At 42.0% G+C, this 144,179-nt stretch overlaps 4 protein-coding genes across 6 annotated transcripts in view; 2 read left to right on the top strand and 2 right to left on the bottom strand.

Moving 5' to 3' along the window:
• Window positions 1–1,916, top strand: part of LOC115149040 (reticulon-1-A) — a 9,071-nt gene extending 7,155 nt beyond the window's left edge. Inside the window, exons 3-7 of the mRNA XM_029691510.1 lie at window positions 120–258; window positions 956–1,025; window positions 1,232–1,278; window positions 1,397–1,455; window positions 1,696–1,916. Of these exons, the coding sequence (XP_029547370.1) occupies window positions 120–258; window positions 956–1,025; window positions 1,232–1,278; window positions 1,397–1,455; window positions 1,696–1,798 (418 nt within the window). The 3' untranslated portion in view covers window positions 1,799–1,916. The remainder of the gene's footprint in view (window positions 1–119; window positions 259–955; window positions 1,026–1,231; window positions 1,279–1,396; window positions 1,456–1,695) is intronic.
• A 1,602-nt stretch (window positions 1,917–3,518) lies between these two features.
• LOC115149039 (ras-related protein Rab-4B) lies at window positions 3,519–8,064 on the top strand. Its single transcript, XM_029691509.1, has 8 exons — window positions 3,519–3,715; window positions 4,038–4,118; window positions 4,396–4,510; window positions 4,984–5,046; window positions 5,149–5,303; window positions 6,840–6,935; window positions 7,139–7,305; window positions 7,549–8,064. The coding sequence occupies exons 1-7, from the start codon at window positions 3,700–3,702 to the stop codon at window positions 7,255–7,257; spliced, it is 645 nt and encodes a 214-aa protein (XP_029547369.1). The 5' UTR covers window positions 3,519–3,699; the 3' UTR covers window positions 7,258–7,305; window positions 7,549–8,064.
• A 40,687-nt stretch (window positions 8,065–48,751) lies between these two features.
• LOC115149038 (nectin-3-like protein) lies at window positions 48,752–99,200 on the bottom strand. 3 transcript variants are annotated; one of them, XM_029691506.1, is made up of 6 exons: window positions 98,806–99,200; window positions 57,306–57,653; window positions 56,095–56,394; window positions 55,723–55,840; window positions 55,471–55,622; window positions 48,752–51,395 (listed from the first exon to the last, which is right to left on the bottom strand). In XM_029691506.1, exons 1-6 carry the CDS (start codon window positions 98,885–98,887, stop codon window positions 50,689–50,691), a joined length of 1,707 nt encoding a protein of 568 aa, XP_029547366.1. In that variant the 5' UTR covers window positions 98,888–99,200; the 3' UTR covers window positions 48,752–50,688. The 3 variants fall into 3 exon arrangements, with proteins under 3 accessions (XP_029547366.1, XP_029547368.1, XP_029547367.1); XM_029691508.1 differs by lacking the exon at window positions 98,806–99,200 and adding an exon at window positions 60,459–60,623; XM_029691507.1 differs by lacking the exon at window positions 98,806–99,200 and adding an exon at window positions 59,754–59,833.
• A 43,466-nt stretch (window positions 99,201–142,666) lies between these two features.
• Window positions 142,667–144,179, bottom strand: part of LOC115149036 (protein phosphatase methylesterase 1) — a 17,786-nt gene continuing 16,273 nt past the window's right edge. Inside the window, exon 14 of the mRNA XM_029691505.1 lies at window positions 142,667–143,082. Within this exon, the coding sequence (XP_029547365.1) occupies window positions 143,079–143,082 (4 nt within the window). The 3' untranslated portion in view covers window positions 142,667–143,078. The remainder of the gene's footprint in view (window positions 143,083–144,179) is intronic.

Below are 144,179 nucleotides of genomic sequence, written 5' to 3'. Positions count from 1 at the left end.
CATCTGTGAATGGCTCTGTGCATCTGTTGGTAGAACATTCTTCTTGAAACTAGGTATTTGTTTGATGATGTGTTTGTGCGTGTGTCTGTGTGTGTGTGTGTGCGTGTGTGTGGTACCAGGTCTTATATAGGAGACGACAGCTCTCTGACAGATGAGGAGACGGTGTTGGTGGTGGAGGAGGTGGTGCTAATGATTGCCTTCGCCATCACAGAGATCAAACGCCTGCTCTTCATCGACAGCATCATGGACTCCATCAAGGTCAGGGGCCAGTACTAATGTCCCCCAGAAAACTAAGAGAAAATTCAGTGTATTACTGTACTATACCGTAATGAGGTCTCTTCACAGTCCCTAAGTCCAGAACAGACTATGGAAGGCGCACAGTACTACATAGAGCCATGACTACATGGAACTCTATTCCACATCAAGTAACTCATGCAAGCAGTAAAATTAGATGGAAAAAAACAGATAGAAATACACCTTATGGAACAGTGGAGACTGTGAAGCAACACAAACATAGGCACAGACACATGCATACACAGAAACAATAACATACACACACCTACACATGGATTTTGTGTTGTAGATATGTGGTAGTCGTGTAGTGGCCTGAGGGAACACACTTAATGGGTTGTGAAATCTGTTGTGAATGTATTGTAATGTTTTAAAAATTGTATAACTGCCTTAATTTAGCTGGAACCCAGGAAGAGTAGCTGCTACCTTTTTCCATAAAAAATACAAATACAAATGTGTGTGGGGACTGGGGAGGAAGGTAGAAGTCAAAGTCACATAATCACCAGCACTTGAATCAGACAACATAACTTGGTTCTCCTGAGCTCTTACATCAGTAACATTAAACAATACATCAACAAAACATAATCATTGCTTCATAAGCTCACATGCTATCGCTTCTGTTGCCAAACAATGCCAATCTAAAAAGCTGTTGCTCTGTTTTCAGTTTGTGGTGCTGCTGTACGTGTTGACCTATATGGGCATCACGACCAATGGTCTGACCCTGGTGATAGTTGGTGAGACCCTACTTATCCACTCAACACCTGTCTATCTGACTGTCTTACACCACACTGTCCTACAGAACCATCCTCATACATCTGATAATTATGCCCTAATAAGTCCTGTTTCATTCATACTTGAAACTCCCCAAACTGCTCTGATCTGTAAATAATAACGTGAACATAGTTTGTTGATCTGATTTCCTTCTCTGTCTCTTTCGCAGGGGTCATCTGTGTTTTCTCTCTTCCTCTGTTCTACAAACGAATGCAGGTGAGGCAGTGAGCTCCTGTTGTTCATAGACTATTTGTTGTAGAGATTATTATAATGTAATCCACATAACAGCAGCAACCAAAGGACTGTGTCTAATCTACACGTGTTTGGATGACAGGGGCGAATGAAAAGGATTAGCAAAGCGGTCAGCGTCCTCCTGAGGAAAATCAAAAACTTGTAAGTGCTGCACAAGCCTGTTCAAATGACTGATATGACTGTTCTCATTTTTTATATGGCTAATTTTATCACTAAACCCTACAGGGACATTTAATATCCTGTTCTAGAACACTCATGTCACAATAACCCAACAAACCTTTGCTAGCCACATTACAAGTATCTCTTAATGTATGTCATTTTTGACGCCATTTAAAAAACACTGACTTCCCCGATTTGAAAGGATCCCTTTTGTCTTTGCAGGTTTAAGATGTTGTACAGTAAACTGAGACCCTCTCCTGCGACTACACCTGCCACAACCCTCACGCCCACCCCGGCCCCAAAACACAAACACAAGTCAAAGTGATGAGACAGAGAAAGGGGGATCTATGGGAAAAGAGGGGGGTCACTCATACTTCTTATCTTATCATGCTACCTGGGAACAGGGGCTGGGCAACTCTGACGAGGGTAGTTGGGGTACGGGGGTGGGGGGTGGGGGGGAGTGTTATTTGGGAGGCTACTGGTGCTTTCATATTTCCATTTTCTCATTGTGGTGTCTGTTAATGGAAGCAAGATTTCGAATCCAGTGTTTGATCTTGGTACATATAGGCCTACTGAAGATGTTTACAGACAAATGCATCATTTTTCGTCACATATCTTTTTCTCGAGGCACTAGCTGACAGCCACAAAGTCATACAATCTGATTTTAAACCTAACCTTAACCTTAACCACACTGCTAACCCTAATGCCTAACCCTAAACTTAAATTAAGACCAAAAAGTACATTTTTGTTTTCATGAATTTAAAAAAATAAATTATAGCCAATTACGACTTTACAGCTGGCCTATCTAAGAGGAAATCACTCACTTATGCCTCCAGGTCAAGACAGAAGGGAATTTTTATTTAAATCTAAAAGACAACAAGCTTGCCTTGTCATGAGTCAAATATTTGTTTTTATACCACATAACACGTGCCATCTTAAGACAACACAGGGTGAATACTGGCTATCTAACCACATGCCCAAAACTGTAATTGACTTTGAGAGTACACTCAAAGTGTGAGAATGGGTACTTACTCAAAGTGTGAGAATGGGTACTTACTCAAAGTGTGAGAATGGGTACTTACTCAAAAGTGGCAAACTTTTTGGGGGATTTTTGCTTACATTTTTGAATAAATGTTTCACAATTTCTAAATGGCTCCTATTAATTCATATTTTTTGGCATCCCTAGAATGTCACTGTCAAAGGATGAGGACAGACAGAAAGACGACAGACAGGCAGACACAGGCAGATAGACAGACACACACACACACACCCACATTAGGCAATATAGTTGAATTATTCATTAAAAAAAAAATCTACAACAATTTATGATTAGGTAGCCTTAAATAATTATCAGAAATATTTTTTTGTTATTTTATTTCACCTTTATTTAACCAGGTAGGCCAGTTGAGAATAAGTTCTCATTTACAACGGTGACCTGGCCAAGATAAAGCAAAGCAGTGCGACACAAACAACAACACAGAGTTACACATGGAATAAACAAACGTACAGTCAATAACACAATAGAAAAGTCTATATACAGTGTGTGCAAATGAGGTAAGATTAGGGAGGTAAGGTAATAAATAGGCCGTAGTGACGAAGTAATTACAATTGAGCAATTCATATAACTGAAATATAACTGACTGAGCCACAAAACACATAATAGCTGAATGCATGTTATCATCAAATGTATTGCAACTGACAGGTTGAGTCAGAGTAAAATATAGATCAAACAGCTACAGGCAACAGAGGCTATGTCCAAGATTATTCACCACAGTTATCTTGACACCTCTCTGAAAACGGTTGTCACTATTTAGCACAGCCACAAAGTCATAAACCCCGCCTATTTCTACAATGAATGTTCTGAAAATCAGATTTTAAATCTAACCTTAACCACATTGCTAACCTTATGCCAAACCGTAACCTTAAATTAATACCAAAAAGCTCATTTTTGTTTTTATGAACTTTAACGATATACAATTTTGACTTTGTGACTGTGGTAACTAGTTACAACCTCGGTAAACAAATCATTTTACGTAGCTAGAGCGTTTAAATTTTCGTCATCACGTCCTGTCAACCCTATGCCTCTGTCTTGGACGGTAAAATACATGAATCCTTCTGATTAAATGGGATTTATGCCAATTTGTGAAATATAGTCTTCATATTTGATAAGCAAATAGTTTGTAATTGAGATTGCGGCACTTGAAGAGCTTGAAGACATCAAAGGAAATGACAGAAACGTATGGTAAGCAAAGCAATATCTGGCTTCACTGTCTCCTAACCTTAATGTCCGTTCTTTCGTCTGGGACAAGAAACAAGATGAAGCTGCAAGCTAGATAGCCGCCTATAGCAAGTTGTCAACCATTACTTACAACATCTAGTTTTCTAAATCTTTATCAGTCGTTACCAGGAACCCTAACCACTGCTTCTGTTTAATTTGTGAGAAAATGACATTGCTAGTGGCTTTCAACAACACCCTGCTCTTGGCTTCCGCCTTGTGGTCAGTCTGTAGTCGTGTGATGTAGTGAATGTATTATTGATTTTTTTTCTCCATTATTCTTTTCCAGATTTCCTTTTTAAATTCTTGGTGATTGGAAGTGCAGGATCAGGGAAATCCTGTCTTCTCCATCAATTTATAGAAAACAAGTGTAAGTCAAATTTTTATCATAGTTATTATGTTGAACTTTCAGAAAGAGGTCATGTCATAAAGATCACTGCCCCCACGGACATGGTACTGTAATGTTAAAGTAGGGTACTGTAATGGTATTCACTACCAAGTTTTTGGATACGTTTACTCTACTTTTACATTAGGCTGTATCACACAACAAGAAAGATGACAGCAATGCTCCTCTACCAAATGTAACAGAGAGTGTAATTAACTATGGTGTCTGTACGGTACTGTGTTTTCAATTCTGTACCATGTAGTCAAGCAGGACTCCAGCCACACCATTGGGGTGGAGTTTGGCTCCCGGGTGGTGATGGTCGCCGGTAAGACGGTCAAGCTGCAGATCTGGGACACAGCTGGACAGGAGCGATTCCGGTAGGTATCTCTACTGGGCTCCTGAGTGTGGCAGCAGTCTAAGGCACTGCATCTCAATGCTAGAGGCGTCACTACAGACCCTGGTTCGATTCCAGGCTGTATCACAAGCTGCCGTGATTGGGAGTCCCATAGGGAGGCGCGCACAATTGGCCCAGCGTCATCCGGGTTAGGGTTTGGCCAGGGTAGGCCGTCATTGTAAATAATAATTTGATTTTAACTGACTTGCCTAGTTAAATAAAATACAAAAATGTAAAATACTGCACATTAACAGGAAGCATGTTATCTGTGCATGACTGTCTAATGTTATCTCAGCAGGATGTTCACTTGGTCGGAGAGATGTCATTACTGGGATCATTTGAGAGACATTCAAATGACTGGGATTAGATCATCAGATAGACTGGATTAGATCATGAGATAGTATTTGTGGATGTTCTAAGAGCCTGCTCTGACTCTTTTTCCCCCCCTGCTTTCAGATCAGTGACTCGCAGTTATTACAGAGGGGCAGCAGGGGCTCTCCTGGTTTATGACATCACCAGGTAAGACCCTGATTTAGACCAATTCCAAGTCTTCCATTGCAGCCACGTCAGTGAATTTTAAACATAATTATACCTCTGTGTCTATCTGTCTGTGTAACCAAGTCGGGAAACGTACAATGCCCTGACCAACTGGTTGACAGACGCTCGAACGCTGGCCAGTCCAAACATCGTCATCATCCTGTGTGGCAACAAGAAAGACCTGGAGGCTGACAGAGAGGTCACCTTCCTCGAGGCGGCCCGCTTCGCCCAGGAGAACGGTAATGTAGCCTAATGACCCTGCATAGTGATAATGTAGCCTGATGACTATATAAGTCGGGGACCAAAAGGCATCTACCCCCAAGCTTCTACCCCCAAGCCATAAGACTGCTGAATAGTTCATCAAATGGCCACCGGACTATTACATTGACCCTTTTTTGCACTGACTCTCTTACACTGAGTCTATGTAAACTCACTGGACTCTACACACACACACACACACACACACGCACACACACACACAGACACACTACACACACACTACATAAACTCACACAAAACACACACACATGCATATTGACCCCACACACACTTTCACACTCCACATACGCTGCTGCTAATCTGTTTATTATCTATCTTGATTGCCTAGTCACTTTTATCCCAACCTACATTACCTCAATTACCTCGTACCCCTGCACATTGACCCGGTACCAGGACTCCTTCTATATAGCCTCGTTATTGTTATTTATTGTGTTACTATTTTCAATTTTTATTAGCAAATTTTCTTCGTTTTCAAGTTTGCAATGTTAGGAAAGGGCTCGTAAGTAAGCACTTCACGATAAAGTCTACACCTGTTGTGTTTGGCGCATGTGACAAATATAATTTGATATGACCCTGCGTAGTGATCGAAAGACGGTTGATGTTTGTGACTATAAAGACGGGTGATGTTTGTGACTATAAAGACGGGTGATGTTTGTGTCTATAAAGACGGGTGATGTTTGTGACTATAAAGACGGGTGATGTTTGTGTCTATAAAGACGGGTGATGTTTGTGACTATAAAGACGGGTGATGTCTGCGTCTATAAAGACGGGTGATGTTTGTGTCTATAAAGACGGGTGATGTTTGTGTCTATAAAGACGGGTGATGTTTGTGTCTATAAAGACGGGTGATGTTTGTGACTATAAAGACGGGTGATGTCTGCGTCTATAAAGACGGGTGATGTTTGTGTCTATAAAGACGGGTGATGTTTGTGACTATAAAGACGGGTGATGTTTGCGTCTATAAAGACGGGTGATGTTTGCGTCTATAAAGACGGGTGATGTTTGCGGGTGATGTTTGAGTCTATAAAGACGGGTGATGTTTGCGGGTGATGTCTGCGTCTATAAAGACGGGTGATGTCTGCGTCCATAAAGACGGGTGATGTCTGCGTCTATAAAGACGGGTGATGTCTGCGACTATAAAGTCAGGTGATGTTTGCGACTATAAAGATGGGTGATGTTTGCGTCTATAAAGACGGGTGATGTTTGCGTCTATAAAGACGGGTGATGTTTGTGTCTATAAAGACGGGTGATGTTTGTGACTATAAAGACGGGTGATGTTTGTGACTATAAAGACGGGTGATGTTTACGACCATAAAGATGGGTGATGTTTGCGTCTATAAAGACGGGTGATGTTTGTGACTATAAAGACGGGTGATGTTTACGACCATAAAGATGGGTGATGTTTGCGTCTATAAAGACGGGTGATGTTTGCGTCTATAGATAAAGGAGATTGGTCCGTGTATCCATGTTGTCTCTTTTTGTTGTTATAAAAACAGAACTGATGTTCCTGGAGACAAGTGCCCTCACCGGAGAGAATGTGGAGGAGGCCTTTCTTAAATGTGGTCGCACCATCCTCAACAAGATAGAGTCAGGTAATAACACACACACTTACACTCACTTATTACTAATAGCTGCACGAGGAGCCATGTTGTGCACTAGAGAGTTGCATGCATTCACATTACCTAAAGTGACAACTGTGTGTGAACTGTACTGAACTGTAGAACTGTGAACTGTACTGTATATCTATGAATTTGTTTTCTCATGTGTTTAATATGTGGATGTGTCTCGTCTGTAGGTGAGTTAGACCCGGAGCGGATGGGCTCAGGGATCCAGTATGGTGACACAACGGTGAGGCAGCTTCGCCAGTCGCCACAGGCTGGCTCAGCACAGGGCAGAGATCAGTGCAACTGTTAAAGGCTAATGCTAACCTAGCTCTAAGACACACAGAACCCATGTCTCCAGGTAAGTAGTTCATTTCATTAAACCTGTACTGATAACAGTGTGGCTGTTTGCAATTACATGTGTATTACAAGTGTTGAGTGTTCCTTCAATTGATCATCTGCTGTGATTTCCTTGATTTATGATTTTTAGAGCACTTAAAGATAGGCTTAACTTGTAGCATAATTTTGCTTATAATGTTTTCATAAACTTAGGTAAACAGTTACATCTCTCTCTAGGGCCTGATGTAAATCTTTCTTCTAACAGTCTGCACACTCAGGCCTTTGGAGGACTGCCCTGTGACTCTTGACCCCTGCCCTTGGACTACTTCTGGAGAGACCCTGTGTAAAAATTTGGACTGGGTTAGCATCTTGATCAGGAACTGTGAGGTAGGCTGTATCTGGGTTGTCACGGAGCTACTCTCCTCCAGGACTTTCTCTCTCTGACTACTGCTCCAGTCCGCGTCGCCAGGGAATACAAGTGACATCAGCAGAGAGGACTGATCAGTTACAGAGCCAGGCCAATGGACACACACAGGACATTTGTTTTCAATGTCTTTACTCAGAAGCAGCCACAGCAGCTCACAAACCTCTCACTGTTCAAACTATGATGGGACCGACATGGTGTAAGGAGAACATCAGACTTTCATTTGTGTCCAATCTCTATAAAAGTTAAGCCTATTTATTGGTTGTGTTGAAAACTGTAAGATATTGTAAATATATCAAAAGGAAATATAACATTTATGTGATATTTGTGTACAATGTTTTAAGAGACTGGAAAAAAGCAGGGGACTTGTGGTAATCACCGTGTACACATACTGTAATGTGTGTGTGAAAATTGTTACAACGTTAAAGTTGGAATCCTTATCGGTGAATCGTCTTGTTTGCTCTATTACAACAACAAAGAAGTTACTTCAAACAATGAACATTGTTTTTTTCCCTCAGACATCATTGCATGGCAGAGGAGGCTGGTGGGAGGAGCTGTAAGAGGATGGGCTCATTGTAATGGCTGGAATGGAGTCAATGGAACATAGTCAAGCATATTGTTTCCATATGTTTGATACTGTTCCATTTATTCCATTTCAGCCATTACAATGTCCTCTTATAGCTCCTCCCACCAGCCTCCTCTGTAATGCACGCATGATGGAACGGCAGGTTTTCTTTCTTTTTTACCACAATGCTGGATGCTCATGTCCTCTGTTTCAAAATCAAAACAATAACAAATGCGCCTATAACATCGCACCGTTTCACCTTTCGCAGATCTCAGCTTTAATATCTTTGACTGACTCATAATCTTCAAGTTTGGGGCAAACAAATAATATGTATTTTAAATGTGTAAGGTGTTGTGCAATGATTATCAAAGGGTTAAGGCCATATCTAAATCCATTCTAACCAGAATGTCATTGATAGATTGAGTGATAATTGGTGTAATTTTACTTGATGTAAAGCACAAATGTGAAAATCTACATTTTTGCATATATCTGGACTATGATCTTACGTATGACCTGTCTATCTATAAAATGTATCACTATGTGTGCTAGATGTAACTGTTGAACTGAAGAACTGCCCCTCTTTGCAAAGCCTGTATGATCTTGAATTAATAAATTATTAAACCAAATGTTCATTAAACTTTCTATTGCTATTACTTTCTATTTCTATGAGTGTGGCTAAGAAACGTAACACACATTCCTGTTCCTACACACGTCAACATAGGATGAGTCATATTCAGTGATTAAATTGAGCCGGAGTCCTTCACCTAGGGTCAAAGGGAGGAGCCAAAGAGAAAAGTAGGATATAAGTAGCGTAAACCAAGGTTAGGGTTGTGGTTGTGGCTAGGTGTAGGGTTGGATGTGGTATTCTAAATTTCTTTAAGATGGTCATACTATGGATCATTTAGCTATTTGATTTTGAATTTAGGTATAAAAATAAATAATTTGATAAAATATTGAATTTGGCCTACAGCTATAGCCCAGAGAACACGTTAAATAACACATTCATAAATGAAAAAAAAGACAGTAAAACATTTTATAATTAGAAACAAGGTTTTGAAGTGTTTGTCAGTTATCTAGGACATATAAGAAAGCTCAGGGAATATATAAATAATTTACACATACAGTGCCTTTGGAAAGGATTCAGACCCTTTTAATTTTTTCACATTTTGTTACGTTACAGCCTTATTTCTAAAAGATTAAATAATAAATTCAAAAAATTGTCAGCAATCTACACACAATACCCCACGATGGCAAAGCAAAACATTAGAAATGAATTTTTTATTATATTACTAAATTAAATTAAATATTATATTACTATATTAAATTAAATATTATATTACTATATTAAATACTTATTTCCCTCATCAAAATGCAAATCATTTTATAAAATTTTTGACATGCATTTTTCTGGATTTTTTTGTTGTTATTCTATCTCTCACTGTTCAAATAAACCTACCATTAAAATTATAGACTGATCATTTCTTTGTAAGTGGGCAAACGTACAAAATCAGCAGGGGATCAAATACTTTTTTCCCTCACTGTATTTAGTGGCAAGAAAAAGTATGTGAACCCTTTGGAATTATCTGGATTTCTGCATAAATTGGTCGTAAAATTTGACCTGATCTTCATGTAAGTCACAACAACAGACAAACACAGTCTGCTTAAACGAATAACACACACATTTTGTATTTTCCTTGTTTATATTGAATACATAATTTAAACATTCACAGTGTAGGTTGGAAAAGTATGTGAACCGGTAGGCTAATGACTTCTCCAAAAGCTAATTGGAGTCAGGAGTCAGCTAACCTGGGGTAAAATCATTGAGACGAGATTAGAGATTTTGGTTAGAGCTGCCCTGCCCTATAAAAAACACTCACAAAATTTGAGTTTGCTATTCACAAGAAGCATTGCCTGATGTGAACCAGGCCTCAAACAAAAGAGATCTCAGAAGACCCAAGATTAAGAATTGTTGACTTGCATAAAGCTGGAAAGGGTTACAAAAGTATCCCTCAAACCCTTGATGTTCATCAATCCACGGTAAAACAAATTGTCTATAAATGGAGAAAGTTCAGCACTGTTGCTACTCTCCCTAGGACTGGCCGTCCTGCAAAGAGGACTGCAAGAGCACAGCACAGAATGCTCAATGAGGTTAAGAAGAATCTTTAAGTGTCAGCTAAAGACTGGAACGTGCTAACATCTCTGTTGACGAGTCTACGATATGTAAAACACTAAACAAGAATGGTGTTCATGGGAGGGCACCACGGAAGAAGCCACTGCTGTCCAAAAAAAAGTTTGCAAAAGAGCATCTGGATGTTCAACAGCGCTACTGGCAAAATATTCTGTGGACAGATGAAACTAAAGTTGAGTTGTTTGGAGGAACACAACACTATGTGTGGAGAAAAAAAGCGCAGCACACCAACATCAAAACCTCATCCCAACTGTAAAGTATGGTGGAGAGAGCATCATGGTTTGGAGCTGCTTTGCTGCCTCAGGGCCTGGACAGCTTGCTATCATCGATAGAAAAACTTGGGAATTAATTTATCAAAACATTTTGCAGGAGAATGTAAGGCTATCTGTCTGCCAATTGAAGCTCAACAGAAGTTAGGTGATGCAACAGGACATTGACCCAAAACACAGAAGTAAATCAACAACAGAATGGCTTCAATAGAAGAACATTTGCCTTCTAGAGTCACCCAGTCAGAGTCCTGACCTGGGAGTGGTTTAAGTGAGGAAGGAAAATTAGCTGATATTGGAAGAGAGGTTTGGAACTCGCTTTCTTATTGGTCTATTAACTAATTTACCGCATGGTGATGTCACCATGGAAGACCAAAACTCCATCCCTCCAAAACAGCTCTTACACTAAAAGGTCATTACATAATTTTCACAATTTCACAGTATTATTCCAACCTCATAGTGTGGAAATATATATAAAACAACGTTTTTGACTGCACTAGGCCTTTCAAAATCATATGTCACACCTCTATCACCACAAGAAGGTGCTGTGGAACAACAAATGTTATTCTCCCATCAGAAAGCACGCAACAGGTAAACTAAGCTGTGTTCAGATGACATTTGGGTTTACATTTTTATGTTATTTTTAAGTTATTTGTATCTGATTTAAATGTTTTTTTAGATCACTGCCAGATCTAATTGGATGTAGAAATCATTGCAAAACAATCCAATGCATATTACAATGTATAAGTAGATAATACAGTCAGTAGTTACACCACACTAATGCTTTTGGCCTCATGCAGCGTCAAGCCAAACAATGAGCACCAGGCTGCTGTGTGTGACTGTGTCCCCCTGAGGGGCACAATGTGAGAGCCCAGTGCTGATATTATGACCTCTGACATCTATTGTTATAGCTAAACGGGCTCGGCATGTGACTAGACGACAGCTGGGGCCACAGATGGAAAGGGGACTCTTACTAAGACACGTGTCCCCTGTAAGGCCTTAAGTTGTCATCATCATCATCATCATCATCATCATCATCATCGTCATCATTTTCATATTCAATTACATGGATGCCTTCTGTCTTTATGACTTTCTAACTCCTTGTTGAAATGAAGTCTTTCTCTGGTTGAAAGGAAAATGTATACACCAGCTGAGTGCAAATGCACACATCTTAAGTCCCTGTGTTTGTATACAGTGCATTCAGAAAGTATTCAAACCCCTTGACTTTTTCCACATTTTATTTCGTTACAACCTTATTCTAAATTGGATTCAATAGTTTTTTCCCTCATCAATCTACACACAATATCCCACAATGACAAAGCAAAAAAAACGATTTTAGATATTTTTACTTTTTTAAAATTTTAATAATAACTGAAATATCACATTTACATAAGTATTCAGACCCTTTACTCAGTACTTTGTTGAAGCATCTTGGGCAGCGATTACAGCCTCGAGTCTTCTTGGGTATGAGGCTACAACTGTATTTGGGGAGTTTCTCAAATTCTTCTCTGAAGATACACACACGCACACGCACACGCACACACACACACACACACACACACACACACACACACACACACACACACACACACACACACACACACACACACACACACACACACACACACACACACACACACACACACGCTCCAGTGTCATTGTCAGATGGAGGTCTGGAAGACAGACAGACAGACAGAGGGTGAAGGCAGGAACCCCCACTCCTTCATTGTGATGTATGGAGATGTCTGAACAGAGCCCTACCAATCCTGCTTTATTCGCCACACCACCCCTGCCATGACACAGGGGAGGAAAAATGACAACATGCTGGCCGGCGCAGTAGAGCACAGGCCTTGGAGTGTGGATATCCACCCTGGCCTCAGCTTAACAGTCATAAATACATAATATGCCCTCAAGGAAGACCAAATGGGTTAAGGAGACCAGGAGTCACATATCTCCTCTATATTCTCTGGGATCTGTGAATGAGTTACTGAGTCTGAGTGCACGGAGTAGGAACAGTACAGTACAAGGCAAATACAGGAGCACTGCTCAGCCAACAACAGAAATGGCCATAATACATAGGCCACAAGAACTGACAATGACAGTAGATGCAAAAGAACAGCAAATGGGGCCTTGTTATAAGCAGATATTCAATGTTTGTGAGTATACTTGGAGTATCAACAATGTGGTCTTCTCTGACGAACAGTGTGTGGGTTACAGTAAGATAACTGTGGAATAGGGCAGAACGAGAAAGAGACAGAAGGGGATAAAAGAAGGAACGGGAAGAAAAAGGGGTTAAAGGGAGACCGAGATAGAGATTAGATGAGGGTGATCGATGGGCGGACAAGTGGACAGGATCAATCCTACAGTACATAGAGGCCATCTTGTCACAACAACACACCCTGACACACACACACATACACACACACACACACACACACACACACACACACACACACACACACACACACACACACACACACACACACACACACACACACACACACACACACACACACACACACACACACACACGCACGCAAGCATGCATACGCACACACACACACAATCACAGGGCCTCAAAAGGGTGTAGCTTAGATTGTGCAAATGTCTAGACGCATACTAACAAAGAATAATGGCTGCTATTTTTGTACTCCTGCGAAAAGGCACTTTTTTCTCACTGTACAGACTGAGACTGGGCTGAAACTCAGAAATAATGATTAGGGGGAAAGGCTGGGCAAAAAATGTCATTCCAACACAGGGAGGGTCTGAAACATGTCTCTGTGCATTCATACTCTTACTGGAAGCATTCTAGAGGGAGAGAGGCTGTATGTCCTTAATAAACAACCAGCATGACCTTTCATGTTTACAGGTGGAGCATCACACACAAAAACATACCATTTTATCCCCATCAAAAGCATTAAAGTACACTACATTATGAAAAGTATGTGGACACCTGCTCGTCAAAAATCATGGGCATTAATATGGACTTGGTATCCCCTTTGTTGCTATAACAGCCTGTCCACTAGATGTTAGAACATTGCTCTGGGAACTTGCTTCCATTCAGCCACAAGAGCTTAGTGAGGTTGGGCACTGATCTCGGGCGATTAGGCCTGGCTCGCAATCAGCATTCCAAAGGTGTTCGATGGGGTTGAGGTCAGGGCTCTGTACAGGCCAGTCAAGTTCTTCCACACCAATCTCAACAAACCATTTCTGTATTGACCTCGCCTTGCGCATGGGGCATTGTCATGCTGAAACAGGAAAGGTCCTTCCCCAAACTGTTGCCACAAAGTTGGAAGCACAGAATTGTCTAGAATGTCATGTATGCTGTAGGGTTAAGATTTCCCTTCACTGGAACTAAAGGGCTAGACTGAACCAACAGCCCCAGACCATTATTCATCCTCCACCAAACTTTACAGTTGGCACTATGCATTCGAGCAGGTGGCGTTCTCCTAGCATCCGTCAAACCCAGATTAATCCATCGGACTGCCAGATGGTGAAGTGTGATTTATCACTCTAGAGAACCCATTTCCATTGTTCCAGAGTCCAATGGCGGCGAGCTTTACACCACTCAGTCCAACGCTAAGCAAAGTGCATGGTGATCTTAGGCTTGTGTGCAGCTGCTTGGCCATGGAAACCCATTTCATGAAGCTCCCGACGAACAGTTATTGTGTTGACGTTGCTTCCAGAGGCAGTTTGGAACTCGGTAGTGAGTGTTGCAACCGAGGACAGATGATTTTTAAGCGCTACTCACTTCAGCACTCGGCAGTCCCGTTATGTGAGCTTGTGTGGCCTACCACTTCACAGCTGAGCCGTTGTTGATCCTAGACATTTCCACTTCACAAAAACAGCACTTACAGTTGACCGGGGCAGATCTAGCACGATAGAAATTTGACACACTGACTTGTTGGAAAGGTAGCATCCTATGACGGTGCCAAGTTGAAAGTCACTGTGCTCTTCAGTAAGTCCATTCTACTGCCAATGCTTGTCTATGGAGACTGCATGGCTGTGTGCTCAATTTTATACACCTGTCAGAAACGGGTGTGGCTGAAATAACCGAATCCACTCATTTGAAGGGGTGTCCACATACTTTTGTATATATAGTGTATATTATCCAACAATGAGGTACACATTTATTCTCCTATCACAGTGTCAAATATATACAGTTGAAGTCAGAAGTTTACATACACTTAGGTTGGAGACATTAAAACTCGTTTTTCAACCACTCCACAAATTTCTTGTTAACAAACTATAGTTTTGGCAAGTCGGTTAGGACATCTACTTTGTGCATGACACAAGTAATTTTTCCAACAATTGTTAACAGACAGATTATTTCACTTATAGTTCACTGTATGACAATTCCAGTGGGTCAGAAGTTTACAATACACTAAGTTGACTGTGCCTTTAAACAGCTTGTAAAATTCCAGAAAATGATGTCCTGGCTTTAGAAGCTTCTGATAGGCTAATTGACATAATTTGAGTCAATTGGAGGTGTACCTGTGGATGTATTTCAAGGCCTAACTTCAAACTCACTGCCTCTTTGCTTGACATCATGGAAAAATCTAAAGAAATCAGCCAAGACCTCAGAAGAAAATTGTAGACCTCCACAAGTCTGGTTCATCCTTGGGAGAAATTTCCAAACGCCTGAAGGTACCACATTCATCTGTACAAACAATAGTACACAAGTATCAACACCATGGGACCACGCAGCCGTCATACCGCTCAGGAAGGAGACGCGTTCTGTCTCCTAGAGATGAACGTACTTTGGTGCGAAAAGTACAAATCAATCCCAGAACAACAGCAAAGGACCTTGAAGATGCTGGAGGAAACAGGAACAAAGGTATCTATATCCACAGTAAAACGAGTCCTATATCGACATAACCTGAAAGGTCGCTCAGCAAGGAAGAAGCCACTGCTCCAAAACCGCCATAAAAACAGCCAGACTACGGTTTGCAACTGCACATGGGGACAAAGATTGTACTTTTTGGAGAAATGTCCTCCGGTCTGATGAAACAAAAATAAAACTGTTTGGCCATAATGACCATCGTTATGTTAGGAGGAAATAGGGGGAGGCTTGCAAGCCAAAGAACACCATCCCAACCGTGAAGCAAGGGGGTGGCAGCATCATGTTGTGGGGGGTGCTTTGCTGCAGGGGGGACTGGTGCACTTCACAGAATAGATGGCATCATGAGGCAGGAATATTATGTGGATATATTGAAGCAACATCTCAAGACATCAGTCAGGAGGTTAAATCCTGGTCACAAATGGGTCTTCCAAATGGACAATGACCCCAAGCATACTTCCAAAGTTGTGGCAAAATGGCTTAAGGACAACAAAGTCAAGGTATTGGAGTGGCCATCACAAAGCTCTGACCTCAATCCTATAGAATATTTGTGGGCAGAACTGAAAAAGCGTGTGCGAGCAAAGAGGCCTAGAAACCTGACTCAGTTACACCAGCTCTGTCAGGAGGAATGGGCCAAAATTCACCCAACTTATTGTGGGAAGCTTGTGGAAGGCTACTCGAAACGTTTGACCCAGGTTAAACAATTTAAAGGCAATGCTACCAAATACTAATTGAGTGTATGTAAACTTCTGACCCACTGGGAATGTGATGAAAGAAATAAAAGCTGAAATAAATCATACTCTCTACTATTATTCTGACATTTCACATTCTTAAAATGAAGTGGTGATCCTAACTGACCTAAGACAGGGAATTTTTACTCTGAATAAATGTCAGGAATTGTGAAAAACTGAGTTTAAACGTATTTGGCTAAGATATATGTAAACTTCCGACTTCAACTGTACATGCAAATATGGGTTTGTCGAGAAATACTTTTATCGACTTTATGAGCAAGAGCTGCTCTGGTTTTCTTGTGCCTCTGTGTTAGACTAGGTTTTATAGATAAGCTTTCAGAAACAATATGTTCCTCCCCCATATAGATGTCATGAGCTGGACTTGGCTAATAGTGTTTGTCTCCCTGCTGTGGACTGCTCTGTAAACAACCTGCTGGCTGTTGTTCGGTGATAAACCACTTCTATAAATGGTCACAGATCAATACTGAGAAATATGAATTAATTTATAGCACTTTTGTGTTCTTCTTAGCCTGATTTATAGGTGTTTCACAGTGCTATAGAGAGCATAACTGGCTCTGAGCTCCACTGATTGAGTCATTCAGAGGGCTCAGTCTGTACTGGGAGGTGAGTAGGAACAGAAATACTACAATGCATTGAACGAGGCAAACAAGCACACACGCACGCACATGCAGGCATGGTGAGAGACACACACATGCAGCCGATTTCAACAGATGGCACATCACCAAGTATGGTGCCCGTGATCACCCCTAAATGGTTTTAAAGACTCGGCCCTCTCATCTCCCCGCCCTCATCCTTCATCCTTCATCCTTCATCCCTTCTTTCTTCACTGCTTCGCCACAAAGCCATCAATTATTCCATACCTGTCTCCATGGCACTGGATTTCTTCATCCACCTTTTCCAGCAGTGAAATAAATGATATGACAAACAGCTCAGGGGAAGAAGAAAGGCCAAGCCCCTCCTCTTAAGGGCAGTAAATTGCTCGAGTCTGGCCCCCTATCCACCATCCATGTCTCAGGCGAGAGAGAGAGAGAGAGAGAGAGAGAGAGAGAGAGAGGGAGAGAGAGAGAAAAGAGAAAGAGACAGAGGAGAGAGAAAGAGAGAGAGAGAGAGAAAGAGAGAGAGAGAGAGAGAGAGAGAGAGAGAGAGAGAGCGACAGAGGAGAGAAAGAGAAAGAGAAAGAAACAGAGGAGAGAAAGAGAAATAGAGAGAAATACATTTTCCTATATGGATAACTTTTCCTGGGTTGTGAAAACTGTTGTACGACCGAATCCTCATGACCTGATGCCGTCACTGTGGCTGTCCAGTCCAGCCACTGGCACACAAACATGTTGACAGCGCTAGTTTTACAACACCTCACAAGGTTTTAACCACTGTTATGGGTCACATATAATCACTCTCACCGTCACCGTTTTACTGCTGGGTCTCTGACAGAAGAGTTGGAGTCCCTCTTCCCTCCATGGGCAGAACATTTCCTGGATAGAAATGATGATGATGATGATGATAGGCCCTCACTGACCTGAAGCAGAGCTGATATCTGTCAATTGGACTGCTTTTCACACAGGACTCCCTCAGGTGTCTCTGCAGGCATACGATTATTCTAGATATATTTCCTGGCTGTATCTGCGTGTCGAGACGTTACTCATTCTCTATCTGGCCTGTACACCAGCACATTAACAGGGGAGCACTATTCATTAAACTAACAGGGAGGATGTATGTCTGGAAGAGGCCAGTACGTAGGACAGCTGCTGGCCAAAAGAAGAAATCCCTCTGTGAACATGTGAACAAACTGAAAATCCATTCATAAACTCATATTTCATTTCTAAAATGTCTTGTTACCCTTTAAGACCAGTCTAAATTAAACATTACATTTAACTATGTATGAGCTGACAGCCTTATGCAGGATGAGGTAGCCTCTTTAGGAATGTGCTGAGATCAGTTCCCAAACCACCAATGCTATCCTACACATACCATCATAACGATACTTGTTGTACAGGAGAACTACAAAAGTGAACTCCTCTACTCCCTCAATGTATTTTTGCAGTCCAATCCCAAACTACCCACCATTAGGCTACATGACATCACAGTCCAAAACAGAGTTCCAACCAATGATGTATATAAAAACTGGATTGCTGATGCTATGTATTGGTCAATGGGAGGCTTTGCAGCCACCGGTCGGCCATATCGGCACTCCTCAGTGGCCATACGGAGCAGTCCTCCATAAGAATGAATGAAATTCTACAATATTTCAATTAAATATTTAAAGGACGAAATTACATGTATTTTTTGTTGTAGATAGTAACATTAAAACTTTCTCAAAGTTACACTTTATTTTTTATTTGTTTTATTTTTATGTTTAGCTAACATAATATAATTAAAAAATATGCATTCATATGTCAATACTAGAATAAAGGTGGCAAAAACAAATGTAGACATTAATAAATGCCTTTCCATAGCTTCCAAAATATTTTTTTTACAATGGTGGGGGATTGCCAAGATGGAGGCGCAGTGGCTTCAAAACAGCGCCCCCTATCAGTCATATAGTGTATATATAAATCATTGGTCCAGACAGTCTCTAATCTTTAGCCCCTCGGGATGGTCTGGTAAAACTAGCCCCTCACACACTTATGCCGTTCTACTCGTGCATCAGCAGGGCAGTTTGTTAGCTGATGGAAACTGAGCGAGGTTTGCCCGGGAATTAACACATTTGTATATTTTAATAGTTATTGCATTCCTGAGAGCTTATTCACCAGTGACAGGGAAACAAACAATGGCCTTATTGTGGGTTGGAGCTCAGCTAGAGCCCTGGTCCCTACCAGCCTGGCCAGGAGAGGAGAAGCACAGAGCTCATCAGCACTCTGTTATGTGGGGCTCAGGTCCTTAGCAGAATCCTGTCTAGGGCTTATACTGCCCTTCCTATCATTTGACCATACAAACAGACTACTTATATTGTATAAATATGATGGTAAAAACATTTAATAAATACCACTGTGTAATAAACATAATGTTTAATATAAAAAAAATAAGAAAACAGTGCATATATTTAACTAGTCACAATGGAAGAATTACAATAAAAAAAACAGATCATATCTATAGTGGAAAGGATCCCCCTTCAAATATTAACATGGCACAAGAAAATTTGAAAAACTACAAACTTGCAATGAAAAAAACGAAATCTGATTTTCTCACTGACGAAAGAATGATTCATGTTTAAATTTCATGTGCGGAAGTAAATATTTTATATGATTCAGTTGACTTCTCAAAACACTAGCTAACTAACTACACCACATTTATATTTTCTGAACATTTTAGTTCTGAACATTTGAATACAGCGAATTTACATTATATGTTACTATCTGAATGCTACTCAATGAAATACTTGATCCTGATGTAACACTGGTGACTGGTCCTTCAGACCAGGATTTTCCAAACACGGTACTGGGGCCTGCCCTGGGTGCACTTTTAGTTCTTTTCCCCTAGCACTATACAGCTGATTCAAATCATCAGAGCTTGATGACAAGTTGATTATCTGAATCACCTGTGTAGCGCTAGGGCAGAAAACGAAACGTACACCCAGGGGGCGTCCCAGGACCGAGTTCGGGAAACTCTGCTTCAGACAATGTTGCCATCTTTGTTCTATTACCAGAAAGTTAGAATCCTACTAAATTGGCTGCGTGTTTACCAGAACAATTTTGAGATATGTCTGATATTTAATACCACAATTATATAAATATTTATTACATTTATTTCAGTAGTTTAGCAGACGCTCTTATCAAGAGTGACTTACAGTTAGTGCATTCATCTTAAGATAGCTACCACATATCTCAGTCATAGTCAGTACATTTATCCTCAATAAAGTAGCTATCAGCAAAGTCAGTGCTATTGGGGGGAACAAGTCAAGTACGAGTGTTAGGGGGGTGCTGTGGGATTATATAAGAGGGTTTACGGTGTTTTAATTAGGTTTAAATCTAATTCAAAAAGCATAACTGAACACAGGAATATCACATAATTACAATATCACTATAGCTACCGTGACATAGTAACTTATTTCACTCCTATACAGGTTAAAGATTAGTACGGTGTGTTCATATTATTCCACTCCTATATAGTACACAACAGAGATTAGTGCGTTGTTTTAAATAGCTATTTTGTCATACTGTACCAAGTCGGTTTCCTCCCATTCCCCCTACTGTTATGCTCTGTTTATTAATGTGGTTGGGAACAGAAAAGGTGTGTGGTGGTTTATGGTAGTGGAGCGGAGGGGAGGGGAGGAGGTGTATGGATGTGTTCCTCAGAGAAACTCAGCAGTTTATGCTTCGGCCTCATTAGTCTTGTTTCTTACAGCTCATAACTGCTACTCTCAAATGAGTTTAAATGTGGAGTAGACACATCTGTGAAGGCTTGGTCAAATCATGAGCTGTTTCTTTGCCTGTGTTCTTCACATTGTAAAGGATGGCCTCTGGGAGCATGCATGGCGTTGGGTGGGGATGGGTGAGTGATTGATTGACAGGTCCATAGAAGGGCTCAAGATGTGTCTGTCACACATAGTTTTCCCGGTGGTTGATGTAGACGCGGTCCGTCCCATGCTGGTGACACACCCATTCCTGATAAGACAGTAGCTGGTGGGAGGGGCTTCGCGGTTCCCGGTGCGCGAGCCTGGTGGGTGTTCTCTCTGCCATCTCAAACCGTCGATCAGCCCTGCGAGTCTGCAACACACAACAAAAAGGACGGGATGACACTCTCAATCGCTGTTGATATACAATAAACATATCATATTCCAGAAATTAAAAAAACTTTCAATTTCAATCCTAAATATACTGCTCAAAAAAATAAAGGGAACACTTAAACAACACATCCTAGATCTGAATGAAAGAAATAATCTTATTAAATACTTTTTTCTTTTCATAGTTGAATGTGCTGACAACAAAATCACACAAAAATAATCAATGGAAATCCAATTTATCAACCCATGGAGGTCTGGATTTGGAGTCACACTCAAAATTAAAGTGGAAAACCACACTACAGGCTGATCCAACTTTGATGTAATGTCCTTAAAACAAGTCAAAATGAGGCTCAGTAGTGTGTGTGGCCTCCACGTGCCTGTATGACCTCCCTACAATGCCTGGGCATGCTCCTGATGAGGTGGCGGATGGTCTCCTGAGGGATCTCCTCCCAGACCTGGACTAAAGCATCCGCCAACTCCTGGACAGTCTGTGGTGCAACGTGGCGTTGGTGGATGGAGCGAGACATGATGTCCCAGATGTGCTCAATTGGATTCAGGTCTGGGGAACGGGCGGGCCAGTCCATAGCATCAATGCCTTCCTCTTGCAGTAACTGCTGACACACTCCAGCCACATGAGGTCTAGCATTGTCTTGCATTAGGAGGAACCCAGGGCCAACCGCACCAGCAAATGGTCTCACAAGGGGTCTGAGGATCTCATCTCGGTACCTAATGGCAGTCAGGCTACCTCTGGCGAGCACATGGAGGGCTGTGCGGCCCCCCAAAGAAATGCCACCCCACACCATGACTGACCCACCGCCAAACCGGTCATGCTGGAGGATGTTGCAGGCAGCAGAACGTTCTCCACGGTGTCTCCAGACTCTGTCACATGTGCTCAGTGTGAACCTGCTTTCATCTGTGAAGAGCACAGGGCGCCAGTGGCGAATTTGCCAATCTTGGTGTTCTCTGGCAAATGCCAAACGTCCTGCACGGTGTTGGGCTGTAAGCACAACCCCCACCTGTGGACGTCGGCCCTCATACCACCCTCATGGAGTCTGTTTCTGACCGTTTGAGCAGACACATGCACATTTGTGGCCTGCTGGAGGTCGTTTTGCAGGGCTCTAGCAGTGCTTCTCCTGCTCCTCCTTGCACAAAGGCGGAGGTTTCGGTCCTGCTGCTGGGTTGTTGCCCTCCTGCGGCCTCCTCCACGTCTCCTGATGTACTGGCCTGTCTCCTGGTAGCGCCTCCATGCTCTGGACACTACGCTGACAGACACAGCAAACCTTCTTGCCACAGCTCGCATTGATGTGCCATCCTGGATGAGCTGCACTACCTGAGCCACTTGTGTGGGTTGTAGACTCCGTCTCATGCTACCACTAGAGTGAAAGCACCGCCAGCATTCAAAAGTGACCAAAACATCAGCCAGGAAGCATAGGAACTGAGAAGTGGTCTGTTGTCCCCACCTGCAGAACCACTCCTTTATTGGGGGTGTCTTGCTAATTGCCTATAATTTCCACCTGTTGTCTATTCCATTTGCACAACAGCATGTGAAATGTATTGTCAATCAGTGTTGCTTCCTAAGTGGACAGTTTGATTTCGCAGAAGTGTGATTGACTTGGAGTTATATTGTGTTGTTTAAGTGTTCCCTTTATTTTTTTGAGCAGTGTATATGCAGCTAAAAAAGAATATCAAAGATGTGTGAGTTGAAAAGGATGTTGTTTAGGTAGGCACTGAATCAGTAGAGAGGGGCTCACAAAGGAGAGATGTTAATTGGATGGAAATGACTGTTCTCCCAGTAGTCCAAACAGACAGCAGCCATTGTTGGAAATACTAGACCCAAGCTCTACATACACAGATATTCATTTAAAAACAGGGAGAAAAGAAACCTTACTCGTGGGTGGTTTCAATAGTATTCTTGTCTGTGTGCGCATCTGATAAATTACTAAAATGTAAATATTCTTGTAGTGTTATTTGCAGACATAACTGTAGTATACTTTAGTATTTACTGTGGTATTTTTGCAGACATGATAGTAGTATATTGTAGTAATTACTCATCAAATTCTTTTTGACATAGAAGTGTGGGCTTGAGAAAACTTACTTGACAAATACTAAAAGAGCAAATTTTCATTAACCTGTAGGTACGAAGGACTGGAGTCGGGATAGTTCAGAGCTACTGCTGTTTTCTATAACATGTATGGAATACAATACAGCATATGGTCTATACTTCTCAGTCATGGGTGGCACACATTGGGATATGGGGGATGGGAATGGGTGGGGTATATGAAAATTAAATAATGTAGTATTACTATAGAAAAAAATCTGTAGTGTTTTTGCCAACAATGTAGTGTTTTTGCGGACATTACTGTAGTATTTACAATACTATTCTACAGTATACTACAACATTCTATAGTAAGCACTACACGATACTTAAGCAATAAGGCATAATGGGGTGTGGTATATGGCCAATATACCACGGCTAACTGCTATTCTTAAGCACGAAGCAAAGCGGAGTGCCTGGATACAGCCCTTAGCCGTGGTATATTGACCTTATACCACAATCCCCAAAGGTGCCTTATTGCTATTATAAACTGGTTACCAACGTAATTAGAGCAGTAGAAAGACAAGTTTTGTCATACCCGTGGTATACGGTCTGATATGCCACGGCTGTCAGCCAATCAATCAGGACTCGAACCACCCAGTTTTTAATACAGTTTATACCATGGCATTGTTGAATACTCCTTTCTGATTGGCTTGAAGGGAATTCTAGAGTGTGCATTATTTCCCAATAATGCACAGTATATTTGCACGGTAGAATTCACTGGCTATAGGTTATTTTTACAAGTTTTGTTTGACCTGCTTTTGAAAGCAAACGTCGAATAGAAAACAGTATTGGTATTGTTGAATTCGATTTTCAGAATAGCAAGCTAGGATTGATGGTTTGGTAGGCTAAACTAGCAAGTATGTTTGTTTGGTTACCATGGCAACTACTGTAGCTATCTAGTAAACTTTCTAGCTACTTCAGTGGATGTTGAACACATTTCAACGCTTGCCCGTCTTGGAACACACCTTCCACGTTGTTCATTATTTTCCATAGAATACATAGCCCCTCGTTGATTATTCTTTACGAGTAGTATAGCTAGTATTCTACAGTATACTACAAAATGATATAGTAGTGTAAGTACTACACATGATCAAGGGATACTACAGTGTGGAGTATAGTATTCTCCATTATACTACATTTCACCAGTTTACTACAGAATTCTCTAGTATCCTAGACTAAGTACTATAATATTCTATAGTAAACTGTAGTATTTTTTCATGTGGGCTGTTAGGAGCAGTGTGGTGTAGTGAAACAACCCTAACCTAACCCTAGCTTCATGTCTACATCACTGTTCAACCCTCACCCTTAACCACAACCCTAACCCCAGATGTAGGCCTAACCCTAACACCATCTGCAACCCTACACATAATAAAGTGTATAGTTTTAATGTCACGGGCACAATTACAGTGAAATTCCTTTCTTGCAAGTTCCAAACCCAACAATGCAGTAATCAATATCAATGTAGCACTAAAAATAACATCAGAGCAAAAACATACAAGAAATAAAAATTAAGTAACAAGCTATATACAGGGTCAATTCCAATACCATAATTTACAATGTGCAGGGATATTGGAGTGATAGAGGTAAATACTGCATGTATAGGGTAAGGTGACTACGCATTAGGATATATGATAAATAGAGAAGCAGCAGCATAAATTATGACTGTATGTGAGCATGTGTGCATGTGTGTAGAGTCAGTATAAATGTGTGTGCAAGTTATGTGTGTGTTGGAATGTCAGTGTGCGTGAGTGTGTAGAGTCCTGTGAGTGTGCATAGAGAGACAGTGCAAAAATAACAAATAAAATACAAGGGTCAACTTAGATATTCTGTGTAGCCATTATGTTAGCTATTTAGCAGTCTTATGGTTTGGGGATAGAAACTGTTCAGAAGCCTGTTGGTGTCAGATTTGATGCACCGGTACCTCTTGCCGTGCGGCAGCAGAGTGAACAGTCTATGGCTTGGGTGGCTGGAGTATTTAACAATTGTCCGGGCCTTCCTTTCACACCACCTGGTATAGAGGTCCTGGATGGCAGGGAGCTCGACCCCAGTGATGTACTGGGCTGTCTGCACCACCCTCTGTAGCGCCATGCAATTGAGGGCGGTGCAGTTGTCATTCCAAGCAGTGATGCAGCCAGTCAAGATGCTCTTAATGGTGCAGCTGCATAACTTTTTAAGTATTTGAGGGCCCATACCAAACCTTTACCACTTCCTGAGGGGGAAGAGGCGCTGTCACGCCTTCTACACGACTGTGCGCGTGTGAGTGGACCAATTTAAGTCCTTATTGATTTAGACCCTGAGGAACATGAAGCTCTCGACCCTCTGCATTGCAGCCCTGTCGATGTGGATGGGGGTATGCTTGCCACTCTGTTTCCTGTAGTCCACGATCAGCTTCTTGGTCTTACTGACATTGAGGGAGAGGTTGTTGTCTCGGCACCACACTGCCAGGCCACTGACCTCCTCCCTGTAGGCTGTCTCATCGTTGCCAGTGATCAGGCCTAATACCGTCGTCAGCAATCTTGATGATGGTGTTGGAGTCGTGTTTGGCCACGCAGTTGTGGGTGAACAGGGAGTACAGGAGGGGATTAAGCACACACCCCTGTGAGGCCCCCGTGTTGAGGGTCAGCGTGGCAGAGGTGATGTTGCCTACCCTCACCACCTGGGGTTGGCCCTTCAGGAAATCCAGGATCTAGTTGCAGAGGGCGGTGTTCAATAATAGTACAGTGCAGTGTTTACCTGTGACAGGGAGGCCACCTGTGGTGCATGGACAGCCAGAGGGATGGCTGGGGGTCTCTCTGTGTAGGGAGGAGGCGGTTTGTGTGTTGGAGGTAGATCAATCCTGCAGGGAGACAGGAGAAAATAAAAAACATTTGTTGTCACTCTTAAAATGTAAGCAGACAGTGATTAAAACTCACACCGTAGGACATATTATTGTGAGATGGCAAACCAGGAAATTGCAAAGTGGTTGGACCAGATTAATTAAATTGTTAGGAACGGTTTCCACTGTGAATTAAATCAATTACAGACTAGAATTGACAGGCGCTAAGCCGGGTTAAATAGAATGATTAGGTTAACATCCATCCCTAATAAAGGCTCACCTCACGCTTGGCTTGCCAATCAACCTAATCTCCTCCCACATCCTTCAAACCACACTCAAGTTCCCCTCAACATCAATCCCCCTCCACCAGCAAAACACTGACCAACTCCCCTCCAATGGATCCTGTTCTAAACACTAGTTGTAAAAACCATCCTCCTACTTCACCTCACACAACCATCACAGCATCTTCACTCCACTACACTGTCAGCTCTTTCCTCTACACTTCACTCCTGTTTTGGAGAGCTGTAGTATCATCTCTCTTGCTCTAACTCCAAATTGTTGTCCTTCACCCAGGTCATACACACAGGGACGTGTAATATTAGGCTGTGGATGTACTTCCTATTATTGTAGTGATGACCCTCACATTCCAGAGAATTGGAAAGCAGCTTGAGTTCATAGTTAATTTTTGCAACCTTTCCCCACTGATCAAAAACATATACACTTGGACCTGTGGTCATTTATTACCTCTCATCATAATCATTGATTTCTAAAAAGATTGATCACCCTAAAGTGCATCCCTTATAACTGCCTTGCTCCTAGGTCTCCAGCTCCTTCTCTCCTACTTGGATGAGACCTGGAGAGAAGACATGGTTGATGTATAGTTAATGAACTTGCGTGTGTTTCCCACAGTAGCCTCTGTGACAAAAGACTGCACCGGATCCATTAGAAGAAGACCTGGGCTTTAATGTGTGTGTGATGACAGAGAGGGATGAGGCCTGGAATCATTCAGCCGGGCCCACAGGGTCAATAGGGACGCCCTCAGGGGGACACAGCCAGGGTCACACTCAGGACGACCGCCTTTTTTTTGGCATCAGACACACACCAAGAAGGCCCAGAGTAGAGTAGACACACCCGTCTGAACCTGAGTCTGTGTGTGTGTGTGTGTGTGTGTGTGTGTGTGTGTGTGTGTGTGTGTGTGTGTGTGTGTGTGTGTGTGTGTTTGAGTAGTAGAGCTATGTGGCACACACACACACACATGCATGCAGGGACGGAAAGTATTTTTTTCCATTCGCACACAGCTGTTCAATACTGGGTTTCAGATCAGGGTCATGTTTCTTTTGGCCAGACTGGATGTATTAGAGTCTTCTCCAACAGTCAGACTAAGAATCTGCTCTCACACTCACCAGCTCCAAGGCCGTGGGGACAAATGGCTGTAGAATCCAAATGTGAAACTCCAGTGAAAGAGCCAGAGAGTCGAGATTTAACAAAGCGATCAGACTACTATCATAATGGTTAAATAACACCTTGGATCAATGGCAAAACTAATAAAACAATCTAGGCTTACTTTCAGCATTATTATCAGGATTAAACTAGTGCTCTTAATCAGAAACTGCTAGAATGTAGGGATAGGGTTTGGGTGAGTAAGAGTCAAGCATACATACAGTTGAAGTCGGAAGTTTACATACACTTAGGATGGAGTCATTAAAACTCGTTTTTCAACTGCTCCACAAATTTCTTGTTAACAAACTATAGTTTTGGCAAGTCGGTTAGGACATCTACTTTGTGCATGACACAAGTAATTTTTCCAACAATTGTTTACAGACAGATTATTTCACTTATAATTCATTGCATCACAATTCCAGTGGGTCAGAAGTTTACATACACTAAGTTGACTGTGCCTTTAAAAAGCTTAGATTATTGCAGAAAATTATGTCATGGCTTTAGAAGCTTCTGATAGGCTAGTTGACATCATTTGAGTCAATTGGAGGTGTACCTGTGGATGTATTTCAAGGCCTACCTTCAAACTCAGTGCCTCTTTGCTTGACATCATGGGAAAATCAAAAGAAATCAGCCATGACCTCAGAAAAGAAATTGTAGACCTCCACAAGTCTGGTTCATCCTTGGGAGTAATTTCCAAACGCCTGAAGGTACCACGTTCATCTGTACAAAACAATAGTACGCAAGTATAAACACCATGGGACCACGCAGCCATCATACCGCTCAGGAAGGAGACGCGTTCTGTCTCCTAGAGATGAATGTACTTTGGTGCAAAAAGTGCAAATCAATCCCAGAACAACAGCAAAGGACCTTGTGAAGATGTTGGAGGAAACAGGCACAAAAGTATCTATATCCACAGTAAAATGAGTCCTATATTGACATAACCTGAAAGGCCGCTCAGCAAGGAAGAAGTCACTGTTCCAAAACCGCCATAAAAAAGCCAGACCACGGTTTGCAACTGCACATGGGGACAAAGATCATGCTTTTTGGAGAAATGTTCTCTGGTATGATGAAACAAAAATAGAACTGTTTGGCCATTATGACCATCGTTATGTTAGGAGGAAAAAGGGAAGGCTTGAGGGAGGAAAAGTATGTGGATATATTGAAGCAACATCTCAAGACATCAGTCAGGAAGTTAAAGCTTGGTAGGAAATGGGTCTTCCAAATGGACAATGACCCCAAGCAAGCTTCCAAAGTTGTGGCAAAATGGCTTAAGACAACAAAGTCAAAGTGTTGGAGTGGCATCACAAAGCCCTGATTTCAATCCTATAGAAATTTTGTGGGCAGAACTGAAAAAGCATGTTTGAGCAAGGAGGCCTACAAACCTGACTCAGTTACACCAGCTCGGTCAGGAGGAAAATTCACCCAACTTATTTTGGGAAGCTTGTGGAAGGCTACCCGAAACGTTTGACCCAAGTTAAACAATTTAAAGGCAATGCTACCAAATACTAATTGAGTGTATGTAAACTTCTGATCCACTGGGAATGTGATGAAAGCAATAAAAGCTCAAATAAATCATTCTCTCTACTATTATTCTGACATTTCACGTTCTTAAAATTAAGTGGTGATCCTAACTGACCGAAGACAGGGAATTTTTACTTGGATTAAATGTCAGGAATTGTGAAAAACTGAGTTTAAATGTATTTGGCTAAGGTGCATGTAAACTTCCGACTTCAACTGTATTTTCTTGGTGATTTACATATTGACTGGCTATCATCAAGCTGCCCACTTCAGGAAAAAACTTCAAACTGCAACCAGTGCCTGCAACCTGAATCAGGTTGTCAGTCAACCTACCAGGGTAGTTACAAACAGCACAGGAATTAAATCATCAATATGTATTGATCACATTTTTACTAACGCTGCAGAAATTTGCTTTAAAGCAGTATCCAAGTCCATAGGATGTAGTGATCACAATTTAATAGCCATATCTAGGAAAACAAAATTTCCAAAGGCTGGGCCTAATATAGTGTATAAGAGGTCATACAATAAGTTTTATAGTGATTCATATGTTGATGATGTAAAGAATATTTGCTGGTTTTGTGGTGTGTAATGAGGAGCAACCAGACGCTGCACTTGACGCATTTATGAAACTACTTATTCCAGTTACTAGTAAGCACGCACATATTAAGAAAATGACTGTAAAAACTGTTAAATCCCCTTGGATTGATGAGGAATTTTAAAATTGTATGGTTGAGAGGGATGAGGCAAAAGGTATGGCAATTAAGTCTGGCAGCCCAACTGACTGGCAAACGTACTGCAAATTAAGAAATCATGTGACTAAACTAAATAAAAATACAAATAAACCACACTATGAAACAAAGATAAATTATATAAATAATGATAGTAAAAATCTTTGGGCCACCTTAAATGACATTTTTGGGAAAAAAGCCAACTTGACTCCTTCATTTATTGAATCAGATGGCTCATTCATCACAAAGCCCACTGATATTGCGAACTACTTTGATTACTTTTTCATTGGCAAGATAAGCAAACTTCGGGATGACATGCCAGCAACAAACGCCAACACTACACACCCAAGTATATCGGACCAAATTCTGAAAGACGAGAACTGTACTTTTGAATTCCGTAAAGTTAGTGTGGAAGAGGTGAAAAAAATATTGTTGTCTATCAACAATGACAAGCCACCAGGGTCTGACAATCTAGATGAAAAATTACTGAGGATAATAGCAGACGATATTGCCACTCCAATTTGCCACATCTTCAATTTAAGCCTACTAGAGAGTGTGTGCCCTCAGGCCTGGAGGGAAGCTAAAGTCATTCCGTTACCCAAGAATAGTAAAGCCCCCTTTACTGGCTCAAATAGCCGACCAATCAGCCTGTTACCAACCCTTAGTAAAATTCTGGAAAACTATGGTGTTTGACCAGATACAATGCTATTTTAGAGTAAACAAATTGACAACAACAAATTGACAATTTCAGCATGCTTATAGGGAAGGACACTCAACAAGCACAGCACTTACACAAATTACTGATGATTGGCTGAGAGATATTGATGATAAAATGATTGTGGGGCTGTCTTGTTAGACTTCAGTGCAGCTTTTGAAGTGATTGATCATAGTCTGCTGCTGGAAAAAAGGTATGTGTTATGGCTTTACACCCCCTGCTATAATGTGGATAAAGAGTTACTTGTCTAACAGAACACAGAGGGGGTTATTTAATGGAAGCCTATCAAATATAATCCTGTTAGAATCAGGAATTCCCCAGGGTAGCTGTTCAGGCCCCTTGCTTTTTAAATTTTTTACTAACGACATGCCACTGACTTTGAGTAAAGCCAGAGTTTCTATGTATGCGGATGACTCAACACTATACACGTCAGCTACTACAGCGACTGAAATTACTGCAACACTCAACAAAGAGCTGCATTTAGTTTCAGTGTGGGTGGCAAGGAATAAGTTATTTCTAAAACTAAAAGCATTGTATTTGGAACAAAACACTCACCAAACCTCAACTAAATCTTGTAATAAATAATGTGGAAATTGAGCAAGTTGAGATGACTGAACTGCTTGGAGTAACACTAGATTGTAAACTGTCATGGTCAAAACATGTTGATGCAGTAGTAGCTAAGATGAAGTCTGTCTTAACAACACTATCAACAAGGAAGGTCCTACAGGCCCAAGTTTTGTCGCACCTTGACTACTGTTCAGTCGTGTGGTCATGTGCCACAAAAAGGACTTAGGAAAATTGCAATTGGCTCAGAACAGGGCAGCACAGCTGGTCCTTGGATGTACACAGAGAGCTAATATTGATAATATGCATGTCAATCTCTCCTAACTGAAAGTGGAGGAGAGATTGACTTCATCAGGGCCAAAATTCACCCAACTTATTGTGGGACGCTTGTGGAAGGCTACCCAACACATTTGACCTAAGTTAAGCAATTATAAGGCAATGCTACCAAATACTAATTGAGTGTATGTAAACTTCTGACCCACTGGGAATGTGATGAAAGAAATAAAAGCTGAAATAAATCATTCTTTCTACTATTATTCTGACATTTCACATTCTTAAAATTAAGTGGTGATCCTAACTGACCTAAGACAGGCAATTTTTACTAGGAATAAATGTTAGGAATTGTGAAAAACTGAGTTTAAATGTGTATAAGGTGTATGTGCTAAGGTGTATCTAAACTTCCTACTTCAACTGTATAATCAAACACACACACACACTTAAATGCTTTCAACCTGAAAGATCCAAACAACCCCAGCTCCCGCTAGCTGAGAGAGTCTCCATAGGCTTTGTCCTAAACTGCTACCATGACAGATGAATAAGAGCCTTTTAGCAGAACAGCCTGCAGCCCAACAACTCCCATTCTCTCTAAATGAATGTACATTGATGTACTGTATTGTACATTACATTACTCTGTATTGTAGTGCAACCCTCCCCTGCATGCAGTGTTTAGCAGTGTGCAATGTACGTTAATAAAGGCTGTAGCACCACGGACTGATTGTTCCCACATCAGACACATCCTCCTCAGCTCACTGTGTTTCTCTCTGTCTCCCTCATGAAGAACATCAACGGGGAGTGATGCTCCGCTAGGGGCCGCCCACTTCTATGGAACGGGAGCGGCTGATTGGCCAGCTCGTTCCGGGTGTCAGAAACTGAATCTGTGAATGGACGGTGAGGAAATGCAGACAGACAGGGGAGGTGTGGGATTGAGGAGGCCTTTCATGAACAAAAGGAAAACAGAGATTATGTAATCCCTGTGGGGATAGAGATGCCGGACGGACCTCCATATCTATGGTGTATTAGGAGGATAAACCAATGAGAAAAACCTGCTATTGTTTTGCTTCACATCCTGTATTGGGAAATGCAGGAGGACAGGAGGATACACATATATGAGTTGAAATATTATATCAGCCACTTTCTTTGTGGCTTCCAAATCACTAGAATCAACTTAATCACCAGAATCCACCTACACACACATGGTCAGATGCCAGTCACAGACCTCTTGGTCAGGGAGTGACCCAACTCTCAAGGACTGTAAATAATTGAATCTAAAAGTTCCTTCCTTCTCCTTGCCTTAACGTTAACATGAGCACAAGTCTAGCAATATAAACTAACTCAGAAAAACAAGACAAGGAACTCCTGCCAAGACTGCAATTACCTGTCACCCCTCAACTTTATACCACCACCTCTTTACTTCCATGCACCAGACTCCATTTTATGGTACACTGCAGTGGGATGACTCAAAACGCAGTATGTGTAGGAAAGCCCTTTGGATTTGAGTTAGACTGTAACTTTATGCGGATTTGATACAGTCACAAAACATATCAGTTGATGATAACTCATGGCTTAATTGATTAGCTACTGCCGTAGTATACGGTGACATCACTTTAACTCACACTTTGTCTGTGAACGCTGGGGGCGAGGTCTTCCGTGCGGTGAGGATGATGATGGTGAAGACAGCAATGAGGAAAAGGGCGAGGACCGCCCCCATCACTGCCCCCGCCACGGCAATTGAGTTGTACCTCTGTTCCTGAGACTGGTCTGGAAAAGAACACAGACGGATGATATGAAACAGCACAGACACAACACCACATAAAATAGCAGTGTGGATATCATGCAGAAATAAGTGAGAATATACAAATCCAGGAACATTCTCAGAGTGTACATGTAGGTTTAAGAGGCTATGTGTGACGTGTGTGTGTCTGTGTGTGATGTGTGTGTGTGTTAGAGAGAGAGAGAGCGAGAGAGAGAGAGTTTGTTGTGTGCAGCAGGCAGGTTACTTGCTATGTCTCCCAGCAGTACTCCCTGATCCTGTGCATGTAAGGTGGCTTGGCAACCTCTCTCTGTTAACTCTGTTAGATTACATGCTCGTTATCCATGTCGGGGGTCCAGAGAGGGGATTATCAATAATTATGATTAATTAAGATTAATTAAATTCACAGAACCCTGGCCTGTGGCCAGTGAGGTGGAGAGGGCACTTATACAACCTAGTGGCATACACACAACTTTTATGGGGCCCGGTTGCACATAACAGTGTGGTTGCTTATTAGTTAGTGGCATGAAAGAGGGCTGATAGGGCTGAGAGGAAGGAGAGAGAGGGTAAAGAGAGTGTGACAGCCAAGAGATGAGAATCAAAAATATAATCTCAATTATGATGAAGAACAAACAGCCTGGGACCTTGGGTCGACTCATGTACACCCCTCCTCCCTCCATCTTCCTCTATACACACACCTCACATGGCCGACAATAGGGGGTGTTGTATTTAGCAGGAGCGCAAAGGGAGATCACACACCGGATCTTGAATGAGACGAGAAAGTGAAAAGAAGAGGAGGTATAAGTCAGACAGTCCTCTAAGGGCCATAGTAACCGCTCCCTTTGATAAACATGACAGCAGATGATGAGTCAAGCACAATGACCTTAAGACTCTCTTTATCTCTGCCCACTTTAGCTAAAGTACGTCTGATCAGAGACATGGCCAGAGCGTAGATACTGCTCCTATGAGCTGAGTGGGGTGGGGTGGAGACAGGTGTGAGGTCTATAGGTGAGAGGAGTGTGTTGTAGGGTGTGTGGATGTCCATGTTTAACTTTTCCATGACCAACACCTTTAAGAGGATCAGATAGTGAAAGAGACAAGAACCGCCAAGGTTATAAAACTCCATCCTGGCAATGCATTCCAAAACTACAAACTGACCCAGGCAGAGGGTTAATCCTCTCAGGGTCTCAATGTTTCACTCAATCTCCCAATTCACCGGTTTCAGAACAGTGCTAAATGCTGACAGACAGAGCCAATCCCAAATCCCCCTGAAAGGCCAGAAGGAAGCAGAAGTTTACGACCGAACCCCCGCTCCTAACCCAGTTTAGGTCAGGGCGACCCTAAACCTTAGAGGTCACTGAACACACCTCACTGACCTATAGAGGTCAAACTGAGGGTGGGAGGGGTCAGAGGATGCCCCTGAGACAGTCACCCACCCACCCTAAAATCACCACAAGTAAGGTCAAGGGTCACGTGGTTACTGGGACAACAGCTAGCCATGAGGGAGCAGATGCTCATGTAGAGGGCGGATCAGACGGAACGAGGAGGCGGGACAGGAAGAGTGTGGGTGGTCGTGGTCTGTCACCCTCTCAAGCATCTGTCCCTATCAGACACCAGCTAGCAGCACAGTGGGGCACAGTCCTGGTGGGCCCCACTACTCTGTTTGTTACAGTCGAGCTCAATCTTTATTTAAGAATTAACTGATTCCTAAATTAAATATTTTCACATTCATTTAGAATGTGCACTACCCTGCTGTCTGCACTGTGGGTTGTCGAATCTGGTTCGTAAAGTATCCCTTGAATCTCTTCATATCTGCTGAAGGTGATAGATAAGACAAATCAATGAATATATGTGCTAATTGGGGGTTTCAATGCAATTCAAGCATAACAGACTGAAACTCATTACTGTTGGAGAGCTGGTGTTAAATTAACATTCCACTCAGTACTATAGTATTAGGCCAAGGTGAATGAGACCTTGAACAACTTTCATAGATTAACTACTGAAAGAAGCGCAGATCTATAACATTGCACACTGAGAGTCAGGAAGCAAGTTCAGGGATTGAGTGTATTCAGAAATAAACACAACATAATACAAAATAAGAAACATGAACAACGCACAGACATGAAACAGAAACAATGACGCCTGGGAAAGGAACCAAAGGGAGTGACATATATAGGGGCAGGTAATCAAGGAGGTGATGGAGTCCAGGTGAGTGTCATAATGCGCGTAACGATGGTGACAGGTGTACGCCATAACGAGCAGCCTGGTGACCTAGAGGCCGGAAAGGGAGCACACATGACAAGATAAAAAAGAATAAGAGTTTCTGGAAAAGCTGTGTCGTGATGACATACAGTGCCTTCAGAAAGTATTCACACTCCTTGACTTTTTCTACATTTAGTTGTGTTACAGCTTGAATTTCAAATTGATTAAATTGAGATTTTTTTGTCACTGGCCTACACACAATATCCCATAATGACAAAGTGGAATAATACTTTTAGAATTTTTTACTAATTAATAAAAACGAAAAGCTGAAATGTCGTTAGTCAATAAGTAAGTATTCAACCCCTTTGTTAAGGCAAGCCTACATAAGTTCAGAAGTATACATGTGCTTAACAAGTCACATACTTTAATAAGTTGCATAGACTCTGTGTGCAATAATAGTGGTTAGTATGATTTTTGAATGACTATCTGATTTCTGTACCCCACACACATACAATTATCTGTAAGGTCCCTCAGTTGAGCAGTGAATTTCAAACACAGATTCAACCACAAAGACCAGGGAGTTTTTCCAACGCCTCACAAAGAAGGGAGCCTGTGGAAGACATTGAATATCCCTTTGAGCAAGGTGAAGTTATTAATTACACTTTGGATGGTGTATCAATACACCCAGTCACTACAAAGACAAAGGCTTCCTTCCTAACTCAGCTGCCGGAGAGGAAGGAAACCACTCAGGGATTTCACCATGAGGCCAAAGGTGACTTTAAAACAGTTACAGAGTTGAATGGCTGTGACAGGAGAAAACTGAGGGTGGATCAACAACATTGTAGTTACTCCACAATACTAACCTAATTGACAGAGTGAAAATAAGGAAGCCTGCACAGAATTAAAATATTCCTGTTTGCAATAAGGCACTAAAGTAAAACAAATGTGGCAAAGTAATTAACTTCATGTTCTGAATACAAAGCGTTATGTTTGTGGCAAATCCAGCACAATACATCACTGAGTACCAGTCTTCATATTTTCAAGCATGGTGGTGGCTACATCATGTTATGGGTATGCTTGTTATTGGAAAGGACTAGGGAGTTTTTTTCGGGATAAAAATAAACAGAATAGAGCTAAGCACAGGCAAAATCCTACAGGAAAACCTGGTTCAGTCTCCTTTCCAACAGACACTGGGAGACAAATTCACCTTTCAGCAGGACAATAACCTAAAAGACAAGGTGAAATATACACTGGAGTTAGTTACCAAGGTGGCAGCATAGCCTAGTGGTTAGAACATTGGACTAGTAACTGGAAGGTTGCAAGTTCAAATCCCTGAGCTGACAAGGTACAAATCTGTTGTTCTACCCCTGAACAAGGCAGTGGGTTACACTGTTTCTAGGCTGTCATTGAAAATAAGAATTTGTTCTTAACTGACTTGCCTAGTTTAATAATTGACTTGAAAATGACTGTTTAGCAATGATCAACAACCAACTTGAACAACGGTAAAAAGAATTATGTGCAAAGCTCTTAAGGACAGATCGAAATTGACTGGGGGGAGGGGTTGTCCAAAATAGAAGAGACTTGTCAAACTTTTTTTTTTGCTTTGGGGAGGGTTGTGTGGTTTTTTGGGGGGCACAAGGGAAAGTGCCCCCTGGTTTACATTTGCTCTTCTGCTCTTATTTTCCCTATAGAAAATGGGTTGACTTACTTTTGATACTAGCCTATTAAAGTTAAGAAATGTTTCTGACAGTTTGGTATGGTGTGGTATTATTAAGCTTTAGCTACCGCAGGCCTAAGAAAGGAAGGCAGTGCGCCCCGCTGTTCCAACAGTTGAAGTAGAGGTGAAGACTGTTTCAGGTCTATCAGAGTTTCATTCTTTTTTACTTTTACTCCTTTTTTTCTCCTAAATTTCGTAGTATCCAATTGATAGTTAGAGTCTTGTCTTCGCCTCTCCCGTACGGTCTCGGGAGAGGCGAAGGTCGAGAGCCATGAGTCCAAAATACAAACCAACCAAGCCGCACTGCTTCTTGACACAATGCCCACTTAACCCAGAAGCCAGCTGCACCAATGTGTCAGAGGAAACACTGTACACCTGGCAACCATGTCAGCATGCATGCGCCCGGACTGCCACAGAAGTCACTAGAGCCCAATAGGACAAGGCCATCCTTGCAAGCCAAACCCTCCTCGGGGTCTCCCAGTCACAGCCTGCTGCAACAGAGCCTGGACTTGAACCATGATCTAGTGTCCCTAGCCACAGCTAGCAACTGCAATGCAGTGCCTTAGAATACTGCGCCACTCGGGAGGCTCCCTGGCCTACCAGTTACTACTATAGTCAAACAACATAATGCTCATCTTTATACAAAATATTTGGATCGAAAATGTACGAATTACCCTCCTTCTGTACATCTATATCTCTATAGCAGATGCAGTAGTCACCTGACCAAAAAAAAGCATGTTGGTGTCGTAGCCTGCCACCGGCATATCTCTATCTCTCTGGGGCTAGGCCGAAGCTTCTCTTCCTTTATATAGGCTATATATTTACAGTAGCAGTCAAAAGTTTGGACACACCTACTCGTTCCAGGGTTTTTCTTTATTTTTACTATTTTCTACATTGTACAATAACAGTGAAGACATCAAACTATGAAATAACACATGTGGAATCATGTAGTAACCAAAAAAGTTACTACATGACAAAATATTTTATATTTGAGATTCTTCAAAGTAGCCACCCTTTGCCTTTATGACAGCTTTGCATACTCTTGGCATTCTCTCAACCAGCTTCATGAGGTAGTCAGCTGGATTTCAATTAACAGGTGTGCCTTGGAATTTCTTTCCTTCTTAATGCGTTTGAGCCAATCAGTTGTGTTGTGACAAGGTAGGGGTGGTATATAGAAGACAGCCCTATTTAGTAAAAGACCAAGTCCATATTATGGCCAGAACAGCTCAAAATAAGCAAAGACAAATCACAGTCCATCATTACTTTAAGACATGAAGAACTTTAAAAGTTTCTTCAAGTGCAGTCGCAAAAACCATCAAGCACTATGATGAAACTGGCTGTCATGAGGACCGCCACAGGAAAGGAAGACCCAGAGTTACCTCTAATGAAGAGGATAAGTTCATTAGAGTTATCTGCACCTCAGACTGTACCCCAAATAAATGTTTCACATGAGTTCAAGTAACAGACACATCTCAACATCAACTGTTCAGAGGAGACTGCGTGAATCAGGCCTTCATGGTCGAATTGCTGCAAAGAAACCACTACTAAAGGACACCAATAAGAAGAAGAGACTTGCTTGGGCCAAGAAACACGAGCAATGGACATTAGACCGGTGGAAATCTGTCCTTTGGTCTGATGAGACCAAATTTGAAATTTTTGGTTCCAACCACCTTGTCTTTGTGAGGGGATGAACTCCGCATGTGTGGTTCCCACCGTAAAGCATGGAGGAGGAGGTGTGATGGTGTGGGGGTGCTTTGCTAGGGACACTGTCAGTGATTTATTTAGAATTTAAGGCACACTTAATCAGTATGGCTACCACAGAATTCTGCAGCGATACGCCATCCCATCTGGTTTGCGCTTAGTGGGACTATCATTTGCTTTTCCACGGGACAATGACCCAACACTGAGGTGGTGTGCACTGAGGTGGTGTGCAATAGTAGGAATACCACTTTGTGCAGCTCACCCTGCACTATCAGCTCCAATGTAAATAACATGAGTAAGTCTACCTCTGATACGCTTCCCAGTAAAGCATTAAAAACAATCAAGCAACCCAGAAAGGTGCTAAAAATAGCCCATATTAACATATGTAGCCTAAGAAACAAGGTCCATGAAGTCAATAACTTGCTTGTAACAGATGACATTCATATTAATAACTTTGATGAAACAGTGGTAGCAAAACATCTAGTATGGGCTATGTGGGACTCTAGCGTCCCACCCGCGGTACAGCCAGTGAAATAGCAGGGCGGCAAATTCAAAACAACAAAAATCTCATAATTAAAATTTCTCAAACATACAAGTATTATACACCATTTTAAAGATAATATTCTCCTTAATCTAACCACAGTGTCCGATTTCAAAAAGGCTTTACGGCGAAAGCAAAACATTAGATTATGTTAGGACATCACCTTGACAAGAAAAACCACACAGCCATTTTCCAAGCAAGGAGAGGCGTCACAAAAAAACAGAAATACAGCTAAAATGAATTACTAACCTTTGATGACCTTCATCAGATGACACTCCCAGGACTCAATGTTACAAAATACATGTATGTTTTGTTTGATAAAGTTCATATTTATATCCATAAACCCCATTTTACATTGGCGCGTGACGTTCAGAAAATGTATTCCCACCAAAACTTCCGTTGAATGAGCACATCAATTTACAAAAATACTCATCATAAATGTTGATAAACTTTACAACAGTTATTGAAAGAATTATAGATATACTACTCCTTAATGCAACCGCTGTGTCAGATTTTAAAATAGCTTTTCGGCGAAAGCACATTTTCCAATATTCTGAGTACAGAGCTCAGCCATCAAAGCAAGCTATACAGTTACCCGCCAAGTTCTGGAGTCAACTAAACTCAGAATTAGTATTATAAATCTTCCCTTACCTTTGCTGATCTTCGTCAGAATGCACTCCCAGGACTCCTACTTCCACAAGAAATGTTCTTTTTGTTTGAAATACTCCATATTTATGTCCAAATACCTTTTGTTCGTGCATTCAGATGACTATCCAAAGGCATAACGCGTGAGCATAAAACAAGAGACAAAAAGTCATATAGCTCCATTACCGTTCATAGAAACATGTCAAACGATGTTTACAATCAATCCTTAGGGTCTTTTTAACATAAAACGTCGATAATATTCCAACCGGACAATAGCGTATTCATTACAGAAGAAAAAGAAGAAGCGTGCCCGCGCAGTAAACAACTCACTGGTCCCAGGCAGTCCACTGATTGACTGAGCTCCTATTCTCTGCCCAGTAACAGTAGACGGATTAAGTTTCTAAAGGCTGTTGACAGCCAATGGAAGCCTTAGGAAGTGCAAAATGACCCCACAGACACTGTAGTTTGAACAGGGATTAGATAGAAGAACTACAAGTCACTTCCTGGTTGGATCTTTTCTCAGGTTTTTGCCTGCCATATGAGTTCTGTTATACTCACAGACATCATTTAAACAGTTTTAGAAACTTCAGAGTGGTTTCTATCCAAATCTACTAATAATATGCATATCCTACCTTCTGGGCCCGAGAAGCAGGCAGTTTAATTTGGGCACGTATTCATCTGAATTTATGAATACTGCCCCTGTCACCAAGAAGTTATAACATCTACCGAAAATACAGAATTGCCAACGGAGGCGATGTTGCGGTCTATATTCAGAACCACATTCCTGTAAAGCTTAGAGACGATCTAATGTTAAATACTGTTGAAGTAATATGGCTACAGGTTCATCTGCCTCACCTAAAGCCCATTCTTGTGGGAAGCTGCTATAGACCACCAAGTGCTAACTGTCAGTATCTGGATAATACGTGTGAAATGCTTGATAATGTATATGATATCAACAGAGAAGTATACAGTTTACATACACTTAGGTTGGAGTCAATAAAACTCATTATTCAACCACTTATGATAGGCTAATTGACATCATTTGAGTCAATTGGAGGTGTACCTGTGGATGTATTTCATGGCCTACCTTCAAACTCAGTGAGAAAATGGGAAAATCAAAAGAAATCAGACAAGACCTCAGAAAACTAATTGTAGACCTCCACAAGTCTGGTTCATCCTTGGGAGCAATTTCCAAATGCCTGAAGGTACCACGTTCATCTGTACAAACAATAGTACGCAAGTATAAACGCCATTGGACCACGCAGCCATCATACCGCTCAGCAAGGAGACGCGTTCTGTCTCTGAGAGATTAACGTACTTTGGTGCGAAAAGTGCAAATCAATCCCAGAACAACAGCAAAGGACCTTGTGAAGATGCTGGAGGAAACAGGTTCAAAAGTATCTATATCCACAGTACAACGAGTCCTATATCAACATAACCTGAAAGGCCACTCAGCAAGGAAGAAGCCACTGCTCCAAAACCACCATAAAAAAGCCAGACTATGGTTTGCAACTGCACATGGGGACAAAGATCATACTTTTTGGAAAATGTCCTCTGGTCTGATGAAACAAAAAAAGAACTGTTTGGCAAAAATGACCATCGTTATGTTTGGAGGAAAATGGGGAGACTTGCAAGCCGAAGAACACCATCCCAACCGTGAAGCACGGGGGTGGCAGCATCATGTTGTGGGGGTGCTTTGCTGCAGGAGGGACTGGTGCACTTCACAAATCAGATGGCATCATGACGCAGGAAAATTATGTGGATATATTGAAGCAACATTTCAAGACATCAGTCAGGAAGTTAAAGCTTGGTAGGACATGGGTCTTCCAAATGGACAATGACCCCAAGCAAACTTCCAAAGTTGTGGCAAAATGGCTTAAGACAACAAAGTCAAAGTGTTGGAGTGGCATCACAAAGCCCTGATTTCAATCCTATAGAAATTTTGTGGGCAGAACTGAAAAAGCATGTTCGAGGCCTACAAACCTGACTCAGTTACACCAGCTCGGTCAGGAGGAATGGGCCAAAATTCACCCAACTTATTTTGGGAAGCTTGTGGAAGGCTACCCGAAACGTTTGACCCAAGTTAAACAATTTAAAGGCAATGCTACCAAATACTAATTGAGTGTATGTAAACTTCTGATCCACTGGGAATGTGATGAAAGCAATAAAAGCTTAAATAAATCATTCTCTCTACTATTATTCTGACATTTCACGTTCTTAAAATTAAGTGGTGATCCTAACTGACCGAAGACAGGGAATTTTTACTTGGATTAAATGTCAGGAATTATGAAAAACTGAGTTTAAATGTATTTGGCTAAGGTGCATGTAAACTTCCGACTTCAACTGTATTTTCTTGGTGATTTACATATTGACTGGCTATCATCAAGCTGCCCACTTCAGGAAAAAACTTCAAACTGCAACCAGTGCCTGCAACCTGAATCAGGTTGTCAGTCAACCTACCAGGGTAGTTACAAACAGCACAGGAATTAAAATCATCAATATGTATTGATCACATTTTTACTAACGCTGCAGAAATTTGCTTTAAAGCAGTATCCAAGTCCATTGGATGTAGTGATCACAATTTAATAGCCATATCTAGGAAAACAAAATTTCCAAAGGCTGGGCCTAATATAGTGTATAAGAGGTCATACAATAAGTTTTATAGTGATTCATATGTTGATGATGTAAAGAATATTTGCTGGTTTTGTGGTGTGTAATGAGGTGCAACCAGACGCTGCACTTGACGCATTTATGAAACTACTTATTCCAGTTACTAGTAAGCACGCACATATTAAGAAAATGACTGTAAAAACTGTTAAATCCCCTTGGATTGATGAGGAATTTTAAAATTGTATGGTTGAGAGGGATGAGGCAAAAGGTATGGCAATTAAGTCTGGCAGCCCAACTGACTGGCAAACGTACTGCAAATTAAGAAATCATGTGACTAAACTAAATAAAAATAAACCACACTATGAAACAAAGATAAATTATATAAATAATGATAGTAAAAATCTTTGGGCCACCTTAAATGACATTTTTGGGAAAAAAGCCAACTTGACTCCTTCATTTATTGAATCAGATGGCTCATTCATCACAAAGCCCACTGATATTGCGAACTACTTTGATTACTTTTTCATTGGCAAGATAAGCAAACTTAGGGATGACATGCCAGCAACAAACGCCAACACTACACACCCAAGTATATCGGACCAAATTCTGAAAGACAAGAACTGTACTTTTGAATTCCGTAAAGTTAGTGTGGAAGAGGTGAAAAAAATATTGTTGTCTATCAACAATGACAAGCCACCAGGGTCTGACAATCTAGATGAAAAATTACTGAGGATAATAGCAGACGATATTGCCACTCCAATTTGCCACATCTTCAATTTAAGCCTACTAGAGAGTGTGTGCCCTCAGGCCTGGAGGGAAGCTAAAGTCATTCCATTACCCAAGAATAGTAAAGCCCCCTTTACTGGCTCAAATAGCCGACCAATCAGCCTGTTAACAACCCTTAGTAAAATTCTGGAAAAAATGGTGTTTGACCAGATACAATGCTATTTTAGAGTAAACAAATTGACAACAACAAATTGACAATTTCAGCATGCTTATAGGGAAGGACACTCAACAAGCACAGCACTTACACAAATTACTGATGATTGGCTGAGAGATATTGATGATAAAATGATTGTGGGGCTGTCTTGTTAGACTTCAGTGCAGCTTTTGAAGTGATTGATCATAGTCTGCTGCTGGAAAAAAGGTATGTGTTATGGCTTTACACCCCCTGCTATAATGTGGATAAAGAGTTACTTGTCTAACAGAACACAGAGGGGGTTATTTAATGGAAGCCTATCAAATATTATCCTGTTAGAATCAGGAATTCCCCAGGGTAGCTGTTCAGGCCCCTTGCTTTCAAAATTTTTTACTAACGACATGCCACTGACTTTGAGTAAAGCCAGAGTTTCTATGTATGCAGATGACTCAACACTATACACGTCAGCTACTACAGCGACTGAAATTACTGCAACACTCAACAAATAGCTGCATTTAGTTTCAGTGTGGGTGGCAAGGAATAAGTTATTACTAAAACTAAAAGCATTGTATTTGGAACAAAACACTCACCAAACCTCAACTAAATCTTGTAATAAATAATGTGGAAATTGAGCAAGTTGAGATGACTGAACTGCTTGGAGTAACACTAGATTGTAAACTGTCATGGTCAAAACATGTTGATGCAGTAGTAGCTAAGATGAAGTCTGTCTTAACAACACTATCAACAAGGCAGGTCCTACAGGCCCAAGTTTTGTCGCACCTTGACTACTGTTCAGTCGTGTGGTCATGTGCCACAAAAAGGACTTAGGAAAATTGCAATTGGCTCAGAACAGGGCAGCACAGCTCGTCCTTGGATGTACACAGAGAGCTAATATTGATAATATGCATGTCAATCTCTCCTAACTGAAAGTGGAGGAGAGATTGACTTTATCAGTACTTTTACTTATGAGAGGTATTGACATGTTGAATTCACCGAGCTGTCTGTCTAACTACTGGCACACAGCCCGGACACCCATGCATACCCCACAAGACATGCCACAAGAGGTCTCTTCACAGTCCCCAAGTCCAGAACAGACTAAGGGAGGCACACAGTACTACATAGAGCCATGACTACATGGAACTCTATTCCTCATCAAGTAACTGACGCAAGCAGTAAAATTAGACTTAAAAAAACAGATAAAAAAACACCTTATGGAACAGCAGGGACTGTGAAGCAACACAAACATTGACACACACACACACACAATACATAAACATGGATTTAGTAATGTAGATATGTGGTAGTGGTGGAGTAGGGACCTGAGGGCACACAGTGTGTTGTGAAATCTGTGAATGTATTGTAATGTTTTAAAATTGCATAAACTGCCTTAATTTTGCTGGACCCCAGGAAGAGTAACGGCTGCTTTGGCAGCAGCTAATGGGGATCCATAATACAGTGGGGGAAAAAAGTATTTGATCCCCTGCTGACTTTGTACGTTTGCCCACTTACAAAGAAATGATCAGTCTATAATTTTAATGGTAGGTTTATTTGAACAGTGAGAGACAGAATAACAGCAAAAGAATCCAGAAAAATGCATGTCAAAAATGTTATAAAATGATTTGCATTTTAATGAGGGAAATAAGTATTTGACCCCTCTGCAAAACATGACTTAGTACTTGGTGGCTAAACCCTTGTTGGCAATCACAGAGGTTAGACGTTTCTTGTAGTTGGCCACCAGGTCTGCACACATCTCAGGAGGGATTTTGTCCCACTCCGATTTGCAGATCTTCTCCAAGTCATTAAGGTTTCGAGGCTGACGTTTGGCAACTCGAACCTTCAGCTCCCTCCACAGATTTTCTATGGGATTAAGGTCTGGAGACTGGCTAGGCCACTCCAGGACCTTAATGTGCTTCTTCTTGAGCCACTCCTTCGTTGCCTTGGCCGTGTTTTGGGTCATTGTCATGCTGGAATACCCATCCACGATCCATTTTCAATGCCCTGGCTGAGGGAAGGAGGTTCTCACCCAAGATTTGACAGTACATGGCCCTGTCCATCGTCCCTTTGATGCGGTGAAGTTGTCTTGTCCCCTTAGCAGAAAAACCCCCCCCAAAGCATAATGTTTCCACCTCCATGTTTGACGGTGGAGATGGTGTTCTTAGGGTCATAGGCAGCATTCCTCCTCCTCCAAACACGGCGAGTTGAGTTGATGCCAAAGAGCTCCATTTTGGTCTCATCTGACCACAACACTTTCACCAGTTGTCCTCTGAATCATTCATATGTTCATTGGTAAACTTCAGACGGGCATGTATATGTGCTTTCTTGAGCAGGGGGACCTTGCGGGCGCGGCAGGATTTCAGTCCTTCACGGCGTAGTGTGTTACCAATTGTTTTCTTGGTGACTATGGTCCCAGCTGCCTTGAGATCATTAACAAGATCTTCCCGTGTAGTTCTGGGCTGATTCCTCACCGTTCTCATGATCATTGCAACCCCACGAGGTGAGATCTTGAATGGAGCCCCAGGCCGAGGGATATTGACAGTTCTTTTGTGTTTCTTCCATTTGCGAATAATCGCATCAACTGTTGTCACCTTCTCACCAAGCTGCTTGGCGATAGTCTTGTAGCCCATTCCAGCCTTGTGTAGGTCTACATTCTTGTCCCTGACATCCTTGGAGAGCTCTTTGGTCTTGGCCATGGTGGAGAGTTTGGAATCTGATTGATTGATTGCTTCTGTGGACAGGTGTCTTTTTTACAGGTAACAAGCTGCGGTTAGGAGCACTCCCTTTAAGAGTGTGCTCCTAATCTCAGCTCGTTACCTGTATAAATACACCTGGGAGCCAGAAATCTTTCTGATTGAGAGGGGGTCAAATACTTATTTCCCTCATTAAAATGCAAATCAATTTATAACATTTTTGACATGTGTTTTTATGGATATTTTTGTTATTCTGTCTCTCACTGTTCAAATAAACCTACCATTAAAATTATAGACTGATCCTTTCTTTATCAGTGGGCAAACGTACAAAGTCAGCAGGGGATCAAATCCTTTTTCCCCCCACTGTATATACAAATACAATATGCTACACATCAAAACTATGAATATTGTTTTTGTCATTTGTTTCTCGGCTCTTTTTAAGGACACGTAAATGTGGCACATTTGGCCAACGTCCCCCGTTTATTGATGCCGCTGGCTTCGGTAGGTTGGATCTGAATGCATATGGATGTCCATTACATTTCTCGAATGGCCGGTAAATTTAAATGTGTGTTTTCCGGTGCCAAAATTTTCCTAAAGAAAATTTTGTTTTTATGAAGATTTTAGAAACATCAAAAGAATAAGCTACCAGCCAAACAAGCTTGTAAGAATTGTACTTTAACTCCACCCTCATAGTCATCTGGAGACTGAGCATGTTTTCATCTTTGTCTCTGTAATGTGTCTGTATCTATGTAATTCTATATGTACTTACGTAAAAAAAATAGGAACCACAATGGAAATAAGTCCCTGAATTTATTGTGCAATCCTGGTCACTTAAAAAAATCTTTGTGTATATATATATATTTTGTTATTTACTGGCAAGTAGAATCAATCAATGAATCAATCCAAACTGTGCATGATGAATGGAAATAGGCATCTGTTGCAAAACACAAAAAAGTTGAATGTCATTCAGAGATTATCAAGCCAAGCCTTCGATACTGGATAAGCCTACAAGGTAGGGAGGGATGTATTTTCTGTTTCTCGAGATTTACATATTGTGGTGTTGAAAACGCAAACCATGATATTGAAGTGCCTGAAGTCGGTATGCTTTGTTTATTGGTTGTGTGGTGCACTGGCACAGAAACACGTTGGTGGAAAATTTGTTGCATTAATGTTATGTAATTACATATATGGCATCAAAATGTTGAAAACCTGATTTTCCCATAGCTGATCATTATCTGCAACCAGCTCTAATTGTAGTGTAATGAAACAGGCAGGGAGAGTGAGCTCTTCTGTGGTCAGAGAACCTTCAGCCTTCTGGCCCATAGTCCTGCGTGGCATCGACTGTGTCACAAAAGCATGCTAAAGTGGCAAAGTCGATATCCACGTTTACAAACACAGGGTCCCTACAGTTGTCATTTGTGGTCATAAACATTATTTTTAGTTAATTATATTAGGGGGGATGGTGTTCAATTTATTTAACAGTACAAGAGGGTCATGTGAAAATATTTGCAACTTTGGGGGGGGGGGGGGGGGGGGGTGCATTTTTCTTTTAGGACACCTTGAGTTGGATCAACCCCGTACATTTCCATCTGTCCCTTAGAGACTTACCCAGAAAGACTCAGATGTAATCGCTGCCAAAGGTGATTCTAACATCTATTGACTCAGGGGTGTGAATACTTATGTTAATGAGGTATTTCTGTATTTCATTTTCAATACATTTGCAAAAGTTTTCACTTTGTCATTATGGGGTATTGTGTGTAGGTTGGTGAGAAAGCATTTTATTTTGTCCATTTAGAATTCAGGCCGTAACACAAAATGTGGAATAAGTCAAGTGGTATGAATACTTTCTGAAGACACTGTACACAATGCCAAGGTCACAATGACGTGATTTCTCCACCCTTCTATACAACAGGCAGCTTATCATAATTGGCAATTTCATGTCTAATGGCCAATTCTCTAACGTTCTTCAACAGCCTCTTTAACCTTGCTCTCCCCTCACTCCCTTACGCTCTTTTTCTCTCGGTGTGCAGGTATAGGTGGTGGAGCCCTGAGGGAGCCCGCCTCTGTCACCAGCTCCAGATAAGACTGTTGCCATGGGGACAGAGTCAATGGCCCAGAGAGGGGAGACTCGGGGGCAGACATAAACACTGTTTGATTTCACCAGCTGTGAGACACTGGGAGAGATGCACGGGGGGAATTCACAAAGGAGACAAGCTGTAGATGGGAGCAGGGGGCAATTTCTGTTCTGTCACAGTCAGATGAGAGAGGTCAAGAGAACCAGAGGGGAGAGAGATAAAAGACAAGAGAGGGCTTCTTAATCTCTGCTAACTTCTACAAAAACAGGTGGAGAGAGGATGAGGAAGAGAGGCGAGGAAAAAGATGGCAGCAGTCAAATAGAGCAAAAACAAAATCTAATGAAATCTCATATTGAGACGCTGGCTAGCAACAGTGACATGATATGGAGCGTGTGCGCACAATGACTGTGTTCGAGAGCATCAACACCATGCTGCATCATAGCTGAACTGTGACTGACTGATATAGAAATAATATTGAGTAGTTATTTATAATGAAAGGTGATTTGTAGATCTGTCAGTCTCTATAAGCCTTCAAAGTCGGCTGAAATGGCGAAAGCGGCCAGTGATTCACAGGAGCTCAGGCTGTAAAATGAGTGACTGAGCTAGAGATGACGTCACTTTGAAGAGCACAGGGAGAATGATCAGTTTGAGAGTACAGTAGCTTGTGATGCGGGCGGATTCAGTCTAGGAGATCAGATCAATCAGGAAATGCAACACAGAAAAAGGTGCTTTATTGAAAACAAAAGTATCTCAAAAAAGATTTACAAAATAATGCTTGTTGTCGTAGATGATACAGCATGTGATATTTTCAATTTTTTTCTTGCAATCATTTTTATAGATTTTTTCTTACATTAGCTCTTCTCTTGTATACAAAACAAACATGAAGGTGCTTGCAAGGACAATGTGAAATACGGTTGGAGATGACCCTGGTGAGGTGCACTAGTGCGCTTCACTCTCCATTCTCTCACTTTGTACAAGAACTAAACAAAACATTCTGGAATCTGGGAATCCCCACCGTCATTTTCTTATATACCATGCACACTTAACTCTGCTGCCCTAACAGAAAACGGACATATAGGAACCGTGCAATAATATAATTATCGCCCTTTTAGCTTAGTTCAGCTTTGTTCAGGTGTTTTGCAACTTGAAGACATTGCAAATGTCATTCATTGTGTGAGCAAAAATAATGCTATCGTCAAACTTCATGGCTTAGAGACAGAAGCCAGAAAAGAGGATATGGCACAAAAAAAAGAATCCCTCACTCAAAACAGTGAAACAAAGTAGAAAACAAAGAAAGGCAACAAACAAATCTCTCTCAACAGAGGACCAAACAGACCTTGCACTCTGTCTGTAAAAATAACATTATCATAGTTTTTTCAAATTACTTTTCTACTTACTTTACTGATCTTCTGGGATAAGGCACCGGTCACATAACTGAAGCCAGAGCAGTGAGCAACAGAAGACATTTCACTAGACAACAGAGAACCATGAATCATCTCTATTTACTTCACTGTATTACAGATGAAATAACAAAACTGAAGCAAACATTATGCCCCATTCACTGTTTTCTAGACAGCCCTAAATATAAAGTCTACATTTTACATTTTTGTCATTTAGCAGACGCTCTTATCCAGAGCGACTTACAGTAGTGAATGCATACCTTTTCGTACTGGTCCCCCGTGGGAATAGAACCCACAACACTGGCGTTGTAAGCACCATGCTCTACCAACTGAGCCACACGGGACCCTGCAGTCTACTAATCGTATTCTATTACTACGGGCATTTCAGATTATATATTAACGCATACTAAAGCATAAATAAATAAAGAGAAGGAGAGGGTGCAGAACGCATGCAACTCCTCTTACAATATACAGCCTCATCTGTCATAGTTTCTTTTTTATATTCTATATAGGGCTGAAAATCGCTGTATGAAAAGGTGATATAAAAGGTTAACTAAAACCCAGTTCTAACTCATTAGTTATCATTACGGTACTGCTATCTGAGACAGTGAGACAGACCACCACACTGATACATAACATTGCAGACTTAGTTCTAGCCTATGACATCCTGCTGCAATGACAGCATCTACTGACGAAGTTGGCACTGGTACTCATAACACACACACACACACACACACACACACACACACACACACACACACACACGTGTGGGACAGAGCATAATGAGTATAATGTTGTGTGATTTGAAGCCATGCTATCCACGTACTGCACCAAATAATATTGTATGTGCCAGAAATACTCTCCACTTTGATTTCTCTCTTCCCTTCCTACTTAATCTTTCTTTGGGGAAAGCCCTCCCCTCCCCACATTAGCTAGTTAACACAGATTTGCCCTCTAGTGCAGAATGAAGGCATGTCCACAGTGTGGCTAGGCAATTCACACACCTTCCATGATGACCATCAAAATCAAGTGAAAATAACTGAGAAATGACAAACCATGTTGAAAAAGAGAAGGAACTAAGGAGATGATGCCAAAATGTATGACAGCTTGAGAGAGAGGCAGAATGTGTGAGTATTCTCTTTTGTTGAATAATGTATGAAATCCTCCTGTGATTTCTGCAGCGTTGTCTCTCTTCTCTCTGGTGGCAGAGTCTGTTGGCAGAGTAGCGTGCCTGGTGGTGGTGGGGTCAGACGTACCACTCCCTGCGTGAGATCACTGAGCCATCCATATGAGAGACATAGTCCCCCTCGGCCCCACTGTCATAGCAGTCATCCGACAAGTAGGGGGAGCCGTTGCTGAGCGGGTGTGGTGGGGCAGCGTATCTGGCATGGCTAGTCTGGTGGGGGCTGGGGTAGCTACGCAGGTGGTCGTGGTCATGGTGTTCTCCATTTCTCATCGCCCTCGTGCGGCCATTGGGCTGGCGCTCTGGCTCTCTGTGGTTGTGGCTGTTCATGATGGTTGTTGATGTTGGATGCAGGTGGTGTCGCTCGCGGTCCCGCTCGTGGTTGCGTTCGCGGTCACCCCACTCCTCGCGGTCCTTGTCTACAAAAACGTTATTGTCAGGCTTGGAGGGGTGGAGCTCGTGCTGTGGAGGAGCCTTCTGCATGTCTGAAGGCCCTAGGTACTGCTTGGTGTAGTAGTCCCCGCGGAAGGTCTGCCGTTGCCGTAGGTAACAGACCCCGCCCAGCACTAGCAGCAGCAGGAGGAACAAGGCTCCGCCCACAGCTCCGCCCACGATGGCACCCAGTTGGTTGGTAGGGGGCAGGGCTGCCAGGGTGGGGGAGGTAAAGAGGACCCGTTGCTTGTCTCCCACAGAGGTGGAGGAGGAGGAGGAGGCAGAGCCAGTTAGGACAGGCGCAGGGGTGGTGGAGGGCATGGAGGTGGTGGGAGGATCTAATGGAGGGAGGCAGGGAGGAGGGAAGTAGAGAGTCAGGGAGGGAGGGATGGACAGACAGAAAAGTAGAGAATGTCAATGCCAACTACATCAGCATGTTACTGAAAGGGGATCGGTAGACATGAGAAAACTACAAACATTTCTACATCTAAAACAACATGCTCATAACAGCCTCAGGTTTGCATTGACATGTTATCTGAACAAAGTATGTTGTTGTTGTTAGATCTCTTGACAGACCACTTGAGGAGAGAAGTTACCTTTAAAACGTATAGATGTGGTAAATTAAGTTGTTTTGGGATTGAGGTAATGTATACAAAATGACAAAGACTAACAAAAACATGCAGCTTATAGCAGCCAAATGGGCGGTAGGCTGATCGGTAAAACCAGAGACTGAGAGGGAGCATTACAATAATCACAAAAGAATGGAAAGGAAAGGTAAGGCAGAGGGATGTAGATGTTACTAGTTTAGGAACCAGAGATGAGGGATTAGGAACTAAGTCCTCTACAAAGCAAAAACAAATTCTTAAAACAATCATGAATTGAACTCAATGCTGACTAGCTTTTGTCAGTAACACTTTATTTGAAGTGCTATAAGCTGTTCATAATGCCCACATATAACGTTTGCTGACAACTTTAGGCACTGCATGACATACACAGTCAACTGTTAGTCATGGACGCTCAACACTATTTTCCTTGCCCTGTAAATCTTTGCAAGGAAGAGAAGATTTGTTCCGTATTGCACAGATCTGTTTTAGAGGGACAATCAATCACATGAGATTCTGTAGCTACCACCATTAAAATCCGGTCAAATGAACTGATGAACACTTTTATGATTATTATGTGCCTGTTATGGGTGCTTATAAAGACTTTATGGAGAGCTTATGCTGAGCATTTCAAATAAAGTGAAACCTGTCGTCATTGAGAATGTCGTGAGGCACTGATACGTAGGAGGGAAGGGATGTCTAGAGTCAGCACTAATGTTAGGAACTTGGAGAGATGGGAAGGACTACTAAGACGTTAGGGGACTTGGGGAGATGGGAAGGACTACTAAGACGTTAGGGGACTTGGGGAGATGGGAAGGACTACTAAGACGTTAGGGGACTTGGAGAGATGGGAAGGACTACTAAGACGTTAGGGGACTTGGGAAGGACTACTAAGACATTAGGGACTTGGGAAGGACTACCAAGACGTTAGGGGACTTGGAGAGATGGGAAGGACTACTAAGACGTTAGGGGACTTGGGAAGGACTACTAAGACGTTAGGGGACTTGGAGAGATGGGAAGGACTACTAAGACGTTAGGGGACTTGGAGAGATGGGAAGGACTACTAAGACGTTAGGGGACTTGGAGAGATGGGAAGGACTACTAAGACGTTAGGGGACTTGGAGAGATGGGAAGGACTACTAAGACGTTACGGGACTTGGGAAGGACTACTAAGACGTTAGGGGACTTGGGAAGGACTACTAAGACGTTAGGGGACTTGGGAAGGACTACTAAGACGTTAGGGGACTTGGGAAGGACTACTAAGACGTTAGGGGACTTGGAGAGATGGGAAGGACTACTAAGACGTTAGGGGACTTGGAGAGATGGGAAGGACTACTAAGACGTTAGGGGACTTGGGAAGGACTACTAAGACGTTAGGGGACTTGGGAAGGACTACTAAGACGTTAGGGGACTTGGAGAGATGGGAAGGACTACTAAGACGTTAGGGAACTTGGAGAGATGGGAAGGACTACTAAGACGTTAGGGGACTTGGGAAGGACTACTAAGATGTTAGGGGACTTGGGAAGGACTACTAAGACGTTAGGGGACTTGGAGAGATGGGACGGACTACTAAAATGTCAAGGAGTGGGTCAGGGAAAAGAGATGGGCAAAATGGCGAATCACTCCTTTACATTTCAGTCAGTTTGAAAAAGTGTTTTGGACACTCTCTGTGTATGGCCATGTGTTGATGACTTGATCCAGATCTTCACATGCTCCCTATAAATGTTCTTTAGGCCAGATGAACCATGATCAAGCACCTTTCATCAACAGATCCTCTGGTATTTCTGTCCGGACCTGCTGAGTCTGTATTTAACTGTTGTGGTCAGGGTTGCAAAGCTACCGGTAATTTACCAAAGTTACCGTAATCTTCCGTAAATTTGGCAATTAACAGAAAATATATGGCAATCTATCATAACTTTGGTAATTTATACTTGAATAACTTTATTAAATATTTATAGTATTCATTTACTTTATCCGTGTCCATATTGTCCATGAGTTTCTAGTAGATAAACCATATGGTTCAAGAGAAAATTGCCTAATTAATGAAAAAAAGCATCTAAATCAACAATGGCATTATGTTGAACTATTTAATTTTTCACAACTGCCCCCAAATACATACTTACATAGATAGTAAAACAAATAAATATTTAATGCTGAAACCCTCATATTAAACATCAAAACGTATTCACTAGGTTGATGGTTTTTATTTAGGATAATGTTTTACAGCTTTGTCATCCATTTTTGTATTTTAAAATAATCTTATTCAATGATTTAATATATTTTACATGTGATAAGGCCACGCAGAAGGCCAGAGATAATTAGACGCCTGTGATAATCTGAAGTACCCAAAAGGGCCACTAGATGTCTTGTGAGAGATTACATCAAATCCATTAAAAGATACCAAAATTCTGGTAGTTTCCTGGTAAACTTAGAAATGTTCCAGTGATATATACCCTCCCTTTGCAACCCTAGCTGTGGGTATGATTGGGTTAGTACTGCACATGTGTGAAAGGTTTCCCCTAAGTGTTCAGTGATGTTGTGAAGTTCTTAAAACAGCGACATAAAATAACACTCCAGTCCTAGTTCCAGGTCAGATGTCTGTGGAGATATCAGACTCTCAGATCCAACAGGATGACGTCATCCCGACTCCATGCGGAGAAACTGCACGAATGTGTGGGCGAGCACACACAAGAGTGAAACACATTACCCAGAAGCGCGCACACACAAGAGTGAAACACATTACCCAGAAGCGCGCACACACAGAGAACACACACCACGCACAAAACCACAGAGCTCCTCTCAAAGGGAAAAGCAAAAAATATATATGTTTAATAAATAATGAATAAGAGTTGAAAAGAGCTGGTGAATATTTTATGAATCTGGGACATCATCATCATCATCTCAGTCAAGGCTGCACGCCTCTGCCTTTCACTGTGTCACACACACACACACACACACACACACACACACACACACACACACACACACACACACACACACACACACACACACACACACACACACACACACACACACACACACACACACACACACAGCGAGAGAGAAAGTACAGAGGGAGAGAGAGAGAGAAAGAGCAAAAGAGTAACAAAAAAGAGGGATGGAGAGAGATGTACAGTAGTCATACTGAAAGCTTAATTCAGGAAGAGAAGAAAGGTTTATGAGCCGAGGGAGGCGAGGGGGTTAACAAAACCTCAGGGACATGATGCTCATAGAAGAGACATAGACACATGCCAGGCCAGGGGAACAACAGGGGACAGGCGACAAAGCAGAGGAGTAGTGAGTTAGTGGTCTGAGATTATGATTAGGGATGAGCAGACAGACAGATGGGCTTGGCCAGAGAACTAGGGAGCTCTCCTCTCCTGTTGAACATCTGGAGACCTAATCAAAACTAATCAGGCCCCAATTAAGACTCTTACATCTGAGGACCGGAAATAATCTGCACTAATACAGTGTGGCAGCTCGCTTCATTTCAAACACTGACACACCCTCAAGCTTAGATGGATTAGGGTTTAGAATGACGAAATGCTGGATGGACCATGTGTGTATGTTTAAATGTGATTCATCCTTGGAAAGGTATACCATTGTTTCAAAACCATAAAAAGGTTATAAGTGAAGTGTTTAGTGGTGAGAGCCATAGAGACACAGAGATAGTATTATCCATAGAGATAAATCAAGACTAATCTCCATGGTATCATCTCTACGCTGAACGCTTCAAGTTCTCCCAAAGAGAAACAGGGAGAATGTGTGCAATAGCAAGCTGTGTACATATTCCGCAGTGTTTCCCTCTCACCTTGTATGCGTATCCGCAGGTCCCTGCTGCGTAGGTTGATGGCATTGGCAACCTCACACCTGTAGACTCCAGAATCATTCCTTTGGAGGGGTCTCAGAAACAGCAACGTGTTGTTCAGTATCTCCACCCCCTCTGGCATGTCCCCGTCCAGTCTGGGATACACACACACAAGAACACAAAATTAAAGTGTTCAATCTGCAGTGTGAACAAATTTGTGCACACATAAAAACACGAGCGCACACGCTCACAAACCTGATCCATCTGAAGTGGTGGGCTGGTGGGTTTGCCTTAGCTTTGCAGGTCAGCTGGACGCTCTCGCGGCCCAGGTGCCAGTCACCATCATAACCTACTACCACAATGTCTGGGGCATCTGCAGAGACACGACACAGAGGAGGATTAACATATATAGCAACTGGAAAAGCATAAAACTCCCCCCCCCCCCAAAAAAAAATGGCATGAAATGACATGTGAATCAGTCAAATCAATCAAATCTGTTGAAATTCCATCATGATAGACATGACTAATCTGTGAATGATTGTGTACAAAAAAGGCAGTCTTGTGGGTACTTGTGTTCAATCACGCACGCACGCACGCACACACACACACACACACACAGAGACTCACACTCCACGTTGAGCTGGTAGGGGATCCTAAAGTCTGTGTGCAGGGCAGGATGGCGCACCACACAGGTGAGGGCGTGACCCTGGACGTGGCGGGTGGGCTGCCACAGGTAGTGCACCTGGGTGCTGGTGGTGCCGTTGGCCTCGTCCTGCAGCGTCACCTCTGAATGACCAAACAGGTCCGTTTCCCAGGAGACTTCGGCAGGGGGGAGGGCCCGCTCAGCGATGCAGGTAGCCACCACCGTCTCATTGCCCTCATCGATCAGAGCCACCGAGCCAGCTGACACATACACCTTGGGCTCCACTGAGAGAGCAAGAGAGAGGAGAGAGAGAAATGGAGAGAAAGAGCTGTACTGTTTAGTCAGAGTTCCAGTAGCCTCTAGGGAAGTAGAGTTGAGTTCCTGAGTCTGGGAGAGCTTCCAAACACACACCCTCTTTCAGTCATTCACCAAGCTCTTGTTTCTTTCTGTCCACCTCTGCCACTCTCTCCATCTCCCTAGTTTCCCCCCTTTCCTACTATGCAGTAGCAGCTCAGGGACCTCCTGTAACCTTTCCAAAAGAGTGTGTGTGTGTGTGTGTGTGTGTGTGTGTGTGTGTGTGTGTGTGTGTGTAAGCCATGGCTTTGCCTGGAATGATAGATCTATCCATCTATCCAACCCCAGCCCCTCCCAGGAGATCCCTTAAAATAGAGGGACGTTTCAACTGTGCAACACATACACACACCGCACGCCTTAATGCCCACCGCATTTCTCTAGCTCTAATTATAGCACCCTGTTCTTCTACACTCCTCCCTTGCTCCCTCGTTCCCATTCCTTCACCCCTCCTCTCCTTCTCTCAACTGTACCCAACTGTCATACTGTTTACCCCACAGCAAATCTCCATGACTCTTCTCACTGCAACGCCACTTCATCGACCAACCCTTATTCCAGTCTCTCGTTCTCACCACCTTCCTTCCTCGCTCTCCCCCTTCTTTTTCCCCCCCTCTTCCACTTTGTCTTACCACTCTCCCTCCGGCTCAGTGATGTGAGTAGGATGTCTCTCCCCCAGAATATTGGTATGCATTATTCATTCAATTTACAAGGGGCACTTTACTAAGATACAGAATTACATTTCAGAATCTTACAAGCACACTATTAGCCAGACAAACACACACATACATTTACAAAAGGTGTATTGCACACAGACACACACACGCAAACACATGCAAATTCTTACCGAGCACGCTGACAGTGGTGGAGGCCTGTGTGTTGCCCAGGGGGAAGGTGGCCACCTTGCAGGTGTACACTCCAATGTCTGCGAAGCCCACGTCCTCCAGTACGATGGTGGCGTCATGGGAGGAGGGCGAGCGGAAGGACAGGCGGCGCACGTAGTCCGGAGGGATGGAGATACCGAACACGGGGTTGTACACCGCCACCGTCACCGAGCCTGTGGGCAGCCGGCGCTCCCAGGAACTCTGGGTAAGACTCAGGTTGGCCTCCACCTCCACGCTACAGCCCAACGTCACGTTCTTCCCCAATACAGCACTCACCTTCTGGGGCACCAACACCTGACTGCCCCCCACACCTGGAGCCAGGGAGAGAAACAAAGAACGAATAGTTTCACCATCAACGATCAGTTCATTCCAATTATTTCTAAAGAACTACTGTTAGTAGTAACATTGAGAGAAAAGCAGTGGGGAATATGTTAAGTTATTAAGTATAATCTAACAGTTGCACTTTGGCAGTGAAACATAAGCCTGTAAGTGGGTGTGTGTAATGTGTATGGCTGTACATTCAATATGCCCACTGATGATGGCAATAAAGGACTGTGGCAATAGTCTACTGACTCCCTCTCCACACTACACCCTCCATCGGTTTCTCAGAATCACATCATTTACCATAATAACCATAAAACTGTGAAACACATGCAGAGCTTGTGAATATGCGTGTGTTATAGTATGTGAATAGGTAAGGAGGACATGTGAGGACAACCTGCTAGTATTACAACAACAGCAGCAGGTGCGGTATCTCTTACAAACACACAGGAGTGCACCACACACACGCGTGCGCGCGCGGAGCCACACACACACCTAGTCATATAATCATGGATGAAAGGCAAGCACCATTCATTACAGCTGGACTCTCTTTTATAAAGTCCTCAAACCATATATAAGCCTGTGACATAAACCAGTGTTCAAGGGTGACCTCATCAACTAGATCTCTTCGTTTCATGCGTGTGTCATCTGAAGATGATCATAGTCTCCTCGAGGCACTATCAATAAACATTCATCATGTTGGGTGTAATAGTGTGTGTGTGTGTGTGGTCGGGAGAGCGAGATGGTTTTGTGAACAACATTTACTTGAAAGAGCACTGACGTCAGCTCCACTAAGACATTCCCAAACCAAACACAAGCTTAGTCGGTTCCATCAAACTAAGCATTCACAGACATCTGTGCTGATCTGATCATGAATCCACAGCAACCAACATTTGATTTTCCATCAACATAATACACAGTCCAGTGTTTATGTGTGTTTGTTCCAAAGATCAGTGTATTCTTGTACAATAGCCGCCTGCCTGCCCTACTCCTGACCTGAATCCAGGAATTAAAAGCAGCCCTTTGTGAAACAAACCACTCGCTCTGTCCCTGTATCCAATCAGAACTAGCCCCTAAAGCTCTGTCATCCCCTCTAGTTATTAACATGGCCTGTCCACACTCACAGCATTAAGATCAGCAGTACTCCAGAGACACAGGCAGAGGGGGAGAGGGGGAGGGAGAAAGAGAGATGGAGACAGAGGCAGACAGAGACAGAAACCGCAGTACTCCACAGACACAGAGGGAGAGAGGGACAGGAAAGGGCGAGGTAGAGAAAAAGGTGGGAGGAAGAGAAAGGAAGACAGGGAGAAGATATGGCAATATGATGAAAGTGCTAGTGGGAGAGGGAACAGTCTAAAGTAAGTAAAGGGTCATATGAAACAGATGAGAGGAAACAAATCTATCACTAAGAGATTCTGCTGTCCAAGAGAAGAAAAAAAACCGTGGAAGGAACGAGTCCCAGAAAGATAAATAAACGCGAACATCATAATAATACCGCCACACTGCACTCCCCACACCACTCAACGACATCACTAATTGCAACAAGCTGCCAGTAGGAAGACGTCATCGTAAATCAAAACCCGCTGCATTGCTTGGCAACTGACTCAAAACATTCTGCCTGTTGTCGAGCCAACAACAACCCCAACCCAATCTCTCAGCCAACCGAAGTATTTTCCTGAGTGTCCCCCCAACCACCTAACCTGGAAGCCTGAGACCTGAGCACAGAGGGTGAAAATGACATTAGAATGGCACACAAGACATCTGATACACGCCTGTCTGAGTGGACTAATCAATTGAGGACGTGGCAGGGTTGGCACACCAGTAGTACATTTACTGTTAATTCCCATCATTTCTCATCTAGCGTAGCACCACGTATTATCAGCATATTCAAAAGTGTTTAAGAAACATATTACGTTCAAAAGTGTTCTTGTGATCAAGCCATCAATATTTTGTGATTATTGGTGTCGTAAAAATGTTAGCTTACGGGTTAGCAATTACCATGTTTGACATTTCTTTTTGATAAGCGGTTTAGCAAAAAAAATACGTCCCATATTAATCGGCATACGGTCCCCTGTTATTGGCCAACTTACTATTTTGTTCAATTACAAGATATATGCATTTCATTTTGTAAAAAGAAGACAACCTCGTATCTAAAGTTGGCTAACCTTCTGGTAATAAAAAATCCGTTAGCTATATTTCAAAGTAAAAAGTTGGATATTAAATGACGTGTGGTCTGTCGCGCAGTCGAATTTTACAATATACAGCGTGTCCCACAAAATGTATATTACTTTTTTGAAAAATCTCAAAACCTAACTTAATGAAAATCGGTGGTCAGCTAGCTAGAAGAGTGTCTTTAGTCGCAAAACGTAAAGTTATTAGTCCATTTAAATGTTGAGTTTGAGGTGATTTAATCCTCTAACCGCTAGAGAGTGTCCGACGTTAGGGGACGTCTGATGTTGGGGGGAAATTAGCAACAATGCTTGTTTGGTTAAGGGCGGCAGGTAGCCTAGTGGTTAGAGCGATGGACCAGTAACCGAAAGGTTGCTGGATTGAATCCCCGAGTTGACAAGGTCAAAATCTGTCGTTCTGCCCCTGAGCAAGGCAGTTCCCTGGGCGCTGAAGACGTGGATGTCGATTAAGGCATTCCCCCGCACCTCTCTGATTCAGAGGTTCAGTTGTGTTAAATGCGGTAGACACATTTCAGTTGAAGGCATTCAGTTGTCCAACTGACTAGGTATCCTCCTTTCCCTTAATTTCTGTTAATGCATTCAATATATTATTATAAATAGTCTTACCGTTGTCCATTGTAGGAGTGGACACGTTGATTGCAGAGCGCACAACCTAGGCTACACTTGTGAGAAAAAGGTTTTGGTTTATTTCATTCCATTTATGAGTCGTCAATGTATTAATTGTCTTTCGTTTGGAGCACTCCTGCCAATCTTGAGTAAGGACACGCACCCGATTCCACATATAGAAGTAGGACTAGTCAATCTGGCCTGCGCGCAAATGTAGGCCTATACTGCACAGTAAGTGTGCCCATTTGGGGATCTGATACTATTTCTGATTGTCTTTACTCACCATCACTGTGGAGTTTCTCAAATATTGTATTATTCACCTCAAACAGCAATTAAAAGTCTGTTTTTACATCCATTGAGAATGACAATAGTTCCTCAACATAGCCTATTTGAAAAATATTTCCAGCTCCCTCCCGATAACCACTCAGCGTGAAAAGGGAAAATTGTCATGATCTGATCCGGTGGAAACGTCATAAAATAGGCCTACCTGATTACTTCTTATTCCTTGTGTCTGTCTGTCCGGAGCTCACTGGTGCTGGAAACTCTGAGGACCCAGAATATTTTATATAATGTTGCAAGTTTGCTAGCACAAGCTTTGGGCCAGACCAAGTTAATACAATAGTTGATTCAAGTTCCTTGCAGTCAGGTCATGCTTAGCCAATGTGATTAATAGGATATTTATTTTCGTCAGGATATTTTCTACCTGCAGGCTGCAATATTTTTATTTGTTGGCTTTATGTAGGCTATTTTTACATAGACAAATGGCAATAGAAGTTACTTTTAGATTTGCATAATTTTCCTTTATAATTTTGATTAACTACATGACATTGATTGAGATATGAAGACTTTATTATAAATGAAATTAAAATGTGCATACGAAAACGATAACTGACACCCAGATCAGTAGAAATGGTAGGACAACTTGGCACTGCGAAAGGAAAAGGTTCCGACTGACCAGAAGAGGTTTTTTCTTCTGGTTAGTCTATATTGATCTCTGGCTCCCTCTTTAGTAATAAGTATGTCTTCATTTTTAAATTGCAGTGCTTAAAGCACCAGACAAGCTCAGTATCCTACATATAGTTGATTGTCTTCAAACATAGGGTATGTCTTTATGTTTGAAAATTTCAACCAATCAATTGGTCGAAAGAAGAGGACCGACTCTTGGTCAATCAATATATTTTTTTTGGGGGGGGGGGGGGGGGGCAGCCCTATAGGGTTTTATTGAAAAATATATTTCTGACTGCCCTGTCGTGCCCCAGAGATTAACAGTTGAGTTGTGCCATTTTATAGGGGTGGGATCTCAAGCAAATAAAGGATGGGAAACACTCAAACTCGTTGTAATCCTTCACTGAATTCTCTGATGTCTGACTAGCACGTAACGTAACGACAAGGTATGCGAATTTTCCCATTGCTGAAGTGCCCTGCATTGACCACAGTTGACTTTGCAACCTTGGCTCCCAGGTCTACAGGGTGGAACCACAGCATTGCGTTTACTGTTGGACAGCTGTTGACTCTTGTTAGGCATGTCAAATATCAGTGGCAGCTGTGTCACTTCCTGGTGGCTCTATAAGGCTAGTTAGTGAGCTGACAGAGATGGAGCTATTTAGCTAGTTACACATAGCGACTGCATTCCCAGCCAGGAATTCCACAAAAAGGGCATTCACTCACTCCAAACAGGTGATGCTTGAAAGATCACAGTGAAACCCAGCAGATACAGAGTTTCATCCACTGAGACCAATCTACAGGATGTGGGTTCTGATGAGCCTATTGTCCAGGAGAAGAGAGAGTCGCTGTATGGGCGCTCACTACTGGAACTGGAACTTTAAGATAGATTTTTCTAAATGGGAAGCAGGGGATTTAAATAGCCATATATTGGTAGATGTTAATAACCAGACCACTAGAGATCTGTTGTTATTTTTAGGCTCCCCTCAAAAGCAGAGAGAGGTATACAGAAAGGAAAGACAGACCATAGTGAAATAGGCCCTCTAATGTAATCACCTGCCCATCAGGGGAAAGAGGAAGGCAAAGAAATGCTTAACATAACCGTTTGTGAAAGCTACTCCTTCTATTGTATCAAAATGAATCAGCCTTTAAGAGTAGCTACAAGCATACAGTTGAAGTTGGAAGTTTACATACACCTTAGCCAAATACATTTACTCAGTTATTCACAATTCATGACATTTAATTATAGTAAAAATTCCCTGTCTTAGGTCAGTTAGGATCACCACTATTTTAAGAATGTGAAATGTCAGAATAATAGTAGAGAGAATGATTTATTTCAGCTTTTATTGCTTTCATCACATTCCCAGTAGGTCAGAAGTTTACATACACTCAATTAGAATTTGGTAGCATTGCCTTTAAATTGTTTAACTTGGGTCAAACGTTTTGGGTAGCCTTCCACAAGCCTCCCACAATAAGTTGGGTGAATGTTGGCCCATTCCTCCTGACAGAGCTGGTAAACTGAGTCAGGTTTGTAGGCTTGCACACACTTTTTCAGATCTGCCCACACATTTTCTATGGGATTGAGGTCAGAGCTTTGTGATGGCCACTCCAATACCTTGACATTGTTGTCCTTAAGCCATTTTGCCACAACTTTGGAAGTATGCTTGGGGTCATTGTCCATTTGGAAGACCCATTTGCAATCAAGCTTTAACTTCCTGACTGATGTCTTGAGATGTTGCTTCAATATATCCACATCATTTTCCTCCCTCATGATGCCATCTATTTTTTGTGAAGTGCACCAATCCCTCCTGCAGCAAAGCACCCCCACAACATGATGCTGCCACCCCCGTGCTTCACGGTTGGGATGGTGTTTTTCAGCTTGCAAGCCTCCCCCTTTTTCCTCCAAACATAACAAGGGTCATTATGGCCAAACAGTTCTATTTTTGTTTCATCAGACCAGAGGACATTTCTCCAAAAAGTTCGATCTTTGTCCCCATGTGCAGTTGCAAACCGTAGTCTGGCTTTTTTTTAATGGTGGTTTTGGAGCAGTGGCTTCTTCCTTGCTGAGCGGCCTTTCAGGTTATGTAGATATGGGACTATTTTTAATGTGGATATAGATACTTTTGCACCCTTTTCCTCCAGCATCTTCACAAGGTCCTTTGCTGTTGTTCTGGGATTGACTTGAACTTTTCGTACCAAAGTACGTTCATATCTAGGAGACAGAACGCGTCTCCTTCCTGAGTGGTATGACGGCTGCGTGGTCCCATGGTGTTTATACTTGCATACTATTGTTTGTTCAGATGAACATGGTACTTTCAGGCGTTTGGAAATTGCTCCCAAGGATAAACCAGACTTGTGGAGGTCTACAAATTTTTTTCTGAGGTCTTGGCTGATTTCCTTTGATTTTCCCACTTAGTTTGAAGGTAGGCCTTGAAATTCATCCACAGGTCTCGGTCTCTCTCGGTCTCTCTCTCTCTCTCTCTCTCTCGGTCTCTCTCTCTCTCTCGGTCTCTCTCTCGGTCTCTCTCTCACTCTCGGTCTCTCTCTCACTCTCGGTCTCTCTCTCACTCTCGGTCTCTCTCTCACTCTCGGTCTCTCTCTCACTCTCGGTCTCTCTCTCACTCTCGGTCTCTCACTCTCGGTCTCTCACTCTCGGTCTCTCACTCTCGGTCTCTCACACACACACACACACACACACACACACACACACACACACAGAGAGAGAGAGCGAGTCTGGCTGTCCTGGCAGCAAGGAGACATCGTTCCCAGAGGAGACTCAGGTGATCATTCTCCCTCAGTCAGCGCCGGTTGGGATTGGTTGAAGTTCATTGCTAACATCGATGAAAATTCACAAATCAACTTGAATGTAGGTACACAACACACATCCCGCCTCTTGTCATGAGCCATCCAAACGTTACCGAGAACCACATACCGTATTTTTGACAGCGTCTTTAGTATTTGAGTATTCAGAGTAATTTCTGCAGCGACATAGCCCAAATTCTAGATATCGGGAAAAAAATTAGACTTTAGCATTCAAAAAGTGACCATTGGACTTAATTTTAGGATTGACTAAGTTTGTAGATGCAACAGTTTTTATTTAGGGAGTGGCTCCTAATCTGTGACCGGATCTTTATTTCTGAGACTCCGTATCTGTGAGCGTGCAAAATCTCAGTAACTCATGGGAATTTGGGACTTCAGTCATTTTTTCATGCCAAAACCGGATTAGATACATACCGGTAGTTAAATGCCCAAAATATGATATTTGCAATAGTACGAAGCAAAAAAATCAATAGCAACCACAATGTCGAAATATGATTTTGTCATGAGTTCAGTAGCATTTGCTTGATTTGCATGCTCGCGTTAGCTAACTAGCATTAGCTAGCTAGCAAGCTCTAGTCCAATGGAAACCGATGCAACCCTGCTGGCTACGTGGCTAGCTATATGACCAGTGGTGACAGTGAGGTCCCTATGAGATGTATACTATGTATTTTTGTAAATAACAGCTGGTGCACGATATGTAAGGAAGTCTCGAGCTATTGCTCGCCTGAGGTAGAGTATGTCATGATAAGCTGTAGACCACACTACCTACCTAAAGAGTTTTCATCTGTATTTTTCGTAGCTGTTTACATACCCCCACAGTCAGAGGCTGGCACTAAGACAGCATTGAATGAGCTGTATTCCGCCATAAGTAGCCGGGAACTTTAATGCATGGAAACTTAAATCTGTTTTACCAAATTTCTATCAACATGTTAAATGTGCAACCAGAGGGTAAAACATTATGGACCACCTTTACTCCACACACAGCTCTCCCTAGCCCTTCATTTGGCAAATCTGACCATAATTATATCCTCCTGATTCCTGCTTACAAGCAAAAATTTAAGCAGGAAGCACCAGTGACTAGATCAATAAAAAAAGTGGTCACATGAAGCAGATGCTAAGTTACAGGACTGTTTTGCTAGCACAGACTGGAATACGTTTTGGGATTCCTCCGACGGCATTGAAGAGTACACCACATCAGTCATTGGCTTAATCAATAAGCGCATCGATGACGTTGCCCCACAGTGACCGTGCGTACATACCCCAACCAGAAGCCATTGATTACAGGCAGTATCCGCACTGAGCTAAATGCTAGAACTGCCGCTTTCAAGGAGCGGGACTCTAACCCAGAAGCTTACAAGAAATCCTGCTATGCCCTCCGACCAACCATCAAACAGGCAAAGCGTCAATACAGGACTAAGATCGAATCGTACTACACCGGCTCTGACGTTCGTCAGATGTGGCAGGGCTTGCAAACCATTACAGACTACAAACGGAAGCACAGCCGAGAGCTGCCCAGTGACATGAGCCTACCAGATGAGCTAAACTACTTCTATGCACGCTTCGAAGCAAATAACACAAACATGCATGGGAGCACCAGCTGTTCCGGGAGACTGTGTGATCACGCTCTCCACAGCTGATGTGAGTAAGACCTTTAAACAGGTCAACATTCACAAGGCCGAAGGGCCAGATGGATTACCAGGACATGTACTACAAGCATGCGCTGACCAACTGGTAAGTGTCTTCACTGACATTTTCAACCTCTCCCTGTCCGAGTCTGTAATACCAACATGTTTTAAGCAGACCACCATAGTGCCTGTGCCCAAGAACACTAAGGTAATCTGCCTAAATAACTACCAACCCGTAGCACTCACATCTGTAGCCATGAAGTGTTTTTAAAGGCTGGTCATGGCTCACATCAACACCATTATCCCAGAAACCCTAGACCCACTCCAATTTGCATACTGCCCCAACAAATCCACTGATGATGCAATCTCTATTGTTCTCCACACTGCCCTTTCCCACCTGGACAAAAGGAACACCTATGTGAGAATGCTATTCATTGACTACAGCTCAGCGTTCAACACCATAGTGCCCTCAAAGCTAATCAATAAGTTAAGGACCCTGGGACTAAACACCTCCCTCTGCAACTGGATCCTGGACTTCCTGACGGGCCGCCCCCAGGTGGTAAGGGTAGATGACAACACATCCGCCATGCTGATCCTCAACACAGGGGCCCCTCAGGAATGCGTGCTCAGTCCCCTCCTGTACTCCCTGTTCACTCATGACTGCACGGCCAGGCATGACTCCAACACCATCATTACATTTAGATGACATAAGTGGTAGGCCTGATCACCGACAACGATGAGACAGCCTATAGGGAGACCTGGTCGTGTGGTGCCAGTCACTGTATTATTATGCATACTGGATGAACTGATTACCTTATGCTACGCTCCAACATTTCTATCCATGAGTTTGGGAAAGAACGAATAGTTCTAGGCGATGCTGTTGGTTCATTGATTGTGCAGGGTGGCTTACAGTTAGCCTACAAGTAGTGAATTTGTATTTGATTTTGAATAGCTTAGTAATAGGGATTTGAAAAAAATATTTTCATAATTCATTCTGTGACATTACCTTCAGCTATACAGAATATCTCACCACCATGCAGTTCCATCTCCTACTCTCTCTCATTTATTCCTTTCTTGAGCGCGCAGACTGGCTGTCAACAGTTTAGTGAAATATTTAATTTTGAAAAGATGTTACTTTTGATGTTCCCAAACAGATTTCCCAAATTAAGCACTGGGTAGCTGCATGAACAAGGTTTGAGAGCCCATGGCATACAGAGTTTGGGCAGAATATACCTGTCAGGCAGCGAGAGCATGCTCCTCAAACGGTGGTTGATGCTTGGAGTGAAAAAAGTGTTCTTGTATTTATTTTTCAGCTGCTCATATTAAGCACATGCTCCGCTATGAAACCAAACTAGCCCACCAAACTGACTGGCGGGAAAGCGTATGGCCTCCATTCACTATTTGAGTGCATACAGATTATATGTATTTTTCCCCCCTGCCCCTTTGATAATGGGTCATTCTAAATCGAAACAAATTTGACATATTAGTAAAGACAAGATTAAATTGAGAATAATCTGATGGTGAAAATATGATCACTTGATTTATTGTGATGGTGTAAGTTAAATTGATGTATTATTAAACTTTTTTAAATGTATATGTTCCAAAGGCTTGCATCAGCAGCTTGGAGGCCTGGAGATGCTAATATTGTTTATATTAGCTACGGTCAATTACCGTGAGACTGACAGTTTTTTGCATGACAATAACCGGCTGACAAAATGTCATGACCACCACAGCCCTTGTTGGCTATTGAATAGACCAACATGGCTAATGTAGTTGGTCAAAGCTGTGTACTGAAAAACCTTGGTAGATCATGGGTGGAGTAGGCATTGTGGTGCTCGTGAATTTCCTTTATTTTCAGCTTCAGACCAAAGCCTATCGCCCACTTAAAACATTAAAAAATAATAATAATAATAATAATAATATATATATATATTAGGGCCATCAACTCACTGTTAGGTGTCCTAGGTCCTAGGCGATCCGATGTGTGTCAGCACTCAGCAGACAGGAGGTGAGACTCAGAGTGACTACAACAAACCTGGGTGAACTCCGACATCACGAGAGGTCTCTTGGAGAATACATGAGCCAGGCACATTTTATTGAGAATACTGTAATATGCAAGATATTACTTTTCTATTATTTCTCTATTTTCTTTCTCTCTGCATTGTTTGGAAGGGACCGAAAGTAAGCATTTACATAGCTTTAGAAGCTTCTGATAGGCTAATTGACATCATTTGAGTCAATTGGAGGTGTACCTGTGGATGGATTTCAAGGCCTACCTTCAAACTCACTTTGCTTGACATCATGGGAAAATCAAAAGAAAATCAGCCAAGACCTCAGAAAATAAATTGTAGACCTCCACAAGTCTGGTTCATCCTTGGGAGCAATTTCCAAACACCTGAAGGTACCACGTTCATCTGTACAAACAATAGTATGCAAGTATAAACACCATGGGACCATGCAGCCGTCATACCGCTCAGGAAGGAGACGTGTTCTGTTTCCTAGATATGAACGTACTTTGGTACGAAAAGTTCAAGTCAATTCCAGAACAACAGCAAAGGACCTTGTGAAGATGCTGGAGGAAAAGGGTGCAAAAGTATCTATATCCACATAACCTGAAAGGCCGCTCAGCAAGGAAGAAGCCACTGCTCCAAAACCACCATAAAAAAGCCAGACTACGGTTCGCAACTGCACATGGGGACAAAGATCATACTTTTTGGAGAAATGTCTTCTGGTCTGATGAAACAAAAATAGAACTGTTTGGCCATAATGACCAACGTTATGTTTGGAGGAAAAAGGGGGAGGCTTGCAAGCCGAAGAACACCATCCCAACCGTGAAGCACGGGGGTGGCAGCATCATGTTGTGGGGGTGCTTTGCTGCAGGAGGGACTGGTGCACTTCACAAAAAATAGATGGCATCATGAGGCAGGAAAATTATGTGGATATATTGAAGCAACATCTCAAGACATCAGTCAGGAAGTTAAAGCTTGGATGCAAATGGGTCTTCCAAACGGATAATGACCCCAAGCATACTTCCAAAGTTGTGGCAAAATGGCTTAAGGACAACAATGTCAAGATATTGGAGTGGCCATCACAAAGACCTCAATCCTATAGAAAATATGTGGGCAGAACTGAAAAAGCGTGTGGGAGCAAGGAGGCCTACAAACCTGACTCAGTTACAGCAGCTCTGTCAGGAGGAACTTATTTTGGGAAGCTATTGGAAGGCTACCCGAAACGTTTGACCCAGGTTAAACGATTTAAAGGCAATGCTACCAAATACTAATTGAGTGATGTAAACTTCTGACCCACTAGGAATGTGATGAAAGAAATAAAAGCTGAAATAAATCACTCTACTATTATTCTGACATTTCACATTCTTAAAATAAAGTGGTGATCCTAACTGACCTGAGACGGATATTTTACTAGGATTAAATGTCAGGAATTGTGAAAAACTGAGTTTAAATGTATTTGGCTAAGGTGTATGTAAACTTCCGACTTCAACTGTAAATATTATTTGATTATTGATGAACATAAGGACAGAGTCATTAGTACATGTATAAAATGGATGTTAAAAAGTGTTATCATTTAACTCAACTCCCTCTCCATCGTGGATGAATTGGGCGATTGAGCAGAGTGGCTGTCTTTCTGTCAGTGCTGAGCGATTAGTGCTTTTTGAGGTCGGTTTGGTTTCAGTTCAATTATGAAAAACAATCCCAGTTTTCGATTGATACATTTTTAGAGATTAAATGCACTATGCATTATATGGGTTGAATGCTGTAACACAGAATAAAACAATGAATAAAAGTCCCACGATGGTAGTGACTACCCATTACTGCTTATTAGCCATCATTTATTCACATTACTTTAATAAAATATTTCAGTTGTGAATATTACATTTGTTTAAGGCCTATTTGCAGCTCTATAGGCATCAGCTCTATAGAGTTACTGCCTATGCTGTCTGACAAAATCACTATTTTAGTAATTCTTAAAAGTAAATACTTTTACACTGCTGAATACCAACTCTGTATTTCCAGGTTGAGATAACACACGAAACTGCTGTTCTCTATCGCGCTCGATTGTGCGTTCTTCTGTCTCTTCTCTCCGTCTTCATAACTGGACAAGTAGGGCACAATGGATTATGGTCATTTTAGTTTTTTGCGCTAAACTATGTAGAATATTGGACATTGGAAACTCCAATTCCCTACTACATCGCACAGTTCGGGATTGATCTGATTTATCTCTAGAGAAATTGCTCATTGAACCCACAGAAAAAAAATGTATGAAATGGAATTAAAATAATTGAATGGATGTTGGTCAATTAGTTGTTTAAAAACCTAAAAATAACTACTGTTCTGTGTGGTGTGTGTAAAGTTAGAAGTTAAAGGGTGACATGGTTGGAGAGCCACTTCAGTTAGTGCAGAGAGCAGGTGTTCTAGGCAGAGTGAAAAGACTGGGGTTTTAACACACACACACACACACACACACACACACACTGAACACAGGGACAGAAGGTTTAGTCATTCATGTGTTTGTGTGCGTGTGTACTTTTACACACAAGGTCAGATCATTACTTTGTGCACAGTAGCAGCTCCAAAGGCATCAGGTTTCACAAATCCCCATTTTCACACACAGAGACACAGAGACACAGAGACACAGACACACAGACACACAGACACACAGAGACACAGAGACACAGAGACACAGAGACACAGAGACACAGAGACACAGAGACACAGAGACACCTCTCAGCTGCCTGAATTCTGAGCACTGGAATGCACATGGGACTTAAAATAAGTCTTCCCCCAAATAAAAAAATAAATGTCCCAGCGATCTCTAAAGGCATCTGCATGCTTTCCATCCGATACAGTTTGAAATAGTTTGTGCATATAATATGACAACATTTTGTAAAGTTTTTGTTTTTTGTCTCCTGCAAGTTTTTTCTTTGGGCTGTTCGTACACCATTTTTTTTCTTGAGGCAATTTAAGTTCGGTAGCCGAAGTCTACATCCTTCGTCAATGATTGGTCAACATTAGGGATTCTTCAATGAAGTGTTTGTTGACGACTAAATGTTCATGCAAATTTTTCACTTGAGAAATACTGTACCAAGCAACTTTATTAGATGTAAAATTCTGTGACTGACACCTCATCGGAAAACAACATAAATGAATGAGTCATCTTAAATTAAGTCTGACTATTTTGAGGAAATGTATACTGGCTAAGGCATCTCAAGAGGGACAAACAGTACTATTGACCATTTTTCCCCCGCCCTTTATCAAGCAAAAGTCTTAAGGGAGTATGCGAGGCACAGATGTTGACTTCACCTAGCTGAGTTTTACTAGGAGCAAACCGAACCTAGTATGCAGACCCCTTAACTCTCCAGAGGTGGTTAACTGTGTCTGGGCGAGGGGGAGGATGAGGGGTCATCCCCCACAGGCCTCCGGTACCAGACAGGGGAGTATGTCTGTCTCTGCTGGGTGATGGAGAAACCAGACCTGCTAGTGCTGAGGTTATACCATGGCCATGATAACTCAGGGCTCAGGCTGTGGTAACCAGCACTCTGCTAATGGAGTCATAAAGCCTTTCTTATGCCGTAATAACGTTGAGGTAACACTGGGAAAACCATTCCATAATGTTTATATAAAAGGTTGGTCATACGGAGGGAGAGTGGCTTCGGGAGAACGACTCATGGAGTTATCATCACAATAAACCACAGATCGAAGCACGGCCTAATCAACACCTATAAAGAAGAGTATGTATCTCTCTCTTTCCTCCCTTTCAATTCACTCCCCCGTCATTCACATAAGCATACCGCCATGGCATTCACAGACCCTTATTCTGTATTGAATGAACGACATGTGGGAGAGCCTGAATGGATATTGAAGAGCAGGCTGTTGCTAATAGGTTGTTTCCTGTCACTCAGTATAGGCCTAATATTTATCACATTCCCTGTCTCTTCCACGTCAGACACTGGAGTGAGAGAGAATACAAGGGTCCTAAACCACAGGGCAGACAGGAGGACGGATCCGTGTTGATAGAGCATCAGCAGGATAGCTAGAGACAGACATGCACTACTACTGGGTTGGAGCAATAGGACAGCCAGGAAAACAGTTGTGGATAGTGCACAGGCCTACATAAACAGTCCCATGCTAAGGAGGTAGGGGACACACCCAGCGTGTGAAGCAGTGAAAAATTCACACAGTGAGGAAATGTCAGGACTGCACCAAGCCAACATGGCCTGCATGCCTAAAAACCCACAATGCTAAGCTCCTATAAGACAATGGACTCCAAGGACACAAAACGGTCTAGCATGGAGGGAAAATCCCCTTCAAAACACCATTCCCAGTTCCCATTAACTCCCTCTCTCAGACACGAACATTGAACTTATCTGTGGAAAAATCTAGCGCCAAGCGATCAGATAAGAGACCTATGCTTGGTCAGTAAAGAGTTTAAAGCATGGCTGTTCAATGTTGGTCCTGGAGGGCCGAAACACTTTTGGTTTTTATCCTCTCCTTCTAATAAGGGACTAATTCAGACCTGGGACACCAGGTGAGTGCAATTAACTACCAGTTGGAAATAAAAAAACAGAAGTGTTTCGGCCCTCCTGGACCGGAATTGAACAGCTCTGGTTTAAAGATGGAGAAAGAAGAGGGACGCTGAGGCTCTGTCTATCCGTAGGGGACGAAAACAGGGACTTGATGATGACGCAATCCCAGGCAAAGGGTTTATGTGCCAGACCAGACCACGCCCACATGAATTTGTATTGGCCAATAGCGGCCATGTTGTTTTAGGCACTAGTTTGGAAAATATTGAGTAGGGAGACCTTTGTCTATAGATATCACGTTTTCGTGCAGATCGGTCATTCGGGAACCAGAGGAGTAGCGTTTTAAAGCTGCAATATGTAACTTTTTAGACGACCTGATCAAATTCACATAGAAATGTTATTTATAGATCTTTCATTCTCATTGAAAGCAAGTCTAAGAAGTGGTCGATCTGTTCTGTGTCACGCCCTGACCTGAGAGAGAGGGTTTGTTTCTCTATGTGGTTAGGTCAGGGTGTGCGGTGGGCATTCTGTGTGTTATTTTCTATGTTTTGGCCGGGTATGGTTTCCAATCAGAGGCAGGTGTCTATTGTTGTCTCTGATTGGAAGCCATACTTAGGCAGCCTTTTCCCACCTGTGTTTGTGGGATCTTGATTTTGTACTGCTGGTATTTAGCCTGCAAGACGGGACGGTCGTTTGTGTTTATTATTTAGTTTAAGTGTTCCGATTTAAAATCAAGATGAACACTCACCACGCTGCACCTTGGTCTAATCCTTTGGACGATCGTTACATTCTGTGTGCTATTTTTATGCTTCCCGTTCTTAAGTTTTGTTTTTGCAACAGCAAGGCAAGAGGGAATATAGTTTGCAAAAGTTTTGTATGTATATAAGTTAAGAACTTTTGCGAAAGAGCACAGTTTGAAAGCTATGGCAAATAGAAAACATTCCGGATGGACATCAGGAACAGATGGGAGAGGTTGTGGAAGAACAGGAGCAAAAACAAACAAACAGAACTATTGCAAAACAGAGTGTGTCCATAAAATGTATATAGAATGTATAAGCTGGAAGTAAAGGCCTAAGCATTGTTGTTCACTAGTTTACTCCAATTAGGGGAGGGGTGGTAGGGATGGAAAATATATTTAAAAAAAGATATGTATATATACACACACATATATGTATTTACACCGCCGTTCAAAAGTTTGGGGTCACTTATGAATTTCCTTGTTTTTGAAAGAAAAGCACATTTTTTGTCCATTAAAATAACATCAAATTGATCAGAAATACAGTGTAGACATTGTTAATGTTGTAAATGACTATTGTAGCTGGAAACAGCTGATTTTTAATGGATTGTTTTTTAATCTGCCGTTTCCAGCTACAATAGTCATTTACAACATTAACAATGTCTACACTGTATTTCTGATCAATTTGATGTTATTTTAAATGGACAATTGTTTTTTTGTTTTTTTTAAATAAGGACAGTTCTAAGTGACCCCAGACTTTTGAATGGTAGAGTATATATTTGCAAAAAAATATATTGGGGGGGAGGGGGGAAGTGACAATTAGATTGATGGAAACTACAATCTATCTGCTATATTAAAGCTGATCTACCCCCTAAGAAAAAATAAATAATTGTATGACCCTCAGGCCTTGAGAGTGGTTGATTGGTGGGTCTGGGGGTGAATGAGCTGGTCTGATTGGCTGTGGTTCGAGCTTGTTTATAGAGCAGCGGACAGACGCCTGTCGCCAGGAGAGCCACAGTAATTACAAGTGTGTGTGTGTGTGTGTGTGTGTGTGTGTGTGTGTGTGTGTGTGTGTGTGTGTGTGTGTGTGTGTGTGTGTGTGTGTGTGTGTGTGTGTGTGTGTGTGTGTGAAAGAGAGAGAGAGCAGAGGGAGAGAGTGAATCCTGTCCCAAAGCTAAATGTAGTTTGAAAGGATGTGGCACAACACCAGGCAGCATTCTGTGAGTCACTGAGAGGTTTCCACTTCAACAACCCTCCCTCTCTCGTTCTGGCTCCTTTACTTAACAGCAAATCCTAACTAAAACAAGCTTTGTTGGCAATGCCACAAAGTGACAAGACAAGAGTGAGTCAATGTCGGCAAAGCAAAAACATTTAAATAGTAATAAATAGCCTAACTGTCTCCGATGCGCATCTCGGATTTAACTGTCTCCGATGCGCATCTCGGTTTTAACTGTCTCCGATGCGCATCTCGGTTTTAACTGTCTCCGATGCGCATCTCGGTTTTAACTGTCTCCGATGCGCATCTCGGTTTTAACTGTCTCCGATGCGCATCTCGGTTTTAACTGTCTCTGATGCGCATCTCGGTTTTGTGAAAACAAGTTGTTTTGAACTGTGGTTAGTCCTGAGACATACCACCCAATGATAAACTTTTCCCTCCTCATCCTAGTTTCAGTTTTGTCTTTGAACAAAGTTATTGTTTGAGTAGTTTGAAAACAGAGGGCTCAAACACAGTATGACTCTCCCTGTCCTTGCAGCCTACAGACTGAATTGTTATAAAGTGTTGTTTACTCTGGTCATTGTGAGTCATACAGTATCTCCAGCAGCCTTCCCTCTCTGGCAACCAACAGGCCTTGTGTTAGTGTATGTGGAGCTCATAGAACGTACCCCATGATCTGCAATAAGTCCTCAATGTAGGCTAAGGTGCTCACACTCACACGGCCTGGAATTCCCTCGCTCAACCACCTCAAAGTAGAGGTTGAAAATCCTCTATTAAAGACAGACTAACTAACTTGAGACAGACTACCCGTCTATAACTCTGTTCAGGCTAAGTGGTAAAACACACAAACATGCTGTGTACACAGATAAACAGTAGGCTTTAAGCTGGTCCTCTGGTGCCAATATTTCATTAAAGCCTTCCAGGGCCATGGGCAGAAACAAAGACAGGGTGAGGGCTGACAGTGAACGCCACAGACCCACCGCACAGTGGCCTGGTGGTTGGTCCCTGTCAGAGACTCAGTCACTGACTGACTGCAGAGAAACCACACTGGGCGGGAACAACCTCCACTAGCACTGGGCAGAATATGACAACACAGAGAAGCCCCTTGCAGTCCCAATCCGAGTTCCCCAACAGGAAACAATAGCCGAGCAGTGGGAGATTACACTGGGTCATAATGGCATTAAAACACTTTGTATAAGGGTAACAAATGTTACCAAGTGCTGTGCATTCATAATTGAAGGGCTGCTGTTATGGAAGTGTGTTCACCACTCTGCACAAGCTAGGCTACACACATCAGCACACTGTGCTCAGCCCATCAGCAATACACTCGTCATCCAACATGTCTTCTAGCCTTCTAGTTGCACTGAGAAATAGGCTGGCTTATAATAATAAAACACACCTTCACAGGCTCATACTGCAGGGAGGAAGAGGAAACGGCTCCACAGGCACACATGCTGTGCATGAACCCACCCATCCCTTTGGCACATTAATGAGAAGTGCCCTACTTTCTCATTGCGCCAGTCTCTTTTCTGCACTGCGTGTGGGTGGGAGTTACAGTAAGAGCAACTTTAAAACAGTCTCACTAGCTGAGGTTAAGTGATTCAGCTCTGGGGCAGAATGGACAGGCCTACAACATCCCCCAGAGGGACTCCACAACCGTCTGGTTACCAATTCCCTGCCATCCCCACACATTCCCTTAGCAGTGTAAATCCATGCCCACACATAGACAGCTCATAGACAAGGGGGATCTGAAAAAGTAACCTACCTCAAGCCAGAGTGATGCACCAGTTAGATAATTATGTGGAGACGTCATTCACAAGTCTGCCCACAAACCCACGAACAGTACAGTCGTGTCTTATACAGTCAACTTCAGCTCTACCTGAAAACGCTGGTGCTATTTTAACCCCTACAGATGCCTTTCCTGTTTCCAGAAATATAAATAATTCAACAACAAAAAGTATCATTTAATGTAGGTCTACAGTGAGCTGGATGAAATAAGATCTCAGGAAATGACAGATAGTAGGTGGGTGGAATAAAAGGAGAAGAAGAGGAAGTTAGAGGTCAGGTTTATCCACCCTCCTTCCTGGCCTGTTGTGCTGACTAGGAGTTTGTTGCATAAAGAGGAGAGACCAGTCAGTGTAAACTCTCCTCCTTAGCAGGACTGTGGCTGTAGACCAGGGTGAAGAAGTCACTACCTCGAGCTCTGCATCATCAGACTTAACCAACCACAAATGATGAATAACAGATGACAAGTGCTGCTATCCGCCATCTGCATTGCAGGCCATGTACAAGAAAAGGAGGGAGGAAGAGAGGAGGGGAACAGGTTAGAGATGGACAGAAGAAGAGTCAGTAGAGGAGCTTAAGATGAGGGGGTAGGAGACTAGGAGTGAGCTCTTTCGCTCAGGACTGGTTTTTATGGTATAATTACATTTGTATTAAAACATCTCCCAGTCCTAGATTTCCTCAACTGGCTGCACATTTTCTGGCTGAGGTTAAAGATGTCATTTTCCAAGGCTGCTTTTCCTATTAAAATGCCTTTGCGGGTTGATGTGATCAACAATGAGAATAGTCTAGGCCCACTTAAACGCTGCTTTTTCTCGCTCAATCAAATGTATTTATAAAGCCCTTCTTACATCAGCTGATGTCACAAAGTGCTGTACAGAAATCCAGCCTAAAACCCCAAACAGCAAGCAATGCAGATGTAGAAGCACGGTGACTAGGAAAAACTCCCTAGAAAGGCCAGAACCTAGGTAGAAACCTAAAGAGGAACCAGGCTATGAGGGGTGGCCAGTCCTCTTCTGGCTGTGCCGGGTGGAGATTATAACAGAACATGGCCAAGATATTCAAATGTTCATAGATGACCAGCAGGGTCAAATAATATTAATCACAGTAGTTGTCGAGGGTGCAACAGTTCAGCACCTCAGGAGTAAATGTCAGTTGGCTTTTCATAGCCGATCATTCAGACTCTCTCTACCGCTCCTGCCGTCTCTCTCTTCATCTTAAAGCACATCGGCAAATCTCAGTTTCCATAACTACAAAATAGTATAAGAGCGGAAATGAGAGCATATAAAGAGTCTTCAGAAAGAATTCATACCCCTTGACTTATTCCATATTTTGTTGTGTTACAGCCAAAATTCAAAATGGATGAAATATTTTTTTTTCTCACCCATGTACACACAATACCCCATAATAACAAAGTAAAAACTATTTTTTTTAATACGTTTTTGTAAATTTATTGAAAACTAAATACAGAAATATCAATCTCATTTACACAAGTATTCCCACCCGAGTCAATGATTTGAAGAAATACCTTTGGCAGTGATTACAGCTGTAAGTCTTTCTGGGTAAGTCGCTATGTGTTTTGCACACCTGGATTGTACAATATTTGGACATGATTCTTTTTTAAATTCTTCAAGCTCTGTCAAGTTCGTTGTTGATCATTGCTAGACAGCCATTTGAGGCCACTCAGGAACATTCAATGTCATCTTTGAAAGCAACTCCAGTGTATATGTGACCGACCGGCTTGATTCGGTCTTATGTAGCACAATTAGAAATTGTGTTTTTTACCTTGGATAAAATAGAGACTCTGAGCTAGAAAATGGTATATCATACACTACAGCTGAGGAACAATGGGAACGTAATTCTGCTTTGAAAGTTGATAAACTTGTAACCTCACTTTTGAGAAAATGTCCCTTGAATGTTTTGGCACACATACTGAGGAGCTCTTCTTTGTCTACACCCATTCAGCATCGTTCACACCCTCTTAAGCTTTAGCCCCACCCATCTCTTTAAGGAGCGTTCTGTCCTAACAGCTGTCAAGCGCCCAAGCTAACTGGCTAACGTTGGCTAGCTTGCTAGCTACATCCAGACACAAATGAGAGAACAGCTCTGACTTAGGTACCTAAACAATTAACCATAATCCCAACTCATGACGTTACTACCCCACATGAATTTGCAGGTAGGCTATAACTAGCAGAGCAAATGGCTCTGAGATACGAATAATATTACAACACAGATGTCGTGTCTTTGGCATCATTAAATTGAAGACTTATTTAATCAAATCAATTCTTGTTGAGTTGAGTTGTAGCAATGAGACAAGACAGTAACTACTAACAATTGGATACCACGAAATTGGGGAGAAAAATGGGGTAAAAACAACAACAAAAAACATAAAATTGATCAGAAATACAGTGTAGCTGGAAACAGCAGATTTTCTATGGAATATCTACATAGGCATACAGAGGCCCATTATCAGCAACTCCTGTGTTCCAATGGCACGTTGTGTTAGCTAATCCAAGTTTATAATTTTAAAAAGGCCAATTGATCATTAGAAAACCCTTTTGCGATTATGTTAGCACAGCTGATAACTATTGTTCTGATTAAAGAAGTAATAAAACTGGCCTTCTTTAGACTAGTTGAGTATCTGGAGCATCAGCATTCGTGGGTTCGATTACAGGCTCAAAATGGCCAGAAACAAATAACTTTCTTCTGAAACTTGTCAGTCTATTATTGTTCGGAGAAATGAAGGCTATTCCATGCAAGAAATTGCCAAGAAACTGAAGATCTCGTACAACGCTGTGTACTACTCGCTTCACAGAACAGAGCAAACTGGCTTTAACCAGAATAGAAGGAGTGTGAGGCCCCGGTGCACAACTGAGCTAGAGGACAAGTACATTAGAGTGTCTAGTTTAAGAAACAGATGCCTCACAAGTCCTCAACTGGCAGCTTCATTAAACAGTACCGGCAAAACACCGATCTCAACGTCAACAGTGAAGAGGCGACACCGGGTTGCTGGCCTTCTAGGCAGAGTTACAAAGAAAAAGCCATATCTCAGACTGGCCAATAAAAAGAAAAGATTAAGATGGGCAAAAGAACACAGACACTGGACAGAGGAAAACAATTTCTAAGTGACCCAAACTTTTGAACGGTGGTGTACATGAATGGACGCTTCTCCCTCTGTCACGGTTGAAGATGTAATCCGGAGATGTAATCTCCATCTCCTTAGCTACAATACTCTAATTCCACTGATTTCAAAACTGTCCTCCAGAAAGTGGAGAACACATGCCGTTTTACTACATGATATCTTTAAAAAAAACAGCATTAGAAAGGATTACCTACTACACATACTGAACAGCTCACCCAATTAGGCTTGTAATTTAACAGTTTTATTCGTATTTACAGATGGCATACATGTTTGTTATTAAGGGACATGAAAGTTCACATGTTCTAGAAGGGAGCTCTGCCCCAAAAAAACGCTTTTTGATAAAAAATAAAAAGTAGTTAAAAATGGCTCTCATGTAATGTAGTGACGCGCGACATACACCTAGTTTCCTGAAACGAGTCACATATTTGTGTTGTAGGTTATTGTCCTGCTGAAGGTGTATCCCAGTGTCTGTTGAAAAGCAGACAACTAGGTTTTCGTCTAGTTTTTTGCCTGTGCTTAGCTCCATTCCATGTATTTGTATGCTAAAAAACTCCCTAGTACTTGCTGATGACAAGCATACCCATAACATGATGCAGCCACCACCATGCTTGAAAATATGAAGAGTGGTCCTAAGTGATGTGTTGTATTTGCCCCAAATATAATGCTTTGTATTCAGGATAAAAAGTTAATTTCTTTGTCTAGTTTTTGATGTTTTACTTTAGTGCGTTATTTCAAACAGGATGCATGTTTTGGAATATTTTTTATCCTGTACAGGCTTCCTTCTTTTCACTCTTTGATTTAGGTTAGTATTGTGGAGTAACTACAATGTTGATCCATCCTCAGTTTTCACCTATCACAGCCAATAAAATCTGTAACTGTATTAAAGAGATAATGGCGCCGGAGGAGATGGCTGCCGTTTTAGTGTTTTTCCGCATTATTTTTAAATTATTTTGTACATAATGTTTCTGCCACCGTCTCCTATGACCGAAAAGAGCTTCTAGATATCAGGACAGCAATTACTCACCTCATACTGGAAGAAGGATTTATGAAGGATTTACTTCAGACACCCGACAAGGCCCAAATCCCCGTGATTCGCATAAGAAAGAGAAAGATATCGGGGACGTAGGTCGGGGTGCCTTGTAAAGATCTGACGGCGAGTGGGTAATCTGCCTCCACCATCAGTCCTATTAGCCAACGTACAATCAGAACAATGACAAACTACGATCACAAATATCCTACCAACGGGACATTAAAAACCGTAATATTTTATGTTTCACAGAGTTGTGGATGAATGACGACATGAGTAGCATACAGCTGGCGGGGTTTTCGCTGCATCGGCAAGATAGAACAGCCGCCTCCGGTAAGACAAGGGGTGGTGGTCTGTGTATATTTGTAAACAATAGCTGGTGCACGAAATCTAATAGTGAGGAAGTCTTGAGGTTTTGCTCACCTGAGGTAGAGTATCTCATGATAAGCTGTAGACCACACTATTTATCAAGAGAGTTCTCATCTATATTCTTTGTAGCTGTCCATTTACCACCACAAACCGATGCTGGCACCCAGACTGCACTCAATGAGCTGTATACCGCTATAAGCAAACAGGAAAATGCTCATCCAGAGGCGGCGTTCTTAGTGGCCGGGGACTTTAATGCAGGGAAACTTAAATCAGTTTTACCTCATTTCTATGAGCATGTTAAATGTGCATACAGAGGAGCAAAAAAAATCTGGACCACCTTTACTCCACACACAGAGACGCGTACAAACCTCTCCCTCGCCCTCCATTTGGCAAATCTCACCATAATTCCCTCTTCCTGATTCCTGCTTACAAGCAAAAATTAAAGCAGGAAGCACCAGTGACTCGGCCAATAAAGAAGTGGTCAGATGACGCAGATCCTAAGTTACAGGACTGTTTTGCTAGCACAGACTGGAGTATGTTCCAGGATTCTTCCAATGACATTGAGGAGTACACCACATCAGTCACTGGCATCATCAATAAGCGCATCAATGACGTCGTCCCCACAGTGACTGTACGTACATACCCCAACCAGAAGCCATTGATTACATGTAACATCCACACTGAGCTAAAGGGTAGAGCTGCCGCTTTCAAGGAGCGGGACTCTAACCCGGACGATTATATAAAATCCTGCTATGCCCTCCGACGAACCATCAAACAGGCAAAGCGTCAATACAGTACTAAGATTGAATCGTACTACACAGGCTCCGAAGCTCGTCGGATGTGGCTGGGCTTGCAAACTATTAGACTACAAAGGGAAGCACAGCCGCATGCTGCCCAGTGAAACGAACCTACCAGACGAGCTAAATTACTTCTATGCTCGCATTGAGGCAAGCAACACTCAAGCATGCATGAGAGCATCAGCTGTTCCGGACTACTGTGTGATCACGCTTTCCGTAGCTGATGTGAGTAAAACCTTTAAACAGGTCAACATTCACAAGGCTGCAGGGCCAGACGGATTACCAGGACGTGTATTCCGAGCATGCGCTGACCAACTGGCAAGTGTTTTCACTGACATTTTCAACCTGTCCCTGACTGAGTCTGTAATACCAACATGTTTCAAGCAGACCACCATAGTCCCTGTGCCCAAGGAAGCAAAGGTAACCTGCCTAAATGATTACTGCCCCGTAGCACTCATATCTGAGTACAGTTTCACATTATGGGGTATTGTATGTAGGCCAGTGACATCTCAATTTAATCCATTTTAAATTCAGTCTAACAACAAAATGTGGAAAAGTAAAGTTGTGTAAATACTTTCTGAAGGCACTGTATAATGCCACTGTACAAGGTCAAATACAGAGTACATGTACATTTCTCAGTTTGTCTCCTTTTGAAAACAACACCATTAAAAACAACTGCATCTTGTAGTACTCTGTAGTCTGATACTAAACTCCTTTCAAGAGAGGGAGGGGACACATTAGAAAAAGATAGGCTATGTCCGGCTGGGAGGTCAGGGTCTCATCACTTAGATTGATATCAAATCTACACAAACAAAAACAGACATCAACATGGCCCGTCATATTCTCTTCATTCAGCCACAACACACAAGCATTTAAACCTAGCATCAATCTAATCCTCTAAAGAGCTAACAAAAGACAGATCCTACAAAGCTTGTGCTGGGTCACTGCATTAGACAGCCTGCCCAGTGAACCCCCCCCAATGCATGAGCGCGCACACGCACACACTGGAAGAACGACTGCCCCATCTCATTGAAGCCACAGAAGTTCAAGGCCGACCACGGCAGTACTGCAGGCATTGCTTTCAGAAAACAGGTCTCCCATCGTGTAAAAAACACAATTAATAGAAGACAATCATGGTACCAATAATTGCTTCTATTACACCGGGCGTATGCCCTTGAACTGATTATTTTACAAATCGCACACAGAATAAGTTATCAGGATAATTTAGTTGCTAATGGCAGCCTGCAGTTTCAAAAGGCGGAATTCAACTTGTGATACTCAATGAGAGGGGGCAGCACTCAGGTAGCCTGCAACATCACTTCCTGGAGTAGCTCAAACTGTGCATGTTATGTCTCCATAAGACAACATCTTAACCAACTTCCTTCGCTTCAAATGTGCTATATAGGGCTCTCTACTCAATCTGTAAAACTAAAGCGTTACAGATTCCGCAATATAAGTTTAAAGGGTATTTCTGAATGAGCCGACATATGCAGCGTTTGCCGTGAATGCAGTCTCCGCTAAAGCGGGAACATTACCTTTAAATTTCAATCACACTGTAAAGCTGAACTTCCACACTGCAGACTGAATCTTCACATAGGAATAAAAAGGTAACACCCGATCGATGGCTTTGTGCATTCATATTTAATGAGTATGTTTACATGCACGCTAATAATTCTATATTAAACGGATTATGACAGTAGGCAGATTATGCAACAATCATGTAAACACCGTACTCTGTTTATCTTAATTGGCGTAAGGTCATAATCAAAGTAAGCATACGCCGATTAAAACACCTTGTTTTCTGAGTAATCTGTAGAATTATTATTAGGACATGTAAACACCTTAATTGGCCTACCAGCAGTATATTTGATCTGCGCATGTGCTAGCACCAGCAGAGCGAGCCTCCCTCTTTAGTGTGAGTGAAGTAAGTTTGTCTTAGAAGTAGTTCACATACAAACGTTATATGTCCAAACTCAGAATCAAATATTATTCCTAAAAAGAACATGTTCGCTGTGGTAGAACGTTCATTTTGACTGACGATTTTCGTTTTTAATAGGGAGTGCCATCAGGTAGCCTGATTTCAGAGGTGTCCATGTAAAAATATTTATTTGGGAAATCGTTGTTCTTGCAAAGCATGTAAACATTTTAATCAAACTATAATATTAATTTGACTATCCGCAATAATCACATTATTGTGTGCATGTAACGTCACTCAGTCATTGACACACACACTTTCAGCATATCCAACAATAGCTTGTTAAAACCTGTTTAGGATAGGGGGCAGTATTTTCACGGCCGGATGAAAAAACATACCCGATTTAAACTGGTTACTACTCTTGCCCAGAAATGAGAATATGCATAGTAGATTTGGATAGAAAACACTTTGAAGTTTCTAAAACTGTTTGAATGGTGTCTGTGAGTATAACAGAACTCATATGGCAGGCAAAAACCTGAGAAAATTCCAAGCAGGAAGTGGAAAGTCTGAGAATTGTAGTTCTTCTTTTGATTCTCTATCGAAACTACAGTATCTGTGGGGTTACGTTGCACTTTCTAAGGCTTCCATTGGCTGTCTAAAGCCTTCAGAAAGCGGATTGAGCCTTCTCCTGTCTCTGGGCAGAGTATAGTAGCTCAGTTTCTGAGTGGTCTGCCTGGGGACAAAGAGATTGGATATGCGCGTTCCCGCGAGCACGCTGTTTTTTCCTTTTCCTCCTTGAATGAATACACTATTGTCCGGTTGGAATATTATCGCTATTTTACGATAAAAATACCATAAAAATTGATTTGAAACAGCGTTTGACATGCTTCTAAGTACGGTAATGGAACATTTTGACTTTTTGTGTCTCGAAATGCGCTCGCGCGTTACCCTTTGGATAGTGACCTGAACGCACGAACAAAACGGAGGTATTTGGACATAAATATGGATTATTTGGAACAAAAACAACATTTCTTGTGGAAGTAGCAGTCCTGGGAGTGCATTCTGACAAAGATCAGCAAAGGTAATACAATATTTCTAATACTAATTCTGAGTTTATGTTGCCCCGAACTTGGCGGGTGTCTGAATAGATGGCGTGATGGCGAGCTATGTACTCAGAATATTGAAAAATGTGCTTTCGCCGAAAAGCTATTTTAAAATCTGACACAGCGATTGCATAAAGGAGTTCTGTATCTATAATTCTTAAAATAATTGTTATGTATTTTGTCAACGTTTATGATGAGTATTTTTGTAAATTCACCGGAAGTTTTTGGTGGGAATACATTTTCTGAACATCACGTGCCAATGTAAAAAAGCTGTTTTTGGATATAAATATGAACTTGATTGAACAAAACATACATGTATTGTATAACATAATGTCCTAGGAGTGTCATCTGATGAAGATCATCAAAGGTTAGTGCTTCATTTAGCTGTGTTTTGGGTTTTATTGACATATATGCTTGCTTGGAAAATGGCTGTGTGATTATTTTGGTCTATGTACTCTCCTAACATAATCTAATGTTTTGCTTTCGCTGTAAAGCCTTTTTGAAATCGGACAATGTGGTTAGATTAACGAGAGTTATCTTTAAAATGGTGTAAAATAGTTGATTGTTTGAGAAAATTGAATTGTGGTATTTTAGTTGTTTTTGTATTTCGCGCCATACAATTCCATTGGCTGTTGGCTAGGGGTTCTGCTGGCGGAAAAGCACAACAGTTAACAAAAAGAGTCCCTTCAGATGATTAAGAACAACACGTTTTTAATTAAATACTATCAAATCAATAAAAGTACCTCATGTTCCCCGAATCCTGCAAAGTTTCTACAATGGAATTTCTCATTCCAGCAAAAAATGCTTACCACACTTCGCTCTCTCTCACACACACACACACACACACGTACGCACACACACGCACGCCTGAGATATTATTATACTGAGCCAGGTTGAGTGTGTGTGTGTTTAACTGTCGTGAAGGTCGGCCCTCCTCAAAGAGAGAACGAGCATGCTTAAGCTGCTTCCCTCCCTCCCATTGCCCCTCTCCTCCTCTCTGTCGGGGTGAAGGTCGGGTCAGATGCAACAGCACAGAGTAAAAAGCAGAGGTGAGTGAGGGAGGCTGAAGAGGAGGAGGAGAAGCAGGCTTGCTGAGTTTACACTTTGGTCAATCTTGACACGACATTGTAGTGGCATTGAGCGAAGACCTGGGGATCACCAGAGAATACCAATGTGTTAGCCAGGTGTCCCTGTGTGTTTGTGTACGTGCTTTACATAAACCCCCGAGAAGAGCGGTTTCTGAACACACATCTGACATGAGGCAGGAAATCACAGACACATACAGCAGGCCTACATATAGGGTGTCAAATGGATAACACAAAAGCAGCAGATTCTAACAAAATGCACAAGTCAGGCCTGACGCAAATCTCAAATCTCTCAGAATGTCTGGCCAGTTTCTCATTATTGAATGAAGGAATTTGGCATCGTCCCATTTGAGCTTGGTCAGGTTCAGATTTACCACAGTGGAGGCAGCAGCAGCACAACAGTGGGAGTTGGATAGGTTTAACACAGGTAAGAAGTGGAGCATAATGAGTTCAACACAGGCAGCCCTGCCTCTGCGTTTCCCTCTCTCTTTCAGTCAGAGTCGACCACAGTCCCATGTTTGATATGTTTGATGGCTTTGATGTAGAGAGGCAGCAGGAGTAGAGCGGTGGGAGAGTGGGTGTGTGGGTATGTGGGAGCCGTTAACTGATCAAAGTGAGTCTCTGGGTTTTGGATTGATACAATCCCACCCTCTTCATGAGGACCACCCTGATCCCATGACCCAACCATTAGAGCACTGTCTAGGAGCAACGCCAGCATGTGGCTCATATGGCTCAGAGTGGGATCAACCTGCCTATTACTATCCAACCAGCAACGGCAGGGACACCTGAAAGAACAACACCAAACTACACTAAATCTGACTGTTCCAAAATGCAATACAAACAAGCAAGCGTGTGCATGCAAGCAAAGCGTGTGTGTGGCGTGTGTGTGTGTGGGCGGCATGCTTGTGGGAACGTTGATGCGTAAGAAGATGACAGGCTCCATGGCGCCTGAGGGGATGGCTGCCGTTTTACGGGCTCCTAACCAACTGTGCTATTTTGTTAGTTGTTTCGCATATTTTGAACATAATGTTGCTGCTACCGTCTTATGACCGAAAATAACTTCTTGACATCAGAACAGCGATTACTCACCTCAAACTGGAATAAGCTTTTTTCTTTAACGAGTCCAACGCGAAGGATATACTGCTTTCTCGGGAACAGGCTCAAATCCCCGTCATTTGCATGAAGAAAAGACGGAGAAAAAGGGGGCGGAGGTCAGGCTGCCTTCTAAGCATTCTTATGCGAGTGAGTAAACCTCCACTACCATCCCTTCTATTGGCCAACATGCAATCATTGGAAAATAAAAATGGATGATATATGATCAAGACTATCCTACCACCGGGACATTAAAAACTGTAATATTTTATGTTTCACCGAGTTGTGGCTAAACGACGACACAGATAATATAGAGCTGGTGGAATTTTCCTTGCATCGGCAGGTCAGAGAAGCCATGTCTGGTAAGACAGGGGGCAGGGGAGTGTGTCTATTTGTCAATAACAGCTGGTGCGCGATGTCTAATATTAAAGAAGTCTAGAGGTATTGCTCACCTTACGATAAGCTGTAGACCACACTATCTACCAAAAGAGTTCTCATCTATATTATTCGCAGCAGTCTATTTACCACCACAAACCGATGCACTCAACCAGCTGTATAAGGTCATAAGCAAGCAAGAAAACGCTACTAGTGGCCGGGGACTTTAATGCAGGCAAACTTAAATCTGTTTTACATCATTTCTACCAGCATGTCAGATGTGCAGCCAGAGGAAAATAAACTCTAGACCACCTTTACTCCACACACAGAGACGCACACAAAGCTCTCGCTCGCCCTCAATTTGGCAAATCTGACCATAATTCTCTCAGTGACTCACTCAACACAGGAATGGTCAGATGATGCAGATGCTACGCTAGAGGACTGTTGTGCTAGATGAGACTGGAATATGTTCCGGGATTCATCCAATGGCATTGAAGAGTACACCACCTCAGTCACCGGCTTCATCAATAGCTGCATCAACGACGTCATCCCCACAGCGCTGTACGTACATATCCCAACCAGAAGCCATGGATTACAGGCAACCTCTGTATTGAGCTAAAGGCTAAAGCTGCTGCTTTCAAGGAGCAGGACACCAATCCTGACGCTTATAAGAAATCCCGCTACGACTTCAGAAGAACCATCAAACAGGCAAAACGTCAATACAGGATTAAGATTGAATCTTACTACACCAGCTCTGAATCTTACTACACCAGCTCTGACTCTCGTCGGATGTGGCAGGGCTTGAAAACTATTACGGCTACAAAAAGGAAACCCAGCTGCGAGCTGCCCAGTAACGCGAGCCTACCAGGCGAGCTAAATGTCCTTTATGCTCGCTTCGAGGCAAGCAACACTGAAGCATGCATGAGAGCATCAGCTGTTCCGGATGACTGTGATCATGCTCTTGGTAGCCAATGTGAGTAAGAGCTTAAACAGGTCAACATTCACAAAGCCACAGGGCCAGAAGGATTACCAGGGCGTGTACTCAAAGCATGCGCGGACCAACTGGCAAGTGTCTTCACTGACATTTTCAATCTCTCCCTGACCAAGTCTGTAATACCTACATGTTTCAAGCAGACCATCATAGTCCCTGTGCCCAAGGAAGCAAAGGTAACCTGCCTAAATGATTACTGCCCCGTAGCACTCACGTCTGAGGCCATAAAGTGCTTAGAAATGCTGGTCATGGCTCACATCAACAGTATCATCCCGGATACCCTAGGCCCACTCCAATTTGTATACCACCCTAACAGATCCACAGATGATGCAATCTCTATTGCACTCCACACTGCCCTTTCCCACCTGGACAAAAGAAACACCTATGTGAGAATGCTGTTCATTGACTACAGCTCAGCATTCAACACCGTAGCGCCCACAAAGCTCATCACTAAGCTAAGGAACCTGGGACTAAACACCTCCCTCTGTAACTGGATCCTGGACTTCCTGACGGGCCACCCCCAGGTGGTAAGGGTACGCAACAACACATCTGACATGCTGATCCTCAACAATGGGGCCCCACAGGGGTGTGTGCTTAGTCCCCTCCTGTACTCTCTGTTCACCCACGACTGCATGGTCAAACACGACTCCAACACCATCATCAAGTTTGTTGACGACACAACAGTGGTAGGCCCGATTACCGATAGCGATGAGACAGGTGGTCAGAGACCTGGCAGTGTGGTGCCAGGACAACAACCTCTCACTCAATGGGAGCAAGACAAAGGAGCTGATCGGGGACTACAGGAAAGGCGGGCCGAACAGGCCACCATTAACATTGACGGGGCTGTAGTGGAGCGGGTTGAGAGTTTCAAGTTCCTTGGTGTCCACATCACCAACAAACTAACAGGGTTCAAACACACCAAGACACTGCTGTTACTCGCTGTTTATTATCTATACATAGTCACTTTACCCTTACCTACATGTACAAATGACCTCAACTAACCTGTACCCCCACACATTGACTCGGTACCGGTACCCCCTGTATATAGCCTCGTTATTTTTATTTTATTGTGTTACTTTTTCATTATTTATTACTTTATTTGGTAAATATTTTCTTAAACTGCATTGTTCATTAAGGGCTTGTAAGTAAGCATTTCCCGGTAAGGTCTACCTACACCTGTTTATTTGTCTCATGCGCCGAATACAAGTTTGATTTGAAGAGAACATGATTTATTCAGCATCCCTTCTTTCTCCCTTGTAGCCTCTGGCCTGCCCTGCACAGCCTAACATCAACACAATGCTCTCATAGCATTATTACAGGTCAATAGGGCTGGCACAATAATCGTATAATCATGTAACCGACAATTATGTAAAATAACCGTTGACTAAAATGAGTAATCTGCAAAATCGTCTTAATACATAATCATTTTAAAAGCAAAATGGCACGGTTGGGAGGAAAAGCTTCATTTCCAAAAGTTCAAAAAACATTTGTTTTGAGACAGGGGTGTCACTAAAGCTGTTTTGTATTCATTAGGTAGGCCTATGTTGTAGCTCATTTCAACGATGCATTACAAGCTCAAAACATTTTAACAAAAATTACAATGATGTCAATAACCGTGGCCATTTGCATGACAATTAATCATTACCCAAAATTCCATAACCGTCACAACCTTACAGGTCAAACAATACAATGTTAGATAGAATTGTGTCTGTTGTCTTATTATGCCAGTGCTGTCAAAGACATACAAATATTTTGCAGAGACAACAGTGATGCATTGAGAAGGTGGGTGTGGGTTCAGTAAAAGCATTGAGCTACTTTCAATTCCCAAGTCACATCAGTGCCTTCATCGAACGAAGGCAATAAGCAGGAAGACATACTGACAGAAGAGGAAGGAGCCAAGACATAGATAGAAGCTGACTACAGAATGAAGGGTAGAGGAGGAAATGAGGAGGAGAGGATCCTCCTACACTCTTAGAAATAACCCTTTTTGGTTCCACATAGAACCCTTTTGGGTTCATGCAGAACCCTCTGTGGAAAGGGTCCTACATGGAACCAAAAAGGGTTCTTCAAATGGTTATCCAATGGGGACAGCAGGGGGAGGGGGGAATTCTGATAGCTCCTTGTTTTCTAAGAGTGTAGAACAGAGGGAACAGAGACACAGCAGTCACCAGTGATGTTAGAGGAGGAATGCCGGCAGTAATCCCCCGCTCCCCTGTGGTATTTTAACTGTTCCTCCTCTTCCCCTGTTGCCATCAGTCAGTCCAAACACAGCAGCTAATGGCCATGCATGGGCCACCTGGGGGGCTATGTTCCACCTTACCGGACCCAAGGTCATACACTGGCTGGAGACGCCTCTCTGTGTGTGTGTGTGGTGTGTGTAGTGTGTTTGTGTGTTTGTGTGTGAGAGAAAGAAAGAGAGAGGCAATATTGATCTCTAAACAACAGGATCGACTGCATTATTTTTTAAATCATCACTACATAAATAATTTACTTTTAACCAGACAGACAACAGAAACAGCTCGAGTCTCATAAAAACCCCTGCTAAACCAGGCAACAATAACAACATGGCCCACCATTTCCAATGTTTGAGACGTGAGATAAATTACCACAGAACTAGCCTACTGACCATCGTGTCTATTGGAGCATCGTTGATCTCCCTAAAGACACTTTTATGGATTCACCAATTCCTGGGAAGTCGACAGCCATCTTTATAGCACCTGCTGTACAGCATAATAATATGACACAAAATAAAGAACTGACAACAAAAAATGCATCTCAATCATTTCAGGACAGGAGAAACAGATTAAACTGCACAGACACACCTACCCCAAATCAATCAACTAATGTTCACTTGCCTGACAGCAAACGTTTCAATGCTAGCGACAGGTGCTGCGTATGGCACACCAATTGGACCAATTTGCCATGCGTTTATTTCATCTTCTGTCATGGCTAGCGAGACCACCTTTAGACTATTGTTTGATCGTCGTCAGTCTAGTAAATGGAGACAAGTGTCCACAAACAAACTCAATATCAAGCACTGAGTGCGCACAACAGTAAACAGATAATCTCTTTGTAACCAGCAAAAGGTGACCATCATGTTGATGCCTTCTGGACCGGTCTTCAAATTCTACCACCTCCTACTACATATATCAGATAATCCCCAGTCAACGAAAATATTTGTCAAACAGCTATTTTTCAGTGTCAATTGACGAGATGATAACTGACAAAGGTTTTGACACAGAAAAAAATGTAACTAAATGAAAATGATTTTTCATTTTGGTTGACGATAAACGAGATGAAACTAAATAATCTCAGTGACTAAAAGCTGACCAGTAAATGGACTGGAGAAGAGTTTTTGGAGAGATTAATAGCTTTCAGTGTTATTTGTTTAGTCCAATCAAAAGCATGCATGAGATTAGCAGAATTGTAATGCTCTCTCTTTGTAAATGTTGCATTGCTGTTATTGGATGACAGAACTTTGAGTACAATTTAGCCACAGTATGTCAAGGGGCAGGGCTCCAGAATGCGACCATTTAGTTGCATTTTGTGACCCTTTGACTTGGCTGTGCGAGTTACATTTTTTGATGGTCACAGTGTGAGCTAAACATTTATTACATGGTCACCTCACTAACAAGATAGTTTTAGCTGGCAAAAAATAGAAAAAATCTTATGATTTGATCAAAGTGCATTATCCTCATGATTCCTGTAATGAAAGGGTTTGCCCAGCCCGGACCTGTTTCGCTGGAGCCTGCTGCTCTGGGATAGAGTAAAAAGGCTTCTGGCTGTATAACATTTCAAAATCAAATTGCGGGAAATATATACAGTAGCTTTGGAAGAAACTAGGGATGTAACGATTCACCAACACGCATCAGTCCCGATTCAAATGTTTAAGATACAACTAAATCAGTCCGCGGACCCCAAACCGATCCAAAATGTAACATGCATCAGTCAGAAAATCGAATCAAACGGTACGAATCGCCAATTCACTAACATTATATATTACTTTCTTTCTACCTTCCGAAAATTCCTCCTATTTTGTGTCAAATGATGTGTCCTCTCCTTCAGTGTCAAACTGCATGTAACGTTGTTGACAATCATTGATCTACAAGTAATTTTCCATGCCGAACAACCGGAAGGAATATCAGCAGCCTAGTCAAACTGCGTACTGTACCCAGCTTCGCATGCTGACCAACACGAGCTAGGCGGCCTCTTCCTGATCTTGCACATCTGCATGGCACATTCAGCATTCAAATGCTAAAATGGCTTGCGCGATATTAGGCTTTATTAGCTGAGTGACAAACTTGTAATTTACTAGGTTATTGTGAACTATGCACTGTTGAAAATGGTATTTTACTGGAATAAAAGTAAGCTACCAGAGACAACTCTCATCTGGCTATAGGCTACCAGCTGAACAGGGCTTACAACAGATTTTATTTAGATAGTTAAGGTTCACCATCAGCGATAGGTTTGGTAGTTTTGCTTTAAACAATCAGTGTACATGCTCTTTTTCTTTTTTTTAATTTCACCTTTATTTAACCAGGTAGGCTAGTTGAGAACAAGTTTTCATTTACAACTGCGACCTGGATAAGATAAAGCAAAGCGGTGCGACACAAACAACAACACAGAGTTACACATGGAATAAACAAGCGTACAGTCAATAACACAATAGAAAAAAAGAAGAAAAAAACGAAAGTCTATATACAGTGTATGCAAATGGCGTGAGGAGGTAGGCAATAAATAGGCCATAGTAGCGAAGTAATTAGAATTTAGCAGATTAACACTGGAGTGATAAATGAGCAGATGATGATGTGCAAGTAGAGATACTGGTGTGCAAAAGAGCAGAAAAGTAAATAAAAACAATATGGGGATGAGGTAGGTAGATTGTGTGGGCTATTTACAGATAGACTATGTACAGCTGCAGCGATCAGATAGTTGATGTTTAAAGTTAGTGAGGGAAAGGCGGCCAAAGGAGGTGTTGGCTTTGGGGATTGTTATGGTGTTATGGCGACCAGTGAGCTGAGATAAGGTGAAGCTTTACCTAGCATAGACTTATAGATGACCTGGAGCCAGTGGGTCTGGCCCTCGCTACGAATATGTAGCGAGGGCCAGCCGACTAGAGCATACAGGTCGCAGTGGTGGGTGGTATAAGGGGCTTTGGTAACAAAACGAATGGCACTGTGACATCACCGAAGTCAAGGATCGGTAGGATAGTCAGTTTTACTAGAGTAAGTTTGGTGGCGTGAGTGAAGGATGCTTTGTTGCGAAATAGAAAGCCGATTCTAGATTTGATTTTGGATTGGAGATGTTTAATATGAGTCTGGAAAGAGAGTTTACAGTATAGCCAGACACCTAGGTATTTGTCCACATATTCTAGGTCAGAACCGTCCAGGGTAGTGATGCTAGTCGGGCGGGCGGGTGCGGGCAGCGAACGGTTGAAAAGCATGCATTTGGTTTTACTAGCGTTTAATTAAAAGCAGTTAGAGGCCACGGAGGAAGTGTTGTATGCATTGAAGCTCGTTTGGAGGATAGTTAACACAGTGTCCAAAGAAGGGCCAGATGTATACAGAATGGTGTCGTCTGCGTAGAGGTGGATCAGGGAATCACCCGCAGCAAGAGCGACATCATATATACAGAGAAAAGAGTCAGCCCGAGAATTGAACCCTGTGGTACCCCCATAGAGACGGCCAGAGGTCTGAACAACAGGCCCTCCGATTTGACACACTGAACTCTGTCTGCGAAGTAGTTGGTGAACCAGGCGAGGCAGTCATTTGAGAAACCAAGGCTATTGAGTCTGCCGACAAGAATACGGTGATTGACAGAGTCGAAAGCCTTGGCCAGGTCGATGAAGACGGCTGCTCATGTTTAGATATACAGGGTCAAGTTGATCATTTCATATTGAGGACAGCAAACACTTTGCGAGGCACACTGCCTGTCCAAAGCAGGAGAAAAGGACCTCACTAAAAACTTCCAAACGGTCAATGCCATTCGATTTTGAGTTGGAGGTGATATCCAAAGTTGTGCTATATATTCATTGGCTAATTTGTAAACTAGAAATATTGATACATTACTAGCTCAATCAATGATGGTGATTTCAGAACCAAAGTGGGGGTACAAAAAAAGCCTAGTAAATGTACTGTTAGATTAATACATGACTACTTGCAGCGGGTATTATATTTCAGGGTTTTTTCTGGATCAAAAAAGGGCTTAGGTGGTGGGTGTGGCAGGGGGCATAGCAATGAGCGTGGTCGGCCATCGGCAGGGCTACATTTTAGAGGCCCCCCATCTTGGCACTGTAGAGAAAAGTTAGCATTTTTAAGCCAATTTCCTGCAATTCAAAAAAAGGTGCCATGCAGCTGAGAGAATTTTGCCATTTTAAAGCTAATTTCCTACAACTCTACATATTCTGCCAATGACTTGAGAATAGAGGTCGACCGATTATGATTTTTCACCGCCGATACCGATTATTGAGGGGCCCAAAAAAGCCGCTACCGATTAGTCAGCCGATTTTTTTGCACATGTATTTGTAATAATGACAATTACAACAATACTGAATGAACACTTTTATTTTAACTTAATATATCAATCAAATCAATTTAGCCTCAAATAAATAATGAAACATGTGCAATATGCAATATGTGCCATGTAAAAAAGCTAATGTTTAAGTTCCTTGCTCAGAACATGAGAACATATGAAAGCTGGTGGTTCCTTTTAACATGAGTCTTCAATATTCAATATTCAGTATTGCCAGTGTAACAGTATAGCTTCCGTCCCTCTCCTCGCCCCTACCTGGGCTCGAACCAGGAACACATCGACAACAGTCACCCTCGAAGCATCGCTCCACAAAAGCCGCGGCCCTTGCAGAGCAAGGGGAACAACTACTCCAAGTCTCAGAGCAAGTGATGTTTGAAACGCTTTTAGCGCGCACCCCGCTAACTAGCTAGCCATTTCACATCGGTTACACCAGCCTAATCTTGGGAGTTGATAGGCTTGAAGTCATAAACAGTGCAATGCTTGAAGCATTGCGAAGAACTGCTGGCAAACGCACGAAAGTGCTGTTTGAATGAATGCTTACGAGCCTGCTGCTGCCTACCACCGCTCAGTCAGACTGCTCTATCAAATATGAAATCATAGACTTAATTATAACATAATAACACACAGAAATACGAGCCTTAGATCATTAATATGGTCAAATCCGGAAACTATCATTTCGAAAATAAAACTTTTATTCTTTCAGTGAAATTCGGAACCGTTCCGTATTTTATCTAACGGGTGGCATCCATAAGTCTAAATATTCCTGTTACATTGCACAACCTTCAATGTTAAGTCATAATACGTAAAATTCTGGCAAATTAGTTCGCAACGAGCGAGGCGGCCCAAACTGTTGCATATACCCGACTCTGCGTGCAATGAATGCAAGAGAAGTGACACAATTTCCCTAGTTTAATATTGCCTGCTAACATGAATTTCTTTTAACTAAATATGCAGGTTTAAAAATATATACTTCTGTGTATTGATTTTAAGAAAGGCATTGATGTTTATGGTTAGGTACATTCGTGCAATGATTGTGATTTTTCGCAAATGCGTTTTTGTTAAATCATCCCCCGTTTGGCGAAGTTGGCTGTCTTTGTTAGGAAGAAATAGTCTTCACAGTTCGCAACGAGCCAGGCGGCCCAAACTGCTGCATATACCCTGACTCTGTTGCACAGAACGCAAGAGAAGTGACACAATTTCCCTAGTTAAAAGAAATTCATGTTAGCAGGCAATATTAACTAAATATGCAGGTTTCAAAATATATACTTGTGTATTGATTTTAAGAAAGGCGTTGATGTTTATGGTTAGGTACACGTTGGTGCAACAACAGTGCTTTTTTCGTGAATGCGCTTGTTAAATCACCCATTTGGCAAAGTAGGCTATGATTCAATGATAAATTAACAGGCACCGCATCGATTATATGCAACGCAGGTCAACCTAGATAAACTGGTAATATCAACCACCATGTGAAGTTAACTAGTGATTATGTTAAGATTGATTGTTTTTTTATAAGATACGTTTAATGCTTGCTAGCACCTTACCTTGGCTCCTTGCTGCACTCGCATAACAGGTAGTCAGCCTGCCACGCAGTCTCCTCGTGGAGTATAATGTAATCGGCCATGATCGGTGTCCAAAAATACCGATTACCGATTGTTATGAAAACTTGAAATCAGCCCTAATTAATCGTCCATTCCGATTAAATCGGTCGACCTCTAGTTGCCACGTTGAAAGTCACTGAGCTCTTTAGAATGAACCATTCTACTGCCAATGTTTGTCTATGGAGATTGCATGGCTGTGCTCGATTTAATACACCTGTAAGCAACAGGTGTGGCTGAAACCACTAATTTGAATGGGTGTCCACATACTATTTCAGTCCAAAATCAAGCACTTACATTGCCGCAGAAAAAAATTGGTGCGACCAAATCACAGGGGAAAATTTTTGTCTGGAGCCCTGTCAAGGGGTGTGATTTTTAATCTGCTGCAGAGTAATGTGTTCTTCTGCCAATTTGGCTGTTGGGAAGAGAATCATGCGATAGGAAGTTATGTAGAAAAATGTGTTGGTAGAACATGGCTATGGATGTTTGTGCACATGAAAATCTGTGATTTATTTTTACTATAGGTTAATGAGGCAATAAAAATGTGATGACTAAAATGAAATGGCATTTAGTTGAGTAAAATGGCCCACTGTTTGTCATTTTGACAATAACTAGACTAATTCATAATTAAAATGGCAAAAATGTTACTAACAATTACATTTTTGTCAAAAGACTAAATATCAAGAAGAGTGCCAAAATGAACAATGATATTCCCTAGTTCCTATTTCTAGGACACAGACACCACGGAAGGTGCTTTTATCAATGCGGGTGTACTTAGATACACTAGCATTGCTTTCAATTGTATTTGGTTGCACAAATACATTCCGTGGAAACCAGAAGTTAAAGGTAGACTCAGCGAGATTACGTAGATGCAGAAAGTAAACAACATCATAGTGGGTCAAAAGCCTGTGGCTTCCACGCAGATACTATTTGTGACTGTCTGAGCGCTAAGTGTTGCATCTAGCTCATCTCAATATCACCTGTGCTGCTCGTGGCAATGCAATTTAGTGGAATCTACCTTTAAATACAATTCCATTTCAATTCACTGTGCTGGTGGGCAGGATGGTTGGTCATTAAGCAGGGTGGGCAATTCAGACAAACTATCTAAAAGATTGTTTAATAGTACAGACTTCCCAAACGTGGGTCTGTTGTAAACACACTTCCTCTCCGCTTATCTCATGTAAAAATAAAAGTCCTGCACATGCGCCATATGTGGACAAAAAAGGAATAACTCGTGGGGGACTTTTATTTTGCCATGAGGTAAGCAGAGAGAAATAATGACCAACAGTTCCACCCACCGGCACTGTAAGTTGAAATGGAATTGCATTTAACTTCTGGCTTTCAACGGACTGTTTTTGTGCAACCCAACACAATTGAAAGCAACGCTACTGTAGCTATGTATACTGAACAAAACTATAAATGCAACATGTAAAGTGTTGGTCCCATGTTTCATGAGCTGAAATAAAAGATCCCAGAAATGTTCCATATGAACAAAAAGCTTCTTTCTCTCAAATTCTGTGCACAAATTAGTTTACATATCAAGAAGCTGATTAAACAGCATGATCCTTGTGCTGGGGTCACTAAAAGACCACTAAAATGTGCAGTTTTGTCACACAACACAATGCCACAGATGTCTCAAGTTTTGAGGGAGTGTGCAATTGGCATGCTGACTGCAGGAATGTCCACCAGAGCTGTTGCCAGAGAATTGAATTGAGACCAGCCACCCGGACATCAAATGAAACTAAGGAGTATTTATGTCTGTAATAACACCCTTTTATGGGGAAAAACTCATTCTGATTGGCTGGGACTGGCTCCCCAGTGGGTGGTCCTGGTTCCCAAGTGGGTGGGCCTATGCCTACACCCCTGCCCAGTCATGTCAAATCCATAGATTAGGCCCTAATTTATTTATTTCAATTGACTGATTTCCTTATATGAAATGTAACTAAGTAAAATTGCTGAAATTGTTGCGTTTATATTTCTGTTCAGTATAAACACCTGTGTTGCTAAAAGCACCTAACACCACAGGTGAGTGACTACCTTCTATTATGGAATTTGTGGTAGGAGCAGCCAGGGGTCTCCTTGCTGTAGCACCCACAGTCCCCACTCTCCAAAACGAGTCTCCAAAAGAGGCCTGGTTTGGAGCGGTGTAAATAAAATTGTGAATCATAACTTCAATTAAATACAACAACTAAGTATTGGCTGTTTGGATCAGACGTCTTCAGTTTAGCTAGTAAAGGTGAGTGCAGTTGCTGTGCGACCGTGTTGCTCTTCAAAGTTGTCTCACCACTAAAGAGCACCTCACTGTTGCTCCTCAGTGGTTTCCTGTGAATAATGCCTACATGAATAATGTTTCCATGGCAGCCGCGGATCACACAATCATCGGCAGCGGCACCATTCCAACACTAAACTTCTCAACAAAAGGACGCCTGCCTTGCCCAGTCCTTAATGGTAAAGTCAACCTTTCTTATAGAAACAATACAGTCCAAATCTAAAATGAACTACTAAAACAAATGTTGTTCAGACTGTAGAGGAGCCCCATACAAGTAGTCAGAGTCGCGCGAAACACTCGGCTTTCTGGCTCGCTCTCGTTGGCTGCACTCAGAACTTCTCCAAATATTTTACATTAGCTAATGTTACAGAGCGAGCGGGCATAATGGATAGCATACCTGTCAAGCTGTACAGAAGAAAAATAAATACAGCATGCTGTCTCTTATGAAGAGGGTAAATCCTGAGGCAAGGCAGGAACATTTTGAAAGTAGATCCGTCTTTCACCGAACACGTTTGTCTGTCCGCCGGACCATGAAACCTCCTCAGCAACAACTCCAAACTGCGATTGGACTGTACCACTAGAGCAGCGATAAGGGGAGCTCACCTGATTCCAGCGATACCGTCAAATGAGAGGCAATCTTCCACCACACCACCTCAGAAAGAAATAGTTAGATTACGTCATCCTTATTGCAAATATTGATTTAAATTTTGTTGCTACGGGACATATTTAGCTACTGAGTATGAAATAACGCATGCGTGCTGTGTTTTTAACCGGGTTTAATTTCCCCGTGATAAGTGAAAAACAACACATGATTATAATAAATTAACTGAAGAATGAATAAAGCTTTTCTGAAGATCAATATGATTGACATGTGTTGAGTAACGCTCTGGCCTTGACACATATTCTCACCAAGTGGAGGTTTTATTCAGACACATTGCTGTGTACAGCATGGAGAATGCAGCACAATGAGTGTAGTGCATGTGCCAGTGTGTTTGTGTCCACAATCATCCATTGCTGTAGGCCTATCTCTGCTCCCCATGTACGAATTCATTCCTCTTCTATGCATGTTTCACCTCTCTCTGAAGGCAAGTTAATACAGGACCAGTATCAACCTTAACCCCCTGTACCCCACTGGTAATCCCCCACCATATCCTATCTCCAAAAACTCAATCTGTGTATCCGACCCCCTGCCGCTATTCAACAACTAGAGCACCCCCACCACCCCACCCCAAGTCTAATTGGGGCGTTCACAAATTAACTAGCTAATCCTTGCAAACAGCAATTATGGGGGGCGCCCCTCCTGTTGGCTGGAAGCTAACCAGGTCAGTGCTTTAATTTGAGTCTCGTATTATGTCTTCTCAAGAGCCACCAGGGACACAATTACTCTCATGCCACCCTATTCATCCACACCCTGGCACAGTGTGAGGCAACCCAGGGTGTGTGTGTGTTGGGATGTGTTCTGCACGTCTTTCTGTCTGATTAATGAGATGGGGGGAAAAATATATCTTAAAGAGTGCCCTAGCCATTGTCAATGCTACGAATACTTTTCTGAGCACAACACTGATAGAGACTTTTTTAAGAAATCACAATATCTGGGTATTAGAATCTCAGAGATACCTTGTCAGATTAGTGATGAAATGACATTAATAATGGGGCTACAAAGAGCTCAGACACTGATATCCTAGTATGTGAAAAAAGAGCATGTGATCATCTATGTAACAGTGTAGGTTCCGTCCCTCTCTTCGCCCCAACCCAGGCTCAAACCAGGGACCCTTGCACACATCAACCATTGACACCCACGAAGCATCGTTACCCATCGCGCCACAAAAGCCACGGCCCTTGCAACGCAAGGGGAAACCCTACTTCAAGTCTCAGAGCGAGTGACGTCACTGATTGAAACGCTATTAGCGTGCACCACCGCTAACTAACTAGCCATTTCACATCGGTTACACTCACCCCCCCTTTGACCTCCTCCTTTTCCGCAGCAACCAATAATCCGGGTCACGGCACCAATGTAACAGTGTAGGTTCCGTCCCTCTCTTCGCCCCAACCCGGGCTCGAACCAGGGACCCTTGCACACATCAACCATTGACACCCACGAAGCATCGTTACCCATCGTGCCACAAAAGCCACGGCCCTTGCAACGCAAGGGGAAACCCTACTTCAAGTCTCAGAGCGAGTGACGTCACTGATTGAAACGCTATTAGCGCGCACCACCGCTAACTAACTAGCCATTTCACATCGGTTACACTTACAACAAGCAATGATCTAGCAACAGGCTACTTGGCTATATACCAGTCAGCCAGACCCAGAGTCATTACACCTTGCACGGATGCAGGCTTACAGATGGTACAGAGTCCTATTGTTAGGGAGTCTTGGACAGTTTTGATAGTGAGAGAGAGTGGAACAAATACTGTACATGCTTCATTTGTTTCATTTTATGATCATTGTATGATCTATGGTTACACGCAATGATTTATATATACATCATTGGTTACACCACACTCATGACCTCATCAAAATAAAATGACTTCAAAGTTTCCCAAAACTCTCCCACAACCCCTCACCACGGGGCAGTGAGTGGCTGTCATAACATGTGCGTCCTGCCTGTCGGTGGCCCCAGCAGCAGAGCCCTGGGAGCCCTCGCCTCGATGTGCCTGAGAGCAGGGGCATTCACTCAGCTCTGGACAAGCCCTTGTCATCTGCCAATGTTTAGATCAACTGAGACCTGAAACTCGACACTGTATTGTATTTCCATCTATTTATCTTTTAAAGGCGCTGCATAGTCATTCCGATATCTGCGTTGGCCGTGCAGCATTTATGGTGATTTACCTTCTGCCCTCACCTACCGTCAACCAAGCATGCAAATGCAGAGGCATACGTAGCCTTCCACGTTGTTAGAACATTTGAGAGGCGCACGGCGATATGGTACGGAGCTCAGTTTGGCCTCTGCGTGCCTCCGGAGGCTTCGCAATTGCGTCACACCATCTTACGGCGCCTCCGACCACATTTTCGGATCAAGCATAAATAGTCTCTTAGCTGTCTCAAACTCTGAACTTTCTCCTTTTTTACTCTGTCATCCCTCAGGTGTCTTCACTTTTTCCTACATAGCCTTTACCACTGATGCAATATCTGCATTCACACAGTGATGATGTGATATTAGAATTTCATAATGCAGTCAAGTACACTATATCTCAAATAAAATGTATTTCATTATTGTGTGTTTACAGTGCAGTGTGTTTATTTCTTCACCAACTGACAATATCCAAAGAGGAGCTGGCCTTGCCAGTAACTGTCAATCTCAGATGATCTACCACATTAACTCCATTTATAAGTCTATAGAACTTGTTTATGTGTGACTGAAAATCAATAGGGTGTCATATTTCTGCTTGCATGTGCCCCTCTATATCATTATAGAGACATAGAAATCTATGCCATGTGAATCATCTGGAACCAGACTGCAGTCCTCTTCTCCTGATCTTCCCATTTCACAAGTGCTTCCCCTAATTACCACAAACACACGCACCCAGCAGACTTTACACTGGACAGCCTGAATAGGTCATACAGCACAGACACACACACACACTTGTACACATACACACTCACAAATGGCAACAGAACCTGCACAGTTAAGGTCCTGTCCTGTTAATCTTAGATGAATGCTTTGCACTCTGCTCCATGTTAAAATACATCTGCATATCTTTAGCATGGAAATTAGTGGTTTGTTTTGAGAGGCAGCATAATTATTTAAAGAAAGGTAGAGAAGTAAAACCATTAGCACTTCCATTGTCAGACAAGAGGGCACATTTTTTTTCACAAATTCTCCTGTGGAACCACAATACAACTGTTATAATACATAATGAATTAAATGAAGCAGTTAATTGAAGCCGAGGGCAACAGAGGAGGAAAAGGAGCTGTGTAACAGAACTTTCACTTTGAACAATATCCATGATGACAACATGTTTGATGTAGGATATGAGGAGTCTGTTTAAAAATGTGTTGTGCTGTCCTATGGCATGGACAACAAACATCTCTTCGTGTTCACATTGTTCTCTTTCACAGAGTACTTTGTCTCTCTGAGGAATGTTATGTAAGCCTCAAGTGCTCTTCAGTGAGGGCCAGGGGGGATTGGAGTGGGGCTGGTGAATGCTGCTGGCGAAGTGAAGATCAAATAAGTGCAAGTCCCCCTCTTTCTGTCTTCTTTATCCTCTTATTCTGTGGGTCTCCTCCTCCCCTCTGTGTTTACCCACATAAATCTCTCTTTCCTGTCCTGTCTCATACACAAGTGTCTGTCTGGCTTGTGGCCAGGCCTGAGACTATGGAGCATAATAAGTCATGATGGAAATAGAGCGAACTACACTCTCAATCGTCCAGTTTCCCAGGCCAGGGTCAGTGGATGGATGGATGCATGCATGTTTGTATGCAGTCTGTCTGTATAGCTAAGGGTTTTTCAATGGACAACATGTTTTCCCAGGAACAAGGATACTCTGTACAGTACTCTGTTCGGACCGGGTTACTTTTGGAGTTCTAGACCATTTCATTCTGCTTTTTCCATGAAGGCTAAACCAAAGAGAATTTAAAGACGACCTCCATGTATGCCAGCTGGTCTGATGTAATGTCATTGGCCTCCCCCCCCATGTATGCCATGTCATGTCATATCTGGACCACCTATTGAGATGTGCCATTTGTTATGTAAATCAGGTGTTAAATTAGGACTTTAATTGTGGCTAAAGCCTCACAATTACAGTCAGGGAAAAGACCATGAATTTAGTTTACCCCAGATTCAAAGTGTCAGAGCTTTTCAAACCACAACAGCACTCTAATATCAAGATGAGCTCACATCCCAGAGCATCAACTTGTATGCTTCAGTGAAAAGGAAAGATAGGCACCATTTGAAAGAGATACATTCTGACTGAGTGAGGGAAAGACCACTATCTAAGGTGAGCGCATGTTAATAAAACCACCATAAAGTTGTGCATTCATTCACTAGGGCCTACCTTCAACTGGATTTCTGCTTTATTCCTCCCAAGATTACACCTCATGCATGAGTAGATTCATAGTCGAGAGCTGCACAGCTAGGACCATTTTTGAACCTACATCGACATCTGCAGGCCATAATAGAGAATTCACACAGGTAACTGTGTGACACTGGTAACACATCTAGCATACTGCTCTTCATTGGGGGCCCGATTCAAACTTGAGATAAGACTTAACATGGACTTAAGTCAATAAAACATGGACTTAAGACATAATTTGTTGACTTAAAGGAAATATTCACCCATTTTATCTCAAGTCCCTGAGTGCATAAGAAATTGATACCAGACCAAGTTTCACTCCAGACCAAATCCTATGCTATTCTATTGGCATGTTATGTACTAGTAACAAATATAATCAAGAATCATTACATCAGAAATCCTTTTTTTTTTACACTGAACAAAAATATAAGCGTAACATGTAAGTGTTGGTCCCATGTTTCCTGAGCAGGAAATAAAAGATCCCAGAAATGTTCCATACGTACAAGAAGCTTATTTATCTCAAATGTTGTGCAAAAATGTGTTTACAAAACTACCTTCATCCTTCCATTCATTTTTTAAAACCAGTACCAGTTACCGTCAGACAAGTCACATGACACCATGGCCTGCGTACCGACCAGACATGTTACCCATTGAGCAGGTTTGGGACGCTCTGGATAAATGTGTACAACAGCGTGTTCCAGTTCCCGCCAATATCCAGCAACTTCCACAGTCATTGTAGAGGAGTGGGACAACATTCCACGGACCACAATCAACAGCCTGATCAACTCTATGCAAAGGAGATGTATCGCTCTGCAAATGGTGGTCACACCAGATACTGACAGGTTTCCTGATCCACGCCCATATATTTTATTTTATTAGTTATCTGTGACCAACAGATGCATATCTGTATTTCCAGTCATGTGAAATGTATAGATCAGGGCCTAATGAATTTATTTAAATTGTCTGATTTCCTTATATGAACTGTAACTCAGTAAAATCTTTGAAATTGTTGTGTTTATATTTTTGTTCGGTATACATTTAAAGGACAACATAACTGATACTGTTACGTTTGTCGCATGATGAAGGAGACCAAGGCGCAGCGTGTGTATTGTTCCACATTTTATTATAACTGTGAAACTATGCAAGACATACAAATAAACTAATAAACAAAACAACAAACCATGACGAAGAGGTGCAACATACACTAACTCCAAATAATCTCCCACAAAACCTAGTGGGAAAAACAACAACTTAAATATGATCCCCAATTAGAGACAACGATGACCTCTAATTTGAGATCATCCCCCCCAAAAAAACGTAGAAATACAGAAACTAGAACCACCCAACATAGAAAATTTAAACTAGACAAAACCCCTGTCACGCCCTGACCTACTCTTTCTATGGTCAGGACGTGACAGTACCCCCCCCAAAGGTGCGGACTCCGAACGCAAAAACCTAAACAACAAAAAAAAAACAGGGAAGGTTAAGGTGGGTGTCTAATGTCGGTGGCGGCTCTGGTGCAGGACAAAGAACCTTCTCATCCCGCGGATCCTACTGCATCGGCGGCGGTTCTGGTGCGGGACGAAGATCCCTCTCATCCTGCTTATCCATCAGCATAGGAGGTGGCTCCGGTTCGGGGCGTAGCCCCCGCTCCGCCAGCTGATCCCTCCGCTTTCGTGTCACCGGTCTGTGGATCATCGCGGGAGGCTCTGGACTGCGGACCGCCGCTGGAGACTCTGGACTGCAGACTGCCGCTGGAGACCCTGGACTGCGGACCGCCACTGGAGACCCTGGACTGCGGACCGCCGCTGGAGGCTCCATACTGCGGGCCGTCTCAGGAGGTTCCGGACGGCGGGCCGTCTCAGGAGGTTCCGGACTGCGGGCCGTCTCAGGAGGTTCCGGACTGGGAACTGTCGCCGGAAGCTCTGGACTGGGAACTGTCGCCGGAAGCTCTGGACTGGGAACTGTCGCCGGAAGCTCTGGACTGGGAATGAGCACTGGAGGCCTGATGCGTGGGGCTGGCACAGGTGGCGCCAGACTGGTAACACGCACCTCAGGGCGAGTGTGGGGAGCAGGAACAGGACACCCCGGACTGGGCAGGCGCACTGGAGGCCTGATGCGTGGGGCTGGCACAGGTGGCGCCAGACTGGTAACACACACCTCAGGGCGAGTGCGGGGAGCAGGAACAGGACACCCGGGACTGGGCAGGCGCACTGGAGGCCTGATGCGTGGGGCTGGCACCGGGTTGTGGGTTCGATTCCCACGGGGGACCAGTACGGAGAAAGAAAATGTATGAAATGTATGCATTCACTACTGTAAGTCGCTCTGGATAAGAGTGTCTGCTTAAATGACTAAAATGTACAAAAAAAAAGCAAAATGTTCTAAAGCCATGACATTTTCTGGAATTTTCCAAGCTGTTTAAAGGCACAGTCAACTTAGTGTATGTAAACTTCTGACCCACTGGAATTGTGATACAGTGAATTATAAATTAAATAATCTCTCTGTAAACAATTGTTGGAAAAACGACTTGTGTCATGCACAAAGTAGATGTCCTAACCGACTTGCCAAAACTATAGTTGTTATCAAGAAATTTATGGAGTGGATGAAAAACGAGTTTTAATGACTCCAACCTAAGTGCATATAAACCTCCGACCTCAACTGTATCAACCCCCTTGTAAAAAGTATGTTCATGCATTTTATACATGATGTAATAAAGACAGCGTTAGAGCTGTAATTTCACATTTGACTTTTCTGCTTAAATGCACACAAGCTCATGACAGCAATATTAACAATTGCAGTATTGGTGCTACAATTTGATACCAATGATTTTGAGTAACAACTTTTTGATCATGGTCATACCAAGGAAATCCCTTCCACTCTATAACCAGATCACCATTAGAGGTCTGTTTCACACTAGGCTTCCATACAGGCAGCATCAATCCATATGGCCTAGTAGAGAGTTACATTATGAACAGTATGATGTGGACAACAGAGTAAATGGTTCAAAGGTGTGAGAATGGATGTAAAAATCAAAAGTTAATCCACTCGCAGATATGCCTATGGGATGTCTTCTTCCTTCTCCATGGCAGCAGGTAGCGTGATCCTTTGGCTGTCCTTTAGGTTCTTCTCTGCCTCCAGAGAGCTGTCTGATCTGGCGACTGCGCCACCTGGAGGCTGCTCTGTGCTGTCACAGACACCTGGGGCCTCATTTATAAAACTGTGTGGAGGATTCACGTCAAAAGGTGGAGTACAGACGAAACACAGAAAGTGCTTGCGCACAAAAATATTCTGACTTATAACACAGTTCCCGGTTTCCCTTTATAAATCACAATCAACTTGAAATTTGGCGTGCGTGAGCGAGCGTCTTCTCCCACCCTTTAAACGCCTATAGTCGCCTATAAATAGTCAGTGAAACGCCCCTAATTAATATTCTTCCATACTGACTGCATGACGACAATAACAGCAAATCCCGACAGAAAGGCAAAAAAAAACATGTTTTCACCCAGTGTGAAATGGAATTTCTTGTAGGGGAGGTTGGAGCAAGAAAAAATATATTGTTGGGTGGACACGGTGTGGGCATTACAAATGCCAAAAATGTGTTAGAGTGGCAGCATGTGGTGGACACTGAATGCTGCTGGCTCAGAAGTTTGGACCCTCTCAGAAATAAAAAACTGGTCCGAGATGAAAGTGGAGGCCAAAAGGCGCATAGCCTTGCACAGACAAAGTGTTTGTGCCACATGTGGGGGAAAGGGGGAAAGGGGACACCGGAGCTCAACCCCCTTGATGAGCGACTTGCCGGTATTATAGGGGAATCCCTCCTGAGTGGAGTAGTGATTGAGGTGGAGGGGGACACAGACATGCAAGACACACCGTATGTAGTTAGTATTCTCTCGTTTGAAAAGAGTAAACCAAATACATTGAAGTTGTGTATAAACATTTATTTACACAAACAATTGACATTTTCTATTGTTTTTAGTCACGGGGTTGGTGGTGCTGCAGCTGAGCAGGAGCTGAGTGGCACCTCCACTGCACCTCGTGTGTCACAACCCTCCAGCGGCTGTGTCCTCACAGATGCAGTCCTGCAAACACAAAGAGACACCATCGACACTATTGACGAGGTTGCAAAGGAGTTGAAGAGGGACAGGCATGGATTGGTTTCTGCGGGTGCTTCTCTGTAAAGCTGGGCCCACTACTGCACAGAGAGCCAAGAAAACAGCTCTTGGTAATCGGAACCGGCTCATAAGCCACTCATCATCATTGGCCAGTAAATCTTGCTGGCCTCTGAAAATTCGCTCTCTCCGAATTCTTCCAGTCGCCAAATCTTCCAACAGTGCCAAAGCAGCCATTGTGCAACAGTGCCAAAGCAGCCATTGTGCATCATTACGCATTGTAATTGTATGCCTTTTCATACCCACCCATTTGATTGTCAAAGCTGCCCAATTGCGTAACACCTTCAGGTGTGGTAATTACCCTGATTGTAACTGACAATAACAGGCCCATTATCACATTGACAGTTCTACGCAACGAACATGTGATAACAATATATGAAACTGTGCACTCGTATCTGCCCGACTGAGGCATCGAAAATGGCATCAGTGTAAACGTAATTTGTCCTACTGTTCACATTATTTATGAGAATACATTTCATAACAGGCAAGTATTGTTTTATAATTACAGATCCAATTAAATATTATTCCCGATTAAACTGTACAACATTCACATACATTAGATACTGCCATCCCACATTGTTTATGAAAATGTATAACACTCCAAAATATACCGTAACCATAAACATCTTTATTTATTAAATGCATTTAAGTCACGAATGAACAGTGAGTACTGGAGGGGACCGAGAAGGCACCCCTGAGGGGCCCCCGTGTTGAGGACCAGCGCTGCGGATTTTGCAAAAACAGATATCTGTTTGTATTTGTTATCCTAAATCATGTTTTTTGTGTGTTTTTTTGTGTGCACTCCAGGGAACTGTTCATATATAATACGTGAGAGGTAATATTTCGATTTATTTTACGGAGCGCCATGTTTAGGTCTAAGAGGCTTCTAAACAGCTTCTACCCCCAAGCCATTAGACTCCTGAACATCTAATCAAATGGCTACCCAGACTATTTGCATTGCAAATTCGACCCACATAATCAATTAAGCATTTCCAGCTAACCATAAACAAGTTTTCAATACGCATAGTTCCATTTACAGGAACGAAAAAAACAATAGGCTACCAAGAAAACCATAATAGTGTAACATCCGTCGTTAGGAATGGACCAAGGCGCAGCGGGAATGTGGATACTCATGTTTATTAATGAGAAACAAGTAAAGCATCCACATGAAAACCAACAAAACACTACTCACGACGGCAACAGTGTGACGGTCTAAACAAGCAGTGATCACAAACAACTACCCACAACCCCAAAGAAAAACACACCCTACTATATAGGACTCCCAATCAAAGGCAACTCAACACACCTGCCTTCAATTGGGAGTCCCAATCACCAGCTCACCACTAAACACACAAAAACCTGCCACGTCCTGACCCCAAAACTAATACAATAGCTCCATCTGCTGGTCAGGACGTGACAAATAGAATGTATCTCTTTCTATGATGAAACATACTGATATGAAGCTATACCCAGGCTTACTTAAACAGTTGAATATTATCAAGATATCAAAGTGTCAACAACAAAAAGGTAGATAAAAGGCCTATAGCAAATGCAGCATATGACATTCATCTTTCACATGTAAATAGCACTTTTCAGTAGTGCTCAAAGCATGCCATTCCATGACCGCAGCATTTATTTTTCACCACAAATCAATGAGCCCAATCAGTCCTCCATGACAACAAAATCATAAACAACAGAGTAGGGCTGGCTAATAAATCCTTAGTTTTGGGGTTATGCTCAAGTAAAACTATTTGGCTAAACTATACTTCCATATTTCCAAGTCCTATTCTTGAAGATCAAGGGGTATAACATTTATTGGAATGAGTGGAATTATGATAAACTTTTGGTTTTTAATGTAAAAATATAATTTAATGGTATTATTATATTGTAATGAAACAGTCAGGGAGCAGGTCTCAAACCCTCAACCTTCTGGCCTGAAGTCCAACGCGCCATCAACTGTGCCACAAAAGCATGCTCGAGCGGAGTCGATATCCACGCTTATAAACCCAGGGTTGTTACAATATGTAGTAGAAAGCTATGGGTTAGAAGAAGCCTACATAACCAACCCATAAAGTAAAATGTAACATTAACATCCATATATGGCCAGCTATGCAAACTTTAACATTGATTTATACTGCAGTAGATGTTGTTCAATTGGTAACATACATTTTTGTCTTATTCTAATGCCTCTTAATTTAAAAGTAACAGAATGTAATCAGATTACATTACTGAGTTTGGGTAATCCAACAGTTATGTTACTGATTACAATTTTGGACCGGTAACTAATAACTGTAATGGATTACATTTAGAAAGTAAACTACCCAACCCTGTATTCTGTATATCAATAGTAATTAGGTAGAGTTTTTACTTCTTGATGTTGGTAGTAAATAAGTAGTCAGAACACTACATCCAGACTACACCGGCTTTTTGCGACCACAGAAGTGTGTAGCTTGTGTAGAGGAGTCAGGCGCAGGACAGCAGATATGAGTAAATAAACGTAATTTACTCAAAATAGGCAAATACAATACAATAAAGCAAGCCCACATAACAGACCATATAACATACAAACAATTACTCACAAACAAACATGGAGGAACAGAGGGTTAAATAATGAACAAGTAATTGGGGGATTGAAACCAGGTGTGTAAGACAAAGACAAAACAAATGGAAAATGAAAAGTGGATCGGCGATGACTAGAAGGCCGGTGACGTCGATCGCCGAACGCCACCCGAACAAGGAGAGGGACCGACTTCGGCGGAAGTCGTGACACTAGCTACTGTTTTTGACAATCACAAATGTATTCTTCCATACTTCGTCATCCCGTCTTTCATTGCCCTTATGCTGGCACCATCTCTAAGTTTAAATTTACTTTATGTTTTATGAATAATTTATGGTCGTTGTTTAGCCGTTTATATAACTTTTTACCACTTCAAAAAGATTGCTAGCCAAAATGTACTATTGTGTAGCCTAACTGTATGCTAGCCCCATTGAAATGTATATATGTAGCCTCTGTTTCCGTCTTGCTAGCTAATAAATCAAATCAAATCACATTTTATTGGTCACATACACATATTTTGCAGATTCTATTGCGGGTGTAGTGAAATGCTTGTGTTACTAGCTCCAACCGTGCAATAATATCTAACAATTCACAATACACACAAATCTAAAGTAAAAGAATGGAGTTAAGAAATATATACATTTCAGGACAAGCAATGTCAGAGTGGCATTGACTAAAATACAGTAGAATAAAATACAGTATATACATATGTGGTGTCTTTGGCTATGCCGGATTAAGTGATATGACATGCTATTCTATAAAATCCTTTCTCTGTAATTCATATTACCTGATTGAGCTAATCATGTAAATGTAATTAACTAGAAAGTCGGGGCACCACGAAAGAGTGTTTATAGAGCTGTTATCTTCCGAATAAACTCTGAAAGACCTAGTAATATTTTATCAATAGCAGTCAATATTAATCGTCACCTTATTTCAGTCTCATCTGAAAGTTGTAAATTCTTGATTATCTTCACGAACCCTGACTAACAAGTTGAATCAGCAATACAAAATTGGGCTTATTATTATTTACTAAATTATTTATTTACTAAATACCTAACTAATCACACAGAATTACATATACACAGAATGCAAATTATGTCATACAGAAAACGGCCCTGGTGGACGGAGACGACATGACGTCTGGTTACACAACCCCTTGTTGGGTTTGAGTGAAAGAGCGGGAAGACTTAGGAACAAAGGAAGAAGCTCTGCTATCGTAAATACAGTATCTTATGCATTCTAAATTACCGCCCATTTAATTTATTGCAAATATTTATTGCATTTCCCTAAATGCAATAAATATTTACTCTGAGCTGCGCTTCGGTAGGTTGGTTGTAGATGCTGGCCGTGTTGGCCTACAGAGATTTTCCTGTTCTCGGAAGAATGTCTCTGGTGGTAAATTGGATACGTTGTAGTATCTTCGTTGTGTGTTAGACTGGCTACGTTGTCCGTACTTTCCTAGCCCACGTTTACAGCTGTTGTTGCTAACTCAATGGCTAGAATGTCTCACTTCTTTAGTGAATAAGAGTTAAAAGTTCATACCATTCACAACCAAAGCTCACGCTGAGGTTGGCTTAGTTCTGTAGTTGACATGTTAGTTAACGTATGGACTGTCGTCCCATCGTCCTCGGAACAGAAGGTTACATTTTCGTCAAGGGCTTATATAGTGGTGGGAGAGAAAGGTGTGTTTCATAGTTTATAACCCATGTCTCTTCACAGGGGTGGGCCACTGATTGAGCAGGGCTCTATTTAATCTTTTCACAAATAGCTTCATATTCAAACATTTAAATGGCACAACAATTCCATGTGAATCTGATAACTAGATTGTGTAGACTTTCCCAGATACAGTTTATGTCGTCCTGTCATCAGTCATAATGTCTCAGATGACAACCGAGCTGACATCATATTCATTAAGTACCAACGCATATTGTCAACTGGTTCTATTACCGAAATATGGTTCCTTTCCCCCCACTTGTTTGATGTTCCCAGACTCTCTATGTTGAACAAAGGCTATTCAAGAGTCCTTCAGTAGAGTCAGAGAGAGAGGGAAGGGAGAATATATCCTGCCTGTTTGGCCCTGTCCGGGGGTATCATCGGATGGGGCCACAGTGTCTTCTGATCCCTCCTGTCTCAGCCTCCAGTATTTATGCTGCAGTAGCTTATGTGTCGGGGGGCTAGGGTCAGTCTGTTACATCTGGAGTATTTCTCTTGTCTTATCCGGTGTCCTGTGTGAATTTAAATATGCTCTCTCTAATTCTCTCTTTCTCTCTTTCTTTCTTTCTTTCTCTCGGAGGACCTGAGCCCTAGGACCATGCCTCAGGACTACCTGGCATGATGACTCCTTGCTGTCCCCAGTCCACCTGGCCATGCTGCTGCTCCAGTTTCAACTGTTCTGTCTGCGGCTATGGAACCCTGACCTGTTCACCGGATGTGCTTGTTGCACCCTCGAGAACTACTATGATTATTATTATTTGACCATGCTGGTCATTTATGAACATTTTAACATCTTGACCATGTTCTGTTATAATATCCACCCGGCACAGCCAGAAGAGGACTGGCCACCCCTCATAGCCTGGTTCCTCTCTAGGTTTCTTCGTAGGTTTTTGGCCTTTCTAGGGAGTTTTTCCTAGGGAGTTTTTCCTAGCCACCGTGCTTCTTTCACATGCATTGCTTGCTGTTTGGGGTTTTAGGCTGGGTTTCTGTACAGCACTTTGAGATTTCAGCTGATGTACGAAGGGCTATATAAATAAATGTGATTTGATTTAAATTTGATTTGATTTGAGAAAGGTATTTATGAGGGCGTCATAAACCTTACCTACAGGCCAACGTCATGACACATATGAAATGAGTAAGGCAGTATGTAAACATTATAAAAGTGACAGGTGTTCCATTATTAAAGTGACCAGTGATTCCATGCCTATGTACAGCTGAAGTCAGAAGTTTACATACACTGATGTTGGAGTCATTCAAACTCGTTTTTCAACCACTCCACAAATTTCTTGTTAACAAACTATAGTTTTGGGAAGTCGGTTAGGACATCTACTTTGTGGGTCAGAAGTTTACATACACTAAGTTGACTGTGCCTTTAAACAGCTTGGAAAATTCCAGAAAATGATGTCATGGCTTTAGAAGCTTATGATAGGCTAATTGACATAATTTGAGTCATTTGGAGGTGTACCTGTGGATGTATTTCAAGGCCTACCTTCAAACTCACTGCCTCTTTGCTTGACATCATGGGAAAATCAAAAGAAATCAGCCTAGACCTCAGAAGAAAAAATGTAGACCTCCACAAGTCTGGTTCATCCTTGGGAGCAATTTCCAAACGCCTGAAAGTACCATGTTCATCTGTAAAAACAATAGTACGCAAGCATAAACACTATGGGACCACGCAGCCGTCATACCGCTCAGGAAGGAGAAGCGTTCTATCTCCTAGAGATGAACGTACTTTGGTGCAAAAAGTGCTAATCAATCCCAGAACAACAGCAAAGGACCTTGTGAAGATGCTGGAGGAAACAGGTACAGAAGTATCTATTTCCACAGTAAAACGAGTCCTATATCGACATAACCTGAAAGGCCGCTCTGCAAGAAAGAAGCCACTGCTCCAAAACCGGCATAAAAAAGTCAGACTATGGTTTACAACTGCACACGGTGTAAGGGAATGCGTAACTGGTGGCAGGGAAGTCAGGCGCATGAGATCAAAAGTGGGTAATCAACGGAGCAGTTTTATTATAAAAACCACCGGTAACCAGAACAACAAACAAAATGGGTACAATACCCGTCGCGCACCAGAGACAACGTGCACATACACTTACAATAAACAATTCCGCACAAAGACATGGGGGGAACAGAGGGTTAAATACACAACATGTAATGAGGGAAATTGAGACCAGGTGTGTGAGAAGACAAGACAAAACAAATGGAAAATGAAAAGTGCATCGATAACGGCTAGAAGGCTGGCGACGCTGACCGCCGAGCGCCGCCCAAACAAGGAGAGGAACCAACTTCGGCGGAAGTCGTGACACACGGGGACAAAGATCATACTTTTTGGAGAAATGTCATATGGTCTGATTGAAACAAATATAGAACTGTTTGGCCATAATGACCATCGTTATGTTTGGAGTAAAAAGGGGGATGCTTGCAAGCCGAAGAACACCATCCCAACCGTGAAGCACGGGGGTGGCAGCATCATGTTGTGGGGGTGCTTTGCTGCAGGTGCACTGGTGCACTTCATAAAATAGAAGGCATCATGAGGATGGAAAATGATGTGGATATATTGAAGAAACATCTCAAGACATCAGTCAGGAAGTTAAAGCTTGGTCACAAATGGGTCTTCCAAATGGACAATGACCTCAAGCATATTTCCAAATTTGTGGCAAAATGGCTTAAGGACAACAACGTCAAGGTATTGGAGTGGCCATCACAAAGCCCTGACCTCTTCCTATAGAAAATTAGTCGGCAGAACTGAAAAAGTGTGTGTGAGCAAGGAGGCCTACAAACCTGACTCAGTTACACCAGCTCTGTCAGGAGGAATGGGCCGAAATTCACCCAATTTACTGTGGGAAGCTTGTAGGCTACCGAAAACCTTTGACCCAAGTTATTAAACAATTTAAAGGCAATGCTACCAAATACTAATTGAGTGTATGTAAACTTCTGACCCACTGGGAATGTGATGAAAGAATTAAAATCTGAAATAAATCATTCTCTCTACTATTATTCTGACATTTCACATTCTTAAAGTAAAGTGGTGATCCTAACTGACCTAAGACAGGGAATTTTTCCGAGGATTAAATGTCAGGAATTCAACTGTATATTGGGCAGAGTTGAGTAACCGGGTGGTAGCCAGCTAGTGATGGCTATTTAACTGGTTGATGTCCTTGATGATCTTTTTGGCCTTCCTGTGACATCGGGTGCTGTAGGTGTCCTGGAGGGCAGGCAGTGTGCCCCCAGTGATGCGTTCGGCAGACCGCACCACCCTCTGGAGAGCCCTACGGTTGCAGTCAGTGCAGTTGCCGTACCAGGCGGTGATACAGTCCGACAGGATGCTCTCAATTGTGCATCTGTAAAAATTTGTGAGGGTCTTAGGGGCTTATAATTGGTTGTCTCTTGTGCTTGTCTTTATTTTCTAAAAGGTTATGTGGTGGAGAAAATGGCTGCAACAAAATAGAGGATCTGAAGATCATTCAGCTTTGACTTAACTAAGATAAGACCTCAAAGGGATTAACAAAAGTGAAAATATGTAATTTAATATGTAATTCATTGGGGGGGAAAAATGCAATTACGTTTGTATAAGCTAGGGTAGCAATAGAAAAGTGTTTTTAGATTGAGAAATGTTTTTGATATATTTGGATGTTTTTTGCTGTTGTGAAGCATTGTTTCTCCAGAGCTCTGGTTGCTCTTCTTTCTTAAAAGGACAGTCCACAGTTTTTTTTGTAGATAATAGGGGGGCCATTTCAGACCAAACAAACACAATGCTTGGTTATTATCACTTAATCTTATTAAGTTTGTCTTTTTTTTACAGCAGGAGTTGTATTGTTTGATGATATAACCACAGTTAAGAATATTGAGGAAATAACATCTGCACTAGTGTAGTAGGGACACAGTAGTGAAACAAGAAGATGTCAATTGTGATTTTGAATAGGCAAACTGTACTAAATGTGCCAGTTTTCAATAGTAATTCAAAATGGTTTATGTATGAAATTAAGTGTCAGGAGCAATTTAGTAGTGATCAGTATTGACACAACACTAAACACACAAATGTCAGTAGTAATTCAATAAGCATTGAGTAGGCATACAGCAGTAATGTGTAGGCATTACATAGTAATTCAATAGTGAACATGTAGGAATTGTGTAGTTATGTGCAGGTTTTAAGTAGTAGATACCCAAAGGCTCAGAAGTTACACAGTAGTCATTAATGGAGAATTATATAATGATTTTAATATAAAATATAGTGTTCACCAATAGTGAAACATCCCAATTTATCACTCATTACTACTTAAATTAGTACATAAATCACTGCTGGTTTGCTACACATGTCTACAGCGAACAAGTAGTAAAACCAGTAGGTTTTGTGTAGATCTTGTGCAGTAGTGATGTTAGTAAGTGACAGATCGACATTTACTGGGGGGCAGGGGTGGTCCAAAATAGGGGAGGGTTGTAAATCTTTTTTTTTTTTTTGGGTGGGTGGGTTGTGTGGTTTTTTATTAGGCACAGGGCAGCGTAGGGCATTTTTTCCCAGGTTTACATTCACTCTTCCGCTCGTATTTTCCCTATAAACAATGGCTTGACTTACTTTTGATATTACCCTGAATAAAGTTGAGAAACGTTTGTGAAGGTTTGTTATGGTGTGGCAATTATTAAACTTTACAGTTGCTTCTTCAGGCCTATGATTCGCCCTGGTGCGCCCTAATGCTCCAACTGACTCCGACAGTTGAACTTGAGGGTGGAAGTCTGTTTCAGGCCCACCAGGGTTTCTCTAATAATCTAACAATACAATGCTTAGCTTTATACAAAATATTCAGATCGAAAATTAACAAATTAGCCTCCTTCTGTACGTCTATAGCAGACGCAGTAGCCATCTAACATAAAGATATGAATGTCGGTGTTGTAGATTGCCACTGGCATATCTCTATAGTTCTGGGGTTAGGCCCAAGCTTCTATTCCTTTATACAGGCTTTATATATTTTTTTATTTAACCTTTATTTAACTAGGCAAGTCAGTTAAGAACAAATTCTAATTTACAATGACGGCCTACCCCAGCCAAACCCTAACAGCGCTGGGCCAATTGTGCGCTGCCCTATGGGACTCCCAATCACAACTGGTTGTGATACAGCCTGGAATCGAACCAGGGTCAGTAGTGACGCCTCTAGCACTGAAATGCAGTGCCTTAGACCGCTGCACCACTCGGGAGCCCAAGTACACAGTGCATTTGGAAAGTATTCAGACCCCTTGACTTTTCACACATTTTGTTAACTTACAGCCTTATTCTAAAACTGTTTAAATAGTCCCCCCCCCCCCCCCAATCGGGTTCTTAGTAACCGCCCTGACCAAGGCCCTTCTTCCCCGATTGCTGTTTTGCCGGGCGGCCAGCTCTAGGAAGAGTCTTGGTGGTTTCAAACTTCTTCCATTTAAAAATGATGGGGGCCACTGTGTACTTGGGGACCTTCAATGCTGCAGAGATTTTTTGGTACCCTTCCCCAGATCTGAGCCTCAACACAATCCTGTCTCGGAGCTCTACGGACAATTCTTTCGACCTCTTGGCTTGGTTTTTGCTCTGCCATGCACTGCCAACTGTGGGACCTTATATAGACAGGTGTGTGCCTTCCAATCAATTGAATTTAGCAAAGGTGGACTCCAATCAAGTTGTAGAAACATCTCAAGGATGATGAATGGAAACAGGATGGGCCTGAGCTCAATTTCTAGTCTCAGAGCAAAGTGTCTGAATACTTATGTAAATAAGGTATATCTGTTTATTATTTTTAATACATTTGCAAAAATAAAATAAAAACTGTTTCCGCTTTGTCATTATGGGTTATTGTGTGTGGATTGATGAAGAAAAAATGTAATTTAATCCGTTTTAGAATAAGGCTGTAACGTAACAAAATGTGGAAAAGGTCAAGGGGTCTGAATACGTTCTGAATGCACTGTATATCTACCCAGTACACGAAGTGTAGACTTTAGGCTAAAGTTGAGTCAATGTCAGTGATATCAGCATGAGTTAATTTGGGTAGTGCAATGTCCCTGACTTGTTTGTCTGTTTTCTGTTGTTTGTGGGCTCTCTCTTTCCCTTAGGAGTAATGTGGTCCCTGGGATGTGCTGCAATCTTATTTTCTGTTGTGAATTATTGATGAACTCTCTGTAATGACTTGAGTAATGACATATCCTAATTGCCTTTATGTGAGAAAACAAGAGTCAAAGGTTAAAGAAAATGGTAAAGCATTTGTTTTCTGAAATCAAATAGTCCTACATTAATAATCAATGGCCTGGGTTGGTAAATGGAAGTGTAATAAAGTGTGGTACTGTTGTTGTATCATCCTGCCTGTATTTCTGTGGAGGAACAAGGGTTTGTTGTAATCTTTCAACATGCTTGCTTGTCAGGAATCAGGGGTCAATGGCTAAAATTATTTTACCCACTGGGAAAGGTACACTTGTCTAGCATGTCCTGTCTTCCACCTGACCTTAAATGTAATTTACTGTCATCCAAATGGAAAGACTTATAAACAATCCTACTGCCATGTTGTTGACATTACACAGAGTGGTAGGGGTGTTACAGCAGGAGTTGTAAGTAGGCACAACCGGGTCTCAAAGCAATTTTTATTTTTCTGTATGTACACTACCGTGCAAAGGTTTGGGGTCACTTAGAAATGTTCCAATGGCACGTTGTTATAGCTAATCCAAGTTTATAATTTTAAAAGGCTAATTGATCATTAGAAAACCCTTTTGCAATTATGTTAGCACAGCTGAAAACTGTTATGCTGATTAAAGAAGCAATACAACCGGCCTTTAGATTAGTTGAGTATCTGGAGCATCAGCATTTGTGGTTTCGATTACAGGCTAAAAATGGCCAGAAACAAAGTACTTTCTTCTGAACCTCGTCAGTCTATTCTTGTTCTGAGAAATGAAGGCTATTTCATGCAAGAAATTGCCAAGAAACTGAAGATCTCGTACAACTCTGTGTACTACTCCCTTCACAGAACAGTGCAAACTGACTCTAACCAGAATAGAAAGAGGAGGGGGAGGCCCCGGTGCACAACTGAGCAAGAGGACAAGTACATTAGAGTGTCTAGTTTGAGAAACATATTGTCACGTCCTGATCCTAGTAAGATGTCATTTTCTATAGTAGAGTAGGTCAGGGCGTGACAGGGGGTGTTTTGGGTTGTTCTATGTTTTCTATTTCTATGTTTAAGTTCTAGTTTTTCTATTTCTATGTTGGGATTGTTTGGGTTGATCTCTAATTGGAGGCAGCTGATCCTCGTTGCCTCTGATTAGAGATCAAATTTAAGTAGGGGTTTTTCTTCCTGGGTTTTGTGGGTAGTTGTTTCTGTTTAGTGTATGTCACCTGACGGAACTGTTTTCGGTCGTTTTGTTGTTTTATTCAAGTATATTCATTAAAAGTAAATATGAGCACTATACACGCTGCGCCTTGGTCCCCTTTAGACAACCCACATTACACATATACTGCAAGTGGTAACACTGTATAAAGACCCACTTAGACACAGCAGACTAAGGTCATTCAAAGAGAGAGGAATGTGAGCTGTAGTGTTATCTCACTTGGAGGCTACCAGTTTGCCAAGCTGGGTGAAATGAATAGTACATGATAATGATACATGAATTAGGAGGCTCTTCCAATTGTTGCAGCATAAGGGAATGATAAAAAAAGGAGGAAAACACAACATTTATGGGTACATCCAACATTGACAATGAACAACGTGCTGTAACCCTCACGTGCAATTGCCAAGAGACCAGATCACCTTGTTGTCCTGTGATTGGTAACTAGATGGACACGTGATGGTGTTATGTTGTGTTTGTGTGAACGCCTTATATGAAGACGAGGACTGGCAAATCATCCATTCACTCGACTCACTCCACGAAACTCAGCGAAACACTCATTGTTAGGATTTCTTCTCTCAATATAGACTTATCCTAAAAGAAATGCATTTACAATATGATGTGTGTTGATTACATCTTGAGTGTATCTTTAGATTTGATCTGTTTTGTTTCCTATAAGCAGTATGGCTACATTTATGTTTGCAAGTCTAGATCATACATTTCTGGACTTATATTACACTTAACCTGTGTTATTCATTTACAGATATGACATCACTCTGAGACCATGTATAATACAACAGGAGCTACCTTTCAGAGGCTGTATGGGATACCTGTGAAGGCTGTCCTGTACATGACACCATGTCTTCTCTTCCTCTATGTAAACGGTGTCATGCTGTTCACCTTGATGAGTAACTCTGTCTTTCAGGAAACCACTCGCTACATTCTATTTGGCCATTTGCTTTTCTCTGATTCTCTCCACCTTACTATGAGTATGGTGATGTATATGCTTGCTGTGACCAGATTGAAGATGATTAGCTATGTTTGTATGGTTCTTTCTGGTTCTGCGGGAATCATTGCAATAATCTCCCCTTTCAACCTGGCTGCGATGTCACTGGAGAGGTATGTGGCCATCTGCTTCCCACTGAGACACGCTCAGATTGCCACCTGCAGGAGGACACATGTGGCCATCGCTGTGATGTGGGTCCTGGGCTCCTTAAACTCTCTCATTGAAGTCTTTGTGTTTGTTACAATTGAGTCTACACCTTTTACTATGCAGATTTTCTGTAGCAGGTACAGTCTATACACACAACAAATTTATATAGAGTTAAACATAGCTTTCACCACTTTGAATTTTGTGACAGTAGGTGTCATCATTATCTACACATACATCGCCATCCTGGTCACAGCTAGGTCTGTTTCTTCTGACAAGACTTCAGCCAGTAAGGCCCACAAAACAGTGCTCCTACACCTGATTCAGCTGGGCCTGTGTCTCTCCTCCACCCTCTTTAATACAATTAACACCCTGATTCGCTGGCACTTGGACCCTGTGGTAGGGATGCATATTCAGTATGTTCTGTTTCTAGGCCTCATAATCTTCCCCAGGTGTCTGAGTCCCCTCATATATGGCCTGAGAGACCCAACATTCAAACACATCTTCAAATATTATTTTACCTTCGGCTTCAGAAACTCAGTAAAGCCAATGGTGATTGTATCATGATGTACTGCAAAGATACAGAGATCTGTGTATGTACTGTATGTGCTTTTCAGTCACTTGTACCTTGAGTGATTGTTTTCTAAGAAATAACAGAAAGATTATGTTGTAGATTATGATTATATTTGGAAATCAGTCATGTATCATTTTATGTTTTCTTTTTACAAACTTGAGAACAAAATAATAAAGATGTGCATATATAATGTGATACCTGTTGCTAAGTTTAAATAGTTTAGGGATAATGATTTTATCTGTCACTAAATAAGATGATACCATTGTGTAAAAAAAATCTACCTACGTCAGAAATGTATTTGTAAATGATATGTATTGTTTGGACAGTATAATATAACAGTTAAAGTAAAAGTTAACCTTGTGTTTGAGATATATATATCGTAAAGCTCCCTCAAAACATGCAGTGGACTGTGATAAGATGCACACAAAAAATGGATAGATACAGTATTAGACACCTAGACAGGGCATTAGTGATCAACTTAAATTTTAAACACAGGTAGAAAAAGTACCCAATTGAATACAAGTAAATATACCTTAATAGAAAATGACTCAAGTAAAAGTGAAAGTTACCCAGTAAAATACTACTTGAGTGAAATAATACAAGTATTTGGTTTTAAATATACTTACTGTATCACGCTACAGAATGTTTAATTGATTTGCTCACTGACGTAATGGACCAGTAGGAAAGAGTAAAGTTGAGGCTCGTCCATCTCCATGGATCGATGATGAACTGGGTGAGGCTTTTTCTCAAAGAAATATGGCAAAAGTTTTAGCAGCCAAATCTAAACTAGAAATTGATCAACAAAATTATAGAACACTACGTAATTATGCAGTTAAATGAAATTGTAACAAAGAAACGTTATTTTACAAAAAGGCTTTTATTGATTGTAAACATTATTTAAAAAATGTATGGAATACAGTTTTACTGAGCGATAATGTAAACACCCATTCTTCCAAACAAGCTATTGTCCAATGGATTGATGATCCTATTATGAGCAACAAAACCTGCTCTTTTAGTCTACAAATGGTGTCAGTAGGAGGTGTTAAACCTATTGAAGTTATTACCTGATGGTAAATCTACAGGTTATGATCTTATGGACAATTTTTGACTTCGCTATGCTGCTCCCCAGATTGCAGCTCCACTGAAATACATATTTAATTGGTCACTGGAAAAGGGGATGTTTGCAAATGTACGGAAGCATGCTAAACTGTGTCCTATTCCAAAAGACAGCAAAGAACCCATTACTCCTGCCAATAGTCGACCAATTAGTCTACTCCCTTCACTCAGTAAGATATCGGAGGGTATTGTGAGTTGACAAATATGGGAGTACATGGAAAATAGTGATCTGATTACAGCCAATCAGCATGCTTATTGCAAAAACTATTCCACTACCACTGCATTGGTTGACATGACTGACCAGTGGCTCAACGCTATGGATAATGGCATGTTTGTGGGTGTACTATTTTTAGATTTTTGTGCAGCATTTGATTTAGTGGATCATTAAATAATTTTGACAAAATTATTGCATTATGGTTTTAAGGAGGTAGCATTGAATTGGGTACAGTCATATCTAACTGATAGGAAACAGTCCACCTATATCTATGGTTCATTTTCTTCCCCTCATGCTTTAAACTGTGGAATACTGCAGGGCAGCTGCCTTGGGCCACTTCTTTACTTAATATATACCAACGACCTTCCTTATGCTTATCTGAAACTCAAGTTACGATTTTTGGAGATGATACTACAATTTCTACAGCAAGAGAATCAGTTCAACAGGTACAGCAAACTCTACAAGTAGATTTGGAAAATATCAAGGAGTGGGTTTGCAGGAACAAACTTGTTTTAAACACCAAGAAAACCAAAGCTATGTTGGTCTGTTCCACCAGGAAAAGGCCAACACATCATGGGATACAATTAAGTATGGGGGAGTACAACTTGAGGAAGTGCAGCTAGACAACTGATTATCATGGTCGTCTCAAATAACTAATCTATGAAAAAAAATATTAAAACTGCATGCATGATCAGAAGGATAGCTAAATATTTACCAGGAAAGATTCTTAAGCAAATAACCCCTAGCATTAATTGGGAGTCAGGTGAACTACTGTTCTGTGGTCTGGGGAAAAGCATCAGCAAGTGAAATTAGGAGGCTGCAGATTGCACAGAACAAAGCAGCAAGGATTGTTTTAAGGTGGAGATATGGTTCTTCTGTTGTAGTCATGCGCAATGCTCTTGGTTGGTCATCAATTAACAAGATCATTTAAAAAAAACATGCTTATTTTATTTCAGAATATACACAATTTAAAATGGCCAAACTCTATTCACAACAGTATTCAGTTGGTAAGAGACAGACATTCAGTAAATACTAGGAATAGATTGTCCACCATCTATGTGTTATCCAGACAAAAGAGATATAGGCGAAAGAACATTTCGATTTAGAGCAATACTGAAATTGAATAATTTATCTGAGCACACCAGAAACCTTTCAATATATAAATTCAAACAGTAATTTAAAACTATTTAAATATAATACATAGGAAAGTTGTTCTGGACTACGGTAGATGAAGAATCAATGTCACGTGTGATCCCTCTCCGGCCTCGAGGTCATCAGGTTGCTCGTTATGGCGCACACCTGTCACCATCGTTACACACACTTGCGCGTCATCAGACTCACCTGCACTCCATCACCTCCTTGACTACCTGCCCTATATATGTCACTTACTTTGGTTCCTTCCTGTCTCAAATTCATGTCTGTGTGCTGTTTGAGTTTCTTGTTTTGTATTATGTTCCGTTTATTTATTAAAACACTCACTCCCTGAACTTGCTTCCCGACTCTCAGCGCACATCGTTACAATCAATCTATCTTTTTAGACTGTTAGACTATTTATCTGGTCAATATGTTAGTGTATTACGTCTGTTTGTAACAGTGTGTTATATGTGAAAATGTGATCGTATTACAAATTGTATTTTAATGTTTAAGGACTCTTGGAAGATTAGTCCAACTGAGGACTAAAAGAGATCCTACTAAAATCAAATCAAATACTTTGTAGAAGCACCTTTGGCAGTGATTACAGCTGTGAGCAGAGGTGGCCCGTCATTCAGAGTAGGTGGGGCAGAGTATTGAGCCCCGCATTTTTAGCAAACATTGGCTGTTTTGCATGTTATTTTTGCATTAATACGTGTCACATATCAGTTTGCAAACATTGTAAAAATAATATATATCATTTTGTTAATTAAGCTGCATACAAACATGATTTATTTTATGTTTTCTTGAGTAAGGCAGCTCCAAAATGCACGTGTTTCAGCCTAGCTCAGTGCTTTCTGTGTTGCTGGGGCAAGCCAGCAGAAAATACGGAGCGTTGCGCCGTGATTGGCTCAGTGTTCTGTCACTCATGGGGACTTTACGTCACTGCCAAGTGTAAGAGGAGACATTGCAAATTCTAGCCCTTCGGCTGCTGCCATAGAAGTGCCCATCCAAGAAGGCTCAAGGTCATTGGCCACAGATAAAATTACGTCAAATCATGTTATATGTACAGTAGCTTTGATTGGACTGATCATGTCAACATCATAGTTTCACAATCTTAGCTAGCAGTCATCATCATGAATCCAGTCGACTATCTACTGGCAAATCCTTTTTAATCCTTGTCATATAAAAATAAATAATGAAGAGTACAGGAGGGGCCTGAGCGGCTCTTCGCAGCTGATGTGAGTAAGACCTTTAAACAGGTCAACATTCACAAGGCCGCGAGGCCAGACGGATTACCAGAACGTGTACTGCGAGCATGCGCTGACCAACTGGCAAGTATCTTCGCTGACATTTTCAACCTCTCCCTGACCAAATCTGTAATACCTACATGTTTCAAGCAGACCACCATAGTCCCTGTGCCTAACAACACTAAGGTAACCTACCTAAATGACTACCCCCCCGTAGCACTCACATCTGTAGCCATGAAGTGCTTCTAAAGGCTGGTCATGTGTCACATCAACACCATTATCCCAGAAACCCTAGACCCACTCCAATTTGCATACCGCCCCAACAGATCCACAGATGATGCAATCTCTATTGCACTCCGCACTGCCCTTTCCCACCTGGACAAAAGGAACACCTACTGTATGTGAGAAGGCTATTAATTGACTACAGCTCAGCGTTCAACACCATAGTGCCCTCAAAGCTCATCAATAAGCTAAGGACCCTGGGACTAAAGACCTCCCTCTGCAACTGGATCCTGGACTTCCTCACGGGCCACCCCCAGGTGGTAAGGGTAGGTAACAACACATCCACCACGCTGATCCTCAACACAGGGGCCCCTCAGGGCTGCGTGCTCAGGTCCCTCCTGTACTCTGTGTTCAGACAGGACTGTACGGCCAGGCAGGACTTCAACACCATCATTTAGTTTGCCGATGACACAACAGTGGTAGGCCTGATCACAGACAACGACGAGACAGCCTATAGGGAGGAGGTCAGAGACCTGGCAGTGTGGTGCCAGGACAACAACCTCTCCCTCAATGTGATCAAGACAAAGGAGATGATTGTGGACTACAGGAAAAGGAAGACCGAACACGCCCCCATTCTCATCGACAGGGATGTAGTGGAGCAGGTTGAGAGATTCAAGTTCCTTGGTGTCCACATCACCAACAAACTAACATGGTTCGGGCACGACAAAACCTATTCCCCCTCAGGAGACTGAAAAGATTTGGCATGGATTCTCAGATCCTCAAAAGGTTCTACAGCTGCACCATCGAGAGCATCCTGACTGGTTGAATCACTGCCTGGTATGGCAACTGCTCGGCCTCCGACTGCAAGGCACTACAGAGGGTAGTGCGTACGGCCCAGTACATCACTGGGGCTAAGCTGCCTGCCATCCAGGACCTCTACACCAGGTGGTGTCAGAGGGAGGCCCTAAAAATTGTTGAAGACTCCAGCCACCCTAGTCATAGACTGTTCTCTCTGCTACCGCATGGCAAGCGGTACCGGAGCACTAAGTCAAGGTCCAAGAGGCTTCTAAACAGCTTTTACCCCCAAGCCATAAGACTCCTGAACATCTAATCAAATGGCTACCCAGACTATTTGCATTGCCCCCCCCCCCCCACACCACTGCTACTCTCTGTTATTATCTATGTATAGTCACTTTAATAACTCTACCTACATGTGCTTATTACCTCAATTACCTCAACTAACTGCTGCTATTTAATGACCTGTTCCTTATATTTCTTATTCTTATTTATATTTTTAAAACTGCATTATTGGTTAGGGGCTTGTAAGTGAGTATTTCACTGTAAGTTCTACACCTGTTGTATTCGGTGCATGTGAATAATACAATTTGATTTGATTTGAAATTATAAATAAAATGTATCCTGCTCATCGGCCATTGGACATAAACATTACACAACAAGTTGGAAATCACAAATTCAACGAGTGGTTTGGAAGGAATCAAAGACAGTGGCTGTGTGGTCCCAAATCTGGGATTAAGGGACTCTTTTCCAAGTTTAAAATGATAAACATTCAACAGTGGCCATGCTGTCAATGAAGCATGATTTGTGCCACGCTCAAAACAACTGTTAACTCGGAGGACTGCCGCGCCACCTTCCTGTTCAAGTGAACACAACACAACAAGGTGAGTCCAAAAATGTATTGTATGCTGCTTCATAAATAATGTAATATGCCAGGGAGAAATGTATACTGTAGCTAAGAAACTAATACTAAGTGTATGTTATGTAGTGAGATGTTAGTAGTCCATGTGCCTCACCCTAATAATTTGGTCTATTTACCCCTCTTAATTTCACCTACTGTTCTGACTGTTCTACTGTAGCCTATAACCTGTTTTAGAGAAATGTAATGATCAAATATTGTAAGAGCTTTCATTGTCTGTTTATATGTCTCCTTTATTTATAACTTGGTGTACAGGGAGAGCACTGTAAGAACGGCTCATGTTCTGAATTCCTTCAATGTATATTTCAAAAGTGCTCAACAAATAGTTATATTGACTAACGTTACGTCCATCCTAGCTCGCTCATTGTCTTAATCGAAATTACGGATTGCCTCTTATCCGCTTGTGCCATAGTTGTGTACATCTCAATTGTCATTAGAAACCACATTTGTTTAAGCAAGTCAGCCATATCAGCGATGTTTTTTTAAAAGGCAGTAAATGAGGCTGAATGAACTGTTTCGTTGCCAGACAAGGCTGCGCTGATAGCCAGGTGTAGCAGTGTTAAGGTGTTGGGACTGCTGTTGGGACACCTTTATGTAGGCCCTAACAGTTTGTGGGCACTGTTTGTCACCTTTATAGTGCAATTAATGTATTGTTTAGTGTTGTGTAATGTAGTGGCTTTGCTGGCATGCATTCCACTTTTTTTTCTTTTTTGCCACACCAAGATTTACATGCTAAATTCGCCACTTGCAGGGAGTCTTTCTGGGTAAGTCTGTAAGAGCTTTCCACACCTGGATTGTGCAACATTTGCTCATTATTCTTTTCAAAATTCTTCAAGCTCTGTCAAATTGATTGTTGATCATTGCTAGACAAACATTTTCAGGTCTTGCTATAGATTTTCAATTAGATTTCAGTCAAAACTGTAACATGGACACTCAGGGACATTCACTGTCTTCTTGGTAAGCAACCTCCAGTGTAGATTTGGCCTTGTGTTTTAGGTTATGGTTATTGTGTGTAGGCCAGTGACAAACAATCCCAATTTAATCAATTTTAAATTCAGGCTGTAGGGGTGTGATTACTTTCTGAAGGCACTGTATATAATTAATTTATAAGTCCAAAAATGGATGTAGAAACTACAGATTCAAGCTTTAAGTATCAAAAGTAAAACTAAATTATATAATTAACTTGAAATTCCTTATATAAAGCAAACCAGACAGCATGATTTTCTTGTTTTTAAAATGTACAGATAGCTAGGGGCACCCTGCAACACTCAGACATCATTTACAAACAAAGCATTTGTGTTTAGCGAGTCCACCAGGCAGTAGGGATGAATGACCACGTGTTCTCTTAATAAGTGCCTGAATTGGACCATTTTCCTTTCATGCTAAGCATTCAAAATGTAACGAGTACCTTTGGGTCTCAGGGAAAATGTATGGGAGTAAAAAGTACATATTTTCTTTAGTTAAGGTAGTCAAAAATGTAAATAGTAAAGTATTGTACAGATACCCCCCCCAAAATACTCAGTACTTCAAGTATTTTTACTTAGTTACTTTACAGTTTTTTAATGGTTTCAAACCCATGACCTCTTGATCCTAGTTCATATCCATAATCTCAAATCCACATTATTGGATGTGTTTAGAAAATAGAGCATGAGCCTCTAAGACTGTTGGTGTTAACCATCTTTTAAAACATGCATCATGCTACAGTTCCAGCGAAAGCTGTCCCTTCTTAAAAATCATCATACATGTATCTAATTACTATTGCATCAGCCCATACTTATCATAACACCAATAGCTGTTGGTGGCTGGCTCAGCATTCTACGCTTCTCTATTTCGTCACCTGCACATGTACATAGTGAACTCATACACATTGTAAATAAATAAATAGAAATCACTATTTGAGATTATGACCTACCGCTTGCATGCCAATATCAGACTGGGAAGAATTGACATTCACGATCTCCCCCTATCTGCAAGCGTAGCCAATGACATAACACCTTACTGACATCTGACTTGAACCAACCAATAGAAATACATAAACAATGAATACATATTTCTGCAGTGGCAAGTAGAAACATAACCAACCCTGTTACACACATATAGAGTACCGTAATTTCCGGACTATTAAGCGCACCTGAATATAAGCCGCACCCACTGAATTTAAAAAAAGATATTATTTTGAACATAAATAAGCCGCACATGTCTATAAGCCGCAGGTGACTACTGGTACATTGAAACAAATGAACTTTACACAGGCTTTAACGAAATACGGCTTGTAACAAAAATAAATAGGCTTTAACAAAACACGGCTTGTAACAAAAATAAATAGGCTTTAACGAAACACGGCTTGTAACAAAAAATAAAAAATTAGCAGTAAGCTTTAGTTGTCTTTTTGCACTGAGTCAATTCCTCACGCTGCTGTTTCCAACGTCTTATCATCGACTCATTAAGACCAAGCTCCCGTGCAGCAGCTCTATTTCCTTTTCCAACAGCAAGATCAATCGCCTTCAACTTGAAAGCTGCATCATTTGCATTTCTCCGTGTCTTTGCCATGATGAGGGTGACAAAATGACTACCGTAATCAGAATGATGGGAAGTTTGAGAGCGCTCGATTTAATCTAAACAGTAAACAAAAAAGTCGTTTGACCTTAACCCGTTCGGCAATTTCATTGGTCTAATGAAAGCTTCATGCCGCCAAAAAACTGAGCACGTCACAGAATGTGTTTTTTTGGAGAAAAAAAAATTTAAAGCAAGAAAAATCCATATATTAGCCGCGTCATTGTTTAAGCCGCGAGGTTCAAAGCCTGGGAAAAAAGTTGCGGCTTTTGGTCAGGAATTTACGGTAGACAAGGTATTTTATGGTTGTTTATTATTTGAATTTCGGATACAATCCGTTTCCATAGAATTATGTCCACAGAGTTAAAGATGATACTGTAGATATTGTGCAGTGACCCTGATGTCTGTGACAGAGGCCTATCTGCCATTTGTCTGTCCCCTTTGAGCCCTAAGAGAGGTCAGCAGCCCCAGTGCCACAGAGGAGCTCTGGCTCCCAGTAAACACAAACACATCAGACATTAATGATGTAATTATTAACAGAGCATTAATGATGGTATACACTTTAAATCATCACATTAAATATTAATATGTGGATTAATGAGGGCGCAGGGGATATTTCTGATTGGCACCCTGGAGCTCTGCAGCAGTAGCAGCTCCCTCCCTTCCTCCTCGCACAGCACAGCAGACAGACAGACAGACAGACAGACAGACAGACAGACAGACAGACAGACAGACAGACACCAGGGCCTGCTGCAATACATACTCTTGTGTGGCATCACACTCTCATGATCAGGACTACAACTTCTTGTACTTTCACCTGCTCGGGTGCACCTCACTTTCTCGACCTATCATAAGCTCCGGTGCATATAATTTACCTTTCACCTGCTCAGGGCACCACACTGTTGTGACCAATCAAACACACCGGAGCCTATGGTGCAATGCCTATGGTCAATCCTAGGATTGCCTATTGTGAATTTTGCCTAGGATCAATAATGTGGAGTAAATCAAGGCCCTCATTATAACCATTGGTATAAATATCATACCAGAAGACAGGAAGCATAACAATGAAAGGATCAGGCAGATATCTCTGCTCGCAGGTCTGCCAACAACAGTGAATAAATCACTGAGTTCCATAGAACAAGGCAGTAGAGTCGCTTTTCTCATCCATGTAAAGTAGAACCAGGGGAGCTGATGATTATGTAGTTAGAATAATTATCTACTAATTCACAAAATTCAGATGGATGCTCTATAATTTTACCTCTGAGAATCTAAGTATTGTGTCTAATGCAGATAATACATTGTATAATGAATATCAGAATTAATAAAAATAAGATGAAATAGATGGGAGTGATGATGAATGGTTACTATCCCAGCTGTAGTCTAGGGAGAGATAATGTTCTTCTAATGTTACACGTAATGTTCCCCTAATGTTTGAGTGTCCAGATTTTTGTTAGTTAGGGGAACATTCTATATATGTTAGCAAAAACCTTCTGAAAAAACTTCTTAGCATGTTTTGGCATTAGAGTAAGGAGAACAGTCCCTTACAATATTAATGTATTTCAGAAATGTAAGTGCTTTCAGTACAGTTGTCTAATGTTGTTGGGGCATGTTAACCTGTTTTAATGATACTCCTGAATCACCATCATCAATAAAATCGTTTTTCTTGAGTGTACTTTTAACAGAGCTGAGATTTACTGCAAAGTGCATTCACCCTATTGCTTACATGTCACGTCTACTCCTGCTCCCCGCCAGCGTTCTACATCACCGGTTTACTAACCACCGGTCCTGGCAACCATCATTATGCGCACCTGATATCAATCATTATGCGCACCAGCTCCTCATGTTGAGGCACACCTGGACTCCATTTCCTCACTCATTACCTCCCCTATATCTGGCACTCACTTAGGTTTATTCCCCAGGCAGTATTGATGTTGTTTCATGTCCGTACGCTACTCATGTTTCTTGTATTGTTCCATGTTTCGGTTTATTATTAAACTCACCACCTGCACTTGCTTCCCGACTCCCAGCGTCCACGTTACATTACAGCCATACCCCTATTAAGTTGTTTTAGATCTACACAAGTGCCTAGGGAGGAGATATTTGCCTAATGGGCACACATCATAGAAATACTGTATACTGTACCTTATTGGGACAGTCTTTAGGGTGCTTGTCATTGGTGCTGGTGGCCTGGGTTTAAGACCAGCTAGTAGGATTTCCCATTGAAAACAAATTATGACCACATTTCCACTACCTCATAAATGATCAGTATTTATTAATTCTATATAGCTGAGCATCTAAAAGAGAACTCCATTGTCTTTTTGAAATGTACACCGCATATACCATGTAGAACAAGCATGTGTCATTGACAAACTCATTTTAATTAGATCAGATAGGTGTGTTTTAACTGTGGCTAAATAATTACATTAACATATTCTGCTAAGAATGTGAGAGTAGAATGAATCCCCTAACAAGTCTCGAACCCAGGACACCAGCACAGAATACCTTAACCACTGTCCCAATAATGGATATCTCTAGGGCATGTGCTTATTTGGCCAATATAGTTAGGCCTTGTCCAAAAGAAACCATAACCCCTCCTCCCTAGGCACTTATGTAGATTATACAACTTGTTAGGTGTAAGCAATAGGGTGAATACACTTTGCAGTAAATCTTAGCTCTGTTAAAAGTACACTCAAGAAAAACAATTTTATCGATCCTAGTGATTCAGGAGTATCGTTAAAACATGTCCCACCAACATTAGAAAACTATACAGAAAGCATTTAAATTGCTGAAATAAGTAAATCAAATCAATCATGAGAATAGTCAGATTCACTGATATCTGACACAGACCTGGTGGCATTGTGGGAAGATTGGAGTATCGTTAAACAAGAGGTTGTGAGTTCTAATCCCAGGCTCAGGTGAGGAAATGTTGAATAATAATGACTTTGTACATGCACAATGTTATCAACTACATCAAATATGTATGCTCAAATGACTGCGTGAGTATCCCTTGCCAACAGACAAAAAGCTATGAACGAATCAGTGGTTCACCAATCAGGGCCTAGATTTGCTTGGCAAAAGTAGCAAGCTATAATGAAACACGTCTTTTGGGTTCAGAACGTTTCTTTGGGACCATCAGGCGTTATCCTGACAACTGATACATATGGCAGGCCAAAACCTGAGAAGATTCCATACAGGAAGTGCCCTGTCTGACAATTTGTTGGCCTTCTGTTGCATCTCTATCGAAAATACAGCATCTGTGCTGTAACGTGACACTTTCTAAGGCTTCCATTGGCTCTCTAAAGCCGCCAGAAAGTGGAATGGGGTGTCTGCTGTCTCTGGGCAAAGTACAGCAGCAGAGTTTGTAAGTGGTCAGCCTGGGGACAGTGAGGAAAGGGTGTTTAGCCCCCTCAAGCCAATGTCTCCACGCCTTCAAAGTCTTGATGACAGCCAACAGCTCCCGGTCCCCCACGTCATAGTTTCGCCCCGCCGGGCTGAGCTTCCTCGAGAAGAAGGCACAGGGGCGGAGCTTTGGTGGCGTACCCGAGCGCTGAGAGAGCACGGCTCCTATCCCAGCCTCGGACGCGTCCACCTCCACTGTGAACGCCAAAGAGGGATCCGGATGAGCCAGCATAGGAGCCGAGGTAAACAGAGCCCTCAGGTGACCAAAAGCCCTGTCCGCCTCAGCCGACCACCGCAAACGTACTGGGCCCCCCTTCAGCAGTGAGGTAATGGGAGCCGCTACCTGACCAAAACCCCGGATAAACCTCCGGTAGTAATTGGCAAACCCTATAAGCCGCTGCACCTCCTTTACCGTGGTGGGAGTCGGCCAATTACGCATGGCTGAAATGCGGTCACTCTCCATCTCCACCCCTGAGGTGGAAATGCGGTACCCTAGGAAGGAGACAGACTGCTGGAAGAATAGGCATTTCTCAGCCTTGACGTATAGGTCATGCTCCAACAGTCGACCAAGCACCCTGCGCAACAGGGACACATGCTTGGCGCGTGCAGCGGAGTATATCAGAATGTCATCAATATATACCACTACACCCTGCCTGTGCAGGTCACGGAAAATGTTGTCTACAAAGGCTTGGAAGACTGATGGGGCATTCATCAACCCGTACGGCGTGACGAGGTACTCATAATGCCCTGAAGTAGTACTTAATGCCTTCTTCCACTCGTCTCCCTCCTGGATACGCACCAGGTTGTAAGCACTCCTGAGATCTAGTTTGGTGAAGAAGCGTGCCCCGTGGATTGACTCAATCGCTGTGACTTTGAGAGGTAGCGGGTAACTGTACTTGATCTGTGATCTGGTTTAGGGATCGATAGTCAATACATGGGCACAGACATCCCTCCTTCTTCACAAAAAAGAAACTTGAGGAGGCGGGTGAAGTAGAGAACCAAATGTACCCCTGACGCAGGGATTCGGAGACATATGTTTCCATAGCCGCCGTCTCCACCTGTGACAGGGGATACACGTGACTCCTGGGAAGTGCGGCGTCTACCAGGAGATTTATCGCACAATCCACCCGTCGATGGGGTGGTAATTGAGTCGCCTTCTTTTTGGAGAAGGCGAGAGCCAAATCGGCATATTCGGGGGGGATGCGCACGGTGGAGACCTGGTCTGGACTTTCCACCGTAGTAGCACCAATGGAAACCCCTAAACACCTCCCCGAGCACTCCCGCGACCACCCCTTGAGAGCCCTCCGTTTCCATGAAACAGTGGGGTCATGACAGGCTAACCAGGGTAGGCCTAGCACCACAGGAAACGTAGGAGAGTCAATGAGGAAGAGACTGATTCTCTCCTTGTGACCCCCCTGCGTCACCATACCCAGAGGAGCTGTGGCCTCCCTAATCAACCCTGACCCTAATGGTCGACTGTCTAAGGCGTGAACTGGGAAGGGCACAGCCACTGGAACAATGGGGATCCCTGAACTATGAGCGAATGCTCTGTCTATAAAATTCCCAGCCGCACCTGAATCGACGAGCGCCTTATGCTGGGAATGCGGGGAAAACTCAGGAAAAATGACACGCAAAAACAGGTGTGCAACAGAGGGCTCTGGGTGAGAATGGTGCCGACTCACCTGGAAGGAAAAGGAACAACTATGTGAGAATGCTATTCATTGACTACAGCTCAGTGTTCAACACCATAGTGACGACAAAGCTCATCACTAAGCTAAGGACTCTGGGACTAAACACCTCCCTCTGCAACTGGATCCTGGACTTCCTGACAGGCCTCCCCCAGGTGGTAAGAGTAGGCAACAACACGTCCACCACGCTGATCCTTAACACTTAGTCCCCTCCTGTATGCCCTGTTCACCCACGACTGCGTGGCCAAACACGACTCCAATACCATTGTTAAGTTTGCTGACGACACAACAGTGGTAGGCCTGATCACTGACAACGATGAGACGGCCTATAGGGAGGAGGTCAGAGAACTGGCAGTGTAGTGCCAGGACAACAACCTCTCCCTCAATGTGAGCAAAACAAAGGAGCTGATCGTGGACTACAGGAAAAGGTGGTCTGAACAGGCCCCCATTAACATCGATGGGGATGTAGTGGAGCAGGTTGAGAGTTTCAAGTTCCATGGTGTCCACATCACCAACAAACTATCATGGTCCAAACATACCAAGACAGTCATGAAGAGGGCACGACACAACCTTTTCCCCCTCAGGAGACTGAAAAGATTTGGCATGGGTCCCCAGATCCACAAAAGGTTCTACAGCTGCATCATCGAGAGCATCCTGACCGGTTGCATCACCGCCTGGTATGGCACTGCTCGGCAGTTGGCCCAGTACATCACTGGGGCCAAGCTTCCTGCCATCCAGAAGAAAGCACATAACATTTTCAGAGACTCCAGTCACCCAAGTTATAGACTGTTTTCTCTACTCCCACACAGCAAGCGGTACCGGAGCGCCAAGTCTAGGACCAAAAGGCTCCTCAACAGCTTCTACCCCCAAGCCATAAGACTGCTGAACAATTAATAAAATCGGCAACGGAAAATTTACATTGACCCCGCCCCCCTCCCTTTTGTACACTGCTGCTAGTCGCTGTTTATTATCTATGCATAGACACTTCACCCCCATCTACATATACAAATTAACTCAACTAACCTGTACCCCCGCACACTGACTCGTTACCGGTGCCCCCTGTATATAGCATAGTTATTGTTATTCTTATTGTGTTACTTTTTATTTTTCCTTTTTATTTTAGTCTACTTGGTAAATATTTTCTTAACTCTTCTTGAACTGCACTATTGGTTAAGGGCTTGTAAGTAAGCATTTCACGGTAAAGTCTACACTCGTTGTATTCGGCACATGTAACAAATAAAGTTTGATTTAATTTTGATTAGTATGAGTTGGGATTATGCTGGTAAATTGTTTAGCTAGATAGCTAGCTACCTAGCTAGCTACATGTCTAAACAAAAGACTCCACTTCGGCTGGATTATTACATTGACCCATCAAATTAACCAGGTGTCTGGGGGTGATTACTGCCATCTATTGTATTTCATGAACATGTGTACATGTCTAGACAATAGTGACCTGTCCACTTAGCTAGATGTGGCTGGGGGGTGGTTATAGCAATTCCTTCACATGATCCATCAATTTAGACAAGTGTGTCGGGAACTTTTTGTTTTCGATATTGCTGCTATTCAAGTAACCATTTCAGTGTACCGTTTACACCTTCTGTATCCTGTGCATGTAACAAATAAACATATTTGATATGGCATGTGTTTACCACATGGCCTCACATGTGAATCCTTAAAGACATGGGTGGGGCTAAGGTTTAAGAGGGTGTGAACGATGCTGAATGGGTGTAGACAAAGAAGAGCTCTCCAGTAGATGTACCAAAATATTCAAGGACCATTTTCTCAAAAGTGGGATTACAAGTTTATCAACTTTCAAATCAGAATTACTTTCCCATTGTTCCTCAACAGCAGTGTATGATATATCATTTTCTAGTCTCTACTTTTATCCAATGTAAAAAAAACGTTGGTACATAAGACCAAATCGAGGCGGTCGGTCACAAATACACTATACTATTTAAGTTAGGGAATGTTGTAAAATAATTTGTATTACATTTTTTAAGTATAGTATTTATAAATAGATAAAAATAGGACAATTCATGAAATAATACATTCCCAAATACAAGGAACTGGAACACAAAAAGTACCCAAAGCCAAAAATTAGGCAGGAATCAACAAGGTAGGAATAAAACAAGAGGACATAAAAGGCACAGTATGTGAGTATGTAAGTGTGTATATGTGAGGGGAGTGCGGGTGTGTTGGAAGATGGGGTGCCTGTGTGTTTTATGTGATGATTTAAGTGAGTGAGTAAGGAAAATGGTTGCAAATGCCAGAGCCCATGTGTGTCTGCGAGCAGGAGTGGTGACAGAGCGAAAGTCTTCACTTTTGCGCAGATATAGGATATACATTTTAACGTAAAAATATATCGTTTGTTTATTTTTTCCTATCATTATGGAACAGTGCCAACCCTATATCCTAGACAACCACCTGAGCAACCCAACCACTAAGGAGAAGTCCTTATCCGTTTTTATATGCTTACTGCAAGTAGCCTAGGCATCCATGACAGAAAGGTGAACGAGGTCAGAGACCCACTAAAGCAGCACCGTCCCCTCAAAAGTCTGAGCCTGCCTGGCAGGGTAGGTCCAAAAGCCAAAGCCCCCTGATGGGTGAGCATAATATACAAGGATTTTCTCAAAGCTGCTAATGAGAACCTTGATGACCTTGTCGTGTCTTTGGCTATGCCGGATTAAGTGATATGACATGCTAACTTATAAAATTATTTCTCTGTAATTAATATTACCTGATTAAGCTAATCATGTAAATGTAATTAACTAGAAAGTCGGGGCACCACAGAAGAACGTTTATAGAGCTGTTATCTTCCGAATAAACTCTTAAAATACTTAGTAATATTTTACATCGATAGCAGTCAATATTAACCCTTATCTTCTTTTCAGTCTCATAATGAAAGTTGTAAATTCTTGGTTATCTTCACGAACCCTGGCTAACAAGTTGAATCAGCAATACAAAATTGGGTTTAATTATTTATTTACTAAATACCTAACTAATCACACAGAATTACAAATACACAGAATACAATGATGTCATACAGAATTCACCCCTGGTGAACAGAACCTGGTTACACAAAGGAAAGGGGGGTTGGGTTTGAATGAAAGGGCGGGAAGACTTAGGAACAAAGAAACAGCAGCTATGCTATCGTAAATACATTATCTTATGCATTCTAAATTACCGCCCATTTGGAAAAGGCAAATGCAATAAATATTTACTCTGAGCTGCGCTTCGGTAGGTTGGTCGTAGATGCTGGCCGGGTTGGCCAACAGATCTTCCTGTAGTGGAAGAATGTCAATGGTGGCAAATTGGATACGTGGTGGTATCTTCGTCTGGTTGTTAGACTGGATCCGTCGTCCGTCCTTTCCTAGCCCACGTTAGCAGCGGCTAACTCAACGGCTAGGAAGTATCACTTCTGTAGTGAATAAGCTCAAAGTTCATACCATTCGCCATCAAAGTTCACGCCGAGGTTGGCTTAGTTCTGTCCTTGATATGGTTTAGTTAACATGTGTGTCCTTCTGACGCAGAGGCTGCAGACCTCCCGTACTGGAACATGTGAATGTCTTTTCGTCAAAGGCTTATATAGTGGAGAGGAGGGAAGGAGGTGTTTCATCGTTTATAACCCCTGTCTCTTCACAGGGTTGGCCACTGATCGGGCAGGGCACTTTCCTTATGAAAACCCAATTCTCTCATTTGGAAGCTAAAATTACATTTAATCTCCTAACAAACAATTTCAATATCAAACATTTCAATTGCATAACAATTCCATGTGACTCTGATAACTAGAGGGTGTATACTTTCTCAGGTACAGTTTATGTCATCCTGTCATCAATCATAATGTCTCAGATAACAATGAACTGACATACATACTCATTACGTTATCAAGCATATTTCCAACTGGTTTTATTATCAAAAGATGGTTCCTTTCCCCATTTGTTTGATGTTCCCAGACTCTCTATATTTAACAGGACAGCAGTCCTTCAGTAGGGTCAGTACGAGAGGGGAAGGGAGAAAGGTATTTATGGGGGGGCTCATAAACCTTACCCACAGGCCAACGTCATGACAACCTCGTACCCCACCCAGGTCGTAGCAGTGCTGGCAACACTGGCTGCAGTAACCCATGGGGAGGGAGTCACGCTTGGACAATCAGAGAGGGAGCATCTTTTTGTGGTCCTGGCGGCACAGAATAATTGAACGGTCTGACTGCATAGAGGTGCTTGGGAACAGGGAACCAGCGTGTGTGGGTGTTGGGGGAAGGGGGGTATCTGAGTTCCATCAGCTAGGACTAGATATTGGTTAATCAAATCTTCCCATTCCTGCTTAATTTGGCATGCCTTCTTAAACAGCCAAAATGTATAAGCATTCGCACATCGGGGTAAATGTGATATTTCGGGTTTTTTTCTTATAAATTAGCAAACTTTTCTAAAAACCTGTTTTTGCTTTGTCATTATGGGGTATTGTGTATAGATTGATGAGGGGGGAAAACAATTTAATCCATTTTAGAATAATAATAAAAATTTGGAAAAAGGGAAGGGGTCTGAATACTTTCTGAATGCACTGTATAAATAAATGACTGGACTATTTGAATTTTGGACAATCTCTTATACAATGGATTAAAGTTATGTATAATAACCCCAGGTGTAAAATAGTAAATAATGTCTACTTCACAGAAAGTATTAAATTGTCAAGGGGAGTAAAACAAGGTTGTCCACAATCGGCATATCTATTTATTATGGCCATCGAAATGTTAGCTATTGTTAGATCCAACATTAATATCAAGGGGCTAGAACTCCAGGGCTTAAGAACAAAGGTGTTATTGTACGCTGACGATTCATGTTTTCTTTTAAATCTGCAATTTGGATCCCTGCACAGCCTCATAGAGGATCTAGATAATTTTTCTAACCTCTCATAGATTGGTGAGTCATTTAAAAAAAAATGTAATTCATTTTAGAATAAAGGCTGTAACCTAACAAAATGTGGAAAAAGTCAGGGGGCTGAATACTTTCCGAGTGCACTGTATAAACTGAAAGTACAAGCCTAAGTATTGTTGTCCATTAGTTTACTCCAATTAGGGGAGGGGTGGTAGGGTTAGGGAAAATAATAAAGGAGGAAAATATATTTTATATTATGTTCTGGATGTTCTGGATAGTGCAGATGTGAATCACATCCAAAAGCTATGGTGAGATCTGAAAACAGCAGCTGGTGGTGGGCACCCCTCAAACATTGAGTAATTAGAGTAGCTGCTACTGAAAAGTGGGCCAAATTGCCAGTATAAAGGTGCAACAAGCTTATTGATGGCAACAAGAAGAACTAGGGAATTAATTAAGAAAAGTGTAAAGGTACCAATTTATTTGTCCAGAACATGTAGATGCAATTGGAATTGACCACCCTATATTTCAATACTTGTTCTGAACCTATACGGAGCTACTGCAGTAGACAGGGATAATGATCAAGAAGTTACCATTCGGTTCTTGGGGACTATTTGCACCAATCTCACTGTGTGTGTGCGTGTTTACCTTAGGGTCAATGATACTATGATGTCGCTGTCCTCTGTCCGTTTATAAACACAGAGCTCAACAGCACAACTACAGCTCGAGGCAGAGGCAGGCTCCCTCAGTCTTACCGATCACAAAGGTTTGTATTTCAGATTTTGGGTGTACGGCTTTATGAATGACTTATTAGAACACAAATGCCGCCTTAAATACGTTTTTCTATAAATAGCCAAGTGTTAACATTTTGAATAATGTTAATCAGATAAACATTAATGTTTTTAGTTGCTTGTAAGAATCAATTTTTTATTTCCAAAGGCACTCCGTGTATGGCAGTAACCAATGAAACCTCAGGATACTTTTTTTGTATATGAACAGATGATAATAATCAAGATGAATGGGAGGACTATGGTTAAAGTGACGGTGGCTATCCTAATGGCCGTATTTTTGTTCGACATAAATTGCGTGATGATTTTTGCTATGAGTAGCAGGATGACTTTTAAGGAAACTCCTGCTACATTCTCTTCACACATACACTCTTTAATGACTCCATGGAGTTTCTGGTCAGCTGCCTTCTGTATGTTTGCCTTGGCTTATCTACAATTGGTAAAGGTTGTCAGTGTTGTCTGTTTGTCAAGTTTGGCAGTGGCATGTCCTGTGTTGCCCCACTCAACCTGGCTGTGATGTCGCTAGAACGCTATGCAGCCATCTGCCTTTCTCTACGGCATAGCATTGCCTTTGCTGTCATCTGGTTTGTTGTATTCATAAATCTTATAATTTATGTTCTTTATTCCACAAAGGATCCCATTTTTTCCCAGCCTGGTCTCATAGACTAGACGTAATAGTAAACGTAAATCCAGGACATTGATATTAGTATGATATGTTATGTTTGGTATGGTTACATTATACAGAAGGTTACTTAAAATGAAAGTAGGGGGTGGGTGGGTGGTCATATAACCCGAATGTATAGAGCGTGTTCGAATCTCATCACGGACAACTTTATCAACTTTGCAACGACTTACTACTTTTTAGCTACTTTGCAACTACACTGAACCAAAATATAAATACAACATGTAAAGTGTTGGTCCCATGTTTCATGACGTGAAATAAAATAACCCAGAAATGTTCCATATGCACAAAAAGCTTATTTCTCTAAAATGTTGTCCACAAATTTGTTTACATCCCTGTTAGTGAACATTTCTCCTTTGCCATGACAATCCATCCATTTAACAGGTGTGGCATATCAAGAAGATGATTAAACAGCATGATCATTACACAGGTGTACCTTCAAATTCAAATTGTATTGGTCACATACACATGGTTATCAGATGTTAATGCAAGTGTAGCGAAATGCTTGTGCTTCTAGTTCCGACAGTGCAGTAATATCTAACAAGTAATCTGAAATTTCACAACTACCTAATACACACAAATCTAAAGGGATGGGATAAGAATATGTACATATAAATATACGGATGAGCGATGACCAAAGTAATTTTAGAGAATTTGACAGTACGTCTAACCGGCCTCACAACCTCAGACCACATGTAAGCACGCCAGCCCAGGACCTCAACGTCCGGCTTCTTTCCCTGTGGGATCGTCTGAGACCAGCCACTCGGACAGCTGATGAAACTGTATTTGCACAATCGAAGAAATTCTGCACAAACTGTCGGAAACCGTCTCAGGGAAGCTCATCTGCATGCTCGTCATCCTCACCAGAGTCTTGACCTGACTGCAGTTTAGCGTCATAACCGAATTCAGTGGGCAAATGCTCACCTTCGATGGTTCACGAATTAATCCCGGTTTCAACTGTACGGGGTAGATGGCAGACAGCTTGTATGGCGTTGTGTGGGCGAGCGGTTTGCTGATGTCAAGTTTGTGAACAGAGTGTCCCATGGTGGTGGTGGGGCTATTGTTTAGGCAGGCATAAGCTACGGACAACCAGCACAATTGTATTTTATCGATGGAAATTTGAATGCCGAGATCCTGAGGGCCATTGTCATGCCATTCATCTGCCGCCATCCCCTGATATTTCAGCATGATAATGCACGGCCACATATTGCAAGGATCTGTACACAATTCCCTCAAGCTGAAAATGTCCCAGTTCTTCCATGGCCTGCATAATCATCAGACATGTCAGCACGTTTGGGATGCTCTGGCTCGATGTGTACGACAGCGTGTTCCAGTTCCCGCCAATATCCAGCAACTTCACACAGCCATTGAAGAGCGTGACGACATTCCACAGGCCACAATCAAATCTATGCAAAGGAGATGTTACGCTGCATGAGGCAAATGGTCGTCACACCAGATAGACTGGTTTTCTGATCCGCTGTCCTTTTTTTAAAAAAGGTATGTGACCGACAGATGCGTATTTGTATTCCCAGTCATGTGAAATTCATAGCCTAATGAATTTATATAAATTGACTGATTTCCTTACATGAACTGTAACTCAGTTACATTTTTGAAATTGTTGCATGTTCCATTTATATTTTTGTTCAGTGCACTTAGCATGTTAGCTAACCCTTCCATTAACCGTAACCTGAACCCTTTAACCCTTTTTTTTTTGTTACCCCAATATTTTGCACACAGCAGAAGTTATTAATTGATTTGTGGTAAAGGCAAGTGTTTCGGGGTTCAATACTTTTTGCTTTGAAGCTCTGTCTCTCATCATTTACACATACAGTACCAGTCTAAAGTTTGGACACACTCAGTCCTGCGTTTCTCTTAATTTTTTTACTATTTTCTACATTGTAGAATAATAGTGAAGACATTAAAACTATGAAATAACACATGGAATCATGAAGTAAAAAGTATAAAACAAATCAAAATATATTTTATATTTGAGATTCTTCAAAGTAACCACCCTTTGCCTTGATGACAGCTTTGCACATTGGGGAGACCCTGTTTTGTACACTTGCAAAATACTCCATAATGGGTGTCTGTGTTCATCATGGAAATAAATAGTGCATAAATTGGGAGAAATATTATTTTTCCATTTTTATTCATCATTCTTAAAATCCAACAACATTAAACACATATCACAACAAGACGCAGTTAGCCAAAATGCAACAAGAAACAGGCAAGGCATCACAGGAAATTAAAATAAAAAAGGTTGAGTGGGATGGGTAAAACAAAATCCCTGCTTTAAAAAAAAAAGGGCAAAACCATGTGTCGTAATAATAATAATACATTTAAATTATATATTTTACTGATTTAAGTGCTGAGAAAATTGTATAGTGCTCATGAACATTATTTTATCACAGTTGGGTGTAATTGGCAGAAGATGGTGTCCATGAGGCTCCAGGCAACACCTCCATGACTGCTGGATGGATCCAGGACAAAACTGGCACTTGTCTATGTAGTTTATTGTTTATTTGGGTCCCATTAGCTGTTACAATAAAACAAAAAGTAAAACACGAACACAAACAAATGCTTTTTGGTTTGCCTGTACCAGTTAGCATCCCATTTTGACATAAAAAAGTATTACTCGTGTCAGAACAGACCTTATACAGTAACTACCAATATTGGTGGCAGCAATCGTTACAAAACCTTATTATTGTATGATGTCCATAATTTATGTTTATTTAAAAATAAATATACACATACACTGAGTGTACAAAACATTAGGAACACTGGCTCTTTCCATGACAGACTGATCAGATGAATGCAATGATCCCTTATTGAGGTCACCTGTTAAATCCACTTAAACAGTGTAGATGAAGGGGAGGAGACAGGTTAAATAAGTATTTTTAAGCGTTGTGACATGGGTTGTGAATGTGTACCATTCAGAGGGTGAATGGGCAAGACAAAATATTTAAGTGCCTTTGAAAGGGGTATGGTAGTAGGTGCCAAGCACACCGGTTTGAGTGTGTCAATAACTGCAACGCTGCTGGGTTTTTCCACGCTGAACAGTTTCCTGTGTGCATCAATAATGGTCCACTACCCAAATGACATCCAGTCGACTTGACACAACTGTGGGAAGCATTGGAGTCCACCCTCTCACAGCTGAGGCTCTGCACACTCTTGGACTGTATCCTACATGGTAGGCCGCTCCTACCAGGTGATGTAGAGAGGATCTGTGTCTGCAGTACGTACTCTCACAACTGGTGTACCCCAGGGCTCGGTTCTAGGCCCTCTCCTCTTCTCGCTATACACCAAGTCACTCGGCTCCGTCATGTCCTCACATGGTCTCTATCATTGCTATGTAGATGACGCTCACCTACTTTTCTCCTTCCCCCCCTTCTGACACCCAGGTGGCGACACGCATCTCTGCGTGCCTGGCAGATATCTCAACTTGGATGTCGGCCCACCACCTCAAGCTCAACCTCAACAAGACAGAGCTGATCTTCCTCCCAGGGAAGGCCTGCCCACTCAAAGACCTCTCCATCACGGTTGATAACTCCAGTGTCTCCCTCCCAGAGTGCAAAGAACCTTGGTGTGACTCTGGACAACACCCTGTCGTTCTCGGCAAATATCAAAGCAGTG

Source organism: Salmo trutta, chromosome 15 (assembly GCF_901001165.1).
Source record: "Salmo trutta chromosome 15, fSalTru1.1, whole genome shotgun sequence".
Taxonomy (NCBI): Eukaryota; Metazoa; Chordata; class Actinopteri; order Salmoniformes; family Salmonidae; genus Salmo; species Salmo trutta.
The sequence above is the reverse complement of the archived record's forward strand: the minus strand, read 5'-3'. Positions and strand labels throughout refer to the sequence as shown.

Excerpts from the sequence above, each read along its gene's own strand:
- LOC115149038 (XM_029691506.1), bottom strand. The coding sequence starts at position 98,887 with ATGTTCCTGCCTTGCCTCAGGATTTACCCTCTTCATAAGAGACAGCAT. Across the intron at positions 55,841-56,094 it reads CTACCAGCTCAACGTGGAGT|ATGCCCCAGACATTGTGGTA; the intron begins GTGAGTCTCTGT and ends GTGTCTCTGCAG. Across the intron at positions 51,396-55,470 it reads CCTGCGGATACGCATACAAG|ATCCTCCCACCACCTCCATG; the intron begins GTGAGAGGGAAA and ends TCCCTCCATTAG.
- LOC115149039 (XM_029691509.1), top strand. Across the intron at positions 4,119-4,395 it reads TCAATTTATAGAAAACAAGT|TCAAGCAGGACTCCAGCCAC; the intron begins GTAAGTCAAATT and ends TGTACCATGTAG. Across the intron at positions 5,304-6,839 it reads CCGCTTCGCCCAGGAGAACG|AACTGATGTTCCTGGAGACA; the intron begins GTAATGTAGCCT and ends TTATAAAAACAG.